General features: G+C 38.1%; 5 protein-coding genes across 8 annotated transcripts in view; 3 read left to right on the plus strand and 2 right to left on the minus strand.

Moving 5' to 3' along the window:
* The first annotated feature begins 17,978 nt into the window (after nucleotides 1-17,978).
* LOC128864420 (cyclin-dependent kinase-like 1) lies at nucleotides 17,979-44,073 on the plus strand. Its single transcript, XM_054104069.1, has 8 exons — nucleotides 17,979-18,179; nucleotides 32,771-32,826; nucleotides 32,885-33,015; nucleotides 38,233-38,518; nucleotides 38,795-39,045; nucleotides 42,911-43,006; nucleotides 43,164-43,502; nucleotides 43,690-44,073. The coding sequence occupies exons 1-8, from the start codon at nucleotides 18,145-18,147 to the stop codon at nucleotides 43,822-43,824; spliced, it is 1,329 nt and encodes a 442-aa protein (XP_053960044.1). The 5' UTR covers nucleotides 17,979-18,144; the 3' UTR covers nucleotides 43,825-44,073.
* A 20,371-nt stretch (nucleotides 44,074-64,444) lies between these two features.
* On the plus strand, nucleotides 64,445-69,874 carry LOC128864074 (uncharacterized). The gene is made up of 5 exons (XM_054103563.1): nucleotides 64,445-64,642; nucleotides 64,769-64,907; nucleotides 68,526-68,611; nucleotides 68,722-68,875; nucleotides 68,970-69,874. Exons 1-5 carry the CDS (start codon nucleotides 64,568-64,570, stop codon nucleotides 69,431-69,433), a joined length of 918 nt encoding a protein of 305 aa, XP_053959538.1. The 5' UTR covers nucleotides 64,445-64,567; the 3' UTR covers nucleotides 69,434-69,874.
* Nucleotides 69,875-72,891: 3,017 nt separating this feature from the next.
* On the minus strand, nucleotides 72,892-100,900 carry LOC128863760 (beta-1,4-glucuronyltransferase 1). 4 transcript variants are annotated; one of them, XM_054103076.1, is made up of 5 exons: nucleotides 100,795-100,900; nucleotides 79,767-80,287; nucleotides 75,944-76,378; nucleotides 75,561-75,870; nucleotides 72,892-73,315 (listed from the first exon to the last, which is right to left on the minus strand). In XM_054103076.1, exons 1-5 carry the CDS (start codon nucleotides 100,897-100,899, stop codon nucleotides 73,118-73,120), a joined length of 1,569 nt encoding a protein of 522 aa, XP_053959051.1. In that variant the 5' UTR covers nucleotide 100,900; the 3' UTR covers nucleotides 72,892-73,117. The 4 variants fall into 4 exon arrangements, with proteins under 4 accessions (XP_053959051.1, XP_053959053.1, XP_053959052.1 ...); XM_054103078.1 differs by having other exon boundaries at nucleotides 100,591-100,880; XM_054103077.1 differs by having other exon boundaries at nucleotides 100,454-100,880.
* A 14,693-nt stretch (nucleotides 100,901-115,593) lies between these two features.
* On the plus strand, nucleotides 115,594-116,361 carry LOC128864119 (chondroitin proteoglycan 1-like). Its single transcript, XM_054103628.1, has one exon. The coding sequence runs from the start codon at nucleotides 115,657-115,659 to the stop codon at nucleotides 116,275-116,277; it is 621 nt and encodes a 206-aa protein (XP_053959603.1). The 5' UTR covers nucleotides 115,594-115,656; the 3' UTR covers nucleotides 116,278-116,361.
* A 25,146-nt stretch (nucleotides 116,362-141,507) lies between these two features.
* Nucleotides 141,508-144,179, minus strand: part of LOC128863734 (septin-interacting protein 1) — a 3,082-nt gene continuing 410 nt past the window's right edge. Inside the window, exons 2-5 of the mRNA XM_054103044.1 lie at nucleotides 143,686-144,179; nucleotides 143,451-143,629; nucleotides 141,844-143,395; nucleotides 141,508-141,786 (exon numbers count right to left, since the gene is read on the minus strand). The exon at nucleotides 143,686-144,179 is cut by the window's right edge and continues 84 nt beyond it. Coding sequence (XP_053959019.1) covers nucleotides 141,667-141,786; nucleotides 141,844-143,395; nucleotides 143,451-143,629; nucleotides 143,686-144,179 — 2,345 coding nt within the window. The 3' untranslated portion in view covers nucleotides 141,508-141,666. The remainder of the gene's footprint in view (nucleotides 141,787-141,843; nucleotides 143,396-143,450; nucleotides 143,630-143,685) is intronic.

Below are 144,179 nucleotides of genomic sequence, written 5' to 3' on the forward strand. Positions count from 1 at the left end.
TTCAACTACTTTCCGAAAATGATAACGCGCAACTGACGTATCTTCGGCCTTAGCAATCAAATGTGTTCCTTTTTGAGGTTTTTCATCAATCGTTAGTAAGTTTCTCTATCGATATAGCGCTGTTATAATACTCTATTTTGGCTTTCAGCAGAGCTAAAGTTTCTAACATGTCTTTCCTGGACTTCCAGCACCTTCACAAATAAAGATCAATAGATCCTCATAACATTTGTTTTCATGGTTCGACAACACGCGCCATTGACGCTTATAGGCGCTCACACAACACCTTAAAAAAAATACTACCCGATCGTCATATCTGGCGTGTACGGCGGCCGCGGTAGCCAAATGTGTTTGTGCGTGAATATTATTCAGCAGTGCCCTGGCTCGAAGCCCACTGTATGTATGACATATAAAATCATAGAAAAGGTTTTTTTCCAATATGACGAGATTCCAATGTCGAGCTTCCAGTGAATTTCTGCATGTAAAAGCTTCTCATAAACAGCCACCTAACAGTCGGAGTCTACATAGAATCACAGTTCCCTCTCTTAATGAGACGCACGCCACAAATTGAAGCGGTATTCTGCCAATCACATCCACCTAAATACCGCGTCAATTTGTAACTTTCTGCCTCAAAGAGCCTGTTCTTCAATTTAGTGAGAATTTTCAATGGGATAAAACTAACTATTTTCCTTCTTGACAGCTCCGTTTAACGAGATATGTTTCGCGTGCTGGTTTTCATAACTTCTCAGTTCATTTTGAATGGGCAGCTGAATAATTTCAGCACCTTCTTTCGGGGTAAAGAAGGTATAAATATTCTTCGAATAAATTTTCCAACGAGGTACAACATAAGTTGATCTAAGAGGACTGTTTTTTCTGGGATGACGGCCGTGAAAAGGAAACTCTCATGAGTATGGCTATACGAGCAAAGCAGTATGCACGACTGGCAACCTCACGGCTTGTAATCATACCTACGCCTACATACTAAACACCTCTCCACAATCTACCTCTTTCCCCGCGGAACTGTCAAGCAGGTATTACTACACGAGACTGGTTAGCTCCAAGGCTCCTAGTTTTTGTTGATATTTACGAAACTCTGCGCATTTTAGATCATTATGAATATGTTTCTCATGCGTGCAGATTCTCTTCCGGTTATCAGCTGATTTCAGTATTTTCTCGGTTTCAGATTTCAGAGGTTTCGGAAGCTTAGCCTGAGCATTGAAACAAAACGTGATTTCTTCTTTCGTCTCCATGTAAATTGGGTAGTTTGATGAACAGTTATGGCCAAGTACCCCCGCGAACTGAGTTAGGTCGTATTTTGATGCATTGGGTGTGCTCCTGAACATATCACCGCTTCCAATCTTGATTGAAAGGGAAGCTCGCTCGAGTGCCTTAAGACTAAAAGGTATATGTGAACTTAAAAGTGGGGATATGAAAGGACATTTAAAGATCTTAGAAGACTTCCTACATAGTCCCATTCTTCATAGGGATGATATACTATCACCCAAACCAATACCACTCAGGAACTTCCAAGTTATAATTAATGAACGAACAGACTGGATAACTAACTCTATCACTTTCAAACCTGGCTCCCAGCTATGGTTTACTGATGGGTCCAAATTGGAAAATGGTAGAACAGGGGCAGGAATCAATGGGCCTAAATTCAAAAAATCGATTCCGATGGGACTCTACCCAACAACATTCCAGGCAGAAATACATGCCATTGAAATATGTGTGAGAGAATGCCTTAGCAGGAAAATGAGAGGTACTCACATCTACATACTTTCAGATAGTCAAGCGGCTCTAAAAGCCCTTCTATCAACAACTATCACCTCTAAATTGGTAAATGATTGCCTAAACCTCCTAAACACGTTAGGAAACCTCAACATAGTACCACTAGGCTGTATTCCGGGACATGAAGGACATGAGGGAAATGAAATGGCTGATGACCTTGCAAAACAAGGAGCAAATATGCAACTTACTGGTCCTGAGCCTTTCTGTGGACTCACAAAACGTCACATTAATGAATTCCTTAGGAAGTGGGAAGAAAGGAAATTTGCTGCACACTGGCTAAACTGTGCCGGTCAGCGTCAAGCCAAACTATTTCTCAGTCCCAACAAAGGAATATTTGACAAGCTACTCTCAGTAAGCAGAGTAGATCTGCATCTTTTAACAGGATATCTTACAGGTCACTGCAGCCTGAGGTATCATCTAAATAATATTGGTCTATCTAAGACCAATGTCTGCCGCTTTTGCGAAATGGGCAGACAGAGACTTCATCACCTTGGTGGTATCCATGCAATTTTTGGAACAACAAACCCAAAATTGTGCTAAAATTTTTAAAAAGCCTAAATCTCTAGGGTTACAAAAATAGGCCTTTCACAATAGATCAGCTGTGGTCACAGCGCGTAATGGCCTTCTAATAATAATAATAGGTCATACTTTGGTAGGTAATAGGACTATGAATAAGTTCGTGCGGTTTTACAACAGATGGCGTAACTTGATTATTATTCCATCGATCCACATTTCCAAACATTCATTGGAGAGCTACTGTCGTAAGGCACAAACGTCAGTATAAGTTTTTTATTTGAAGCGTAAACAACAATATTTTTACCACACTTGAAAATGTCGAATTTCGTGCCAAATAATGTGTTTTTGCGGGGAATTCTTCTTCATTATTTTAATATGAAGAAAAAAGCAGCCGAAAGTCATCGTATCTTGGTGGAAGTTTATGGTGAGCATGCTCTATCTGAGCGAACGTGCCAGAAGTGGTTTGCACGCTTTAAAAGTGGTGATTTTGGCTTGGAAGACGAAGAACGCGAGGGTGCGCCGCCAAAGTTCATGGATACCGAATTGGAGGAATTGCTCGATCAAGATCCGGCTCAAACGCAAGAAGAGGTTGCAAAAACTTTGGGAGTTGATCAATCAACCATTTCCAAACGTTTAAAAGCCATGGGAATGATCCGAAAGGTAGGCCATTGGGTGCCGTATGAATTGAAGCCAAGAGACGTTGAACGCCGTTTTATGGCATGCGAACAACTGCTTCAACGGCACAAAAGAAAGGGTTTTTTGCATCGAATTGTGACTGGCGATGAAAAGTGGGTCCATTACGACAATCCAAAACGTCGGGCAACGTATGGATACCCTGGCCATGCTTCAACATCGACGTCGGCGCAGAATATTCATGGCCTGAAGGTTATGCTGTGTATCTGGTGGGACCAGCTGGGTGTTGTGTATTATGAGCTACTGAAACCGAATGAAACGATTACGGGGGATGTCTACCGACGACAATTGATGCGTTTGAGCCGAGCACTGCGAGAAAAACGGCCGCAATACGCCGATAGACACGACAAAGTTATTTTGCAACATGACAATGCTCGGCCACATGTTGCACAAGTGGTCAAAACATACTTAGAAACGCTCAAATGGGATGTCCTACCCCACCCGCCGTATAGTCCAGACCTTGCGCCATCCGATTACTATCTCTTCCGATCGATGCAACATGGCCTGGCTGACCAGCACTTCCGTAATTACGATGAAGTCAAAAAATGGATCGATTCGTGGATTGCGGCAAAACCGACCGAATTTTTCACAAAGGGAATCCGTGAATTGCCAGAAAGATGGGAAAAAGTAGTAGTAAGCGATGGACAATATTTTGAATATTAAATTTGTAACCATTTTACGTCAATAAAGTTTCCAATTTCGAAAAAACCGCACGAACTTATTCATAGTCCTATTAGATCGAAGAGGACCATCAAAATTCAAAGGCTTGCTCGATGCTTCCACACTAAATAGTTTACCCTAAATTACAATACTTACTCATGCTTAGAACTTCACATATATGGTGTACATATTTGAATCTACTGCGATTTATATTTACAACCAACCATTGGCGTTCTATAATTGCACAAACACAAGTTGCAAGCATTTCAAAAAAGTTGAATTGCAAAAAGTTTGTCTACGGTATCCGTAAATAAACAGTTTTTGCGCATATATCGACAAAAATACACTGAAAGCTATTGCGTAGTTATTACCGCTGCCATTACCTTTACTCAGCGACCTTGTAATATATGTACCTCTTCTGTCTTTCTCACCCTCTCTCCCTCTATTTTTCATACTCTCTAAATATCGCAACTGAAGTGCAAACAAATCATTTATCTGGTATTGTGTGAGGTTTATTGTTTCAACCTTGGCCTCTCACCAATGCCAGCAACATTACAGGTACATATGTAAGCAAGTATTTGCAAAAGGCACAAAAGTGCCTTGAAATATGCAACAGTTTTTCGACAGCTACGCATGGGACGTATATAAATTCGCATTGCATGTGGAAGACTATTAAGATAGGCTAAGCACATTGCTATATTATATGACATATGGGCACTTATAACTGTTTACATATGCGTGTAGAAATATACAATATTTTAAATACTCACCCAACAAGCCGGTATGTGTTCCACTTATAAATTCTTTGTTTATCCTGTCTCTTCTCTTGAATATATGCATTTTATAGCATTCCCCTTCTATGTACTACTATTTGCTCGTTAGACTTATTTATTTGTGCTTTTCTGTCTACATTGTTATTTGCATGCCCTTTCATTATGTTGTTGTTATGGTGACAATGCCTTTGTCCTCGCCCTCGCCTTCAGTCTCGAAAAATCGTTGCTTTGTGGGCTTGCAGCAACTTTTAGTTAGAGTTTTGGTGTTGCATTTTTTTAAATAATGCCACAAAAGAGAAGCGTAACAGCAGCATCCACAACTATTTGATTAAAAATAAAGAATATAGGGTGTTCCATTAAGTTCACTCAATTTGAGATTTGAATAAAAAGGAGTACTTGAATATTTGAGAAGTTTTGATATTATTTTTACTGTATTATAGAATGTGGGCGCGGTGTTGCTCTATACATGCAAAGTATTTGATAACACTGTTCAACAAAATGATAAAAAAACAAATTTACGTATTTCTCATATAAAATGAGAACTGCAAAGATTGTAAAAAAAATGAATTATGCAAATATTTAGTAAAAATGTGTCTTCTTATTTTCTATAACCTATCAAAAAAATACTGTGAGACCCCAGGAATCACTTGGTTGCACTGTGTAAAAGAAAAAGTTGTTGTTTTGGCCCTAAGCCAACCTGGCAGCAAACTTTAGTGTTCATGCACGATAGTCAAACTCCACAAGGATTTTGCTACAGCTCTTTTTAATTTTTGTATGCTGAGTTAAAGTCTATTTTTTTCCTTAAACCGTACGAGTTTTTCATCTTCGGTCATCTCTACAGGGTTTGATTGAAAAGTAATGAGCCTTCCCGCGCGGAGCGTCTGCCAAGCGATCAACCGAATCGGCTGGTGGGGGAAAATGATCGTTGGACCTTCCCTTTCAACAAAAACCGGTCCCAATTCGCTGACAACAGCGGTGCAGTCAACATCGCTCCACGCGTGAAAGCTGTTTTAAAAGTGTGTTAGGATTTTGCAGTGGCGAAAATGCAGCGATCGTTGGAGCAAAGTAACTCGATCAAATTTTGCGTAAAGCTAAACAAAACGAGTACCGAAACCATTGGGCTACTCAAGGAGGCTTACGGGGACCAATCTCTGTCCAGTGCCCAGGTAAAACGGTGGCATAAGTCGTTCAAGGAAGGCCGGGAGGTCGTCGAAGACGAACAGCGACTGGAAGGTCTTCGACGACGCAAACAGACGAAGATGTGAACCGGGTTTGTGAGTTTTTGAACATTGACCGTCGTGCTAGTCTACGTGAGACCAGTGAAGAGTTAGATTTCTTCTTGTTCCCGCGCCTGAAAGGAAAGCTGAAGGGGAGGCGTTTCGACTCCATCGAGGCGATCCAGAAAACTGTGTCAGCCGAATTGAACGCGGTTCCGGCGGATGAGTTTAAAAAATGCTTCCTGCAGTGGAAAGACCACTACCAGCGGTGTATTGACGCTCAAGGGTCCTATTTTGAAGAATATTAGTTGTATAAGCCAAAAGGTTTAATAAAACTGCTTAAAAAAATATTCACATTATCCATTTCATTTTTTTTTTTTTAGATTTTATGTATAATTTGAGTTTTTTTTCACATATTACCCTTTAACTTCTCGTCCAGGTATCCTTAGCCGAATTTGTTGATGTGTGACTACCATTCGGCTATACGCAGGTTCGAAACCTTGGACCAAATGATAGAAACGAGTTTTATTCCCCAAAAGTGAAATCATCGCCTTCAAAGTACTTCCCATCAACAGCAACTTGAAAAAATTTCTGGAACTCTAGTTTCGGTATAGCTATCAGAGTTGGCTTCGATTTTTCTATTACTTCCTTTCGGCTGTTAAAACGCGTTCCTCACAATGGTTTCTTGACTCGTTCAAAAAAAAAAATTTTAGTTAAAAATGGAGACATATCAGTTGAATTCGATGGCTGTTGGATGGTATTCGTTTCGTTCAAAAATTCACTGATAATGATGGCACTGTCCGACGGTGCATTATCATTGTCCAAATTCCACGAGTGGTGTTCCCATACAAAATCCTTTCTTTTATGGCGAATTTCCTTTTGAAAACGTCTCATAACGCCCAAATAATAGTTCTTATTAACTGTCTGACGAGGCGAAAATTCGTGATGAACAATACCGTTAAAATCCAAAAAACTATGAAGATCGTTTTCTTATTTGACTGAAAACGACGCGGTTTTTTGGTCGTGGTTCCCCCCGGGCTCTCTACTCACTCCCATAAACTCACGTCTCGTCTCCAGTAATGAAGCGTTTGAGAAATATTCTGTTGAACTCAGCCTTGGAAATCATTTCTTTAGTGATATCAACCTTTGGAACCAACTTTGCACATCCGAATCAAATTAACAAAAATGTCTGGAACAGATCCATAAGCAATGTTAAAGTCCTCTTTCATCGCTCTGAAGGTTAAATTTCGGTTATTGATCTTCTTTTCCGTCACTCTATTGATGTTTTCATCAGTTTTCTATGAAGACGGCCTGCCACTATGTTCGTAATGGTGGATGGACTCATGATCTCTTCTGTTTCCCAATATTCCCAAGATTTTCGCACCATTTAATCCATTTTTAACAAATTTAATACAAACTTGTTATTGCAAATTCTAATCCATTTTTAAAACTGTAAAGGTCAAAAACTCGTGCAGAGGTAGATTTTCTCAAAACGCCGTAAATTTTGCAAATGTCAAACATAAAAATGTTGGTAGGGATGCTAATGATAGATGTGGCAACCTAACAAATAAAAAAATAAAGTTCAAATCAGCTGACTTAGAGCGCCACCTAACGGTTGTTCCGGGAACGAGGAAGTATAGTGCAGTGTGGCCATGTTTTGTCATTTTTGTAAGATGTTTTGCCCTCACTGTCACATAGAATTCATCAAGCAATTCAGCTCGTTCATTATTCTTGATATAAAGGGTGGTTAAATTTTAAGGGCCGATGTTGAATGTGAACCACATCTAAACGTCAAGTTTTCTCTGCATTTTATGTAACATTTTTCAATTTCAGACTAACTCAATTTGAACCGTGGAAAGATACATAATCGAGCAACGCGTTAAAGTTATTCAGGCTTATTACTCGTATGAAAACGGGCATTCAAATCAAAATGCATATCGCGCACTTCATCTTCAGCGATGAGGCACATTTTCACCTCAGTGGATTCATCAACAAGCAGAATTGCCGCTTGCCGCACTTGGGCGAATGATAATCCAAGAGTGATTGCCAAAAAACCAATGCACTGACAAAGAGTGACTGTTTGGTGCAGTTTATGGACCGGCGGCATCATTGGGCCGTATTTTTTCCAAAATGAGGCTGGTCAGGCAGTTACTGTGAATAGTGCTCGCTATCGTGAGATGACGACGTACTTTTTATGGTCCGAATTGGAAGATATGGATGTGGACGATATGTGGTTTCAACAGGACGGTGCCATTTGTCACACAGCTAACGAAACAATGGCTCTTTCGCGCGAAAAATTTGATGGCCGAATAATCTCACGTCGCGGCGATGTCAATTGGCCGCCAAGATCATGTGATTTGACACCGTTGGACTTCTTTCTTTGGGGTTATTTGAAAGAAAAGGTGTACGCCGATAAGCCAGCAACAATTCAAGAGCTAAAGGATGAGATAATTCGGCACATTAATGGCATAGAACCTCAATTATGCCTCAACGTCATCGAAAATTTAGGCCATCTGATGGAGGTGTGCCGCCGAGACCGGGGCGGCCATTTGGCCAATATTCTGTTCCGTACGTAATTGAACTATGCCAATATTATCATAATAAAGAGAAATGATAATAATTTCTTAGAAAAATTGTATTTTATTCAAAATCAACACCGGCCCTTAAAACCTAACCACCTTTTATATACATAATTGGCGCATACTCCCTTTTTTTTGTGTTTGGCTAGCTTAGCTCCTCCTATTTGTGGCGTACGTCTTGATGTTGTTTCATAAATGGCAAGACCTCCGTTTCAAGCCGATTCCATTCCGATTTTTTATGAGGAGCTTTTTCATGGCAGAAATACACTTGGAGGTTTTCCATTGCCTGCCGAGGGGCGACCGCTATTAGAAAACACTTTTTCTTCATTTTGGTGTTTCACCGAGATTCGAACCTACGTTCTCTCTGTGAATTCCGAATGGTAGTCACGCACCAACCCATTCGGTTACGGCGGCTGCCTTTTTATAATTGTAATTTAACGCATCAAAAAATGTTAATGCATATATTAAATTTTGACTAATATTTTTTAAATTTGCGAAGCTGTTGAAGGGTAAAACTTCTTTCGGTAAAATTTTCCATAGCATTTAGGTCTAAATGCGGATCGATTTCGGCAATTTCTGTCAAAACTTCAATTATTTCGCATTTGTGCACATAAACTCTAACTTAGAGATGACTCAGCAAAAAATGGAGTGGAATGAATTAGAGGTTTCCACTTCGTCCTAGAACCCTTCTTGCACCGCTACCTTTCGCAATACACGATCCAGACGCAGTTCCCTCAATAAACCTAGAATGGAGCTGGGCTGGGCTGAGCGTATGTGTCTCAGAAATTAGTCGAAAAGCAATCAATCTGGCTATCTGGGTGGCAAAATTGCTCCAGAATATCATACATTTATTCTTACTGGGAATGTCGTTGCCAATCCAGCCATTTCATCAATAAAATGAAAATGGAGCCTAATGCGTTTCATGTTTCAATGTGAACGTGAGTTAATTGTCTACATTAGATCGCTTTCAATGCTTTTCCCTTCAAGCGTAATACCTATTTTCAATCTCGCTGCCAGGACGTTATTATGGACTTTATTGGACGATTATGACGTTACAACTACTATCACTTTTCTTTTGAGGCAGACTGCGCATTAAATCGATCTCGTAGCTATGTTTAATGGCATTTACATTTATCAAAATAAATATGTGCGCACATATAAGCCTTGCATCAATAAATAAGTTTCACACACTTCACAAATTAGGAGCTACTAATATTTTTCCTTAACAAAGAAATCATAGCTCTATCTACACCCAATCGAGTAAGTACATTTACCTGCATTGACACAAGTCTGAATTCCTACTTCGTTACATGCAACCAACTCACTACCAATTCCCCTACCAAGAAATGTTAATTAGGCAATCCACTTACCACGCAATTAGTTCAGAAGGCACCACTTGAGGTAATGGATACAATTTGTGGCACTCCCAGATTATCACAACAAGAATCAAAGAAACAAACAAATTCTGTTCATTACTTTTACAGCAAACAATCCTCAAAATATTGTATAATGCAAATACAAAAAAAGAAGCGGACTATTCAAGGAAGTCCAAAGAAAAAAACACATGGATAAAAGTAGTAATTGTGCAAATTTAAGCTACCCAAATAGTTCTTAGACGTAGCGCAAGAATGCGAGCCGAACACGTAAATTTACAAATAAGCACTTACTTGTAAGGGAAATCAGGTAAATCTTTACTAAGCAAGGTGGAATAAAGCAACGGCACGCCACAGCAAAGGGGTGAGCGCCTAAAGGCTGGCAACGAAAAAGTGTGAGAGAAATTACAATTAGCGCGACTGCAAAGAAAAGCTAGAATACTGATACTAGGAGAAAAGCAATTTTCAATAAAACCAACTCGTGTTGCTGTACATATAATGTTTTAGCGTCAAAAACCAGTAACAGGAACAACACACGCACAACGATCAATTGTAAGTAAACAATAGCGCCAACATTACCACACAAAGGTCAAAAGCCGACCACAAGACATTAGATATGTCTTAGCTGATATGGATATTTGGTTATTTGCATTAAATGCCGTGAGTTTTCCGTTTGGTATACGAGTATTGTTGTATAGCGTTGCATGTGCCTGTGTGTGCTTATGTTGAGCACAAGGAAGGAATGCGGCCGCATGCTAAAGAGCTATAAATGTAAAGCGACCGCAAAGCAAATGATTACAAAGCCATTTGTGCAGGACGCAAAATGAAAATATAAATACAAATGTAATATACTATACTTACATACATACAAGTATACCTGTACATATATATACATACATATGGATGCACTAGAAATGTTAATATGAATTTTAATACCGAAATTTCGGGATATTTTCTACGTAATATCGAAATGTACGGGAATCATCAATTTAAGTAATTATTGTCGGGGACAAGTCCCGAAATGGCGAGATTATGCTGCAACATTTCGGGATTGCGTGTTTGTTTAAAAAACACAATCGACAATTTAAGAGTTTAGGAATTTATGGCCCGGGAGGAATCCCGAAATTTCGGGATTATACAAAAACTTATTGGGATTGCGTGTTTGTTATTAAGTAAAATAAAATCGGCAATTTAAAAATTTAGGCAGGTATGCCTCGGGACAAATCCCAAAATTTCGCGGTTATATTATAATAACATATCGGGATTGTATTAAAAATATCTGGAAAGCAGATATTTAGTGAGGACTACATATCTATGGAAGAGTGCAACACTAGCCCAACTAGGCTACATAATGACTCGAAAAAATGGTATACAGATGAGTCCAAGACGAGGCAATGTTAAATTTGTTTACTAGAAATAATAATTCACAGGAAATATACCTTTAATACTTCAATCAATGTTAGTTTTCGAATGAATTCAAATATTTGTAAAATTTCTCTGAGAATTTTTAGTATAGACAGAATTCACTCCACTCCACAAGGTGGTGTTCTCTCGCCTTTCCTCTGGCTTGTTGTCGTAAATGACTTGCTGGAGGAACTGGTGAAAGGGGGCTGCAGGGTGGTTGCCTACGCGGATGAAAATGCTGAAAGAATTTTTCTATCCAGAACTACGCCGAAAGAGAATTCCTTTCAACTCTGTGTGGTTTCAACAAGATGGGGCAACGTCTCACATAGCCCAGACTGTTATGACAGAGTTGCGACGAAAATTTCCCAATAAACTGATTTCAAGAAACTCCGAATTTCGTTGGCCCCCCAGGTCGCCTGACCTTACTGTACCTGACTTTTTCTTGTGGGGTTTATGTAAACAAGAAGTTTATAAAACAAAGCCATCAAATTTGGATGAACTGAAACAATCCATTCGGGCAACAATTGCGGCTATTCCTGTCGCAACTCTCAAAGCAGCAATGAACAACTTTTTACTAAGATGCCGCACTTGTGTCAACGAGCATGGGGGGCATTTAAATTCAATTATTTTTAAAACTAGTTAAGCTACATTTAATAAAATTTAATGACCTTCAACTTGAAAAAAAAATAAATGAATTCCATACACTAAAAAAAAGTTATTTGAGATTCTTAATGTAGCAAAATTCATCAGCCACCCTGTATTTCAATCCTAATCTGTCCCTTTAACAGGTCTGTCTTTAACAAAAGAAAATTAACTAAACCAAAAAATCCTCACGGATTCATATTAGCTAATTTCGGGATTTTCATATACTCATTACAGTATTACGGGATCACGAAATCCCGATTTTGTAATCAAGAGGACGCGGATTACACGATCCCGGGACTAGCACCCCTAACATATATGTGTACAAGCAACCAAATACGGGTGAAAGGTATCTATTAAGCCGCATGCAAACTTTGGAAGCTCTCAACTTTTCGCTAAGTGAGGCCGTTCTTCGTTCACAGTTCTAAGGAAATTCCTGCGGCACTTAAGGCCACTTCCTTCATTCACTTGCCCCTACACGCATATCAATTTTCCAGTTCCCATTTATGCAAATATATTGCAATGGAATTACGTATACTACATTTTCCTTTTTGCAAAATGCCTCCCCATTCAGGGCTGAGTTGAAACTGCAAGAACCAGTATCACATTTTCGCTGTAAAATAAGCCATGAAATGGAATTGCTTGAGTGGGAAGGCCAATTAATGAGATTATTGAGAAAACATTTAATAGTTGCTTGAAAACAGAATTGTATGAGCTAAAAACTATTTGCAGCTGTCGGAAATTGATTGATTTTGAAGAGAAAAATTTAGCAATAGAAATACCCTAATTCTATATTATTAAAATAGATAAACTACTGAATAAAGCTGGGCTATCAGCTTTCGAAATGGTTGCCAAACTAAATGTTAAACCACTAAAGCAATCAATATTCACAAGCAATAGTTAGGTGAAGAAAAATATTAAATACTTAAATCATCCACACTATTCGGTCATATGTAGGGATCGCTGGAGGTGGGGTTGCCATCTTAGTCAGGAAAATAATTAATTATTATGAAATAGAAAATATCAAAACTAAAGTAATTGAAAACGTAGGAATTGAAATTCGTGGTGAAAATAATAGCAAAATTAAGATTTTTAGTGCATACTATCCGGAAGGTTCACCAACAAATGATCTGCGTAAATTTTATAAAAAAGATTTAAGACGTATTTTTAATGTTAAATGTGGTAATTTCAATAGTGAACATCGTGAATGGGATTGTATGAGAGCAAATGTTTGGGGAAATATACTCACTGTAACTTAAGAATGGAGAAAATGGGTTCCGCATAGACTTTCCATCGCCAATTTTCAGCAGAGAGTGAATGTGTGTTCTCAGCTGCTGTAACGGCTTGAAAATTAAAGTTTTTTGTACCGTATCGTTACTGATGATGATACATGGGTCCTTTACAATAATCCTGTTCGCAAACATCAATGGTTAGATAAAGATGAAACACCAGAACCGACCCCTAGAGATGGCCTTCACCTCAAAGAGGATTCTCCTGTCTATTTGGTGGGATGTGGCCGGTATTGTTTATTATGGACTTCTGGAACCAAACAAGACGATAACTGCTAATTATTATTCCCATCAGCTATCAAACCTGAATGAGGCACTTAAAAAAAATCGACCGTCTTTAGTGAATAGACGCAAAGTTTTGTTTCAACACGACAACGCCAGACCTCATACCGCAAGGCAAACAGTAGGCAAGCTGAACGAGCTCGGATAGGTGCTTATGCCGCATCCACCATACCCTCCGGATATTGCGCTTTGTGACTATTACCTTTTCCGTGGACTTCAATCCCTTATGAGTAACAAGAACTACTCCACAAAAGAAGCTATAAAAAGGCATATCGAAGCGTATTTTGAGTCCAAGGACAAAAAAAATTTTTGAGCAGGGAATTAAAAATTTACCTACACGTTGGGAAGACATTGTCAATAATGAAGGAAAATATATTATTGATTAATAAATACTTTAAACATCTTTTTTATTAATTTTAAAACCACCTTTAAAAAACGCACGAACTTATAGACTGACCTGATAAAACCGCTTCATAGATTTCAATAAAATTTATACTGCTTTTGAAAAACACAAAAAACAGTCGTGATCGATCCAAGAATTTCGATTCTTTAAACAATTAATTGTCGGTTTTTTTCTCGAAAATCTGAAAAATATTTCCTGAGACCGCCATATGGTTAATTTTGAAAAAAAGCTTCGATCAGTCACAAGATTATCTATTAATAAAACTAATTTCTCTTGTCCGATTGATTTTAGATGACTCTACAAGGGCTTGTGATGATCACCGCAAAGGGACTTCTAGAGAAACGGGCTCCACATAAACAGCGATAACTTTTACAATTAATATATTTTTTTTTGTTGAAATTTTGCTGAAGTCAAGTCGAAATATGATGTACTAGTGCTATGTTTTTATTTTGTAAAATAAAGCAACTGACTAGCAAATAAAAATTATTGAAGATCATCATATTTTCGAGCCCCTGACTACCCCCAATCTTAATTTTTTTTTTATTTACCTGTGCCTTCAACGCTTTGAATTCCCGTGGGAGTATGAACTTTTCCGCAAATTTGGGTCACAAGTCTTACATCTTCTTCCTGTTCTTAGCCTTTCATTATAGATTTGCACCTATTTTTCTTCACACAATTTACAGATATAATTTAACAATTTACATACATATGTACATAGAATATTATTAACATTATAAAATAATTTTATTATTGCACTTCCGTTGATTTTGAAAGCCAGCTTTTGCGCCATCTTTTTGGTGGACGGCCCAGCCCGCGTCTTCCTGATTGTATAAAGTCTCTCACTGCTACATATCGATACTAGTTAATCTCGTCGTTTGATTTCTGTACACAAATGTTAAAAAAATGCAATAAAACTATTTTGCATAGAGGCCCACAAATACCTTCTAATTTGAAAAATCTATATATATTAATAATTAAAAGCACACGTAACGATGCATCTCGTTTTTCTTTTTGTCTGGAAAACTCTTAACAAACAAAAATTTGTATATACTGTGGGCAAAAAGTAAGGTGAATTTGGAAAACTCTTTATTTATTCTTATAAATCAATTTCATCCCCTTCAAAATAATCCCCTCTCGATGAGATACACTTATGCCAACTATTTTTCCAATCCCCGAAACATGCCAAATAGTCCATTTCCGGTATAGCCATCAGCACCTTCTTCGATTCAGCTTTTATCTCCTCAATCGACTCGAAACGCGTTCCCCGGAGTGGTCTCTTGAGTTTTGGGAATAGCTAGAAGTCACACGGAGCCAAATCAGGCGAATACGGTGGTTGCGGAACGATATGCGTGGAATTTTTGGCGAAATGGTCACGAAGAACGAGTGCAGTGTGAGACGGTGCATTATCGTGATGCAAAAACCTAGAGTTGTTGGCCCATAATTCTGGTATTTTTAGATGAATTGCTTCACGTAAACGACGCTCAAATAATATTCCTTATCAACAGTTTGGCCATATGGAAGGAATTCATAGTGCACCACACCACGAAAATCGAAAAAAACTGTCATCATGACCTTTATTTTTGAACGACTTTGACGTGCTCTTTTCGATCTGGCCTCGCCTTTAGCACGATATTCGCTTGATTGGTCGGTTGTTTCAGGGTCGTAAGCATAAATCCAAGTCTCATCTCCCGTAATGATGCATTTGAGCTTGTCCTGATAGTCTGAAAGCATTGTTTCACACACATCAACGCGACGAATTTTTTCCAAGAAATTGAGAGTTTTCGGTACCAAACGAGATTTGACTTTTCGTAGGCCCAAAATGTCTTTCAAAATGGTTTTCATAGATCCTTCTGATGTTCCGATTATATCAGTAAGGTCTTTAACAGTCAACCGACGATTTTTGAGCACTAACTCCTTCACTTTATTGACGTGTTGGTCATCTGTTGACGTCGATGGTCGTCCGGAGCGCCCCAAGTCATCAACACGTTCTCGACCCTCTTTGAAGTTTTTGTACCACTTATAAACATTTTTCTGCGACATGATCGAATCACCAAATGCCTTCTGCAACATTCTAAAAGTTTCCGCAGGCGAAATTTCATTCCGCAAACAAAATTTGATGGCACTTCTCTGCTCAATCAAATCAGACATTGTAAAAATCGAAAACTGCACTCTTGGTGCTTTGGTAAACACAAGCGTAAATATATTACTGATAATGACATTCACATGAAAGTTGGTCCAGATGTTTTTAACAGTGCTGCCAACTCATGAAAAAATAACTATAGCGAAATTTTAATCCCGCGAAGTTTGACAAATAAATTCACTTTACTTTTTGCCCACAGTAGTATGTACATGTGTAATTGTTTAAATCATTTCCTGTTTGATATTTAATAACTTTTGTGATCTTACCTAGAAAGATTTATCATCAGAATAAAAAATTCGAGGCCTATATTTATAAGGGAAGATCTCTCGTGAAACGGGCTGGTATACTTTTATACTTTTCTTAGCGATATGAGGCGACTTCGATGTATCAGAAGTACTGGAATGAAAATTAAAATCATAAAACATTGAAATTGTTCATTCAGATCGTATTGTAATTTATTTTACATTATTATTTCATTATTTATTCCATAGTCCTTTAGAAGCTAAAGTTTTCCAAATATTTTTATTTCTAATCATAGGTCTCAGCTTACACGGTTTCAAGAAATCAAGGGCTGAAGTGCTTGAGAGAGGACATTAAGAATGACTTCAGCTAGAATAGGATTCGAAATCGATCTCACAGAGTTTAGTAATAAAAATTTGGCCTAATAATTCTCATGAGTAGAAAAAGTAGAAATATTTGTGAATTTAAGCGACTCGCCTTTGAAATAATTGATGATGTAGTTGCAATTAAGTGCACTAAATTTTTACTCAAGTTTTAGGTTCTTTATTGCGGCTACTGCAGCTGAATGGGTTGGTGCGTGACTACCATTCAGTAGTGCATGGCTCAATGCCTGGTCATGAAACATCAAATAGAAGAAAAAATGAAACACCAATACCGCTCACTCCTAAACAGACAATGGCAAACTTTCACGTGCATTTCTGGCATGAAAAAGCTCCACATATGTAGAAAACCATATGTAGAAAACCACAAATGAGATAAGGAGCTTAACCAAACACCCGTAAAAACACCCTTTTCGCCTCTGAACAGCTTTAGATCTGGATGGCTACCAAACTCTTTCTTTTCATGCTTCGAATTCAAATGAAAAAAGAATTTATACGCCTTGCCCCTTCTCTTAGTTAAGCAAAAGGAGGGTGACAATTGAGCATACACCGATTATCTATAAATTTTATACAGCAAATTTAACTAATTCACTATTCACTACGTTTGAATAAAACAGAACCAGCAGGTGGCGCTGAAGTTGATTTATCTCTAAACTTCGTATTGGCGCAAAATAACTCCGCTTGGGCGGAACAGAGAGTTTTTTAGCTACGAGAGTCTACAGCTAACTGAACTTGCATTTGAATTTCAAACCCCCCTTCCTCCCTTTGTAATTAAGCACACCCAGTTAGTTCACATGCGTGCAACCATTAAATATCGCATGCACTTTCTCACGCTTTCAACTTGTAATGAGGCAGAAGAAAGCAAAGAGGTAAAAAAAGTCAGAAAAAAGACTAAATACAAAGCAGAAACACGCATCTTACACTTTCGCATTATGTCTTTAATGTGTATTTAATGCCAGTCACGCATGTAAACGCCAACCGCCACCTATAACTACCACTGCGTTTTCGATTGCAACAGTGGTGGCACAAAATTGTCTTAAAGTACACAAATACCTACATGTACGAGCATGCATGTTTATGTAAGTAGATTATTATATGTACATATGCATGTATGTACGCATGCTTACATGTGTGTACTCGTATGCACGCCGTACGTAAGCGGCCATCCACAACATGGTGCTACATGGCGTATGAGTAACTTGTACTAATTGAAATTCAATAATTTCATGTATGCGGCATACCGCCACCACACCAAATACACACAAACCAACACACACATGCACATGGGTATGCACACATCCCAATATCACCGCTACAAAACCTTACACGCCGCACATGCCACAACGTTCACAACATGCCACGCGCTGTGTGTCCACCACTCTCACTTGAATTTAGAAAAAAAAATTTATTTTATTACATGTATGTGTGTGTGTGTGCAGGCACGTTTGTACGTATATATATATATATATGTACATATATAAGTGTATGAAGGTGTTTACCTGAGTGCGCGGCAGCACCACAAACGACGTCAGCACACTTGGACTTTTAGAAAAAGGACATTCTATGCAGTCGTCTTGAGTTGATCGGTCGTTGGGTTGCGTTGTCGGGCGTTCTATAAATATTTTTATGCTATATGCTATACTAATTGTGACGTCGCAAGTTTGCTTAAATTTTTGGTGACGGTGGTGCAATTGCTATTTTCGGTGTAATTTGCGTAGGCGCACGCTTGTAATAAGACACTTTGTTAAGTTCCAAATTTCGAAAAATGTTTGAGCTCTCAAAACTATTTTCGCTGAGACGGTAAGCAGATAGCTATTTATAAATCACATAACATGCGTATGCTTACATATACTTTTTACTTGCCATATGTGCTCACTTAGTTAGTGCCTAATTTATGCCGTAATATAATGAGGTAATAAGCCAGCTGACTTCCACAGTTACCGTTTAACCCGTGGCAGAGCTAGAACTTATCGTTCTGATCTTGATTAACATAATCAGTGTTGAATAGATTTTTTTCATTTATAATTAGGTGCTTAATTAATTTAGTGTGATTTAGTGCCTATTTGAAAAGCTGTCAACATAAATATATTTGCCACGAATGACACAAGTTCGCCAGTGCAAAAAGAAAAGGTTGTGCAATCGAAGATTTATATGCAATATAAAAACACTTCTTATGTTTTGTAGTGTGTGGATAGTGCTGCAAAAAAATCAAATTCATGCAATTTGTTTTTTTTTTGTTTTTTTTTTTTGTACTCGGAAAATTGATTGCATATAAGAGCAAATAACTATCAGCTTTGTAATAAACATGTGAAGTAAGTGGGCAGCTTTACTTTTATATTCTCTCAGAATCGGCTGCTTCATAGAAAACATGCCGCTTGTTGAAGTTTTTAGTGAGCTTGTTTTTTGCTTTGCTGATGAAGTTACATGTACATATTTATGAGGAAAATCTGCTGTTATTTTTTTTATATTTCCCGCGGAGCTTTACTTTTATAATCTCTAACAATCGGCTGCCTTATAGAAAAAAAGCCGCTTACTGAGGTTTTTAGATACCTGTTTTGCTTTGCTGATGCAGGTACATGTATTTATGGAGAAAATCTACTATTATTTTCTTAAATTTCCTATGGAGACAGTGAATTTTCAAAATACGGAAATTTCGTAAGATTATTAACTGTTAGTACAAAGCAAAAAGTGCCTCAATTTTGCTGTGCAATTTGCTGCAGAACCTGGGTAGCCGCAGGGAATTTGAGAAATTCTACGGGCAAGTGAGGGCCTGCTGAATACTCAGGTTCGATACAGTCTAAATTTAGATTTTAATAAAAACAAAATTAATTAATTTAAATTTATTTAATTTAATTATTTAAAATTTTTTTTAATTAAAATTTTTATTTTTTTAATTTTAAATTTAGATTTTAATAAGAAGAAATTATAATTTATTTACATTAATTTAATTTAATTATCTAATAAATTATAATAATTTAATTTAATTAAATTATTTAAAATTTGAAAATTTTGTAAAACACTCAGTCTCGACACAGTGTAAATTGGGATTTTAATAAAAAAATTTCAATTTATTTCAATTAATTTAATTTAATTATCTAAATATTATAACAATTTAATTTATTTATTTAAAAATTTAAAATTTATTTGAGTTTAAAATTTTCAAAAAGTTAAGACTTTAAATTAATTTAATTTATTTAAAGGAGGGGTCTAGGGTTTTAGCATTTTTTTAATGAATTTTTGAGACTTTGCTTTAGAGATATGAATAGTGAAAATGTATTTAAACTTTTTGTACATTATAAAGCATCATTTCAACAATATTGTACTAAATTTTTGTAAGAAAATATCGGGAAATAAGCCGGTGAGGTAACTTTTCCGAAAACGCCTTTTCCAAAAGGTGATTTGCGGTGATTATCGTATCTAGTTGTAGAAACACCTGAAATAAAAAAAAAAGAATTATTTGGTTAAATTATCACCAAAACCTCCCCCCCACTGGCTCCGATTTTTTTTTTTCATTTTTACGTTGCCAGCGCGTTTTTGAAGCAAAAAGTGCGATTTTCACTGATTTTTTCGCTGTATAAGTGGAAACCGCCCTTAATGTAAAACAAAAAAGTGAAAAATCTCTCAGTGGGGGGGAGGTATTTTATATATAGAAGTTGTATACCAAATTTGAAAAGGATCGGTTAAATATTGTTGAAGTTCTAATAGTCACGGACTTTGAAAAAGTGGTTTCGAGAAAAACGCGTTTGAAAAAAAGGCATTTTTGTAACGCTCCGCTCCAAACGCTCGCAGCTGTCGCAGAGGAGTGGGGACAAAAACGTCTATAACTCCAAAAGTTTTGCTCCGATTGAGCTGAAATTTTTGGACAATATTTTTGAGATGATTTACTATAAGAAAAAGCTATTTCCAAAAAATCGATTTTTTGAAAGTCAAACCCTAGACCCCTCCCTTAAATTAATTTTTTTTTTAAATTTGAACAAATTAAATTAAAATTTTAATTTTTGAAATTTTTCAGTTCAAATAAATTTTAAAATTTAAAAAAATTTAAATTTTGAATTAAATTGTTCAAAATTTTATGTAAATTTATAATTAAACTTATTCAAATTTAAAAATTTTGAAAAGACAAAGTTCAAAACAATTCTATCATACTCCGCGTTAAATATTTCTAGCTCTAAGAATCACCGACAAGTTTTGAAAATTTATTCGTTTCTTAATTCAGTTAAGTAAGCTTTGTATGCAAATTTAGTTATTTCTATTACAAAAACCATATAAATTCAAGGTTCCAGCAAAACGTAAATTTACACGTAACTCAAAAAATTTCCCTTAAAAGTTAATTATTGTATATTAAAAGTGAAAAATTTTGAGAGTGTAGTTTAAGCCTATTTAATTTGGGCTAATAAGCTGCAAATTAACAAAAAATGCATCCAAAATTTCAATTTTTGTAAGCAAAATTTTTAGGGAAACTTCAAGAATGGAGTTGTATACCCTATTAAATTTTAAGATAATAAAGTGTCAAATGATTCACAAATCGCGTGGATTTTTCACATTTTTTTTTACTGGTGCTCTAGAGCATTTTCTCCATATAACGAATGGTCGAAATTTTTTATATGGAAACCATTCAAAAAATAATCAAAAATCAACTCGATTTTCACGCCACTTGAAACTTGTACTCATCCGAAATTTTTCTAAAAATCCTGATTAACAAATATACAATTTTTGATGAAAATTTGCTAATCCCTTTTTCACTTAAAACTTAGAGTCATATGATTTTTGTAGGAAAATGAACTAAGTTTTCAATATTCATAAGTCTCTACATTATAGTTATATAAGCCTGCGTATTTTATGTAAACAGACCTAGAAGGACAAGATGGAATCTTTACATGTCTTTGAGTGGCATTTAAATTATTAACCTGTCTCTGGCAGCTCGCAAATTCAAAACGAAATATTCCGTGGCTTGGATGATAATCTGTCTCATAAGTAAGTGGCGCGGAATATGTAGCCAAATATATTTATAAGTAAACTTTTGCCTTGCAACCTAAAAAGCAACGTTTCTAGTTTGGGCGTAGTTAGATGAAGTGTCACACGACGGCCTTAAGAAGCCGACCACAGCGCTTCTGAAAAAGGATTTTCCCAGCTATTATTAAACCTCAGCTGTTATTAAGCACAGCAATTGAACTTACAATTTATGTAAAAATGCTTCCATGTCCAAATCGTTTAACACCAGAACAACGCTTCCAAATGGTGAAAGCTTTATTATTCAGATTTATTAAAAAAAATAGTAAAAAGTTAGTCTGATCGAATGGCCCATATACATCTACCTACACATGTGCACTTATGCCGAACATCATATCCAAAAATTAATGCCATGAAATTATCTACCAGATTACAATAAGCAAAAATGTATTCCAACAATATTTCATTTTTGTATTACCATTTGAAGTTCCTAAGCTCGTAAGAAACACTCTTTACTTAAGGGCATTTGTATTTAGGTCATTTCTGATTAATTTGGTTAGACGTATGACGTGATGTGCAAAATTTAAGAGACTAATTTTTGAGATTTTGATCGACCAAATATTTACAATACGCCAAATCTTGGAAAAGACCCACGAAAGGAGAATCGACACACACCATCTTTTCGTCGATTTCAAAGCTGCATTCGACAGTACGGAAAGGAGTTACCTGTATGCCGCGATGTCTGAATTTGGTATCCCCGCAAAACTAATACGGCTATGTAAGATGACGTTGCTCAACACCAGCAGCGTCGTCAGAATTGGGAAGGACCTCTCCGAGCCATTTGATACCAAAGGAAGTTTCAGACAGGGTGACTCGTTGTCGTGTGACTTCTTTAACCTGAAGTTGGAGAGGATCGTACGAGACGTAGAACTTAATCCCTCAGACACAATATTTAATTTTATTAATATTTTATAAGAGCCTACAATTGTTGGCGTATGCCGATGATATCGATATCATCGGCCTTAACAATCGCGTTGTTAGTTCTGTCTTCTCCAAACTGGATAGAGAGGCAAAGCAAATGGCTCTAGCGGTGAACGAGGACAAAACGAAGTACCTTCTGTCATCAAACAAACAGTCGGCACACTCGCGTATCGGCAACCACGTCACTGTTGACAGTTATGATTTCAAAGTTGTAAAGGACTTCGTATACTTAGGAACCAGCATTAACACCGATAACAATGTCAGCCTTGAAATCCAACGTAGAATCTCTCTTGCCAACAAGTGCTACTTTGGACTAAGTAGGCAACTGAGCAGTAAAGTCCTCTCTCGACGAACAAAACTAACACTCTACAAGACTCTCATCATGCCCGTCCTAACGTATGGCGCAGAAGCTTGGACGATGACAACATCCGATGAAGCGACGATTGGAGTGTTTGAGAGAAAGATTCTGTCCAAGATTTTTGGACCTTTGTACGTTGGCGACAGCGAATATAGCAGCCGATGGAACGATGAGCTGTATGAGCTTTACGACGACATAGACATAGCGCAGCGAATAAAGATCCAGCGGCTACGTTGGCTGGGTCATGTCGTCCGAATGGAAACAAACGCTCCGGCTTTGAAAGTATTCGATGCGGTACCAGCTGGTGGTAGCAGAGGAAGAGGAAGGCTGCTACACTGGCGAGACTACCATCCGGCCGGGCCTGGCCTTGAAACTCACTATGGGCAGGAAACACCAAATCATAGAAAGGTTTTCGCTATTAGCGGCAGATAATGGCAAACCTCCGAGTTTATTTCTGCCCTAAAAATTATCTTCATAAAAAATCATTTTCCCTTCGAAGGCTGCATAAAACTGTAGGCCCGTCCATTTATGAAGCGACCCATTGAAGAGCATCAAGCCCATCACGGCACAAATTCGAGGAAGCGGTCGGCCAAACATCCAAAACAAGATGTAAGAGCCAATTATATATACCCTAAGCAGTGTAGGTATTGACGTTCGTTGAGGGCATCCTATAGTGCGAATAGGCAGCCTTGGTTGAGACTAAGACTGCTCACAGGTAACTACACCGTTCATAATCGAAGCATTTTCATCCACGTTCTTCATCTACCAACTGAGACGGAATACTTTTGAAGTTTGGAGGCATTTCAATACATTTAATATGAATCTCTCTAAATACCAATATTAGAGAATAAGAATAGCGGATCTTATGACTGTTAGGAGTGCGGCTTCCAAGAAGTATAGAGAGCCAAAATTAGTCTTCTAGTCCATAATTTTCGCTGTTTCTATCACTCAATTTTTTATTTCTCATAGTCTATAAGTTGATTCGAGTCATACGGCCAATACGAAGGACAAACGGTGGTGTTACTTTTATCCATCGTATTGGCCGTATTGGTCAATTTTCTAAGGAAGCTCTTTGACAGTTTCCGCAATGGTTCCAATGATTCCAGTCTACTAATATGGGCATAGAGTTTGAGACACGTTCTTATTCTTCTTTTTCCTTGATTCTGTCCCGTTTTACTTGGAGTCAGCTCTCCTGGTTCGAAATTGCCAAAATTTTCGATCTCGTCTCGTTGTTTAAATTCGCACGTCTGATGTCGCCTTCGACCTGCTTCGTTTATGTACTTTACATATGTTGGGGTTACCCTACCTCCCTCAGCGCCGTAACGATGTTTAGAACTTTCTTTGTCATATCGGATTCAGGCTTCCTCTGGACGCGAACATACCAGCGAAGACGGTTTTCTTGTAGTTTTTGCTCAGTCGACGAGATTTCAAGACTTCCACAAATGTATCGGTTTGGTAATTTGTCCAACATTGTGACGCATATTGAACTTCTCAGCATTTTGATTTCTACTGTTTGAAGATTTTTTTTCCTGTGTCTTTTTTAGACCCCCGTTCTGGTAGATCAAAATCAATCAATGAATGACCAAAAATGTGGATCAGCATGTCAACAAGCACGTCAAGGAACTAAAGATTAGTTACAAAGGCAATCGGAAAAAAATTCGAGCCGGCTGTTCTCAGAAAGAATTTCGACATTTAATGATGATCCATTAATGAAACGCATATGAGAACAAAAACCGAAAGAGGTTGTGATCAAATCATTGTGCACCAGACTAAATGGTGGCCAAGTCTGGGATGACGACCAATTAGGTTTTGCTAAGTCTTTGGTGGTATTACAAGGGAAGCCAGTATAAGTTAACCTCATCGGGTTGAATATTTAATGCGGACCTCTGCTGTTAACAGCTCCAATTTAAGGATATTTCAATATTTTCAACTTTGGGAATCTACTAAGCAAAAGTCTAAACAATTATTATATTTTTAAGGTCCATTTCTGACCGTTTTTTCTTCATTTTTATCAAACGTTGACACTGAGATAATTAGGATTATATTGTACAATTTAGATCGAGTATTCGTTTTTGGTCATTTTTTTCTTTTTTATGCATAAATCCGCAATTAAATAAAAATGCATTCCTATTATTAAAATAAAGAAGTATTTGGATAAGCCAAAAAGCTTATACCTTAGAAATTTTAATAATTCGAAAGGCATACCAAATCATCTCTGCCTCCCGGCTAACTGCGGCAGCAGAAAAAATCGTGGGGGAATACTAAGGCGGCTTTTGCCAAAGTCGATCAACAACAGACCAAATCTGTATGCTAAAGCAAAATATTAAAAAATGCTATGAATGCAACACATCCTACTCGTCGATTCGAAGCAAACTTTTGACAGTGTTCTCCGAGACAAAATCCCAGAAGTGCTTGCCGACTTTGGCGTCAACGGAAAACTCATTTAGTTGGTAATGGCAACTCTGACTAACTCTAAGGAAAAGCAGTTGTGCAACAAACCGTGTCAAAGCCCTTCGAAATTTTCTGTGGCGTAAAACAAGGCGACTCGCTTTTTACATTTGTCTACAATCTTCTTCTTCAGCATGCGATAAGAAATGAAGTCAAGTTTCGAAATCTTCTTAGTCGCTCAGGAATAACAATCGCGTATGCGGACGATATCGCAATGATGGTAAGGAACATAAGGTATATATTTGAAACCCTTTGCAACAGTGAAAGTCGTGCAAAAGCCATAGGCCTTAGAATAAATGAAGGCAAAACTGAATATCTAGAGAGGCGAAATCCTAAAAACATCGAAATCGGGGCATTTACCTTTGAGGGTGTTCCAAATTTCAAATATTTGGGAGTGTTAATTAAAAATGCGGAAATTCTTCATCCCCACCGCCGTCTGGAGCAATGAGAAGTTGCCTCCATCCTGCACTAAAGCCATCATAGTGAAGCTACTCAAGAAAAGCGACCTGCGTGACTGCGGCAACTGGTGGGAATAACTCTACTTCACACCATCTGCAAAATTGTAGCCGTAACCATACAAAAAAGGCTAAAAGATATCGACGAGACGAGCAAACTGGTTTTCGCCCTCATCGAAGGTATGTTGACCAAGCCAACACACTTCGAATTATAGTAGAACAATCAGTTGAGTGGCGCTTCCCGATCTGCATGGTGTTCGTAGACTTTAGGAGAGCGTTTGACACTATCAACCGAGATGCAATATGGCTAGCACTGAGTAGAAAGGGAGTTTCCGCCAAGATAATCCGCCTCATCAAAGCCCTCTACGAGAACTTTGAACTGGCAGTGCTTCATGAAGTCGATATTAGCGATCCATTCACTACCAACGCAGGAGTAAGGCAAGGTTGTCCCCTGTCGCCCCTTCTCCTCGCCATCGCCCTTGATGACGTCATGAGCCGACTGGCCCTGCACAAAAAACGCATCGTATGGACATCTTGAGGACCTGAACTTCACCGATAACATCTGCCTCCTCTCTCACAAACTCTCTGGCATGCAACCAAAGTGGACAAACTAGTCGCGCTGGCACGCACTGTCGGACTGGAGGTCAACATAGCCAACACGAAGGATATGAGAGTCAACCACAATAAAGCAAGACATCTAAAGGTTGACGGGTGCCTGGTGGAGTTTATCGAAAGCTTTCGCTACCTCAACTGCAGTATCACGACAGATGGTAGAGCAGATGAAGATGCCAACTACAGGCTAAACAAAGCAAGGACGGCATTCGGGCGAATGCATACGGTGTGGGGGAGTTCGCAAATCTCCAGGCGCACTAAACTACGAATATTTGGCTCATGCGTAAGGGCAGTATTGTTGTACGCAAGCGAAACATGGCTGGTCTTTAATACCATCACACGGAGGATACAATCCTTCATCAATAAATGCCTCCGCTTCATCTGCAGAATATTCTGGTCAAACACCATCAGTAACGACGCACAGTGGAGATTAACTTATGAGGAACCCATTCTTAGGCAAATCCAATGCAGAAAGTGACGATAGATAGGTGACACATTAAGAAAACCACCAGATAGCATCATGAGAATGTTACTGGACTGGAACACGCAAGGGAGCAGCGGTCGCGGTTGGCCAAAAAACAAAAGAAGGTTTGGAGACGGTGGAGAAGTGGAGAAGGTCGATGTTGCGCGAACTAGCAGATGCCGACATCTCATGGAACGGTGCAAAAACAACAGCACATAATCGTGTACGATAGGAGAGTCTTGTCGAGGTCCTATGCTCCCGAGAGGAGTGAACAAGAAAAAAAAAATCAAAAATGACAAGAGTAGTCATGACGCAATACAAGACAGAATATTGGCAGCCAATAAAGCATATTACGCCCTTACCAAATTGCGAAAGTCTAAGCTGCTGATACGCGAATGTAAATTCCGCCTCTACAAGTCAATAATACTGCCGGTGCTGTTGTAAGGCTGCGAGTGCTGGACAATGACAAGCAAGGATGAAATAAGAAGGGTGTTTGGCCCCATGCGCTACAACGATGGAAAATACCAAAAACACTACTTATGCCGCTACTTACGCCAATACTTATACCGAGGAGAACATGTCGTTAAACACAATAAAGTCCCAAAGGCTTTAATAGTTAGGACGCATTGTGCGCACGGAGGATAGCTGCCCTCAAAAATCCTTTTTAACAATAAACTCTCTAACGACGCGGGTCCGACGTCGTCCAGGGTTAACCTCTCTTACCCAAGTCATAGCCGACCGGAAAAAGTTACGAGTTTAGAGCTGCAAGTATATTGTCATGAGCCGTGCAGATTGGAAGAGGATAGTGGACGAAGCTAAAGTTCAGCCTGAGCTGTAATTGCTACTTGATGATGATGATATAATGTCTCTAAAATGGACTTGACATCTAAAGTTGCAAAAGTAAAGGAAGTAAATTACAATCTGATTTCACGAATCTTAATTGAAGTTTGGTGCTGTATTAGTTAGAGTACAATTGAATGAATTTTCAGTTTCTAATAATCAAATAAAAATTTTAAGCAAAGCCCCTTCACTTTTCCAAAGTCTAGTGACAAATACATAGAAAATTATGAATGCACGAGATTTATGAAGGTTGTGAAAAAAGTTATAAATCGAATAAATTACCATTACCCTAAAAATCTATCTGTTAAAGTTGCCCACATTTTCCATTAAACAACTGCGCATTTCGTCGAAATATTTAACACATTTCCAAGTAGTAAATACGAACATAATAGCTCTAAGTTAAACACACACAGCAGGGACACTAACGCTAATATACACACACACACTTATCACAAAAACTCACTTTACCGCGCCACCGCCCAATGCAAACGTTTTGTTGTGGTTTTAGCGATCACAGCAACGATTGCTATGATACGCGTCGCTGGCGAGCGAAACAAACAAAACAAAGCAAAAACATAACAGTAAAATAAAGGACAATAGCAATAAAACCATATATATTAGATAATACGTACGTACACAATAAAATGGGTTGAATATTACAGCGACCGCAGCCGGTAAAGGCAAAGGTGTAGCATACATGCAGGCGCAAAAGTAGCAGCAGTACAAATCAAACAACAGCTGTGTGGTGTAGTTGCGAATACAACTTAGTTTATCGACTTCGAGAAGAAAGAAAAACTTTACTGTCGTGCAGTAAACTCAAGTGAAGTGGACAAGTGAACCAAAGTGACGCTGAAGAGCGCAGGACGAGCGCGCAATTAAAATAGAATTATTTTATTGCTTACCACTGCGGTTACAGTGGGCAGAGCGCAGTGGGCAGTGGGCAGTGGGCAGTGCGCGTAGTTCAATAACCTTTCGAAGGTTCGATATGAAGCAACGACATTGAAATGCCGAAAAGCCATATGTGATTCACGAATTGCGTGGTGCCGATGAAAAGGAAGAAAAAAACAAAAAAAAAAAAAAAGCATTTATCGATTTTTAGGCTAGCAGCTGTTTGTGTTAATAAAACAACGAAACGAAAAATACTTAGTACTAGTATAAGTGTGATTATTGTTGTTGTATTTTCATACATACTATAATACATAAAAGGCAGCGTCTGCTCTCGTCTGTCTTTATGTAGGTGTGCGCCCGCTTTTGTGCATGTGTAAGGCAAAGTATTAACTAGGAATTAATTCACGAAAGCGGCTTACAATATTTTCGATGCATTTTTAAAAATGAAAACTTACAAAAGCTCTCAAACTTTTTGGAGCAGCACATAAAAATTGAATATGCAATACTTTTCAACTTTTACAAGCACACGTTTTTTCTGCGCCAAACACTTAACCAGATTTTTCTCTCATCTTCCATTCGTATGTATATAAATATTTGTTTACGTTTTCCAATACCAACAAAATTGACTTTTCACTAAAAGCATAATCACGTCTTGCGCTCATCGAAATCATCGCTTCAACTGGCACTTTTTATTCATTACTTTGAAGCCGTTTAAATCAGCTGTATATACACAAAAACGCTTGGAATGCATGAGTATTCTTTTTTTTCACCTTAGCATATTTGCATCAATCGCTTTTTAAACGAAAATTTCACATATTTAAAAAAAAAAAATTCTCAAGCAAAAATAAATAAAATTAATTAATGAGTCCTTTTGAAATGCTGCCACGCAAAGAGTTTCCTACCCGGCGTGCCAATTTGCTACGTGGCCCAAAGTTAAGTTTAAGGTAATTAAGGTCATATTTTTTTAATGGCATATTAACTAGAAATTTCATTGCATATTTCGTTGGACTTGAATTCAAATCCCATTGTGCCGTGAAAAAATTCGTATAGTGTTTTTTTTTTCAAAATATGTGCTTGATTTGAGTTAATTTGAATTCTCAAAATTTCACCCAAACTTTCAACTTTTTAAAGAGATAATTGCAAGTTTCAAGTGACTACAAAATATCACTGATTTTTGACAATTTTTTTTTTTTTTTGCGGTAATACTAGGCCTTTTCTTTCATATAAAAAATTCAAGCAGGTGCTGTATATGGAAGAAAATGCGTGACACCTCAGCCAAAGAGAATTGTCGAAAATCAACGGTATTTTGTAGTCACTTGAAATTTGCATTTTGTTATACTAAAATTCAATGTGCTATTAAGCTTCTTACCCACAAAAATTATAAAAAATCTGGTTAAAAAGTTGAAAGTTTTTATGGAATTTGGAATTTTTTTTTAATTTTTACAAAACTTTAAACCTTCCCTTAAATGGTTTTTGTTGTAATATAAATTACTTAAGTATTTAAAAATGAAATGCAAATATATGAAAAGGATTCATATGGGTACAAATTAATAGGTTAGGTTAAATATTGGGGCTGGTATAAACATGGAAAACATTACTTACAACCTCGGGCACGAAAAACTAAGTGGTTTTCTAATAACATTCAAATTTCGGCAGGCAGTGGCAAACCTCCCAGAGTATTTTTTCCACGAAAAAGCTTATCATAAAAATCATCTGCCGTTCCGAGTCAGCTCAAAACTGTAGTTGAACAACATCAAAACGCACACCACAAATAGAAGGAGAAGCTCAGCCAAACACCTAACCAAGGACTAATCATCTAATTTTGTTTTGAAATAACTTTTCCACTAAATAAAAACAAAATGATTCTGAGTGATGGAAATCTTTATTTTGACCTTACGCGGTCTACTGCAACAGTTTTTGTTCAAAAGTGTCAAATATGATTGACATACTACGCCATTTGCATGCAAAAATTATAAATCTTCCGCCAGGGTGATTAATTTTGTGCCATGTATATAACGAAATAAAAATTAATTAATTGCTTCATTTATTTACAAAATGTGTATGGTACATGCTCGCAAAATCTATGCAATTATAGATTACTTTTATTGGTTCATAATGCACTGGGATCTCTGATGTGATCTATAGTGCTTAACAGCGCGCCCACTATTTAAGGTTTCTATTAGAATTGTTGCTGCGTAAGTGGACAAGTTTAGGCAGTCATTTAGAGTAAATTATGCATTACTAAATATTAATAATATAATCATAAATATTTTCCAATACTTCTGAAAAGAGTGCCATGGGCGCCAAAAGCAATGCGTTTTTTTGTTATAAATATTTATGAGCGTGTGGCAGCAAAGAAGAAAAAGAATTGAATTTTAGAGTCCCTAATGCTAGCAAGAAATTCTGTTGGAAGGTAGGTCCTAGATTCTATTCGCAAAGCACAAGCTTAAGTTTATTAAGTATGCTCTCCACGGAGCATGATTTTAGTACTTCGGGCTTGCGGATATGAATCATGCAGGCAAAAGAAAGCTTACACTGCCGAGGCTTACAGTAGATAGTGATCCGTCTCTAACCATTTAGTTACATACATTATGCGCTGCCGCACTCAAAGCAAGTGAATCATCGCTGCCATTACTGCCGAAAGTTTTTCACAATAGAACTGAGGCTATAATTGTGGTTCTCAACTTTAAATACGCTACAGTAATTTTTGAGATTGTACGATACTGAAGAACGAACTGCGCTAAACGAAATGTAATACGTTAGATGACAAATGAGAAATTAAAAAAACCGCAAAAAATCATTGGGCTTGTCAGAGCGAGACAATTCTAAGTTTGTACACAGATTACACGCTTGACCACTAGGGAAATAAAAATTGACTTACTTGGATACAAATAACATTTATCATATCTACGAGGTTTGACACATTCGATCTTCAATCTTCAATATATATATATTGTATTGTATATACAATATATACATACAATTTCAAATGTTTTAGTTCATTAGTGAATTTATGCTATTTAGGATTAATGAAACCTACAGTTTCCTGTCCTTCACAAAGTAGAAAAAACAGGCCAAAGAAAAGCATAAAAATTTAATTGAAATAAACTCTTAACAAACCAATAAGTATTCGTGGAGTGGTGAGACTTAATTTATTATATTAAGTATTGATTGAGATAACTATTGCCTTCCATGACAATGATGTTACCTCGTGTTTTATTTCTTTAAAACTAACATTTTTGAGCGGTGCTCGAGGCACATTCTAATTTATTATAGGATAGTATACAAGACACTTTTGCATACTAAACTGCTAAGGTATCTAAGGAATCAGAAAAACAAATGTTGCAAACCATATAAAAGGTCTGGTGGCCCAACTCATTGTTCTAAATTTAAGTGCCTTTTAAAGGAATTTAAGTTCTTATACAGAAATCACATTTTGAATTTTGAAAATATTATTTTGAGCTCGAAGGCAATTCTTGAAATCAGAAAAGTCTTAATCGACATTGACAAATAATGTTTTTTATAACAGTAAATGTACGAATTCAGCCATAGACTCTATTAATTTATTTGCTGACTTTTTTTGAGCTAATTTTGAACTCCCCTAGACTTGAATTCTAGTTTTCCCTCTATTAGTTTTTCTTTTCTGAATTGTGCCTATCTGTTACTGATGTCGTGAATAGTATTATGAAGCTAAAGCCTACATCTACAACTGACTCGGATGGCTTCTCAGCTATCTGGTATCTTGTTGATGTCTGAAAATGGGCGTAAATATAGGGGTAATCTTTTTAGTGCAAATAAAAGCGATGTTCGCAATTACAGGTGGCTTTCGAAGCTCTGTCTGGTCTTTCTCAAAACTTTCTGAGATAACTGTGAATGATAAGCTATATTTTGCTGTCAAAGGCCTAAATCCACCAACTAGCTTGGTTTCAGATTTTCAGTTCGTACAATTTATACGGACTTCCCTAAAGCATTTGACAAATTATCGCACCGAATACTCGAAACTTGCATCGTCGGGTAAACACTCCGCGTTTTTGTCTTGGAATAATGCTTCACGAAGATTCTAGATGTAGTGAATGCCCTTCTGATGTCAGAACATTGGAGAATACCAAAAACAGTCCAAAAAAAAGCTTTTTACATAATTGAATAGAGAAGTCGTTTGAATAGCAGAAAGCATAAGTACTTAAATTAAATGCAAATTCATGTTGCACGAACATTTAAGTACGAAAAATTTAGCCGCATTAGTCGTTAACACTTCATTTTGCTTCATCCTTTTAGTAGCATTAAGATACAAATGTGTAACTGAATGATAATAGATGTACGAGATACTTCTCGCAAGCCGTATCAAAACTAGTTTTTCTAATAATTTGAATAATTTAATTGAACTTTTTTTTTGCAGACCTCAGGGCAGCAGCAAAATGGATCGCTATGAGAAGTTAAGTCGGCTTGGCGAGGGTATGCAATTTTTTGAGAATTTTCAAAAGCCACTAAAACAATACAATTTTTCTCACAGGTTCCTATGGAGTTGTATACAAATGTCGCGATCGCGAAACAGGCGCTTTGGTAGCAGTCAAACGTTTTGTGGAATCCGAAGATGATCCGGCCATTAGAAAAATAGCTTTACGTGAAATTCGGCTGCTAAAGGTGGGTATAGACATTTATTGACTATTTCCTCAAGTATTCTTTACCCACGCCATTATAAGTTGATAGGAAAGTATTTGACTGGGACCGGAAAGAAATTCAGGTATTCCGTGACTAGCTCCAAGTGCATCATCAATCAGCCGAGGGCCGTAGTTGCCGTTTATCTGTGAGAATAGATGTTTATCTCCATAAAAGTTGTTACATAAATGAACAGCCAATGAGTTGTTTATTCAATAGCAGCTACATGCACCTGGGATTACACACCGTAATTCGGTAACCTAAACTTAAGCTAGAGAAAGAGAAAAAGGGAAAGAGAGAGGGAGAACTCCTCATAGAAGACTTCACCATATCAACCATATTTTACGAAGTGTAAAAGCAATCGAGCGGCCGCCGTAGCCGAATGGGTTGGTGCTTGACTAGCATTCGAGAGTGGGTAGGTTCGAATCTCCGTGCATGAACATTAAATAATAAGAAACGTTTTTTTCTAATAGCGGTCACCTCTCGGCAGACAATTGCAAACCTCCGAGTGTATTTCTGCATGAAAAAGCTCCTCATAAAAAAATCTTTTGCCATTCGGAGTCCGTTTAACACTGTAGGTCCCTCAAACTTCTAGACGTTAGGACACCTAACCGAAGTGTAAGCGCCAATTAATTTTTTATTTTTTAAACGCAATCGAAACCCTTAGTCAGTGTGCGACTTTAACGCCACTAAAAACACCTCAAGTCCGACGGTTCATCCTACAGGGAGACCGGTTTGGTAATTACGTCTGAAGGGCGCCGTGAGCAATAAGTCAATCGTCAGTTACATTCACCTGCAATTCGTCTTGCTGCATTTTATCCATACGCCCGTTGTTCTTGCTCCTGCGTTCGCCTTGCGCCATTCCTTCGCCTCCAATCAATGCTGCGAAGTTCCACGATAATTCGTATTACAAAAGCTTGTGTCGGACTAGCATTTGAGGCACTAGATTATTATGCGTCAGAAACAGACCAGTTTTGTTTGCTATGTCGTCACGCTCTTTAGCGAACCTGCTGCATTAAATGGCCACATATTTGGCAGTCTCTTCTTCGTCGAAGCATTCTGGGCAATAAGGACGACAATCATCAACCATACTACCCAACTTAAAGCTTCTACTCCCTTTCTCTTAAGCGGATGAACGCACTCATTCCTCCTTTAAACGAGTGTAAGTATGCTTTCATCAACTCAACGTTTGCCCGTGCCTCGTATTGCTAGCAATAGAATTAGAGATTGGTACAATCTAGAACTCATCTGACGCAATCCAAAAAAAAATCACACAGGCAAATTATGGGACTCGATAGCAATACAACTATCTTATGCAGCTGCCCATCTACTGCAAATCTTATCAAATTCCTCCTTCTATATTTCTGCAATGGTCCCAACTTTAACTGCCTCAGGCATCGTATTTTTCTTCATAAAGCATAAGAACACGTTTCTCGTGAAATGGCTGTTAATACCCATACAAATTGTATTGCCGTGAAATATGCGTGAAATTTCATATGTATCTCACGGCCAAATAGTACTCAGTTCACGCCACGAAAACCTCGCGCAACATGCCAGCATCATTTTTTACAACAATTTAAAATTTGTTTAAAAACTCTTTTCTTACCAGCAGCGCTAAGTGATATTAGCGTCGTATTCAAAGAATGCCTTATTTGTGAATGTTTGAAATTGTACAGCCGATGAGCTAGTCAGTGATAGAAGTACCATTGGGATACCTATGGCGACGAGAAAACTAATAATTAAGAATAACATTATCTAAGAGGCTAATTACGAAGGGTGCCTTTTATATTTCGGGATTTGGCAACCCTGGGGTTGCAATCTGGCAACTGACAGCTGTATCGCAAAGTTTGGCATTTTTTGGCTTTTACGTACTCAGAACGTTTTGAAATACCAGCGCTATTTGTGTTGTATACAGTAACTTAAAAGATTCATCTCGGTCCAAAAATGGAATTAAATCGTGAACATTTTCGTGCGATTATTTGTTACAACTTTCGACGTGGATTAACTCAGCAACATTGCATGGATGAACTTAATTCATTTTTTGGCGATGAAGCTCCATCAAGGACCAGTGTTTATCGATGGTATGGTGAATTCAATCGTGGTCGTAGTTCACTCCAAGACTAATTTCGTGAAGGTCGTCCAAAATCAGTTGTTGTTCCGAAAACCACTGATGCTGTGCGCGAACTGATATTGCAAGATCGTCATGTGACCTATCGTGAGATTGAGACAATCTTAGGCATTAGTGGGACCAGCATACATTCAATATTGCATAAACATTTGACTGTCAAAAAAATTTGTTCGCGTTGTATCCCACATAATTTGTCAATCGCATCCCTCGTATTAACGCAATTTTCATAGAGATCAATGGCCTGGTCTAGAACTCCGTAGAACTGCCAAGTGTTTTGTGGCAAGTCCGAATAGAAAACTGTCAAACTTTCTACTAAAACTTGGAAGGAAAGACGTTCGGTTGATGGTCAGTATTATTACAGGACACATCACATGGGGTCAGCAAAGGACCTCCATTTCTCTATTCTTTCCTATCTTTTCCCTTCTGTTACTTCTCTCCTTTCCTCCTTGACTATTTACTCTTTCACTTTCCATAGCTTTACATACAATAGGTTTTTCAGGCTGAGTGTTCTAGGAGTTACCAAATCTCTCGGTGCTTCGGTGCTTTTCAAATTTCAATTTCAAATTTCATTCAAGAGGCCAATAGGGCATGGACGTATGAAGACAAATACGTAACAGCTAGACTACTATGGCCACAAATAAATAAGAAAAAGACAGTGGAACTGCTTGGCCTTCCAAGAGAGGATATCCCGAAGGTTGTGGCTTGTATAATCGGTCATTGGCTATTTAGCAGCGATTACTTGAGACTAGAAGTTCTCTGCCATGAATATTGTAGAAATAGCAGAAATGAGCAGAAGAAAGAAACAGTTGAGATTTTCCCTTGAAATTGTCCAGCTTTAGCTAAAATCAAAGCAGGTTTTCTAGATATATACTTTTTCAATTCCCTGACAGAACTGTTCGGGGTGGGTATTGGACCAATCCCACGCTTCATAAGAGCCACCAAATGGTTTCGTGAAAATTTAGGTCCCTGTGTCACAACGTTCCTGCACGGTCTAAGTCAGTTGGTCGTACCGACGACCACCTCAACCTAACTTCACCTGATGGACGCACGCAATACTTGCACGGTAGAAAGACGCAATGCTTAGCACACCAATGACAACTCAAATCTTTCAAGTTAAGTAATTTATGCCGAAAGCATGGTTATTAGTATTATTATTTTTTTTAGAACCGAAAAAATTGGGGGAGATTTGCAAGTCCTAGAAACTTAATTTTTTTTATATAGCCGAATTATTATTAGGTGCGCAACTAAGTTGCCGCTGTTTTTCAATAGATGCCGCCAACAGTGTGTGCAAGTCGATTCTAACATAACCTAAACGTCATAAACCAAGCTTAGACATGTGGCAAACAAACTGATTCGACACATTGGTGATTTTGTTTTGGTGCCATATACTTTTGGTTTTGTGAAAATGTCTAATTTTGTGCCGAATAATCGTCATTTGCAGGAAGTCTTGATTTTCCTCTTTCATTCGAAAAAAACGGCTGCTGAAGCGCATCGAGAGCTAAGAAAAGTCTATGGAGATGCTGCTTTAAGTGAAACAACATACCGAGATTGGTTCCGTCGCTTCCAAGGCGGTGATTTTAAGGTTGACGATCGTCCGCGTGAAGGAAGGCCAAAAACTTTTGAAGATGCTGAATTGGAGGCATTGCTCAATGAGGATCCGTGTCAAACGCAAGAAGAGCTTGCTTCAGTATTAGGAGTTACCCGCCAATCCATTTCCAAGCGATTGCACGCATTGGGAATGTTTCAAAAACAGGAGACTTGGGTTCCTTATGAGTTAAAACCAACGGATGTTGAACGTCGTCTTTTCGTCTGTAAACAACTGCTCCAGCGGCAAAAACGGAAGAGTTTTCTTTATCGCATCGTGACGGTTGGTGAAAAATGGATTCATTACAGTAATCCAAAGAAAAGAAAGTCATGGGGACTGCCCGGTCATTCTTCTACGTCGTCGCCTCGGCCGAATATTCTCGCTGCGAAGGTTTTGCTATGTATTTGGTGGGACCAAGTTGGTGTTATTTATAATGAATTATTAAAAACAAGCGAAACCATCACTGAAGATCGGTATTGACTTCAGTTGATGCGATTGAGCCGAGCACTGCGCGAGAAGCGTCCGCAATACGCGAAGAGGCATGAAAAAGGGATTGTACAGCATGACAACGCTCGGTCTCAGGTTGACAAACCCATTAAAACCTACCTGAAAACACTGAAATGGGAAATCTTACCCACCCGCCATATTCTCCAGATATTGTGCCGTCCGATTATCACCTGTTGCGTTCGATGGCACATGGTCTAGCTGACCAGCAGTTCCATTCATATGAAGACATCAAAAAATGGCTTGATCCGTGGATAGCCTCAAAAGATGAACAGTTTACCGCGACAGTATACCCGTATCTACCAGAAAGATAGGAAAAAGTAACGAGAACCTAATACTTTTTTCAATAAATAAATAAAATAATTTTTATAAATATTCTAAAATCTTAAACCCACAATTGGGGCATTTATTTTGGTGGTTCTTTATGCAATTTTGTGATCAAAATTTGTCGGCCAGTGCTAAATTTTCATACTCAGAAACAAATTTGCGTCTCCACTTTAAAGCAATCTGCGCCAATTAATTGCCAAAACTCATCTACAGACTTGCCGCTGTGCAACGTTACTATTCGAAATTGCCGATGAGGAAAAGTGATACAAATCATCGCCAGTGCCTTTCACAGCTTATGCGCTTTGTGCGAGCATAAACGGTGAGGCAAATTTTCGAATACAAAACCAAAGCTCTGAAGACATATAAGTCACATAAAAGCTGTGATGGCAAATTTCGGCTGAAAATCTACATATAACTGCCGAAAGTGGCTGTTAGGCCGTAGTTTTGCATACGCAGCTACACATTTTACTAACCCATACCAACACACACACACGCACACACTTGCATTCACGAAGACACATTCATCTTGGAGCAGCGCCACATGTTTGCCATCTGAACATTTTCAGATTTCTATTTTTTACTCAACTCTATTTTACACTTTCCTCTAATTTTTTGTTTATTTCTTCTTGGTGTTTTTTGTTTTTTTTTTTTTGTCCAGAATCTGAAACATCCAAATCTGGTCTCACTACTGGAGGTATTCCGGCGCAAACGACGTTTGCATTTGGTATTTGAATTTTGTGAGCTGACAGTGTTACACGAATTGGAGCGACATCCACAAGGCTGTCCGGAGCATTTAACCAAACAGATCGTCTACCAGACATTGCAGGGGGTGGCTTATTGCCACAAACAGGGTTGCCTGCATCGTGACATCAAACCAGAGAATATACTGTTGACAGCGCAGGGACAAGTGAAGCTGTGCGATTTCGGTTTTGCGCGCATGTTGAGTGAGTAAAAGAAAGAGGGCAAATTTACACTAACGAGCAACGAAAATAGTGAAGGAAAGCAAATAATAGCATTAAAGACAAAATTCCCAAACTGCAAAGCAGTGCATTCCCTTGTTATTTGGGGGCTATTGCTTTTGTTATTGTTGCTATCTTTCCCTGTTTTACATACATAATGTACATACAAGGCTTTCGATATTTTCCATTATTTATTTCAGTCTATTCTTTTTAACAACATAACTGGGCTTTGTTGATTTTTTTGTACTTTGGCACCTGCAGGTCCTGGCGAGAATTACACAGACTATGTGGCCACCCGCTGGTATCGTGCGCCTGAGCTGCTAGTCGGCGATACGCAATATGGCACTGCAGTGGATGTGTGGGCAATTGGCTGCCTCTTTGCGGAATTGGTGCGCGGCGAGGCGTTGTGGCCGGGTCGCAGCGATGTGGATCAGCTGTATTTGATACGCAAGACATTGGGCGACCTGCTGTCAAGGCACATACAGATTTTCTCACAAAATGAGTATTTCAAGGTGAGTGTTAGTGAGAAGAAGAAATTAACATAAATATTCATATGGCGTCGTTCAATAACTAGGAGATGTGGCAATTCAGTTCCTGCGACTCAGGCCACATTAAGTTGTCTTTAAAGAGCAGACTGTCTCCTCATTCTAGTCGAGTTTTGAAGTCGTTATCCCATTTGGTTTGTGTTTCAAGTATGTAAATCTTTCACCGGCCTCGAAATGGGTGGTTTGCGTGACAGTCAAAGTTTTGTGATCCAGTATCACTGGCTTACAAATAATTAATGTTTTTTTACGCAAGAACCTGACCATCCAAGCCCTTTGTAAAATCGGTCGCTGAGTCCGAAAATCGACATGATTTTTTTTCTGTTTTGTGGTTTTCCAGATATCATCAGATGACGGTTTTAAATCAAAGAAAGGAAAGTGGGTAAAAAAAACTTCAAATATCTGAAAGTTAATAAAAATAATTTAATTTTTTTTGTTTTTGTAAATATATATTGCAAGAAATTTCCGATTTATTTTGTAAGAAATATTATATATGATATATAAGAAAAAGATTTCTCAAAATTTTTTTTTATTAATTATATTACTTAATTACTCCCCACAACCTTCAACAAGCAAATCTATAGAAGGTAACGATTGGCAAATTATAGAGTCGAAAAAGAGAAAACTCGATAGCCTAGGTAAGCTCAAAGCCTCTCAAAAGCAAACTAAATGGGATGAATATTGGCTGGATAGCTCTGAGCCCACCCAGAATAGATTTTCTACTCTACAAATTCAAATCCCGTGAAGAAAACTCCAAAACGCCCCCCAATATTTGTTGACAAACTCAACAACATTATCCCACTAATGAAGCTCCTAAAAGCAATAGCTCAAAACCCAATGATTTGAAGTCCATTATTAGTAACCAGGTCAACATAACCCTTCTCTCTGCCTCCTACAAGCGCTTACGAACGTAGCGCAGGCACACCCTGGGCAATGCAGTGGACGATAAACGACATTGTATTCTGTGAGAACAGAGCAGCAGTGTGTAATAGTCCAAGTTGTAGCTGAAGAGGGAGGTGCATGGTCCTTGCGACTATGTGCAGACCTATTTTGAGCTTCTTTAACATATTCGAAGTAGAGTCAAAATAGATACCAAGGACTAAACCTTTGGTTTTATGGAAATGACGGCGGATGAGCTCCTGGTGGCTCATTGGTGGCGTTGCAAGCTCCAGAAGAGGTTTACTGGTAAAACTAGGCTGTATTGAGTCTCTTGGGAGGACAAGTTCTGCAAACAGAATATAAGTGAATAGGCTGGTGTCCAGTTTTCTACAAAATGTTTGCGCCAACGAAGCATCCACTAAGCCTCGGACATCGTGTCAGCTGGGTATCGCCGACAGGTCGAACCGAAAATCAAATCGATCATTTTGCAATCACTCAACGTTTCCGTGGATGCCTTTCAGATGTACATAACAAAAGATGTCCGGATATTATGTAGTGTTGCGACCAACATCTGATGATTGCCCAGTTACGACTTCGGACCACAACCATTAAAAATAACGCAAGCCGAATGATGCGCTCAAACACCTATTTTCCTGAACGATTGAAAATCCCGAAGTAGCGGACTAGTTCATGCAGCTCGTAGTGCAAGCCAACAATGGATTTAACACCTTCAAATAATACCTACCAACAATAGGAGCGTATCAAGGAATCATATCCGAAAGCAGGTAATGCGGAAGTGGAAAATCCTTCGCAAGTATACAGACCGTGCATGTCTGAGGAGTCCTGGACATTGGTCAATGACCGCTCCGAAATTAAAACTCTATTGACTACGGTATAAGACTCCTACCCAAAATGCAAACTACTATCACTGTACCGCGAAAAACAACGTGATGTAAAGCGGATTGTTAGGAGAGGTAAACGGAAGCTGGGTTGAACATGCGACAGAGGCGTCTGCGATGAATGGCGACACCAGAACCTTACAGAAAAGCTCAAAGCAGCTTTCGGAGAATAAGACGAGTGAGAGACACCAATGATACTGGTAACATCGCGAAACGTCATGGCGGTGGCCATCAAAAGACTGCAACGTTAAGTGAAATGGTTCAAAAAGTGAAGAAGCGACTTCAGGCAAATCCTCGACGAAGTACCAATCAAAAAACTGAAAACTGAACCGAACGAACTGAAAATATCTGATCGTGGCATCCGCCGCATGCTGAAAAACAATGTCAAAGTCTAGCCTTACAAGATCCAAAAAGCGCATGATCTCACACCAAAGCAGCAATAAGTCAAATTTGAGAGAGTAAAGGAGCTGATTCGCTGGCCCGAAAGCGGTCAATTTTCGAACATTGTGTTTTCTGACGAGAAGATTTTTCAAATTGAGCAATTCGTAAACTCCTAAACCGATAGGGGTTTTTTGACCGTCCGTTCATACGAGAATTTGAGTTATCAATTGGCCACCAGGTGATGCCTCCGATTGGGGCGCTGTAACCACAGATGGCTGCTCTCCAATCGTTTTCATCGTGCCTGGCGTCAAGTTAAATGCGAAATATTATCGGGAAAGTATTCTGGATGTTGCTTTGAAGCCGTGGGCTAACAAACATTTCAGTGGCAGACCATGGACATTTCAACAGGGCTCGACACCGTCTCACAAAGCTCGAGTGATCTAAGAATGCCTAAGAAACAACGTTCCGAACTTCATAACGTTCACACTTTGGCTCTCAAGTTCACCAGACGTGAATCCCACGGATTATTCTCTTTGGACCATTTTGGGAGCAAGGTCCGAACTAAAAGATTCACCAGTCTCGAGGCGCTGAAAAAGTAATTGTCCGCGAGTGGGCCAAAATACCTGCAAGTCACATTCGGGCAGCGTACAATTTGTTTCTGGACTGTCTCAAACCCATAGTCAAGGCAAAAGAAGGTCCTCTGGAGCAAAAGCAAAGTGATTCTTAATTTTGTATTATTTTCGCACATTTTTTACTTTGAATTGAATAAAAGTTATTTCCTAACTAAATTTATGGCCTTTTTAATTGGTCACACTTCGAGTGCCGTACTCTGTAATATAAGACGCCAATCGCACCTAAACCCTTTCATTGCAGAAATAACTCTTAATCTCAAAGGTCCAAAAATCGTCCTCAAAATCTTTCTCTCAAACACTCCAAGGGAGGCCTCGTCAGATATTGTCATCGTCCAATCTTCTGCGCGATACGTTAGGACGGTCATGATGAGAACCTTTCGTTATCCATCGCGCGAAAATATACTCCAAATCTTTCGGTGAAGACACCTCGTATGCTGCCAAGTGGATCGCTGTGATATCTATCAAATGTTTGTTGGTCATTCGCCATTCGGTTAGTACCATTTTTCGGTTGTTTTTAGTTATGCTCTGTATGGGACGTGGATGAATTCTCGGAGCGGTGTTCGCCTTGAGTCGATCTTCTGTCTAGCTTAAACTACTTGAGTCACCGTGAAACTGATGAATGAAGTAGGATAGAGTTTCGCAATGCTTACACTAAGTCGGTATGTGTTTCTTTCGTTGAAATTCTTTGAAGTAGAGGTACTCAATGATGGCGCCTACTTAATTTCAACTCGTCGAATGCATGAATCGAATGTGGCTTCCACAAAATATGTGGTAATTATATAAGTTTTTACAGTGATTCCTTTTAAGGTTGAAATATATTTACTGTAGGTAGCTAGGCTCATTATAAATACTCGTTTATCATTACTTTTTGACTGTCCCTCGTAGAAAATCAGAAATGAAAATTCGAACCTGAAGCCCTTCTATTATTTGATACATTTTTTATAATTTTGTATTGCATTCGGTCATCCCTACAATATATACATACATATACAACTTTATTATGTGTAACTTGAAAATAAATTGAAAATTTTCTTTTACCTCTAGGGCATCACATTGCCGGTACCACCAACGCTCGAACCGCTAGAAGACAAAATGCCCGCTAAATCCCTACAAAATCCGCTCACCATTGACTTTCTCAAAGTGAGTAACACAAACATACATACATACGCCCACACACCCACACACACACAGTAGTAGTAAATGAAATTCAGAAGAAAGCAAAGTCGACGAAGAAGAAGAAGTCGTAGAAGAGAAACAAGCCCTGTTAACCAACAATTGCTTTGATTTGCCTTTGCAGAAATGCCTGGACAAAGATCCGGCCAAGCGTTGGTCCTGCGAAAAGCTCATCAAACACTCATACTTCGATGATTACGTTGCCAAACAACGTGAACTGGAGCATGTTAATAGCCTAGAGGCGGCCGCACTCCAACGTCAACAGCAATTTGTGCAGCAACAGCAACAGTTGCAGCAACATTTGATGCTGCAGCCGCATAGCCAACAATTGCAGCCACAATCACAACAGCACACACCACTGCAGGCGCAGCAGCAGCAGCAGCAACAACAACAGCAGTTATCACAACAACAACAACACACCCCACTGCTGCTGGCAGCGCAAGCGGCGCGTGACAAATCCAAGGTAGTAAAACTATTTCGCAACAACAGCAATAGCAACAACGTTACATTCCAACTCTAACTGCCAATTTTGCGCACTTCTTGAAATATTTGCATGCATTTGGCTGTTGGCTCTTCTTGCCTCAACTATGTTTTCTTTTGTTCATCTTTCTCAATTTTCCTTTATCGCCCTTCATATCTCTCTTTTCTAGACTTCAAATACATCGCTTCCATTGCTGACCAACACTCAGCTGTCGCACCATCATCAGGACTACGTGAAGCTGCAGCCGATTAATAAGAATGCCACATTGCTCCATCGCACCGAACACCATTTGCCAACGATATAGTGTGGCGCAACGTGACTTAGTAGCAAATAAGTGACAACTAGGCTGGCTGGTTGGTTGGCTGGCCGTTCGATTGTTTGGCTGATTGGCAGGCTGCTGTGGCAATACTGGTTTGGCAAATGTGGCACAATGCTCATGCTGGACGGTGGGCGACCATCAGCCGGTTGCAACTGCACTCTTTTGTGATTGATAAGAATATCCGTGGCTGTCGCAGCGCTTAATTGGGGAATTTAAAGGCAAACGGAATTCAGCTAAGTTTTTTGAACGAAGTTTTATTTTTACTAATTACGTTCATTTATTTAATTAGTTATATATTCATATGTATGTTTTTTTTTAATAAAACAAAAACTGTATATGTCACTAATAATAATAATAAAATAATACAAATATAATAAAATGTAATATTAAGTGGTAAAAAATAAAATTAAAAAATACTCTATAAATTTAAAACCTGCATAGTTTGGAATTTTGAGTTGGTTATGTACGAGGATTCGTGCAAAAATAATAACCTTTTAAGTGTTTGAGGGAAACCTTTCTTATTTTTCGACATAATTAGTTTCCTTTTTTGGCTTATACACTTCTTCCAACGCTGTTTTATTTTGTAGGGGAATAAATAGCGTTTTTTCCGAGGACTTTTATTAAAAAAACAAAAATAATTATATCAATAAGTGAATCAATTATATATTCGCCGTTGCTGTTTCCAACCTCTTCCCATCTCTCGACCCATTTGTTGATGCCGGTCCACCAAAAATCGGCTGGTCTGGTGTCAAAGAAGTTGCTGAGTCAGTTTTTAAGGAGCTCTTTGTTAACGAAGGTAACGCCCTTCATATGGTTTGACAGGGAGCCGAAAAGATGGTAATCAGTCAGAGCAATGTTCAGAGAAAACGGCGGATGCTGAAGAACCCCCATTCAACCTCTTCGAGTGCGCCCTTAACGTGAAGAAGTACGATTTGACCATATCTATCAAGTCTTTTCAGTGGAAAAGCCTCATTCACGCGGTGTAGCTGAGCAATTTAGAGCTCCTTGTTGACCGTAGCATTCCTTTCGAGCATTTCCCAGTGCACCTTGCATCATTTCTGGTTAGCGAGTGGATCCAGTGATTTCTCATCCAAGATGATCACCGCTAGCCTTCTCTTGCCATCCACTTCACCAATTTTTGCTACTTTCCAATCACTGGTAGGCAGCTCAGGGTTGCCTAGTTTGAGCACTTCCAACACTTCCTCTGGGACGTTGTGGAAGTCTGGTATCCAGGCTCTAGATCTTGGCCGTTTGGAAACGTCTTCTCGTAGGACCACACTGAGGTGGGCCCCTGGCCAGGGCTTCCCTATGCGCTTTATTGCCGGGGTACATAGGTCCACCGATCATTGATCAGCGTACCTAATTAATTTGACGCGTGGTTGAAACCTACCCGCGTCCGAGCAACTGGCTGGGTGTCCAGGATTTTCTTGCTGGATGCCTGTGTAAACTTTCCAGATACTCCTGTTTATCAGGTCCCAATTTGCTTGCGTGATCGCACCGTCAGGGGAATTGCGATCAATCACCGCCTATATGTGGCTTGCTTATGCTACTTCCGCGAATATTTCTCCGCCTATATTTCTTCGTGGTGGACACCTTAGTTCTTTTGGTTCCAGCCGATGTCCCCTCACTCCATCTTTTGCGTTTCCCTTGCACAGAATCCATTTTAGCCTTCTCCCCGTTTCGGCTATGAAAGCTCCACGCCTTGGAGTCTGACTGTTCCTCCGTCAGATCCTCTAGTTTGGTATCCTCCAGTCTCCCCAGGATCCTGAAGGCTGAACGCTTGGTACGTTAGTACCTTTCTGAAACACAGCAGTGATTGTGTCAGAAGGCCGAGTTCCAGAAATCATTGGCTGGGTCATCCAGCCAAGTCATCATCAACTTGTCTTGAGACAGGGTTGGGATGATGACCAGTAATAGGCCTCGATGCCATCCTCTTAGTTCGTGGTGAGTTAATGTCCATGATATGGGGGTTATATCAGCACTCAAGCCTCATCCCCGCGGCAAGGAGACCAACATGATGAGGGACCAAATAATAACAATGGGAAAATAAATTTATACAAAGAGAGAGACCAACATTTCTTACCATCTTTATTTTGAAGCTACATTCATGGCCGCTTCGGCTTCGTTGGTTGTGTTTTAAGCGATTAAATTTTTGAAGTCTCCCTCCAATATAATTTGTGCGCCATTATTCTGGTAATATTTAGTCTTTTGAATGCATCATGCAAATGGTGGCTTGTGGTTGAGTTGCTTGCGTAGACCAATTCAAAAAGACTTGACGTAATCACAAAGAAAACAATTGAAGGGTGTCAGGTTGCACGAACGCGGATACCAATTGGCGAATGTCCACCGTTTATCCTCCCAATAATCAAATCTCAGTTTCTCTACTTCAAGCCTTTCGTTGCTTGTGTGTTTCGCCTTGTTAGAAACGCAGCTTGTATATATCGATGTCGTCGAGCTCTAGCCACAGAATATTTGTTCAAATCGCTGCGGTCATCGCTTATGATGACGCCATGCCATAAACCGCATCAAACAGTCACTTTTTGTGGATAAATTGATGATTGAGCGGCTGAAACAAAAATTGGGCTCGTATGAGATGATGCTTTTTTCTATCAAACTCTGTTTTGTTAAAATCTGTAGGTCCTTCCATTTGTGGAACATCAGGACGCACACCACAAATAAGAGGAGGAGCTCGGTCAATTATATATTTAATTAGCGAACTCACCGCGTTCAGGCTATGGTCATCTCGTTCTTATTCTTGCGCCAACACAATCCTGGCTTAAATTCAATCTCATAATAAACCGGATCGTTTCCCTAGCGATGGTCAGCTCAGCTGATAGCGCCACAGCGAAATCGCCGGGTTTTCTGTGTTGGCGGCTATATTGCTTTCACTTCACATCTATCACAAAGAAATATACCGATCTGGCTAAATCTCGGTGTTTGTTCTAAAAAATGCTACTAACAAAACACAACCTCGATATGTGCCAGTAGTGCCATCGCTCTAACTTTACAGGGAATTTTCAAATGAGCCTTGCACTGTCAGCGTCAAGAAAACAATAAAATTATTATTTATACCACAACAATAATCATATAATGGAAAGTTCAAAACTTTTTGCAAAGTTTTCAAAATTTCAGCAAATTTTGATTAAAGTTTCAACCTTTTAGTCAGAATTTCTAGAAAAATCCTGGCTATTTAGTATTAATCCCCATTAAATTTTATTGCATTAAAGTACAAGTTTTTTGACACCTTTTTTTTGCAGAGGTGTTGCGCATTTTCTGCCATTTAAAACAATAAGGAGGACTTAGAGAATTTATTTTCTAGTTAGAATTTTCCAAATTTTAATAAGTTTCAGACGACGAATGAAACTTTGCGTTAGTTTTTTTAGTGGTAATATGCACTATATTTAAAAAAAAAGAATTTATAAATAAATAGTCCAAATTTTTCAATAAGAGGCATACACTTTCTTCTGACACTGAGAGGCTGAGAGTGTGGCGAGAATTAATTCAAACAATTGAAAAATTTATAAATTTTCCAGGTGGCGCAAAATTAATCACCCTTTCGAAAGAATCATAATTCTTCCAGATGGCGCCAAATTTTTCACCCTATCGAAAAATTTATAATTTTTTCAGGTGGCGCAAAATTAATCATCCTTTTGAAAGATTTATAATTTTTCCAGGGTGCGCAAAATTATTCACCCCATCGGAAGACTTACAATTTTTCCAGGTAGCGCAAAATTAATCACGCTTTCGAAAAATATATAATTTTTCCAGGTGGGCCAAATTTTTCACCCTATTGAAACATTTATAATTTTTCCAGGTGGCGCAAAAATAATAACCCTTTCAAATTTTTTTTATAATTTTTCGAAAGATTTATAATTTTTCCAGATTGCGCAAAATTATTCACCGCATCGGAAAATTTATATTGTAATTTTTCCAGGAGGCGCAAAATTAAACTCCCTACCGGAAGATAAATATTAAATATAAATTTTTGCAGATGGCGTCATATTTGGCACTTGTGAGCTGCAGTGAAGGGCGTAAAGATCAAAATAAAGCTCTTCATCACTCAAAATATTTTTTTTTATATTATTTAATAGGGCAATTATTCAAAAACAAAATTGGATGATTAATTTTGCGCCACCGCCTATTAGAAAAAAATTAAATTGTTTATACAAAATCCGTTAATCTGGAAAAAGTTTTTAATCAATGTAAGCACGCATTAAACTTTTCTTACAAAACTTTTCTTTTTGTCTCATCTATGAACTATTTTAAAAAATATAATATTTGAACTATTCCGCGCGCTAATCCCTTCATTCCAACAATTCAATTCAATTCAAAGCACTCCTTCCTTTTATGATCTAAACCACTCACTGACAAGAGTTCTACGTTGTTTTATTGCCTCTGTGACATTTTGAGTTTCTTTTTTTTATAAACCTCCTTAATATCTTTACTTCCTCTGTCATTCCAACATTAATCTCAAGTGCTTCACTTACAAATGGCAGTGTAGTTGAAAAAGTAATATCCAGTAAATCCTTTTAAGTCAACCGCACCACTCAACCAACTATTCATATCCACTTTTACATACTTAAATGCTTAGCATAAATGCCTACACGTACGCCATGCGCCAGGCTAAGCGAGAACAAGGAGAGATGGCAAGAGCAAAAATGTTGGTATCAACAGTGTTGACAGCGCCTAAAAGTATGTTGGCATACTGTTAAGTGTGGTGTGATAATCACCAGCACGTAATGTGTGAGCGAAGTGACGTCGCATTTTTTATGGTAAATGATGTCGCGTACCAAGGTAGAACATAAAAAGTAGATGATTATATTAAGTAGTAAGTATTTATGCCAATGTGTGGATGGATTTAAACTTAACTGAAAAGGAGGAAAACTTATGGGGTTAGGTAGGGTAAGTATGTCTAAATAGGCATGGGAGAGGGCATGAGATCTGTTCTTGTAGGCAGACAAGCAGGAGAAAAATGGTACAAGAAAGTATAGAAAAAATGGAGTTTTTTAGTAAAAATGTGGAATTATCAGGGGACAGCATATATATATAAGTAAAAGTATGATACTCCAGAAGTGATACCGTTATATCAAATTAATATCCCTAACCGTACTAGTTCTTTTAAAGAGCATAGTCCAAGCTGTTATAAAACACAAAAAAAATAAATGAAAAAAAATTCTTTGTTCTAAAAATGAACAAAAAAATAAATTATTCTCAAACGAAGTGTTTGTGGAAACTTTATTTTAACATAAAAAAATTTAAAAACAAAAATTATAAAAATCAAAAATATATTTCATTTCAGAACACTTTATAGCATAAATTTCAATATTGAAAAAACATTTTGAAGGATTTTTTTTTCAAACGAATTTATTTTGGAAAATTTATTCTATTCTTTCAACTTAATATATTTTATTTTTAATGTATAAAAATATAGAAAATCCTAAAAAACAAATTGCAAAAAACTCTCTTCCGTAAATTTGAATATTAAAAAAAAATGTTGAACAAACAAATTACATTTTTTTCTCAGAGAATTTTTTAGGGAAAATGTATTTCGTTCTGTAAAGCGTAAAAAAAGTTTATAAAATTGTAGAAAATCGTGGAAATATTTCATTTATTAAAACAAAAAGTTAAACATAAAAAATAAATTTTTTTTCTCTAAAGGAATTTTTTTTGAAAATTTTTTCTATCCTAAAAAAATTTTGTAAATGTGAAAAGTTATCAAAATATTTCACTTCAAAAAACTCTCTACCTTAAATTTCAATATTGAGAAACACAATTGTTTCTCAATTAATTTTTTTTTTTTTTGATGGTTCTAAGATTAACCGTGGAGTGGGAGCTGGCTTCCATTCCGAGCTGCTCAACTTATCTCAGTCAATTCGACTTCCTGACTATGCCAGCGTGTTGCAGGCAGAACTATTAGCAATCAGAGAAGCATGTAAATTACTAAAACTCTACAAGGAAGTGGGAGCAAGACAGTCAAGCAGCTATCAAGGCCTTAGATTCCAATTCCATCTCATCCAAACTAGTTTCACACTGTAGAGAGGAACTAGAATTGCTTAGTCATTGCCTTGAAATTACTCTGATATGGGAACCCCGTCATAGAAACATATGGTGTAATGAGATAGCGGATGAGCTAGCAAGAAAAGGTTCGCCACTAAACATAGCAGAGGAGGTGGCAGTTGCCACCCCACTCAGCACAATAAAAGCATCCATTGCCTCACACTATCATGCTTTAGCCGAAAGTAGATGGAAGCAATTAAGCGAAGGGCGAATCACCTGTTAGGATGTTCTCGACCAAACATTTCACGCATCACTGCAACCCTTACAGGTCATTGAAAAGTAGGGGTCATGCAGCTAGACTCAAGCTCCTCTTCGATCTGCAGAAGCTGTCAAGCGGAAGGGGTGAAGGAAAGTCTTTCCACTACTTATGTCCAGGGCTAGCGAGGGCGAGACTTTGATCTTTCGATAAGCGTTTCTTACAGCGAATTAATGAGATCTCAGACATCCAGATAAAAAATTTGCTGCTATACTTGGATCTCACAAGCTGGATCTGACTTAAAAAAAAAACAGAAGGCATCATCACACGAGAACAGTGGTAGTAAAACGGTGCTGGTCGCCAATTAGATTATTTCAGTAGAAATATTCAACCACTTCAAAAACAACAACTACATCAGAATATCCATTGGACAGTCTAAGGCACTAGTTAGAATAACCATATCAGGCGATGAATGAGCTTTGTTCGACATTAAATTTTAGTTGATGTGTTGTCTATTTTTTTGATGTGAAACATCTATAGGCTCACTTGTAAACCGAATCGTTGGCGTGGCGACGCTTGACGTGGCGACGGGTCGCCACACTATACTAAGGTATACATATATATATATTATGTGTAGTAGTATGCTAGTGTTAAGCCAATTTCAAAGGAACAACTCCCAAATGATGTGGGTTAAAGTGTGTTAGTATGTGTGCCATGTTAGAGAGACAAATGTAGAGTTGCTAAAGAGCGGCAAGTTGGATGCTCGTGAGTGCTTAGTAAATGTTGGTGCGTTATGTGTTTTTGAATGTGTTCGGTAATTTGCTATGTAGATAATAAGAATTCGATTACAGAGAATTCATGGGAAACTGGAAGGCTGGGCACCTTTGAGGCGCGCTCTCTGTGCGAAGAAATGACGAAGGTCAGAGTTTGAGTTGAAAAATATCAAAAGGTCACAGAAAGCAGAGCCACAGCAGAAAGAAGTTTCATTACTCAATTATTTAAACCAAGTGGAACTATTTTGCAATGCCAAATTGATTCCTTTATTAATTCGAAATGAAAAGTGCAAAAGTTATTTAATAGCAAATTCGAGATATGCCAGCTCGTAATGAGGAAAAGTTGAAATTGAATAAAAAGTTTAAGCCTATGGAGGAAGGCATATTTTAAAGACACATTTTGATTATCATACAAAGTGAATCAAAATTAATCATGCTATCGGATTATTTATATTTTTTACAAATAGTGCAGTACGTCAATCATAATTGAAATTTGTGAAGTGTAGAGCTGCTGTATGAAAACATACAAGCAATGGTGGGCGTAAAGGTCAAAAGTCATCACTCAATATAATTTCTTTATTTATTAATTTTTTAATTTAATTTAATAATTTTCAAATACAAAACTGGATAATTAATTTTGCGCCACCAGAAACGTCAAAAAATTTCATCACTCAAATTCATTTTTTTATTTCATTTTTTTAATTTTATCTAATAATTTTCAAATACAAAACTGGATGATTAATTTTGCGCCACCTGAGAATTCAAAAAATTTCATCACTCAAAGTCATTTTTTTATTTCATTTTTTTCAAAAAGAATTTCAATTGCAAATCAACAACAATCCAAGAGAATCTACTACCAAATATGGAACAACAATAGATGATGTATTTGTGAGATATCTTGATAATATTTCATCCAATACTTTTGTAACGTACTTTAGTTATCATCGACCAATCGTCACAGTAATACCGGCTGAGGAAACATCGAATATAACTATTACTGAAATCACAGATGAAAATATTTAAATTGTGTTTATTAAATAAAGTTACCATTTTCTGTAAGAAATTCGTAATACTTCATTTTTTCATTAGGCTATATTTAATTCCTGTAATAATATTATCTTTTATGCATATTACTTCTACGCACACGATGTTTTACATCTGCCAGGCGTCCCATGACGGCTCACATTTTTTTTTTATGACATCGAAAACTACAAATATTCGACGCAGTTCGTGGAAGCAGATATACAACCAGGAACATAGCCTCTTAAAAATTTTGAACAATTTCGTACCGCTCTTCCCCTTGTTCACTGTCGAAATTTTCAATTAAACATTCTGCCCCTTAGTTCATATATCTCTTGTTTTGTTCAAGTGGGAAACATCAATCATAAAACTATAACGAAAATTCATTGTGCAAGTATATCAAATGAAGAATGTGAGACACATACGCATGTAGATTTGTACACATTTCCGATTACCCACAATTCGTTCTCACTCGAGGCAATGATTGCTCTTCCAACACCATTCCCCAGCTTATTGCGAAAAGTTTTGCTAATTTAATTTCTTCTTTGGTCGTAAGAACACATCCACATACACTTATGCTCATCTGTGCATAGACACACATACATATTTAGATATTACAAGCGTACTCAGTTGTTCGTTTTTTTCCACCAGCCCCTAGTTGGAATTTTTCTGTTTTCTAACACTTGCAGGTGATCGACATAAAAAGCAATTGCTAGTACACAACAACAAAAATATGTAGCTATGAACACTAAGCAGCTGAATGAAACAACCAATAAATTTGTTCAGCTCCAAAGCAAATGTGGCTGCAGGCAATCTACGTAATTTGGGTTGCTTGTGTGAAACCAGAACTAAACCGAGATTTTAGTGCATGAGTGGCATACGCACATAAATATTTATATATTTATTTTATTGCATATCCCTACACGCATACGTAGAGAGAAAAGTTAAACCTAAGTGAACAATGCCACTAAATTTTCCTGCTGGGATATCACAAGTATGCAACCAACATCATAAGACAGTTGGTATTGGTCAGAAGGATATGTGAAGCAAAAGTCTTGCAACTACTTGGATGGACATACTATAGCAAAAAAGCAAAGAATTTTAAGAAATAAAAGAAAAATAGAACCACAATACTGCTGGAAGGATATTCTACTCGTATACTTGCCCAAGCACAGCAAAAGTGCCAACAAATATAATTTCTAACTTCAAATTTCGTGTAAAATTCTTCGGACTATTAGTTCGAAGCAAAAATGCAAGTGGCGGGCAATTGAAAAGAGCAATAAGAAAGTGTGCAATAGAGGCAATAAGTAAAATAATAGCTGGAACAACAACAAACTTCGTCTATGATGGACACAGGAGAACAATATCACGAAAAGCAAACAAAATCAAGGGGGAAAGTGGAAATTTATCATTTTACAGATACCTCGAAAAAAAGAAAACTTTGGTTAAACGTATGAACAAACTGAACCCCAGAATATGAAATATAGAATAGGGAATAAAGAATATCGAATATAGAATGTAGAATATAGAATATAGAATATAGAATATAGAATATAGAATATAGAATATAGAATATAGAATATAGAATATAGAATATAGAATATAGAATATAGAATATAGAATATAGAATATAGAATATAGAATATAGAATATAGAATATCGAATATAACTAGTAGAAATATGGATTATGAAGCAAGAAAGAAAATTATAGGCACAATCTTTAGAAGCGATTCCTTGTTAAGTGATGCAAGTATTTTGGATATTGTGGTCGATTTTTCTGAAAATTGATTTATTTATAGGCTTGCGTTTAAAAAAATTTTATTACTTTGGGATTTAATTAATGTTGAAAATCTTGCTATAAAGGTTTTTAGAGAGAAATATCTGCGGTTCTTTTAAATATTTTTTCTTAATTTTTTAGGACAAAATAATTCTAAAAAACATGTATGCAATTAATTTTTTAATTTTTGTTAAAAAAAATGTTTATTAAACTAATTTTTTTTCTTTGTTAGAGGTTTTTACAGTGAAATATGAGCGGTGGTTTTTAATTTATTTAAAACAAAAATTTATTGCCAATTTTTTTTATTAAAAAGAATTTTTTAAACATTTTATTTTTGATAAATAGATTTTTTTTTAATTATATTAATATAATTTTTTAATTTTTTTAGAAAAAACAAACTTAATTGCATAAAAATGTATGCAATAAAAAAATTTAATTTTTTTTTTCATTAAACGTTTTGGCAAAAAAATTTTCTGTCATTTTAAAAAAAAACATTTTTTGTAATTTTTTTTTTTTGACTTCTTTTGCTATTTTTGTTTCCCATAATAGGTAAACTCAATATAAGCAAATCAAATATGATTTCTTAATTCTTTCCTCTGTGGTTGTTCATTATCTTTCACAAGAAATTCATTTTTGTATAGAAAAAAATACGCCAGAAAAGGAAAATTATTAAGAATTCAAGCGATTTTTTAGCCGCTTACGCTTGTCGTCGATGTTTCGATAAGAAGTTAACTGAGAAAATTTGAGATATGCTTAACAGTTTTGAGATTTATTCAATGTTACAATTTTTTGTGCAGAGGGTTTTGAAAAATAATTAATTATTTTTTATAATTTTTTAATCAAAATAAATTAAAAAAAAAACAATATTGGAAAAATATTTTATTTTTTATTAAATTTTTTTTTTAATTTTTTGTTTGTTAAAGGTTTTTATGCGGTTCATTTGAATTTATTTATAAGAATTTTTTTTAATTTTTTTAATAAAATAAATTAAGGGGGTATTCTAGACTAGAGGCCCGAGCTTCGAGCATTTTTTGACGGTGAATAAAAAAAAGCTATTGATATTTATACTATCCATTTTTTTATCATTTATTTGTTTATATATAATATTAAGAGCACACAAAATGAATTAAAAAAAAAACATAAATTTTCATGGAATTATGCGTTCTTGAAGTGGAAGGGAAAAACAAAAGGCAGTGTCCTCGTCGTTACGATTTCTACCCTTGTGGTCATCTGAAAAAAAAAAAACGATGACAAATTTTTTACTAATATGAATGTCATTATCGTATGATGCAGAAAAAAAGGGGAACACATTTTTTTTTATAAAATGGCGGCTACCCTAATTTTTAAGCTTTCTCGAATTGTTTACACATATTAAAAAATTGAAATTTCTAGTTTTTCGTGCTTCATCCGATAGAGATATATTTAAAGAATATTCATGATAAACTTCAAACATATCGGTAGATTAGAACTTGAGATATCGTGCCGACCGTATCGAAAGAAGTAGCTTCGAGAAAAACACGTTTAAAGTTCACCGTCCGCTAAAACCAATCTAGCTGTCGAGTCAATAAAATAGTTGCAAGTTGGAAAATAATTCGAACTTTGAAAAATCTGTTTAGGGAGATATTTTTGAATACTTAAACTATCGAATTTTTAAAACAAAAATTTTCGTTATTTTTAAATTTCAAGACTAGAATACCCCCTTAAAAACAAAATATGATAAAATAAATTGTTGCAAAAATGTTTAATTTTTTATTAAAAACAATTTTCATATATTTCTTTGGTGTTTCTAATTTTTTAGAAATTAATTGTTTAATTTTCTTTAGGTAAAATAAGCTTAAAATAGAAATGTGTTGCATAATTTTTTTATTTTTCATGAAAAAAAATATTTTTTTGTAATTTCTGAAAAACATGTTTTGTTTTTTTTTTTGGTGGTTTGTTTCCATATGAAGCGCAATTTGTGAAAACTGGAGTTTATATTTTATTTTTATTTTTTTTTTTTGTGGGGTTTTGCTCATTTTCTTCCACAAGAAAAAACTCATTTTAGTATGGAATAAAATGCAAAAAAATGTCAAAATAGAAAAAATTATTAAAAATTAAAATAGAAAAAATTATTAAAAATTAAAAAAAATATTTGGTTTATTTGTGGGCTTGAGTTTAATTATAAGTAAACTGAAAAAATTTGGAAAACAATTTTATAACTTTAAGATTTATTTAACGTTGAAAATTTTGCTATAAGGTTTTCAAAATGAAATATCTGCGGTTCTTTTTATTCTTTTTTATATTAATTTTGTTTTTAGTTGTTTTAATGTAGGCAAGAAATTTTATATTTTTTATTAAAATATCTTTTTTAATTTTATTTACTTTTTTTTTGTGTTAGGGGTTTTTAAAGTGAATATGTACGGTTCCTTTTACTTTGTTTATTATTATTTTTTTATTTTTTTTTTTAGATAAAATTAATTAAAATATGTAAAGGAAATTTTTGTTAAATACTTTGGCAAAATTTTTGTCTTTTGGGATTGTGAAAAACAATATTTGGTGTTTTTTAGGGACTCGTTTTGATATTAATTTCATATAATAAGCGCATTTATAAAAACTTTAATTAATTTTCTTAGTATAATTTTTTTGCTGCTTTTTCTATAATAAGCGCATTTATGAATATTTAAATTGATTTTTTTTTTGTTTTTTGTTGTTTTTTTTTGCTATGAGTTTTGCTCATTTTCTCCCACAAGAAATTCATTTTTGTATGGAATAAAATGCAAAACGCCGTGAGAAAAGGAAATCATTAAAAATTCAAACGATTTTTTTTTTTTTTTTTTTTGTAAGTATTTTATTTGCAATCTATCTTAATATAATGATATTCAGCAAATTAGGTCTTATAATCTAATAGCAGCGGTAGTATTTGCACAAATGCAATACTACTTATAAGATTACGATATTTGTTCTAATATTTGATCTTAAATGTATTAAATTTCGATTTTTAGCTGGTTAAAAGTTGCGCTTATTTTACTAAAATTTTATAAGCCAATTTACTGCGTACCTCAAAAAGCATTCCAAATACTTCGTTCACCAGACGTAAAATCGCTCTTTATTTTGACGACTGACCACCGAAATTTCATAGTTATACAAGACTCAACAGTTTTTATATTTTTATTCTGATACTTACAGTCGGTAAATCCTTTTTTCTATTAAGGTCAAAATAAGATATAAAAATAATTAATATTTTTTTCTTTTTTTTTCTTTTTTTTGTTTATTGAAAAACACGAAAAACGTCAAATCTATTGCCGAAATTGCATACAATTTAATTTACTGCATTAGAATTGACTCACCTCTCCCGTACACCATTTCAAGCCACTTAAAATATGACTGCCTTTAAAAGCATTATGCAAATGGGCGAAGTTATTGCGCTCCAAACAGGCCGATACGCTGCTTGACCGGTCACATAAGGTGCCTGTAAGTAGGCAATACAATGCAAATTGGGTATACACTTAGGTGCATATGGATGTGTGAGTGCAACTCAGCGCTCAATGGCCGTTTGAGAACCCTTCGTGAGAATTCTAGTGACTGCCGTTATTATATCCAAATCGCTTTTCAATGGCAACGAGCTTCTACCCTCACGCCGATCCCTTTCATCAAGCGCCATTTCGCTTCAGTGCATAAATTCAATGGGTGAAATATACCAACGGACGAGATGGTCCGTTGAGGCTATTCATCGAGAGTTCGTAGACGATTCTCCTTATCGAATCATTCAGTTATGAAATGTTTACCTACAAATTGGTTATGATTTTCATTTATTTGCGAGTAGTTGGCATGTAGTTGTAGTTGTTGGCGCTCTGCAATGGATTGCTAAATTGATAGGCGCATGAGTTGAGTATTTAAAAAGGAAAGATTTACGAGTATCAACTTAAATTTTTATTTACTTAAGTGAAGTCGTCAAATTTATAGAGCTTTTCTGCAATAGTTGCTTGATGCCATTCGATATTTAGTTCTGCTGGTTTTTTTTTTTTCTTATTAAAAAAATGTAATGCTTACCACAGCTATCACATGAAAGATATAGAGAAAACTTGTCAGTATTTGTTTATGTATGCCCAGGGCCCAAGCATATGTTACGACAGCTAACAAACTTATAAGAAGTTGCGATGGAAGAAATCTGTAAATTCATAGATTATCCAAAATAAAGGGTTTTCCAATAAGAGGTGTTATTTTTATATTCAAAGAATGGTTTAGCTACTTGTGTGGCACGTAGCGCCAGATCAATATCATCCGATTTCGGCCATAAAAAATCGTTAATCATCTCTCGATAGCGCAATCCGTTCACCGTACCCGTTGCTCAAGCTTCATTTTCGAAATAGTAAGGTCAAATGACTCCGCCGGACCATAAACCGCACCAAGCAGTCACACTTTGAGAATAGAGAGGCTTTTCAACAATAACTCATTGATTTTCTGAACCCCAGATCCGACAATTTTGCTTGTTGACGAAGCCACCGAGGCGGAAATGGAAATCACTCAAGATGATTTTTCGATGGAATTCCGGATCATTTTCACGCATTTCAACGATCCAATCAGCAAAGGCATAACGTTGTTGATGATCGGCCGACTTGAGTTCTTGTGTTAACTGGACTTTATAAGCCTTAAGACTCAAATCTTTATGCAAAATACGGTATTTGTAGAATGCCTAATTCCAAAGAACGACTAGTAATGGACACACCTGGGTGTTCTTCAACACTTTCGGCTACAACAGCAATATTTTCAGCTGTTCTTGAGCAACGTACACGGGTTTTATTGTTTACATCACTAACTGGTCCCAACATCTCGAATTTTTTTACCAATTTCTATATTGCGTTCCACAAGGGCTTCACGATGACCTAAAAATGTTCGAGTTTCCGAGTTTTACCAACCGTCTCTGCCAAATTTTCACCATTTTTATAGTGAATTTTAATAGTTTGAGTGCGTTGTTTTAGAGTGTATGGTTCCATTTTTGTTAATGGCGTAGTTTCTACTTGTCAAATATCAAAACATGACAGCTTCAAAAGTGACATCTACCGAAATAGCGGGCTATTCAAAATAACACCTGTTATTGAAAACCCCTTTAGTTTCAATATATTGAAGGGGGCTTAAAAGTAATTATTCACGAGATGTGCAACAAACTGACGCTCTTAAGTGACTCCTCCACCAACTGCCACAAGGCCAAATTTTTTTTTTTCAAACTAATCGATTATATACTACCGGACGGTCAAAGTTTGTTGGGCGGAGCGTTTGAGCGTTGGTAATTCTGACAACAGCGCGAAAAGCCTTTCCTTGGTCGATTCTTCGATAGCTGAGAGAGCAATTTTTGTGGTTCCTTTGCTGAATAGTGTCTGGACTTTTCCCTCGGCCTTTTTGAAAAATAACACGAAATTGAATTTTTAAGACTAAAACACTTTTCTTTTGTCGGAAAAGACTAACAAGTACAGCACTCAGACAACATTAAGTCCATTTTACTGCACTCGGATTCCTTTTTTGATTTTCTTTATATCTACCCGACCTCCGAAGAAATCTGAGAAGATCTTGTGGGGCCAAAGAGCCAAGGTGGTCGCTTCTTGACACATCAGGGCAGATGCATAGAAAGTTATCCGCCATCTCATCCTGCTTTCCACAGGCTGGGCAGAATGCCGAGTCAGCTTCCTGAGAGAATTTATATATTTATATTTCAAAGATCAAATTTTTTTTTTTTGCACATTCTCTCTTACAGAAGCCTTCGCAAATCTTCGTACACTTACACGATCACTTTTTGTTTGCGGCTTTCCTTGTGTGTTTTTGACGTTTAAGCGGGCATTTTTCTTCGGTCAGTCGTTTGTTGAGCGCGAGCGAAAGTACGCTTGAATAAAAATATGAAGATGTAAATACGATGAAAGCAAAATTTCCGAAAAATTTCCATTTTTTGCCACCAAGCTCGACATACAGCTCGACATAAATTGGCTCAAACGAATAATATAATGAAAAAATTATCCGTATTTTTTTTTATTAAGAACAAAAAATAAAGTGTGATTTTTTAAAAGCTATAGGAAAGTTTTTGAAAAAAACTCACGTAAAATGCATGAAATGTTTATTTAAATCGATGGAACAGACCATATAATTTAATGTTTGAAGATTATTTCATGCTAATGTTGACCACGACTGCGCTTCAAATGGTCAATCCGCTTAGTCCAATTTTGGCATACTCTTTCCAATGTTTTGGCCGGTGTCTCACATATAAATGCTTTAATGTTGTCTTCCAATGCGTTAATTGAAGCCGGCTTGTCTGAATAGACATGGGCTTTAACATAGCTCCACAAATAATCTAAAGGCGTTATATCGCACGATCTGGGTGGCCAATTGACAGGTCCCGAACGTGAAATAAAATGTTCACCGAACTTGCTTCTCAACAAGTACATTGTTACGCTTCCTGTGTGGCATGTGGCACCGTCTTGCTGAAACCACATGTCATGCAAGTCAAGCTCTTCCATTTTGGGCAAAAAAAAGGTGGATATCATTTCACGGTAGCGCTCACCATTCACAGTTACGTTACGATTCGCAGCATCTACGAAGAAGTACGGTCGAATGATACCTCCAGCCCATAAACCGCACCAAACTGTGACTTTTTCTGGATACATTGGTAGCTCTTGCAATTCTTCTGGCTGATCTTCACTCCAAAATCGACAATTCTGCAAATTTACGTACCCATTGATCCAAAAGTGAGCTTCGTCGCTGAACACAAGTTTTCGACTTTAAACTTTCTTAACAAAACACGCACTTTTATAATAAAATTCAATGATTTGCAAGCGTTGTTCGTTTGTAAGACGATTCATGGTTAAATTATAGACCAATCTGAAGATGTTTGACAGTGAAATAAAACACGAAACGTGCGTCAGCTGTTTAAACCAACTGTTTAAAAAGATAATAGCTAAAAAATCACCCGCTACAATGAAAAAAATTATCCTTTTTTAATTGTTTTTATTAAAAACAAAAAATACTATATGGACTGGCCTTGAGACATATAATTGCATATATACCAAAATGCTCAGAATGATTAATAATCGATTGAGCCATAACGGTAATTTTCACAAAAAAAAAATATTTTGTTCGAATGATAAAGCCAAAAAACAAAAAATCTGAAATGAAAATTTAAAAAATGGGCCGTTTTACGCCTACTTTCTAGCAATTATATGTATATAATATATATTAAGACTAATTTTCCGTCCCTCCGTCTGATGTTAGAGAATATAACTCTTATTGCCTACGAGAAGCTAAAGCTCTTATATGTACAGTTAGTAACAGAAATAAGTATACACCGGATACGTTTTCAATTTTCCCCCAATCGATTCCTTCAGACAACCTAAGTTATAACAAAATTGTGTTTTATTTACATGAATGAAATACAAAAATCATATTTAATCCAAATAATGACAAAATTTTAAAAAGGAACAAAATTATAGCTTTTTATATTAAACTTTATAAAAATGCATGTCTCAAAAGTAAGTATACGGTTCATCATATTATTAATTTGTGAAATCAAAAACATGAATAAAATCAAATCCTAGTATTTGGTATGATAACCATTAGACTTTACAATCGCTTTAAGTCGTGATGGCTTTAAATTCACCAAGTTTTCAGTTACAGCTGGTGGTATTTTATTCCATTCCTCTTGAAGGACGTTTTTCAGTTGTCCCTTATTTCTAATCGGATGTTTACGTATTTGTCGCTTTAAATGTTCCCATAAATGTTCGATTGGGTTGGTATCCGGGGACTGTGGCAGTGTTTTCGCACATTGTATAACAGCCACTCTCATACAATGTTGGATGTGTGCTTGGGGTCATTATCCTGCTGGAAGATAAACGTTCCTCCAAGGCCCAATTTCGTAGCGCTTTCTTTTAAAATATTGTTCAAAATATTTAAGTAACTATATCGGTCCATAATATTTTCGATAAATACCAAGTTTTCAACCCCGGTCGCAGTCATGCATCACCAAACCATCACGGAGCCCCCTCCATGCTTCACAATGCCGGTCATATTGTTTGGATCCAATTCCGCGTTAACTTTTCTCCGAACTTTTTCACGGCCATCAGATCCACTAACTTACACTCATCAGAAAATATAGTATGGCTTGGTTCCAAAACGTTTAGTCATATTTTTCATGATTTTTTGCGAATGAAATCCGTTTACTCCGATTGACACTATTCACGAAGGGCTTTTTCCTCACATTGCGTGTTAGTCCGTACCGAATTTAGTCTTCCTTACTTGTTTTGATTATAAAATTAAATGCTTTGTAAACTGTCTTAAACTGCTTTCAACTGTATCTCGAAGCATTGCGCTCGTAAATAATATAAAACCGTATGCAGTTCCAGCGTAAAGTCTGTGTAGAATGTTTAGTGCCTTTCAAACTGTTTTAAGAAATAGTAAAAAAGCTTTGTAAGCTAATTTTTTACGGCGGGTACAAGTCAATGGTGCATGAGCTTTTCCAAGCTTTTTCCCACAAAACGATACAAAGGCTTAAGGTGCGATCAGACATGACAAGAAAAGTGCTTTTACAATACATTTTGCTGACAAACTTTTTTACTTTCCCGGCGACGGCCAACTGGCAAGAACAAAATTCTTCCAATCAATTTCGAAACGGAAACTTGCATAGTCTGCCCGCAATAATCAGAAATCTAATTATTTGGAAAATTTCTTTCAAGTTGTTAAGTTTTTAGTTATTTTTTTGTATAGAAATTACTATTCAAGTGTTGCCGGTTAGAATTAAGGGAACAGATGTGGAAGTTAAAAAAAAATTAATAAAATACAATACTAAAAGTGCTAATAATAAATTTATGGGCGTGCACGCCGCAATAATTTTTTTTGATAAATATGGGCAAAAGTAGAAGAAAAATATACCAGATTAAAAGATGTTTACTTTTGTAAGTGCAAAAATGTAAAAATATGCAACACTTTCTTAAAACTCTCGAATTATATGCTGATGACACCTTTCCCCCCCACTTCGGCACACATTTGTTGTAAGCTAATAATTTCGAGTGTATAGATGTGTTTGTTTAATAACTTAAAACTAAATTTATTTATGAGTTGCAAGTCGCTTTAAGCCCGTTTTGGGAACACGATGGATACGAAGTATACAAGGCAGCTGTCCCTATACATTACTTTGCAGAAACTTAGCAAAAGCAAGGTGGATAACTTAACGACACCTTTCTGAACGCATTGGTGTAGGCACAGGAACAACTCATAAAGTGTTTCCTAAAACTATAAAGGCAATTCAGACAGATTCAAAAGTAAAATTTCTTGCTCCAATGTTACTGAGCAGCAAAACGTGATGGAAAATTTCCAAATGAACCGAGAAAATTCCATTTCGTTATTGGATGTATGGGTGGTATTCGTTTTCATCGAGCCTGGCGTCAAGGTAAATGCGAAAATCCGAAATATTATCGGGAGAGTATTCGCCGTGCCGTAGCCGTGGGCAGACAAACATTTCGGTGGCAGACCATGGACGTTTCAACAGGACTCGGCACCGTCTCACAAAGCTCGAGTGAACCAAGAATGGCTAAAAAACAACATTCCGAACTTCATAACGTCCACATAATGGCTCTGAAATTCACCATACGCGAATCCGATGAATTATTCTCTTTGAGCCATTTTGGAGAGCAAAATCCGAATTAAAAGATTCACCAGTCTCGAGGCGCTGAAAAAAGCCATTGTCACCCACGTCTCATCACCTATTATGATGCGCTGTATAAAATTGTGTCCATATTCACTTGCTCAAGCCTTGTCTTCAGCCACCTTCTTCCGATTAATTTTTTGAAAGGAATTCAACTCTCTTGGAACGAGTCGAGCAACCAAGCGTCTCATGCCCAATTGATGGTATAAAATCTTGCGAATTGAGTCGTTAGACTCACTAAGGTCACGAGCGACCTCCCTCAAACTTAAATAATAGTTTTTCAGTTGAAAGACGTTGATGGGCGACCAGATCGGGGCAAATTTTCCACCACTTCTCGGCCCTCTGCAAAAGCCTTATACCACTCGTAGACCCATGTTTTTGATAAAGCACACTCGCCATAGGCTTTCTGCAACATTTTCAACGATTCGACATACGAAATCCCGTTCCAAACACAAAATTTAAGACAAATTCTTTGTTCGGTATTTTTATCCATAGTGAAAAACGCAGAGCACACCTGCGGTTGACTGATATAATTAAATGCCAAAAACCAGCTAATTGACAAATCGCGCTCATGCTCTGCGACACTATAGAAGACAGTTGTACCAACATTCCAGAAAAAAAATTTAGACATTGAAGTATGTGTAACACGCACTATTTAAATGAACAATTCCCGATATTTTTTTGACAGAATGTACTAAGGAAGTAATGACGCTATTCAATATTACATTGTGAACAGAAATATGAGACAAACTGTACACACATACATACATATTTATAAACACGTATGTACATACAAGAATAATAAAAAAAGTGTATTAAAGACAGATATACAAACATTTCAAAGCCAAATGAATTTTCCATGTTTTTCACCAATGGCCAACAAACTCCCAGCTGATCTTTATCTCGCGTGACAGCGCATGCATAGTATTGTACCACTAGCGGATATTCATTCATTCACTTAATCAATCAGTATGCACACACAAACATATTACACACACATGTACATATGTAAGAGTGCAGGTATTCCAATCTCTGAACTTGGCGCTGGTGTAACGCCGAGCTTGATTTAGTTTTAGTTGAGTAAAGTTAAGGGAGCGCGTAAAATCTATATTATAGAACGCGAAGTAAAGAAATTAGCCCGGAAATTTAAATAAGCAAAAAATATGAATATAAATGTAAATAAAACGTGTACGATGTGCCTGTTGTGCCTGTTCTTTTAAAAACCAAAATTTTATAAACAAATCGAAATGCTATGGATGGAAACATATCTTTCCTGCTTTTCAGTGCGTTTGGGCCTCATTGTAGTGGCAGCTTTGGGACTCGTGAGTGACGTTTTTTTTTCTTCTATGTATAAACAAATATTGAAGGTCAAATGTTTACGTTACGAATACATATACACCTTTATTTACATGTGTATGTATGTATGTGTGCATTGTATATTTCTGTAGGTTCATGTATTCATAGGGACAGTTTTGTTAATTTCAATGGGCATGGACGCACTGGATCCAATAGTAAAACTCCTCAAAAACGATGACGAATATGGCAAAATGCTTACGGTGCAAAAAACTTTGAACTGGATTGAGAATCGTAAGTCCAATAGCTGAGAAAATAATATTTATAGGTAATAGTTGAAGTGAAAAGTTCTGAGTATTTTTATACGTTTTTTAATTTATTGTTTTTACTCTTTTTTAAGTTTTGCTTTTCCTTTTTTTGAATTTTTTGAAGTGAAACTTCTTAGACGTCGATGGAGGAGCGAGAATGGAGTGTAAAATTTCAAGGCTATGCAACGTTTTGGGCATTTTCATTCCGCGAGAGAGAAAAAAGATATAACGTAGAGGAAAAGGAGAGAGAGCTATGCCTTATATATATCTTAGATATACTTTAGGCTATTTTTCCTGAGGTTTTCCTTGTGGTTGCTAATTTCCTAGTGAGAAATAACACTGCCTACTTTTTGGCGCTTGTTTGTTGGTGCAAACTGGAAGGAAATACATTTTTGGTGCCTACTTTTTGGCGTTATATTTCCTTGGTGCCTACTGTTTGGGGCATTTTTTGGTCCCAATTTTTTTGGCGTTTTTTTTTTTTGGTGCCTACCTTTTTGCGCTTATTTCCATTTCCTGGCTAGTGTTTGTGCGCACTATAAAGTGCTATCCATTCCGGCGTCGGATTTATTGGTATTGCCTTGCGGTAATTTGTGCCGTTGCTGCGGTCCTGGAATCGCTGCGTTTGTGTGGGTGATAAACGCTCGGAGTAGTGCGCGTTGTTGCCACGATTGCCAACGTTCAACCCTTCCCGGTTTTTCGTAAATTTTGTCTATTTGTATTCTCTGCAAATGTTGTGAATTTATTTAGATATATATTCTTTCTCTCTCTCTCTCCCTCATTCTCTCTCGGGTCTCTCCTTCTATCTTTGTCTGCCTTGAAAATTTCACTTCAGTTATGTGTACTACGCTACACTCACTTTTTTCTTCTACTTCTATTACGAAAAATTGACTATAGTTCGGAGTATCGAAATTGCTTAAAATATACGCAATTTTCTTTGTTAATTATCACACATTCTGAAAGCGATTTCATAATTCCGTGCCCCAAAAATATCTATATGCATTCTGGAGTAATTTCATGTGATTCAAGTGATCCAAGTTTTTTGGACGTTATCTAAAGTCAATTAATGGAAAATTTTTTTCATTTTTTGGCTTGCATGCACGGAAAGATCCTGACCGATATTTCGGAGCTTCCCGGAATGGTGGACTATGCAATCCCACCTACCAGTGCCACCACAACATACGCGACCCACCTACACTCAAGGGAGGAGTGGCAACAGGAAATTGTAAAAAAGGGCAAGTCCATCCCCAGATTTACGCTGATGGCTCAAAACTCGATGGGCGGAGACGCATATTTCATCAATTTTCGGCTCGCCGACTACAGCAGTACTTTTTAGATTAAAAAATCAAATTTTAGATTAAAAAGTGGATACATCTGTCAATTCGATACAAGCTGAATCCCGGAACTTTTAGACAACCCAATATATAGTCTGTCTTATAGACGCCTGACCGCCATATCTTACAAACGAACAAACTGCATTGTATGGACTTACAATATTTATAATACCTCCTCCTCTGGCTAAAATGGCTTCACAATTTCGAGTCATATTTTTGTTAATTTTTGCGGAAATTGTGGAAGTAATCGGCTACAAATCAGCCGGATTTACCTTCATAACTTTTTGAACGTCCATATTCGATTTCCTTTGAGTTTTTGCTTAACTATTGCCCAAACATTTTCAATAGGATTCGCATCACGCGACAGTCAAGGCCAATCCAACATTTCGATCACATTTTGGTGTTTGCACTCTACGCACCTTCAGTTTCGACACTGGAGATCGTTGACTTCTTGTAAAATCCAAAGTTGGCTAGTTCTTTCAAACAACTTTTTGATAAATTGTATACATCAAAACTGCGTTCGAATTGGCGGAAGACACAAATAAACGCTCAAATCTTTTTTCGGAGAAGCAGCCCCAAACAGGAACCTTAACTGGATGCTTAGCAGTTCGTTCAAGTTGTCGATTATCAACAGTACACTGGGACCGACGTATGCAACTATTCGCCCAAAAGGAAGACTTATCCGTTTACTCAACTCCCTTCTGAACTTGCCTTAGCCCAAGCAAGCCGTTTTTTAATGTGTGAAAATGAGAACAACGATTTTTTTCCAATTTGGAGGTCTCTTGCAAGTAAACGTCCGCGAATCGTGTCTTTGGATGCACCAACACTACTTTTCTTATAACTGCTTCAGCTTCACGCAACGATAAGTTCGACTTTATCACAAAAAAATCAATGATCTTCTGATATTGCTTTGAGAGGTAATTACTTTTTTCGGGCCTCGTCCGAGGAAGTCGTCAACGCTTTTAACTTTGGTGGGCGGTTGCACTTCTTCAAATATTTTGCTGCACGTGCAATTTGTGAACCTTTAGGGAGTGTGCATAGGAATACTGCTTCGAATCGTTTTTCATACGCAGGACAACGTACGCTTTTGATTGGGTATTGAAATAAGTTTCTGCCCTCGTAAAAGAGGTGTCGCTGCTCATACTAAATATTTTTGTGTTCGCTCTAGCAATATAGTCGTGATTTTAAGATGTTCATGTGAGGTCTCGATCGCAGTAGTTGGCATTCGTTTCAAGAGTAAAGATCCTTTTCTATCTGGCGTCAAAAATGTCTACGTTCGTCCCGAAAAACAGTGTATGCGGGAAGTCATGCTTCATTATTACCTTTTAAAGAAAAGTGCAGCTGAAACATGTCGTATATTCATTAATATTTACGGTAATCATGCTCCACCAAATACAACTTTTAAAGAGTGGTTTCGACGCTTCCAAAGTGGAAATGTCGACGTGAGTGATAAAAACCGCGAAGGGGCACCGAAATCGAAGATACTCAACTACAACAACCATTAGATGGACACGCATGTCGAACCCTTGATGATATGTCTGAAGTGTTGGATGTTGACAGATGAATCGTCGGTAAACGTTTGCAGAATGCAAGTAACTGGGCGCCACATCAATTGAAGTAGAGGGATATCGAGAGACGTTTGGTGATGGGAGAGATGCTTCTTGAACCGCAGAAAAGAAAAGGTTTTCTGCATCGCATCGTCATTGGCATCATTACCGACTGTAGCTAATGCATTTAAATTGAGCTCTGAGCTCTCAAAGAAAGGCGGCCGAAATGGGACGGTAGACATAACAAACTGATTTTGCTGCATAACAGCGCCAGGCCACACGTTGCTAAATCGGTCCAGAAATATTTAGAAGGGCTGAATTGGGAAATCTTGCCCCACCATTTGTTCCGATCAATGCAGTCAGCTCTTATTGAAGAGTGGTTCACTTGGATTGGAATGAATCAAGTCAAAATAATTCGGATCTTTCGTCAGAGAGTAAAGGCGCAGCTTCCAATGGCAAATACTTCACATAATATCAGGTATTACGAGTATTTAATTGTTTAAATAATTCGTAACTTTGGCTAAGAAAGGACGGAAAATTATTCCCAGATCCATAAATTTCTGACAAAACTAATAAATTGCACAACGCGTATTGCTAAAAGGATATACCTGTTTAGCAGAATTTACATTTTTTTATAAAGGAACTTTTAGTTTGAATTTTTTAGGTCACGCTTCTTTTAGTTTGACTGTACGTATACGAACATTTTTTTTATTTATTTCATTGCAGATTCCCAAGCATTTATAGCTATACTATTGACTTCTTTAGCGATACATTTGATTTGCTGCAGCCTTGCCATACTCGGAGCATTGAAGGTGGGCCATGTGTTTGTATCTACTTACGCATTGTTGTTGCATGGAGCACCTATTAAAGCATTATTAAAAAACCAAACCTCTAACATGGACATATTTTCTTCCATCCACAGCTCAAAAAGTGGCTTTTGCTCCCCTTCATAATCCACGAGCTCATACGCGTGACCTTCTACTTTGCTGCCCATATCATCCTTATGATTATTTTAAAGAAGAAACTTAGTTTAGGCCTCCTGATCGCCGTCACCTTGCTAGGTGGTTTCATATTACGTAAGTTTTCCTTTCATTTCTTTCACTTTTAATAATTGCATAATTCATTCACTTCGAGTAATTAAAACATTCCCATTTTCTCTTCATCATCAAGTATACTTAGCCTACAATTGGGCCACCAGTGTTGCTCTATTCCAAATCATCGAACTCGTGCACACCGAACGCTATCGCAAACTCTACGGCGATGATCCCTTCCACCCGCAACTACCACCGAACTACTCACACACTTCACCACCACAATATAGTTACGGTACTGTGGAGAATGTGCGTGTGCTGGTCACACCGCGTAGTGGGGATATTGATGAGCAAAAACAACGACAAACACAACGAATAGCGGTAAAGGCTCCAACTCAGCCAGTGATCGCGGTTTTACCGGCAAATTATGTAAATAATAATGGACCACTTTTGCAAAGCAAGCAGATGAGTAGTTTCCAACAACAACAGCAATATCAGAGAAGTGAAAAAGAGCGGAATGAATACAATGCAGAATTCGGTAATTGGCAGTGGTCCGAATTGATGGTTGGTAGACAGCGAAAGGCGCTGATTGTAGAGAATTGATGAGAGGCAGAAATTGGCATTCAAGAAAAATTTTAGACTGTTACGGATGTTAACAGGTTTCTAAGTGTTTTGTATGATAATTATACTTAAGTGAATAAAATTATGCGATGATCTGGGCAGAATAAAACTAATTACTAATAACAATTTATATATCAGTACTATGACAGACTCGGTCCCGCAGTCTGTAAATTTAAAATATTTAAAAATAATAATTATTTTCGAATATTGTAGGGAGTCGAAGAGAGCATAAGCTGACCTTTTTTAATACCCTTTCCGTCTGTTCCCAGGCTCGGTAATCTGCGGAATAGTTGAACGAAATTTAACTTTCAGATTTTCACTAGCAGACAAAGAAATTTCCTGAGTCGGTTATAGATTACTTTTCACCCCGAAAATATTACTATGCGCTTGCACTGTAAAATGCAGGTATTATTAGTTTATACAAATAAGAATTTATACAAATTATAAGAGTATTTAGAAATATTCGACAGTCACAAAAAAAATAAAATAAAATTATAATAATCAAAATTTTGTTTTTGATTTAAAACTAGGCAAATCTATTAAATGCCCTGATAGTACTTGAGCAACAACAACTTTCACAAGTATTTTATTTGTTTAAAAGTGGACTTACTTTGTCAAAATTTCCATGAGAATATAAAAAAACAAGCAGCAGAAAAGAAGCAGGCCCTTTGACAATCAAAACCAAAAGCGCACACAGATTGAATTCATTTCGATTTAAAATGAAAAGAAAATTTGAATTTCAAAATTAAAATAAACAAAATACAACTAAAATAATAAAATTTATGACCCCTACAATACTGTACCTGATCGACCTAACTGATTATTTGGGAAATGGGCTTATATATTAGTTGGAGATATTAAGATGGTCTAGGGCTCGAAAAGTTAGGGTATTTTCAGGAATTTTTTTGTGGAATAAAAAAAAATAAAAATGATATTTAAATTAACGATATTTTAAACGATATTTAAGAAACGAAATTTAAAAAACAAAAATTGAATTTTTGTATGTAAAAGAAGTTAAATGAAAAGCCTAAAAAATTTAAATACCGCTTTTCATTTTTTTATTGTAAAAACATTTCCTGAAAATACCCTTACTTAAAAATTTTTTTTTTTTTTTGCATGTAAAAGAAGCTAAATAAAAACCCTAAAAAATGAAAACTTCGTTTTTTGTAAAAATGCAGTAATTTCATTGTTTCACGTGCTGTATGGCAAGTAGTATTGAAAACTATTTTTATTTAATACGATGTTAATATACAGATTAATTTTGACCAAATTGACTTAAGAGCTATGCTATTTGGGACCTAAAGTGTTATTTATGAGACCTCCAATGGGCAGATATCCATAGCCCCCCAAAGCTGTTGATCTAACGGAGAAGATTGATGGGATTTAGTTTGGAGCATTGTCCCAGGCTGTCGAAAGGAACACCTAGTGACGTTAATCGTCTAGCTACTCAACTCGGACATTTACAGAGAAAGTGCGCAACCATCTCCTTCTCTGAAAGGTCCCCACAGCTACTGCAATAGGGGTTAAACTTAGTTTTTCCGCGTGTGTGCCGATTATCCAATGTCCGATAAGCACTGCTACAAGTGTGGAAATTAAATGGCGAAAAGTCGCCGAGACTATCTGAGTCCTGCGTCTATTGCACTGGGGTCATAGGATTTTCGAAATATCACACAAAAAAATGGATCTCAATAGTTTCTGTACTTTCCGGAGAAATAAAATATGCACATTCTTCTTTAACAACCGTCAGGGGGATGCCGATGAACAGGTGGGAGATCCTTGAGTCCAATTCAGTCCCTTTTCTAGCAAGCTCACATCCCTCTATGTTCGTATGTCCTGGAACTCAAATCAGGGAAATGTTACCTGCACATCCAAGAGATTTGATCTTCTTCTTAGAGGAGTCGAATAATTTGGTTCTGCACCATGGCGTCGTGGGAGCCTTGATCGCGACTTGACTATCGGAAAAAATGTTAATATTGCTTTTGCTCTGACGTTATCTAAGCATTCAGCATGCCTGCAGTATCGCAAAGACTTCTGCCTCAAAAACACTAGCAGTATTCAGTAATTTTAAGTATATAGATAAATTGGCGGACTTAGAGAAAACGCCTTCTTCCAACTCCGAATTTCATCTTGGAGCCGTCAGTGAAGACAGAGAGTAAATTTTCAAGGTCATGCAACGTTTTGGGCATTTTCGTTCCGCGAAAGAGATAAAAGATAGAACGTAGAGGAAAAGGAGATAGAGAGCTATACCTTATATATAACTTAGATACACTTTAGGCTATTTTTCCTGAGTTTTTCCTTGTGGTTGCTAATTTCCTAGTGAGAAATAACACTGCCTACTTTTTCGCGCTCGCTTGTTGGTGCAAACTTAAGGGAAATATATTTTTGGTGCCTACTTTTGGCGTTATATTTCCTTGGTGCCACTGTTTGGGCTCTTTTTTGGGTCCCAATTTTTTTTTTGGCGCTTTTTTGGTGCTTACTTTTTGGCGTTTATTCCCGTTTGCTGGCTAGTGCTTGTGCGTACTATAAAGTGCTATCCATTCCGGTGTCGGATTTATTGGTATTGCCTTGCGGTAATTTGTGCCGTTGCTGCGGTACTGGAATCGCAGCGTTTATGCGGGTGATAAACGCTCCGAGTAATGCGCGTTGTTGTTCTTCGTGTTTTGTAAATTTTGTATATTTGCATTCTCTGCAAATGTCGTGAATTTATTCAGTCTCTCTCTCTCTCTCATCCTTCCTCGGGTCTTTCCCTCTTTCTTTGTCTGCCTTGAAAGTTTCTCTTCTGTTATGTGTACTACGCTGCACGCACTTTTTTATATATATTCCTATAAAAGTATAGTTCATTCTACAACAAGAACCTTATAACTCAAAGCTCCCAGGTTAGGTTCGGTTATGTAAGCCAAGTTGCTTGTCGAAGACAATACACTCGGTGGCCCTAAAGCATATTGTGGTACCTGCATTTGATTTCCATCCCCTAACTAAGTTCCTTAAACCACTTAGATCTTTTCAAGATGGTAACTAGTCAGTCAAGATATTTTATATGGCTTTGAAGTGCAGGACATTCACAGAAGAGGTGTTGTACTGACTCCATTTCTTCTTCATCCACAGAAATACTGCACAAGTCATTGAGAGGTTCACCCATTCTGCTGGTTCTGCTGTGAGGACGCTAGTAGTTGATCTGTTGAATCCAAGCAGCTCCCAACTTTGTTCAAAATTCATAGTATAAGCAACCCCGAATCCCCGAATAACGAGTGTCAAGTTCAATTACAATGAATTTAAAAAAAATTGTCAGCCATATTAGATCAGCAATTTTCTTTTTTTTTCGTCACTCTTACTTTTTTCTTCTCATTTATATGGAAAATCATTTTTACCAAATATTTGGCCACTTTAACTAAAATTATCCCTTGAATAACCGATTAATAAATGTTCTTTCAAGTTCAGGGAATATTTTTCTTTATTCATTTATTTCTATATCTACATTAAACTACAATACTTTTTTTAATTACTAATATACATTTTACATATAAACATATATATACACATACATAACTACTATCTGTAGCATAGTAACTTAACTTAAACTACTTGGATTACAAAAAATTGGTATACGAAATAACAGTGGATAGCGTGGATAGCTTAAGCACACGTTTACATGTCTTGTAATAAATATCACGTTCGACACCTTCTATTCATTCCATATAAAATTCGATATTCTGGCTCTATTACTTTCTTAATAAGTTTATTCATGGCCGGCACATATTTGAGCCGAGTGGCCTTGGCATCGAAATATTTTATGCCCGGCGTGTGAACTAAAAACGCTGGATGCAGCACTAAGTAATCATATTCTAGCAAGCACATGGCATAGCCCTGTAAGAAAGAGTTTGATTAGTTGAAAAAATGTAAACTAAAATAATAAAAAAAATTACAATTAAAATTTATTCGAAAATCTTTTTAAAGCTTATGAATTCAGAAACCACTTTTAGATGCACGAAAACAATAAAGTATTTCGTAAAATACCTTTTCTTTTAAGATAAAAATCTAGAGAGAAATATTTTTCCTATGAAGAATCAAGCAAAAGATCGAAAACCAACTTCTCACTAAAATTAAGAATTTGTGACGCACTATGCCATAAGAAAACGTTGGTTTTTTTTTTGTCGGGACAACTAGCAAATGCAACACTCAGACATGAATTAAGTCCATTGTACTACATACACTTGGATTCCCTTTCAATTTTCTTTAAATCTACTCGATCTCCGAAGAAATCTGAATAGATCTTGTGGTGCCAAGGAGCCAAGATGGTCGCTGCTTAACACATCAGTGCCAAAGGCCTCTAACCTGATTCGAGCAAAGGCGGGGCAGACGCACAGGAAGTGGTCCGCCGTCTCATCGTCCTCTTCACAAGCTGGGCAGAGTACACTGTGTTGAGAAGCATAACCTGTCCGTGTGCTTCGCCCACAGAAAGTGGCCCTAAGTGGTCCAACCAGCCATCTGCACTCCCCTCTGCTTAATGACAGAAGGGTTTGCGACAGTCGATCGGACATGACAGGTAACATCAGTTTAGTCCATCTGCAGCCTCTCTTAGCCTGCCAAGCTCGCTTGTGGGTTGTAGTTACCCATTTGCTAACCGTGGCTTTGATGGCCGCAGAAGGCCAAAGAAGTTGGCCTCAGAGCCCATCCTAGCTAAGGAGTCAGATGTCTCGTTACCCACGATACCCACGTGTTCCGGGACCCATGCTAGCATCAGGCTATTATGTCTACCGACATTGTTCATCCTGGACTCGACTACTTCTGATGTGGTTGGGGGGCTGTCTAATGCCATAAGCGCAGCTTGGCTGTCGCTGCAGACACATACAGAACTGCCTCTCCATCTGTTTTCCACAAAGAAGTTCATCGCTTCTTGAACAGCATACACCCGCTTGAAACACAGATGCATGCATTCCATGAGTAAAGTGTAGTTTTGTCCCGCGGGATTTCATGTAGACCGCAGAGATGGAGCCGTGCGCCGTCCTGGAGCCATCCCTGAAAATGCGAAAACAGTGTTTTCCGGGCTCATTTTCTAAGTTTCACCACAACTGAGCCTCTCGCAGCACTACTACCCTGTATTTTGATGGCATGTAGTCAAGGGGCATGGAGAGAATCATTGGATTGAAGTCCATCGTCCGCATATGCTTGTGCATAGACTCCCGAATCGTTTAAGGTGGTGAGTGGTGATGAAAAATGTTAGTCCATCAAAATAGTGGCGCAGATGTCTTTAGTCTCTCAAGTGTAAGGCCTGGCTGGTATTCTGTTCGAAAAGTAATCATACTTCGTCAGCTAAAGGAAAGCAGCTCATTTATGTACTTTAATTGGATATTTCTTTTATTCACTCCACAGTACTCGTAATCGCCATGGTAACCAAGGCATACTTCAACTTTTATTTAAATGTTTAAAAACCCTGTTCATCGACTATTCAAACGATAACCTTAAGGTACAATTTAAATAAGACTTTTGCTGTTTTTGTTACCAATAATGTACCAAAAAAAATTCATCTCTGTTCATTTTTTTCAATATCAAAAGAGAAACTACTATATAGACCACCATGTATATTAGGCCGGGTCGATTTGTGGGGAGGCAAAAAAATCGCTCATTGCTCTGTGAAAATCATATTCTAGGGATCAAAATAAGAAACTTTGCCGAAGGAACCATACCTCTAAAACGAATTCCGATGTCCCCCAATTTGGGTCGAACTTTTTAGTTTCTTTTCTCATGTAAAGGCCAAAAATGGTGATATTTTGAAATGATTGTATGGGGAACCCCCCAGGGGAGTTCCAGCGGGTGTGCCACTGGCATGGGTGGATCGGCCGTCCAAAGTTAGTGGGGGTCGGTCATACATTTGGACTCGATTGGAGCACTCTAAATGGGTCAAAGTGGGATTTTTCGTTCGACCCAAATTGGGGAAAATCAGAATTCGTTTTAGAAGTATGGTTCCTTCGGCAAAGTTTCTTATTTTGATCCCTAGAATACGATTTTCACAGAGCAATGAGCGACTTTTAAATCGACCCGCCCTAATGTATATATATTTAAACTAAAACCTTTTCACATGTCTTCCTAACTCATTTTGTTGCTCGCTCACCTGTATGCGCTTATTCGATTGGCCCTCCCATGTGACACGCTCATCGAACATGGGCTCTTGATTATCGCTTATATAGAACGGCTCCCAAAAAGCAAATTTTCTTTCACGCTTTGCTTGCGAAAAAACTGTTAGCTCTTGTGCGTCTGTGGAATTCTCCCATTGTTTATGCATTGGCACCAAATGGCAATTTGTACATATTTTCGAATGGAAGGGTATCGCTGTTTTATTGTGCAACATTTCTACCAAATTTGTTTTATCTTCGGGAACTGAACTATCTTTGGTCACTTCAAAAACCGGCAGTACATAGACGCTGAAAAGGCAAATGAAAAATTATGATTTTAAATATTTTACCATACAAATATTTCACCTAACTCATCACTTACCGCTTCCCCTTGGCATCCAAATATACGCTTCGGTTGCTTTCAACCATTTCGAGAAAGAGCCGCGGTAAATTAGGCGTTGGGCTTAATTCAATATCTGAGGCGAATATGAAATGGGTATTGGCTGCTTTGCGTGCTATATTACGTCCAACATTTATGGGATAAGTCATATTGTGTACCGTCCTATACATTGCGGTAGAATTGACGTCTTCATAAGGTGGCGCGTCATCGCAGTTGTAAGGCCATAGCAGTGCTTCCTTTTCATTCAACGGTATGTGCTTTGGCATGTGATCAGCGGGAAAGTAAATGTGAAAGGTGACATAATCTCGAATATATTGGCTTTCCGGTAGGCAATTACGCACATATTGAATGCAACTCATGGTGGCATCGAAGTCGTAACCGGGCGCGAAGAGAGCAAAACTGACGGGTGCCAGCCAACTGGGGGAGAGAAGAGATATAAGAAGAGAAAATACTTTATTGTAATAATATAATAAAAATAAATTAAAAATATTATAGTGTTAGGAATTTAGCTGTAGATTATTATTGATTTTTCGAGCCTATCGAATTTCGCAGTTGTCGATTATTCTGAAAGTTGTTTGTTTGTAGGCTTAAGAATTAAAATATTAACTCCAAAATTTGTTTAAAAACTCTGATCCTTTTATACCTCTGACGGCTCCAAGATGGAATCGTCGGCCGGAGCAGGCAACTTCTCTAAATCAGCTTTTACCCTTTTACCGAATACTGCTTGTATTTTTCAGGCAGAAGTCTTTGGGCTCCTGCAGAATGCAAAATGCTTAGGGAATGTGGGAACGAGGCAGATATTAATATTTTTCCGACAGTCAACCCTCGATCAAGACTCTGACGATGCCATGGTGCAGATCCAAACTAGTCAACTCCTGTAAGAAGGAGATCAAATCTCTTGGCTGGGCAGGAAACATTTCTCTGATCTGGTTTCCAGGACATACGAACATAGAGGGAAATAAAATCACTGATGAGCTTGCCAGGAAGGGGATTGAAATGGGCTCAAGGACCTCCCACCTGGTCATCAGCATCAACGAGACTGTTGTTAAAGGAGAATTTGCACAACTTATTCACAGGAAAGCACAGAACTGATGGAGCTGTGTGTGCTATTTCAAAAATCTTATGGCTCTAGTATAATGGACGCAGGACTCAGATAGTCTTGGCGACTTTACGCCATTCAATTTCCCAACTCGTAGCTGTGGTCATCGGTCATTGGATGATCGACACACACGCGGAAAAGCTAAGTTTATCATTTAACGCCCATTGCAGAAACTGTGGGGTCCTTTCAGAGAAGGAATCTGTTGAGCACTTCCTCTGTAAATATCCCGGACTGGCAGCTAGACCACTAGCTAGGCTTATTTCTCTCCGAAATAAGCAACAAATTACAATCTTTACATTCCTTCCGAAGAACCATAGCATCAGATTTGTCTTCCATGTGCCCAATAGCCAAGTGACCTCACTTTTCCACCACGACAGAAGCAAGGCAAGACTGTCCACTGTCACCACTTCTCTTTACAGTTATTTTAGACGACGTCATGAGGAAACTCACAACGCAAAAAAGAGGTGTCGTTTAAGGCTTCACCAACGATCTCAAGAACTTTGGCTTCCCGACAACATCAGCTTCCTTTCACATAAGATTTCCGACATGCATACAAAAGCGGACGACTTAGTTGCGCTGGCACATACTATCGGACAGGAGTTCAACATTTCCAAAGCCATGCCATATAATGCCAGCTGACGCCATATAATGATTGGCCGGTGTTCGGTCAACTTTACTCAGCTTGGACGAGCTCGCAAATCGGCAGGCATACGAAACTTCAAATACTCAGCTCTTGTGTAAAGTCGTGAAACGTGGCTGATCTCAACCAACCTCACACAAAGGCTCCAAGCCTTTATAAACAAGTACCTGCACGCCTTTCGCAAAATATTCTGGCAAAAGATAATCAGCTCATCCGGCGGCAGATAAAATGAAGAAAATAGCGAGGGATAGGCTACGCCCTCAGAAGGTCACCAGACCATTTAACTCAAATAGCGTTAGACTATAGTAGAATCCCCGAGGAAGTACAACGTAAGGTCGGCCCAAAACCACCTGGAGAAGATCGACCTTGTGTGCGTTAGCCGCAGTTAACATCACGTGGGAACACATTGTGTCAGCTGGCGAAACCTTGTTGAGGCCCTATGCTCTCAAGTGGAGTGATTAAGAAATAACAAATGTCCAAGGAACTCAGAAGGGAAACCAAAAAGTCGGAAATAAGTTGCATGTAACATTGATGACAACGGTGGCTCCATCTGGAGTTTAACCAACGACGCCTTTGGCGTGCAAGCCAAACCATCAGGCCATTGTTTGAATGCAGTTTTTGGAGTATTTGATCAGTCACTTGTGGAAAGTTGGCTTATTCACAAAGTGGCTGAGCTAGAAGGGAGCTTGATCTCCAAAGACGAAATAGTTCTGTTCAATTCCCAGTTTATTTTAAACTCCACCAGATGTGCAACGCGAGCAGGGGTGCAATCAGTTCTATGTGCTAGCTAGATTTTATGTACTTATACATGTGTGCAGGTTAAGACCCTTCTTCAAAATCAAGCAAAGAACAGAGTTATTAAAAACGACTTCGAAATAACAAATTTGAGTCCTCGGTTGGTATTGCAGCAGTTTACTACGCCCTGTTAAGCGCAGTGAAACCATCTGTCAATCTCAACTAACGTTTGGCCCAGAAGACGTGCCGTTTCGCTGGATGCATGGGTTTAAAGGGGGCACGGAAATAAGTGGTTAGTTTCGTGTGGGATACTTTCATGTTGAGTATATCAAAGTACATTCTGGATACGAATGAGTTTAACTTACTCCGGAACACAATTGTGTCAAAATAACGCAAGTCTCAAGAGATGGTGTCGGTTAGACTGCGATAACGATATTCGGGGATTGGGAGTTCATTAAGGTGATGAGGGACTGTCGATGAATATCGTTTTTATAGCCTATCTGTATACTGGGAGGTCCAGTGGTTGCCGTGTATGCTTCTGGATCTCGTTGGTCATGTAAAGTAGATGACTTCTGATGACTTAGCCTCCAGTACTTCGCATGCTACTCATCAATTCTGAACAATTTGATGTTTCAATGTTATTTTTATATACCGCCGAACTTAAATAACCAAAGCTTTCTGCAATTGGGTCAAGCTTCGTCATCTCAAAAAAGAACATTTGTGATCATTCTAAACATTCAACTAGTGAGTCATTTGTTTAACAGTCCTATGTGTCCATTTGTCACCCTATAATTTTTTCTTACTAATGAATTAATAAATAAATAATTGGCGCGTACACTTCTGTTAAGTGTTTTGCCGAGCTCCTCCTCCTATTTAAGGCGTGCGTCTTGATGTTGTTCCACAAATGGAGGGGCCTACAGTTTTAAATCGACTCCGAATGGCAGATGGTTTTCATGAGGGAACTTGTTCTATCATTTTTCTGTTTCGTACTCGTAAATTCGAACATACGCACTCCCGAATGGTAGTCACGTGCCACCCAATCGACTACGGCGGCTGCCTGGTCTTATTACCGCAGGTTAAAAAGGATGCGCAGACAATGTTTTTTTATGTTTATGGAAAAAGTGCTTAACAAACTGATTCTACACCATGCAGGGACAATATTTAAAAAGCTAAAAAAATCCATTTTTGAATATAAATTATTTTTTATTCTTGTCTATCTCAAAACTTAAGTAGCAACTCTCGTATAAAGCAAGTAAATTAGTACACTCAGTAAGATTAAATTGTATAAGTACTTATATTTTCTGTAATATGAAAAGTCTGCACACACTTACCGCTCTACCAAGAGAGGCAAACTATCAAAGAAGGTAAAATCGCCATTTGTGGTCAATGTAATGGTGTCGGCACAACCCATCGTCTTGCTGCTCTGGCCGCGTATGTAATTACGCACCAACCAATATTTCCCGTATTGTATCTTCTCCAACTGCAAAGGCCGATCTGTACACTTTAACAATTTCTTCAAGCGTTCCCCCAATGTAGGTGCTTCGGTCAACACTTTAAGTTCACGACTGTCTTTCGGTTCGTCTAATTTACGGTGTTGCAATTCTTTTTCGAAAAGCTCATCGCCGAAAAAGACTTCAACATCAGAACTATTCAACGTCTGCACACTGCCCATGGCTTTTGATTTGATGTCCTCCTGTATGGCAATACTGGCGTTAAAGGCAATTTTCATGCAGATGAAGAAGCCAGTCAGGATGAGCAGAGATAAAATAAGCACGGGAAAGTCACGCTTCAGCATTTTGATACAAAGAGCGCCACTATATGGGCTCTGTTTTAATGTGGAGGTCATGGAGAACTGGAAAAAAAATTAAATAATTTTTATAACTTTAGTAAAGCGGAAAGGTTTGGAAAGATTTACGGAAGTGCTAGAGTAGGGCTGGGAAGAAATTTGTTTCTGAAGATCACTTAAATAGAAAAATTGCTCTTAATTTGATAACTCACTTCTTTTTAATATTTATTTCTTTTAATACCTCGCAGGCGTTTCTACACCTCAATAAATGAAGTAAAAACAACCAATTAGAAAAATATTAAAGAACATTTTTTAAATAATTTTTCATCTCAACCCATCGGATAAGCAACATTTTTAGTTTTCTCATTTGGAGCATAGATGAACAATTTACCTAGAGTACCTCATCTAACTATAAATAAATAGTGTAGAAATATTGTAGGACAACTTAATAACACTAAATGGCAAAATAGATTTTTTTCGTGGTATTGGACAAAACCCTTTTTTTAAAAGATTAAGTCATAAGTTATTAATTTTAAATAAATCGACGGCCCATATCTCGATTTGGTGGTCTAACTTCGAAAATCCGGAAAATAACTTTTTTACCTACCTATAACTCAATCTTTTAAAAAACAAGCTTTGATCCAATACGCAACCAAGTGCTATACAGTGTAATTGATCTATATCCTTATCTACAAATATATTGTATATATGTGTTTTTTTATTCAAAATAAAAAACATAAAAAACAATAAAACATAAAAGCTTTGAGTATGTTCGGATACTTCCCGAAAGTATTCATTAGTGTGCTCATTCTTCTGCAATTAGTTTTTTTAAGGAGGATGGTTCCATGTGTAGAAGTCCACGCAAGTGGGGAAAGTTACTGATCGCCATTCACTTGGGAGTGGCCAGGACGATTCTTCTGCATATGGTTCAAGCAGCTCACAACGGCCGGGATTAGCCCACGTATCCTCTGGGTAGCTTCCGAACACCCGTTCGGGAGTGAGCTAAAGTGAGAAGGCGAAACATTCCAGGATAGCTGGTTGTGCGTTGGGTTTGGGACCCGCCACTTAAAAATCCCCCCCAATGAAAACTTTAAAAAAGCCTCGGATGAGACCTCCCTATACTGATGACGACCCCTGCAAACGAACTAAGGACTATGATTTGAGGGCATGCACCTGGAATGTCCGGTCCCTTAATGGGGAGGGTGCCTCTGCCCGGCTGGTTGATGTCCTCGTGAGAGTAAAGGCTGACATCACTGCCATCCAAGAGATGCGATGGACGGGGCAAGGAAAGAAAACCATAGGACCTTGCGACGTCTACTACAGCTGCCATGTAAAGGAGCGCAAATTCGGTGTCGGATTTGTTGTGGGAGAGAGACTTCGTCGCCAAGTACTGTCGTTCACTCCGGTGGACGAGCGTCTCGCAACAATCCGCATCAAAGCCCGTTTTTTTAACATATCGCTAATTTGCGCCCACGCCCCGACGGAAGAGAAGGACGATGCGACCAAAGATTCTTTCTATGAGCGCCTGGAACGTTCCTATGAGCGCTGCCCCCGCCACGACATAAAAATCGTGCTTGGCGACTTCAACGCCAGGGTGGGCAAGGAGGGAATTTTTGGTCCCACAGTCGGAAAATTCAGCCTACACAACGAAATATCCGGTAACGGACAGAGGCTGATCGACTTCGCCGGGGCCCGAAACATGGTAGTCTGCAGCACCAGATTCCAGCATAAAAAGATACACCAAGCTACCTGGCTGTCCCCTGATCGAAAAACGCGAAACCAGATCGATCATGTTGTGATAGATGGAAGACACGCTTCTAGTGTATTAGATGTACGTACGATCCGAGGACCCAACATTGACTCGGATCACTACCTTGTTGCAGCCAAACTGCGCACGCGCCTCTGTGCAGCAAAAAACGTGCATCTACCTACGCAAAGAATGTTCGACCTCGAAAAGCTGCAATCACAACAGACAGCCAGAAGATTCGCCACTCGACTCTCACTCCTGCTCTCAGAGAGTACTGCCCAACAAACCGGCATCCACGAACAATGGAGCAACATTTCTCGTTCTCTACGTACCGCCGCCGAAGAAGAAATCGGATTCCGGCGAGCCCGAAAAAACAATTGGTACGACGAGGAATGTCATGCTGCCGCAGAAAGAAAGGATGCCGCCTATAGAGCCACGCTGCGATCGGGCGCAACGCGAGCCATGTGGGATCGCTACAGAGAGCTGAAAAAGGAAGAGAGACGTATTATCCGACAGAAGAAACGAGAGGCCGAAATACGTGAGTGCGAAGAGCTTGAGATGCTGGCCAACAGGAACAACGCCCGAAAATTCTACCAGAAAGTTCGGCGGCTTACAGAAGGTTTTAAGACCGGGGCGTTTTCCTGTAAGAACAAAGACGGCGAACTGGTGACCGACGTACAGAGCAATCTTAAATTATGGAGGGAACACTTCTCGAACCTATTAAACAGTGACAGCTGCGCATGTCACCGAGAAAGTGAAGATCCCGATACCCCAATCGTTGACGACGGAATTGTCGTTCCGCTACCCGATCATGACGAGGTGAGAATAGCGATAACGCGGCTAAAGAACAACAAAGCCGCGGGCGCCGACGGACTGCCGGCTGAGCTATTCAAACATGGCGGCGAGGAGCTGGTAAGGTGCATGCATCAGCTCCTATGCAAAATATGGTCGGATGAAAGCATGCCTGCCGATTGGAATTTAAGTGTGCTCTGCCCAATCCATAAGAAGGGCGATCCTGCAATTTGTGCCAATTACCGCGGGATTAGTCTTCTAAATATCGCCTATAAGGTTCTAGCGAGCGTATTGTGTGAAAGGCTGAAGCCCACCGTCAACCAACTGATTGGACCTTATCAGTGTGGCTTCAGACCTGGAAAGTCTACCATCGACCAAATATTCTCAATACGCCAAATCTTGGAAAAGACCCATGAAAGGAGAATCGACACACACCATCTTTTCGTCGACTTCAAAGCTGCATTCGACAGTACGGAAAGGAGTTACCTGTATGCCGCGATGTCTGAATTTGGTATCCCCGCAAAACTAATACGGCTATGTAAGATGACGTTGCTCAACACCAACAGCGCCGTCAGAATTGGAAAGGACCTCTCCGAGCCGTTTGATACCAAACGAGGTTTCAGACAGGGTGACTCCCTGTCGTGTGACTTCTTTAACCTGATGTTGGAGAGCATCGTGCGAGCCGCAGAACTTAATCGCTCAGGCACAATTTTTTATAAGAGCGTACAATTGCTGGCGTATGCCGATGATATTGACATCATCGGCCTTAACAACCGCGCTGTTAGTTCTGCCTTCTCCAAACTGGATAAAGAGGCAAAGCGAATGGGTCTGGTGGTGAACGAGGACAAAACGAAGTACCTCCTGTCTTCAAACAAACAGTCGGCGCACTCGCGTATCGGCACCCACGTCACTGTTGACAGTTATAATTTTGAGGTTGTAAAAGACTTCGTATACTTAGGAACCAGCATTAACACCGATAACAATGTCAGCCTTGAAATCCAACGTAGAATCTCTCTTGCCAACAAGTGCTACTTTGGACTAAGTAGGCAATTGAGTAGTAAAGTCCTCTCTCGACGAACAAAACTAACACTCTACAAGACTCTCATCATACCCGTCCTAACGTATGGCGCAGAAGCTTGGACGATGACAACATCCGATGAAGCGACGCTTGGAGTGTTCGAGAGAAAGATTCTGCGTAAGATTTTTGGACCTTTGCACGTTGGCAACAGCGAATATCGCAGACGATGGAACGATGAGCTGTATGAGCTTTACGACGACATAGACATAGCGCAGCGAATAAAGATCCAGCGGCTACGTTGGCTGGGTCATGTCGTCCGAATGGATACAAACGCTCCGGCTTTGAAAGTATTCGATGCGGTACCAGCTGGTGGTAGCAGAGGAAGAGGGCGGCCTCCTCTGCGTTGGAAAGATCAGGTGGAGAAGAACTTGGCTTCACTTGGTGTGCCCAACTGGCGCCGGTTAGCACGAGAAAGAAACGACTGGCGCGCTTTGTTAAACTCGGCCAAAATCGCGTAAGCGGTTATAGCGCCAATTAAGAAGAAGAAGAGTTTTTTTAACAGGTGGCACAGCTATTCAAAAATATACTAAACATAAAGACTTTATATAGGACTTTCATTTCACATCCATGTATTATTTCATAAACTCATTTATTAATTTAGTTAACTCTTTCAAATAGGTGGCGACCACCTCCGAAATTTTTTGAAAATAAACGTTTTTAATTTGCTTTAATTTAATACGCATACTGAATTATTTTCATTATTTACTACTTATTCTTTAAATTTAATTTTGAAATAGGTGGCAACCTTATTCAAAAATATATTTTAAAGTAAAATTTGTCAAGCCTCTTTCTTTCATACTATTTTACTTCAAATATTTGAGTATTTTTTCTTTAACTTAATTTTAGAAATAGGTGGCAACTATCTCCAAAATATTTTCTTATATAAACTGTTTTAAATTTCTTTCATTTGACACGCATACTGAAGTCTTTACTAGTTATTTTATTACATTTACAATAATTTTTAAAGAGGTGGTAACCTCATTAAAAAATATATTTTGAATTAATATTTGTCAGGCCTCTTTCCGTTCATACTGTTATATTTCACATAACTCATATATTGCATTATTTTTTCTTTAACTTAATTTTACAAATAGGTGGCAACCATCTCCGAAATATTTTCTAAAAAAAACTGTTTAAAATTTCTTTAGTTTGACACGCATACTGGATTATTTTCATTATTTACTAATTATTTTATAAAATGTAATTGTTAAACAGGTGGCAACCTTATTCAAGAATATTTTTGAAACTAATATTTTGAAGGCCCCTTTCTTTTAATACTGTTATATTTATCATGTTTTATTATTTTTACTTTAACTTAATTTTACAAATAGGTGGTAACTATCTCCAAAAAATATTATAAAATAATTTTTTTAACTTTCTTTAATTTAACACGCATACTGAACTATTTTCATTATTTACTAGTTATTATATTAAATTTAATTTTTAAGCAGGTGGCAACTTTATTCAAAAATATTTTTGAAATTAATGTTTTTTCTTTTGGCACTGTTGTATTTGATATATTTTATTATTTTTTCTTCAACTTCATTTTACAAATAGGTGGCAACCCTCTTCAAAAATATTTATAAAATTAAGATCTCTTAAACTTTTTTACATTTAATACCTGTGCTGTAATATTTGAATATTGAACTTATTTATTTGTTTAAATTTTACTTGTTAGTAGGTGGCAATTCTGTGTGAAGGAGACAGTAGTCTGTCATCAAAGCAACTAGAATTAGGCCTTTTTCCTTGACCGATTAGTAGCGACTTTGAGCGCCTAAGGTCCCATTTTGGCCAAATTCTTTATATAGCGTACATATCAGACTATCAACCCATCTCGTGTTGGCTGAAGTGATAATATTTGTTTGTGCCACGCAGTTTGTAGGTTAAGATGTTTTCCTACAATTTTCATATCAACAGGAAAGCGAGGGGTAGTGTCCTCTCTCGCTGATTTATCTGTAATACAATTCCCTGGTATGACATTATGCTTTGGCACTCATATCAAATAGATGCGGAAATATTCCGCCATTTCGTTAAGAGACGACCGGCATTTGCGATAGAATAATGACAGCCCCATGACAAGGCTCAATCGCCGCTTGGCTTTCGGAGTAAATATAGATTTATCTAAAGGTAGTTATCGGACATCTACCTCATCAATGGCGAGAGTTTCGCCCTAAAATACGTTACAGTGATTAGGAAGACGAGTCGAAACGCTTACTCTCAGCTTCTTACAGTAGAACCCAAAGCCAATTGTATCTTCAAGATTTGAGCCATCAGTAAAGAAAGTTATGAGAAGTCATTTGTGATACAAAGCTCAACCAGTGGTTAAACAAGCCTTTTAAAACTCGGTGCTTCTTTAACAGAATGTAATATTTTTTCTTTACTGCTTGGCATTCCAATTGAACAAAATAAGTGTTTTAAATAAAATATTCGCCTCGAATCTCTAATGGAGTTTTATACTGTTTTTAGAGGCGATGCCATACTTGTACTCCTACTCGTTAATCCAAGTGCCGCCACCAATCATTCAAGTTAACAATTCAGTATAATGAGAGTGTTTCTCTAGCGATAGCAATGGATTAACAGACATTACTTTTTGTGTTTTTTTTTTTTTCAAAACGCAATATTTCAGACAGACTATTTACTCATCTAAATTCGACAAAGCCTGTTCACAGAATTCACGGAACAATTACTTGTTTGCAAAGCAATCATTTACACAAAATCTGCCAGATAAGCATTAAGATTCATACAAACAAAGGGCAGATATAAAAATTTGACTTCAGCAGAAGCTATAAAAAATAACACTTGCTGCTTTATCTTAGGAGCATTTCAAGATATGGCAGGAATAGAAATATGGTATGTAGAAATACACATACATACATATGGACAAGTAAGCACATGCCCGTGGACTACAAAAGTTCGCATTTTACCAAATCTATAATTTGGGCTGCGCAATCATTGATTTCGATCGCACCTACATATCTCGAAAACTCAACAGTCTGGGCAATAAAATGTTGATTTTAACATTTGTTTACACTTAAATTACAAGCTTTATTGGTTTTATTGCCAGCATGGTTTTATTTCCAGCAACGTAATATATTTTTCAAAGCAAATATATTTTTTAAATGGTTACAGCTGGTTACTTTCATATAAATATGATTGAAACATAAAACGATAAGAAGTTTATTGTTACGATGGGGCAATTAACTATTAAGCACAAATAGCTTGGCATTATTAAGTTTGCAAATTAGCATGGCAACCCAACAACTAAATATGTACCGTAAGGTGCACCTTGACTATGCATATTCCAGGGCATATATTAGCTATCCTTACTGATAGCCAGACAGCAATCAGCGCTCTCAACTCTTTCCAGGTTACTTAAAAATTGGTGCTGGAATGACTTAATAAGCTGGAAATCTTAGACCAGAACAGCCAGACACCTATCCTAAGGGATCCAGGGTACATAGGAATTACTGGGAACGAAATGACAGATAAATTAGCCCTGAAAGGGGCGGCTGCCCCATTTATAGATCCAGAATCATTTGAAGAACTAAGAAAGGGCAACTTTTCCTCTCTTACATATTCAGGAAGTAGAAGAAAGACAATGAAGGCCATACTGGAACACTATGGAACTATTTTTTAAAAAAGTTTTGAACATGAATTCAGATAAATTAAACAGAGAGGACTTAAGTAATAATCTCCGCAAGTATCTAGGATGACTTTCTCGGTAGCCGTGTATAGCCGTGCATTTAGCTTACCAAGTGCAAATAAATGCAAATAAGCGGATAAGAAAAATTATTTATTCGTAGATTCAGTAGAAAATTTCGTGATCCAAGTAAACCTGAGAAAAAGCGGGTTCAAACTAATTTTATAATATCGGGCATTCTGAGCATTTCGTCGTGCCAGGCGGATGACTAAGGTATTTTATTTATTTACCAAGAAGCTAGATTTCGAGATATTTGTATTTAAGTGCTTGGATAAGAGCGCTCGTGTCTGCAAAAGCTCCCAGGCAGAGTGTAACTTTGTTCAGAAATCTGTATGCCTACAGAGATGTAGATGAAATGGTTAACCAGCAATTGCTACATAAATTTTGTGGTCATTTATGTATGGTATTTAACAGCAGAATGCACTTCAAACTGAGGCTGGCATGAGGATCTTCTGGGTGACAAAATCAAAGTATTAGCAGATATACAACATGAGTGTGCTCTCTCGTCACTGCTGTTGGGCGCGTAATGGATCTCAACTATGCAGACGAAATCTGTTTACTGTCCCACAAGCAGTAAAAGAAGCAACTGAGAAAGGCGGTCTGACGTTCAATAATACAAAAAACCAAAGTCATGCGTATGAACACAAAAAATACGCAAAAATGCTCGATTGATGGCATTGATTTGGAAGAAAGGCAATTTTTCTGCTCCTTGAAATCGGTAACTCGTGATTCGAGCGATAATATGAAAAGCTGGATAAAGAAGGCAACGCCGGTATCTCGCTCCCTGCAAGCAATTTGGAACGCATCACACATATCATGACGCACAAAACTTCGAATTTTTAATTCTAATGGAAATTCCTATTTACTCCTGTGAAACGTGGAATGCGATGACAGTTGACACAAACTCACTACAAGTCTCTGTAAGCAGATGCCTACAAAAAATCCTCAAAATAATATGGCCAAATACTGTATTGAATGCTGACTTAAGGGCTAGAACACAGCAGAAAGCAATGCTATTAGAGATCCGAAAGAGAAAATAGGACTGAATCGGTCATGTTATGCGCTGAGAAAATTGCGACGTAGCAAAGGCATTTTTAAGTCCTTTAAAAAATTTAATTAATGGAAAAATGAAAAATTGAGTATGCGTAGCATCTCTAATAGCATCTATAGTTACACGTGAACTTGAATCTTTTATACACATAAAAGATGATCAGATTGGTGGTACCTTTTCCAATATGGTTTTTTGACAGATCACGCATGACGTTTCATCATGGAAAGACTTACGTCTCAACAACGTTTACAAATCATATAATTATAGGTATTACAACAATCGCCGCTATTTTCATCGCGCGAGTTATGGTTGTTTACCGAGGCTAGTTATGTTGGCTACCGACTGTGCCAGTTATGGTTTCTTATTTAGGAAACCTTGAGTTGCGGCTATTCCTTTTGGAGTTCCTCTCCTTTATTGATTAATAACAATTTTCTTTTGACTTGATGTTTTTCAAAATTTTTATTTATTTTAAATTAATAAAGGAGTGACAGCGACTACTGCTAGTCGCCCTCGCTGTTCGGCCACAACTGCCTTTACTTAAATTTTTAGGTCTTAATTATAGCCTCAGAACATACATATTTAGATTGTAAATATGTGTGTTCGTGATGCTACTCAGCACCATCCAAATAATCTACTTTTTGTTTAGACTTGCAGCATAGTTGCAATTGTTTTACGGTGTTCTCTTATTTCACTCAAGTATGTTTTGCATACTTGAGTGTTGACACCAGTATGTTTGTTCATCTGCATATATGTATGACTTCACGTCATTCGTATATGCAATGAACGGATTACACTTAAGCATATACATAATTACATATGTATATTTATATTTCTAACTCTAAAGTGCTGAGTGGCATTCCTAAGGTTCATTTTACAATCATAAATTTCTATTGGAATATGATTGTTTTCTTTTTCATAACTTTATACTCATTTTACAATCATAAATTTCTATTAAAATATGGTTGTTTTCTTTTTCATAATTTTATGTGTGGGAGCGGAGCCATTCCACATAACTCGCGCTCAGACCAACTTATGGTGTTCAGCGATGAGGCTCATTTTTGGCTTAATAGCTACGTCAAGCCATTCAATAACAGTGCTTACATCCATTGAAAACAATTGTTTGGTGAGGCTTATGGGCGGAGGAGGAATCATGGCCCCATATTTCTCCAAAGACGAGGCTGGCGCCAATGTAATAGTGGATGGTTTCACGTGGATAGTGGAACGCTATCACAACATGATAAACTAACTTTTGATGCCAAAAATTGAACCCCTGATGTCCACAACATTTGGTTCCAACAAAACGGCGCTACTTGCTATACAGCCCGCCAAACAATAGATTTGCTGCGCCTTCGTTTCGGTGAGTAATTTATCTCTCGCCTCGGACCAGTGGATTGGCCACCAAGATCGTGTGATATCACACCTTTGGACATGGATTTGTAGGGGTATGTAAAGTCTAAAAGTTTTGTGGATAAACCAACTACGCTTGAGGCATTGAAAGCCAAAATTACTAAAGTTATTCATGAGATACCGAACGAAACTCTCCAGCGAGTCATTCGAAATTGGTGTTTGCGGATGGCCGAATTATAGCGCGGTTGCAGCCAACATTTTAAAGGGATTTTCTTTAAAAAATAACTATCATGAATAGTTCTACGCAAAAACGAAATTTAATTAAAATAAATTTGTATTTTCCTTATTTTATTTCAATATAAAATCCGATACCTCTAAATTAATCATCCTTTAGTTTAACATTTTTATTAAAAAAAGCGTTGCTCTCCTATTTGATTGAAACTCCAAGCATTTAATTAAAAATCCATAATTTCCATAACTGACCAGGGGCAGCAATAAAAGGGAAAGGCACCATATTCTACATATTAGTTCGCTCATCATTTGTACTGTTAAATATTTGCGTCAATGTGGTGGCGCTTGAGCAACAACAGCAATTCCATGTATTTCGTTTTTGTAAAAGCAATTCTTATTATCTAAACATCAATGTCAATATAAAAATCAATATCTAATATCAATAAGATTGTAAACAAACAACCAAAGTAGTAACAAAGAAGCAGGCCACTTTGACAATCAAAACACACAGTCACAAAATCAACTGGCCTACTGACATCGCATTGAATGAATTGCCGTTGGCTGAGATAATACCGAAGGATTCACATTACGCCATCCTCGTCTCGGCTCTCAGTGAAATCGATCGCATCGGCTGTTGAATTCACGCAATTAAATATTTTTGTTTACAAGCCACTTCTTTCTTTATATTCCCTTTTCTATTGTTTTTTTATATTTTTTTTTTGCCACGTTAATTTTATTTAGCATAACACTTGATTTTTGTCTAAATATCTAAATCTTCGTTATTTTCATTCACCCTCTTGATTCTCGGTATACCTAAACCTCATCTACAATTTCGTCACTTCCAACCTCTGCTGCTTTTTTGACTTCAATCTACGCAACCTTGTATTCCATCATTCCATATCCGAATCGGCTAGATAATTTTTTCCATAACTGTCACAGCCTTTCTGCATTATTTCTTCAATTATCATTTCATTTTCAATCATACCATAAAATTATCAATTATCATAGCATAACTCTTTCATAGATTGCAGCAAATAATCAGCTGAGCATCAACAACAGAGTGTCAACCAAGTAAAAGCTTTGCATTATTGCGGTTTTTATTTCGCAGCTTGAGCGCACCCTTAAGTATGCCGAGGCTGCCAAGCAAACGTTTTCACTATATACGATATGAAGTGTTACCTATTCAAAACACCATAACTTTTTTGTGTGAAATTAGTTTTTATTGATTTCAAAGACAAGATTGTTCAAAAATGATTACAATTTTAACATATTATATATTCACTTTAGCTCGATATGGCCACCTTTTGCCGTGACTGTAGCCTTCAAACGGTCAAAAAATGAGTTGCATGCTGCACGAATGTGATCTTCAGGTATTTTGGCCCATTCTCGTATAATCGCTCCTTTCAGCGCATCCATACTGGCATACTATATGTATTTTTTAATCCTCACCTTGTTCTCCAAAATGGACCAGATGGAATAGTCCGTCGGATTTGCGTCTGGCGAGTTCGAAAGCCATTGTTTGGACGAAATGAAGTGTGGAACATGATTTTTTAACCATTCTTGGTTCACACGAGCTTCATGAGACGGTACCGAGTCCTGTTGGAACGTCCATGGTCTACGACCGAAATGTTTGCGTGTCCACGGCTCTAAAGCAGCTTCTAAAACATTTTCCCGATAATAAGTCGCATTCACTTTGACTCCAGGCTCGATAAAAACGATTGGAGAGCGTCCATCAGCGGTGACTGCGATGGGAAATTGCTTCGAGTGGTTATACGTAGGCTCAAATTCTCGTATGAACGTTCGGTCAAGTAAACACGATCGTTTTGAGTGTTTATGAACTGCTCAATTGGGAAAGTTTTTTCATCAGAAAACACAATGTTAGAAAATTCGCCACGTTCGTGCAAGCGCAACAACTCCTTTGCTCTTTCGCACCGAACTTTTTTTTGCTGGGGTGAAAGATCGTGTGCTTTTTGGAACTTGTAAGCCTTGACCTTGAATTCTATCTTGCGATATTTTCAGTTCTTTGGCCATTTTTCTTCCACTTCGATGTGGATTTCGTTCAAGTCGAGCCTTCACTTTCCGAACCATTTCTGGCGTTGTTGCGGTTTTTTTTGGTCCACCTCCATAGCGTTTTTCAATGCTACCAGTATCATTGTAACGTTTTATGGTGCGATACACAAGCATTTTATTCACTTTGCGGTGAGTGAGCTCACGAACAATGGCTGGTTGTGATTTTCCAGCGAAATATAACGCAATCACTCTATTACGTTTCAAAAAATCAACAAAACTGAGGCGCAAATGCTTTTGATGGCTTATAAACAATATATTGAACTGTCATTAGAACAATTTTGACGTTGATGTCATGAGCTGTTTTACAGATACAAGCAGTGTGAAGTTGATAACACTTCATATCGTTCACCCTGTACAGTGACAAATTTAATATAATTAAGAGACTTCATTTGACAAAATGTATATTTTTAACAAAAACTACAAAACTAAAAACGCTGCTATATTTCGGATCACAGCTTATTTGATATAATTTAATTTATTCTTAACCATCCGTTGGGCGCCCGATGCTGGCCAGGCTGACTTTTTCGACTTTGGACATGAATTTAACATATTTCTATTATAGCTAACGACTTGAGCTTCCAGGAAGCTTTCTAAAATTAAATTTTTTATTTATTTATGGATGTAACCTTTTAAAAAGGATCATCGAACAGGATAAAAACAAGGCCAGACACGGCCCAATTGGGGGTTACAGAATTTTAAAAATCTATTTTGTGGTGAAAACTGTAGTATTTTGTGTGATAGTCTTTTGCCTTCTAAAGAGCTTGGAGACGGTTTGACATTAAATTTAGCACATTTCCTCTAGTAACTTTCTCTTCAACTTCCCCATAGCCGAAATTTGTAGCTATTATTTTGTCTAATAGAGCCCACAAATTCTCTATAACTTTCATAACAGGAGTACAGTCTCCTGTAGGTGTCATCAGATAGTGACAGTTCGATGTGTGCCATGAATTTACGATTGCTGGTCTATGTATTAGATCATTACCTTGGCAAAACCGGAATTGTCAGCTTATACCAAATTTCTCGAAAGTTTGAATTAAACTATTATTAGATAGGGAGCATAGGACTTCGGCAAGAATCTTCCATCGTACATGGCCGTCGGCTGTTATTTTTGCGCCGTCCCAAGTGGGGTCGGTATCTGCTAGCTCGTGCAACATCGACCTTCTCGAAGTAATCTTTGGCCGACCGTGACCTCTACTCCCTTGCGGGCTCCAGCGCCTTTCTTACGATGCTATCTGGTGGTTTTCTAAGCGTGTGACCTATACATCGTCGCTTTCCGCGTTTGATTTGCCATAGGATGGGCTCCCCATTCGTTGATCTCCACAGCGCGTCGTAACTGATGGTGTTCGGCCACAATATTCTACAGATGGTTTGGAGGCATTTGTTGACGAAAAATTGTAGCGTCTGTACAACAGTACAACAAAGGTACAACGAGACTGTCTTCACATATGAGCTGAATATTCGTAGTTTAGTGCACCTGGGATTTGCGAATTCGCCCATAGTGTATGCCGCCCATACTGTATGCCGCCCATACCGTATTCCGCCCTTGATTTGTTTAGCTTAGCAGATGTCATCGGCAAAGTCGAGGTCCTCAAGATGTCTGGTGAAATTCCATACTATGCCTCTTTGGTGCAGGGTAAATTGGCTCATAATGTCATCTAAAGCGATGGCGAATGGAAGGAGCGACAGAGAACGATCTTGCCTCACGCCTGCGTTGGTGCTAAATGGGTCGCTGATGTCGTTGTGAAGCACTTCCAGTTCGGAGTTCTCGTAAAAGGCTCTGAATCCTTAGCGAATTTTTTGCAGAAAATCAAGTTGCAAAGTTTTGTCCATTGTTGACTGGGCAAGCTTGGCGCAGTATATGCATGTCTCCAAATGTATTGATTTGGTGCCTACCTCCTCCATAACCGAAATCCCAAAAAACCTGCGCCTTCATCTACACCGTCAATCCATATGAGGGGCGATGGTCCCTTCTTCTTTTTCTGTGGAGCTTTCTAAAGAGTATTTGTTGGTGTGGGTATTCGGTAGTAGTCCGTACTATGTGACCTGGCAAATCTTAGTCAGTTGATCATTATTGCGGTTATCACAAACAGGTGCACGTACAGTTTTTCGAGTTCAGTTTCGTTCATTGTCCCGTCAATAAATACTAAACTTCCTACATCGGTTTCGGACATACGACACACAGCAAACTAGTACACTTTAACCGCCATAATTTACAGCAGTTTCCGTGTTCTCTCTATTAAGCTCTGTATTCTTCTTTCGCCAAACACCACACATGCTGTCCAAGCCAGACGTTTTTTTAATTTAGAGTCGTCAGAAAATATGGTCGCATTCCAAAAGCCCATTTTTGCTAGGCCGAATTTAACAGTCGTTTCTTTCTCGTGCTAACCGGCGCCAATTGGACACACCAAGTGAAGCCAATTCCTTCTTCACCTGGCCTTTCCAACGTAGAGGAGACCTTCCTCTTCCTCTACAACCACCAGCTGGTCCCGCAAAAAATACTTTCACAGCCGGAGCGTTTGTATCCATTCGGACGACATGACCCAGCCAACATAGCCGCTGGATCTTTATTCGCTGCGCTATGTCTATGCCGTCGTAAAGCTCATACAGCTCATCGTTCCATCGTCTGCGATATTCGCCGTTGCCAACGTGCAAAGGTCCAAAAATCTTACGCAGAATCTTTCTCTCGAACACTCCAAGCGTCGCTTCATCGGATGTTGTCATCGTCCAAGCTTCTGCGCCATACGTTAGGACGGGCATGATGAGAGTCTTGTAGAGTGTTTGTTTTGTTCGTCGAGAGAGGACTTTACTGCTCAGTTGCCTACTTAGTCCAAAGTAGCACTTGTTGGCAAGAGAGATTCTATGTTGGATTTCAAGGCTGACATTGTTATCGGTGTTAATGCTGGTTCCTAAGTATACGAAGTCCTTTACAACCTCGAAATCATAACTGTCAACAGGCGAGGATATCAGTTTACCGAATTTTAACTGCATCATCCAGTGTAAAAGAAGCAATGTTCGAACCGGAAGATTCGCCATCTACCACAAGAAAAATGATACCGTGAATGTCCTCACACCACATTTACCGCTGTACAGTCAACATCAATTGAAGCTATAGCAGAAGATGTCGGTGATATTTGTATTTTTGTATGCCCAGCCAAAAATGGACAAAACATAGTAATTGTGGGTGTCTACATAACTCCGAATTCACATATCAACGACATTATCGCATTTTTCATGGTTTGTTATTAAGATACACTCGTGATGGTGGTAAACTTCTTGCTCAACGGGACGATATGAAACCTCTCATATTAACTGGAAATGTCAATGTAAATTTTGCATCGGACACTTCCACAAAATTAATAGAAGTTTTAGAACATCAACTGAATTGACAAATGAGTAATGCCCGCTATATTTCAACAACAAAATCAGGAACAACGATAGATGCCGTATTTTCTCGCTATATCGACACAATCGAGTCAAGAACATATACAGTTTGTCAAGAATATCTTTGCATAGCAAAGAAAAATTTTAAATTTTAGCTTTGATCGAGAATTCCAACAACAAATAAAAAAGCAAAGACAAAATGTATACACACGTTCCATTACTGTACTTGTCTACGCCTATTATTAACAGTTATTAAATAAACACACACATTACAAAAAAAGATGTTTACTCTATTTAACACTCATAACGAAACATGGGTCAAAATGACCGATAGTGAATTTCGTGCTGGAATGGTGGCTAAACTGCTTGACCTTGACAGCTGCCCCTCCTCCTACCTTCCTCCCTCCCCCTACCATCGTCACTGAACAGGTTTTCATTTAGTTGGCGTGACGCTATTGTCTTGTGCACATCCCAAGTTCGATTTCGGTCGGTCAGATTTACCGTGTGTTTCGCTTACCCGCTGGTGACTATACTTTTTTAGTTATAAACTGTAACATTTCACACTTTTATCATAAAATGGCTAGTCGTGATTTCAGTAGAAGTGTACGGCCTACTGACCCAGACTTTGGTGATCGGATTCAAAGGTTGATGCAGACAGTGATAACGATAGTGATTTCAGCGTGATCGACGATTCAGATGCCGATCCGGACTTTGTCATCTCAGACCACGAGGACCAAGTCATACCAGGAACACCTAGTTCTTCAGAAAGTGAAGAAGATGATATTGTGAATCTACATAATAATGTGGACAACATAATAAATGCAGTTGCTGAAGGAATTGATCATCTTCCTGAGTACTTTTTGGAGCGAATGAAAAAAAATGAAACCGGGCCTCCAAATGCATGGAAAAGTGACCCACCTCCAAGAAATGTACGAACTCCAGCCAGAAATATTATTTTGACTAGACTACCAGCAATGAGACCAACTGCAAGATCTTTAGGCAACAATCCTGAAAAGAAAGAAGTCTGGAAACTATTTTTTGATGACGATATCATTTCGAAAATAGTTACACATACTAACATCAAGTTGGCAAGTGTTCGGTTGAATCTTTCAGCAAATACTAATCAAAGCAACTACCGAGACACTGACATGGAAGAAATTCAAGCTCTCATTGGCTTGTTACTACTGGCATCGGTTCTTAGATCAAATGATGAGAAAATGAAATCCCTTTTCACTAAAGATGAATGCAGTCGCCCAATATTTCGTGCGACGATGTCTGAAAAGCGCTATGAGATACTCATGGGATCGTTGCGATTTGATGATGCACAAACACGTGCCCAAAGAAGAAATGATGATAAAGCTGCTGCTATTTCCGAAATATTTTACAAAATCATTTCAAATAGCCAGGCAGCTTACAGCCCATCTGAGTTTGTAACAGTAGATGAGATGTTGGTTCCCTTCCGAGGGCGTTATGCATTCCGAGTCTACATGCCTAAAAAACCTAAAAAATATGGCATAAAGGTGATGTGTCTGACAGACGCCAAGACGTCATATCTAGTGAATGCCTACATCTATACTGGTAAAAACAGCGATGGCGAAGGATTGAGTGAAAAGGAACAAGAGATGCCGGTAGATGTTCAATCTCTTACAAGATTATGTAAAGTTATTGAAGGCAGCAAACGCAATGTTACCGCCGATAATTGGTTTACCTCGTTGGATGGTGTGGAGCAACTTGGAAAAATGAAACTGACATACGTGGGCACTGTCAGAAAGGACAAAAGAACTATCCCTGAAGAGTTTCAAGCCTGCCGAAGACGGCCTGTTGCCTCTACACTGTATGGCTTTCGAGGAGAAATGACACTCTTATCTTTTGTGCCAAAACAGAACAGATCAGTTTGTCTCATATCTACGTTTCACCATTCCATTGAAACAAATCGGAACAAGAAGAAACCTGAGGTGATTAGTTTCTACAATGAAACAAAGTCAGGGGTAGATGTACTGGACATGAAGTGTGCAGTGTTTACTTCCAGCCGAAAAACTAGAAGATGGTCGCTTGCAATGTTTTATCGCCTAGTGAACATTGCCAATGTCAACAGTTTCATTGTGTATATGAGCTACTCCGGCACTCAGATGACAACCAGATTTGGGTTCACAAAGCGTTTAGCCCATGAGCTGATTGTTCCGCATCTTCAGAAGAGGCTTGAAGGTGTGGTAAATCTTCCACGGGACTTGACTGTTGACATCAAGAAGATCCTCGGTGATAATCCAGATCCTCTACCAGCTGCAGGTGCTCTTACCGACCGATTGGAGACGCGGAAAACCTGTGGGAAATGTCCGCCAAGCAGTGACAGGAAGACACAACACAAGTGCTTCAGATGCAATGTGCCAATCTGCGGTAGCTGTCAAATCCGGTCCTGCTTTGAATGTGCCGCTTTGTGAAAGATTTGTTGAAAAGTGAGTAAAGTACAGTAATATGTAAAAATGTTATGTCGTTCACATGATTAGACTGAGTTTCTACAATATGCTTCAATTTATAATTTGTATTCAAGCTTTATAGGTTTCGTTAATTTCAGTTTCATGTTTTTTTTAATGATTGACATGTCAATTATGTAAAATAAAAACTTTTTTTGATTGTAAATGCTTAATAATTATTGTAGTACCTTATTATTTACCTCATTTTAACTGAAAAAAAAACATAACAATAAAAAAAACATAAAAAGTAACGATTTCGGTCAAAATTACCTTATGTTTCGCTTAGTGTCACAAAAATCATGTTTCGTTATAAGTGTTAAAAAGTGTCAAAAAATGCTTTGCATAACTGGGTTTGCAAATGGTATGGAATGTGAAAGGGGTAAGAAATTATTTAGTTATAAAGTGATTGTCTTCAGTGCTTCAAGTGATCTCAGATTTGAATAAAAAAATGCCAGTAAAACGAGTTTCAAAAAATATTACTCAGTGAGTGTATTTCAATCCCTACAAAGGCAAGTCAGCCAGAGAAATCGCCGATATGTTCTCCCTCAAAATTAGAACTGTATATAATTAATATCATAAACCGTGCTGAAAATGAAGGAAGACTCGAGTTGAAAGGATCTACAGGCAGACCAAAAAAGGGGGCGCAGCGAATTCAAAGTAAAATTATTAAAACTATTTATAATAGCCCGCAAAGCAGTACAAGAGGATTAGCACTTCAAGCGCAAAAATACTACGGGTTAAGAGTTTCTCATGAAACTGTTCGAAAAGTGTTGCAAATACACAAATGTTCTGCAAGAGTGGCTAGGAAAATACCCCTGCTATCAGCACAAAATGTTGATAAAAGATTGCGGTTTGCCACCGAGCACATATCGCTACCCACAGTGTACTTGGATGACGTTATTTTCTCAGATGAGACGAAAATGATGCTCTACTACCATGATGGACCCCAGAGAGTTTGGCGCAAGCCTCTCACAGCACTACAAAACAAAAATGTTATCCCTACCGTAAAGATTGGAAAACTGTCAGTAACGGTTTGGGGTTGTATATCAACAATGGGAGTGGGTGAAATCAAAATTTTGGACGAAATAATGACCAAGGAAGTATATCTTGATATTTTAAAAAACGAATTGACTTCCAGTATTAGAAAATTCGGCTTTGTTGACCCGGAAAACTGGAACAAATTTAAATACAAATGCTATCAAGATAATGATCCCAAACATAAATCTTATTTATGCAGGTTCTGGTTACTCTACAACTGCACCAAAGTTATTGATACTCCCACCCAAAGTCCCGACATTAACCCAATCGAAAATTTGTGGGTTAATTTAAAAAGAAAGGTAGGAAAGAGATCGCCAACTAATAAACCTGAATTAATAAGATTCATCAGAGAAGAATGGGGAAAAATACCATTGGAAAATGATATCCCGAAACTAATTAAATCAATGCGAAGTCGTCTTCAAGCGGTAATTGATGCTCAAGGCGGACATACAAAATATGAACCCCAAAAGACTGTATTTTTTATTGTTTTCATCAGTTATGGAAAGATTATTTGACACTTTTTAAATAGAGTAAACATCTTTTTTTTGTTATTATTTAATAACTGTTGGAATTCTCGATCAAAGCTAAAATTTTGTTCACTTTGGAAAGATATTCTTGACAAACTATATATCCTATTTCAGTTACCACAAAGCGATTGTATCCACTGCTACTATTGCACCATCAATACAAAATGTACAGGCTATTGAAGCACCGAGTAATGTACAAGTTTCAGAAATAAATGAATTATCCACTATTATTGTATGTAATTTAACAAAAAAAACATTTCATTCCTCATTAAAATATTTAAATTTAATCCAGAAATTAAGAAGTTTCACCTCAAATATGCGCACATAGTGCGGCTGGCCCCTTTTTTGTTTTTTTTTTAATTTAATTTTTTTTAACGTTTTTGTTTTTTGTTCATCGATATTTCCAATTCTAAATCCCCTTTTCATTTCAAATACTAATATATTTTTTCTTATCACACAAACCTTAATTTTTCCATGTTTTATTTGCAGGCATTAAAATTTTTTTCATATTTTTTGGTTTTTTTTTCTAACGTTTTTGTTTTTTGTTGATCGATATTCCAATTCTAAATCCCCTTTTCATTTCATTTGTAAGCAATTAAATTTTTTTCATATTTTTTTTAACGTTTTTGTTTTTTGTTCATCGATATTTCCAATTCTATATCCCCTTTTCTTTTTTCTTATCACACAAACCTTAATTTTTAATTTTTTCATTTGTTAGCATTTAAATTTTAAAATTTAAATCCAATTCTAAGTCCCCTTTTTATAACAAATACTAAAGATTTTTTCTTATCACACAAACCTTAGTTTTTCAAATTGTAATTCGCAGGCATTTAATTTGTTTCGTATTTTTTTTTTATATATTTGTTCACAGAGATTTCAACTCCCAAATCCTCTTTTTATATCAAATGCTAGTCGATTTTTGCTTTTCGCACAAACCTTAGTTTTTCACTTTCTCAATTGTAGACATTTAATTTTTTTTCGCAAATACATTTCCTTTCACCACAAATCGCTCAACCGGTCGAATATTTAATCGTCACTTACACGCGTCTAATACATTTAGGACTAGAACTATATTCATATTTCGGTATGCAAGCACTGAGTCTAAGTAATCTCAAGAGCACGGCTAAGTACTTAACTTACGACTATACACGAAAGCGTGCGAACTGCGCGATAGCGGTGAATGCGAGCCGGTTGCAGTAAGCGCGCAAAACGTGTCGTGTGAAAATAGAAATAATTACTAATCATCTACAATATCTGAAACGTCAGTATATATACTCGGGCATACACATTTACATGCATACATGCCCACATATTCCGCACAAAATAATTAATATTTATATGCATATGCAAACAAATAAATGCACAGCAGCGATATTGCATTCATATGCATTATGAAACGGTTAAAATATATTTTAAATACTCAGATGGATGTTGGAAGTAATGTGATCAGCGTTAGCACCGGCGCGCCGGTAGTCATCAAGTGCTGCATAAAACTATTTTTACTTAAATAAATTCAAGTTGATTGTACAATTAATGAGGGACGTGGAGGTGTTGTTTGAATGACACAGCCCAATTAGCATAACGATGACATTTTGACTAATGAGGGGTTAGTACCAAAGAAGATTTTCAAAAACTCGTTTTTCTAAAAAGTGAAAATTCTTATACTAGGCATTCGTAGAATTGTTAGCGAAAGTATTGCAATATTTTCGTAGAAAAAGATCAAATTCAGATCGAAAAATGCGATACACCGTCAAGGTGCTGGGCCAATGCAGGTCTATTTTGCTGACCTTTCTTGCTTTGTTTTGCTTTGTTTTGCTTTGCTTTACTTAACGTTTTAACATCAAATTGTTGTTTACTTTCATTGGTAAATTTAAAAAAAACTGCCAGTTATTACAGCAAATTGAATGAAGTTGGCAACTCATGTTACGAAATATCAGGCCAGTCCATAAGTTCGTGCGTATTTTACCCATAATTTCACTTTTGTACGATTTTTGCACATTCAAACAATTATTCGCGGAATGTAACGGAACTATTTATATTTTCTTTGATATATTGTGCATTCAACCAGTGATTTTAATCGTGGATAGAAGCACGTGTTGCTAAAGAATAAAATGGAATCTTCGAACGCGTATAAGAGGCATATTTTGTATTTTTTTATAAAAGTGGTAAAACTGCAACAACTGCTGCTGCAGAAATAAACACTGTTCACGGAGAGGATATCGTGAGTGTAAGGACTGCGCAAAAGTGGTTTTCAAAATTCCGAAGTAGTAACTGCGACGTGGTGGATGCCCCGCGCGCTGGTCGTCCTGAAGTCTTGCTCGAACTCCGAGGCCTTGCTCGTACTCGTGGAAGCTGAGCCAAATTTGACAGTCGATATGATGGCTCAGAGGTTAAATTTATCGCAAGGAACAGTTCACAGGCACCTCGTTTAGTTGGGAAAGGCTTCAAAGCTGGGAAAATGGGTTCCGCATAGACTTTCCTTCGCCACCCTTCAGCAGAGAGTGAATGTGTGTTCTTAGCTGCTGCAACGGCTTGAAAATGAAAGTTTTTTTAACCGTATCGTTACTGGTAATGAAAAATGGGTCCAATGGGTAGATAAAAATGAAACACCAGAACCGACCCCTAGAGATGGCCTTCACCCCAAGAAGATTCTCCTGTCTATTTGGTGGGATGTGGCCGGAATTGTTTATTATGAACTTCTGAAACCAAACCAGACGATAACTGCTGATTATTAGAGCAGCTATCAAATCTGAATGAGGCACTTAAAAAAAAATCGACCGTCTTTAGTGAATAAACGCAAAGTTTTGTTTCACCACGACAACGCAAGACTTCATACCGCAAGGCAAACATTAGGCAAGCTGAACGAGCTCGGATGGGAGCTAATGCCGCATCCACCATACTCTCCGGATATTGCACTTTGTGATTATTACCTTTTCCGTGGACTTCAATCCCTTATGAGTAACAAGAAATACTCCACAAAAGAAGCTATAAAAAGGCATATCGAAGCGTATTTTCAGACCGAGGACAAAAAAATTTTTTGAGCAGGGACAAAAAAATTTGCCTGAACGTTGGGAAGACATTGTAAATAATGAAGGAAAATATATTATTGATTAATAAATACTTTAAATATTTTTTTATTAAATTTAAAACCACCTTTAAAAAACCCTCGAACTTATGGACTGACCTGATACTTAACTGAACTTATGCACTTTTTAATATAATTTTTTGCGCTGCTTTTGATTATATGTATGTCTACTAAATAAAGAAAGTTTGGCCTTGAAGCTGAAAATAAAACACTGACTGCGATCAATTAAATGTACAACTACATGCGTATATACATACAGTACATACAAACATACATACTTACTAAGTAACGAAAGTTTTTTTGTAGGCCCTCTTCATATAGAAACTACTCGCAGAAATAAAAATACAAGTAAAACAAACAAATAATTCAAGGAATTGACTTTATTACCTTGTAAATTTTATGGCATTAAATGCATGTGCATACTCGTACATATATATGCACATATGTATGTATTATAAACATTTTCGGGTCTATCGTGGAGCGGCGAAATTAGTATTGCTCCTTAGTAGCGTCTATCGATATTTCGATAGGTTACGAAGAAAAGGCAACAATTCTATGAAGTACTTAGGAAGGACCCTACATGCGGCTGTATTACTTACATTTATATACATACTACTGTGGGCAAAAAGTAGGGTGAATTTGGTTGTAAAATGAAAAATCTTTATTTATTTTGTATATCAATTTCATCCCCTTCAAAATAATCCCCTCTCGATGAAATACACTTATGCCAACGATTTTTCCAATCCCCGAAACATGCCAAATAGTCCATTTCCGGTTTAGCCATCAGCACCTTCTTCGATTCAGCTTCTATCTCCTCAATCGACTCGAAACGCGTTCCCCGGAGTGGTCTCTTGAGTTGTGGGAATAGCCAGAAGTCTCACGGAGTTAAATCAGGCGAATACGGTAGTTGCGGAACGATATGCGTGGAATTTTTGGCGAAATGGTCACGAAGAACGAGTGCAGTGTGAGACGGTGCATTATCGTGATGCAAAAACCAAGAGTTGTTGGCCCATAACTCTGGTATTTTTAGACGAATTGCTTCACGTAAACGACGCATAACGCTCAAATAATATTCCTTATTAACAGTTTGGCCAGGTGGAAGGAATTCATAGTGCACCACACCACGAAAATCGAAAAAAACTGTCATCATGACCTTTATTTTTGAACGACTTTGACGTGCTCTTTTCGGTCTGACCTCGCCTTTAGCACGATATTCGCTTTATTGGTCGGTTGTTTCAGGGTCGTAAGCATAAATTCAAGTCTCATCTCCCGTAATAATGCATTTGAGCTTGTCCTGATAGTCGGAAAGCATTGTTTCACACACATCAACGCGACGAACTTTTTCCAAGAAATTGAGAGTTTTCGGTACCAAACGAGATTTGACTTTTCGTAGGCCCAAATGGTCTTTCAAAATGGTTTTCACAGATCTTTCTGATACTTCGATCATATCACTAAGGTCTTTAACAGTCAGCCGACGATTTTTGAGCACTAACTCCCTCACTTTATTGACGTGTTGGTCATCTGTTGACGTCGATGGTCGTCCGGAGCGCCCCAAGTCATCAACACGTTCTCGACCCTCTTTGAAGTCTTTGTACCATTTATAAACATTTTTCTGCGGCATGTTCGAATCACCAAATGCCTTGTGTAAAAATCGAAAAATTCACTCTTGGTCGTTTGGTAAACACAAGCGTAAATATACACAAGTATTAAATATATAATACATTCACATGAAAGTTGGCCCAGATGTTATTAACAGTGCTGCCAACTCATGAAAACTAGAGCGAAATTTTAATCCCGCGAAGTTTGACAAATAAATTCACCTTATTTTTTGCCCACAGTAGATGTATATATGTATAAGTACCTACTTATTCTATAGCCGTGAAAATTATCTATTTTTTTATTATTTCTTTTTTTTTATTTACACATGACACTAACGCATTGAAAATTGCCATTGAATGCCTATGGCAAGAAATGCAATTTCAGTAAATTTTGGTGTAAAATGTTTACAGACTGGATTTATTTCATCTCCTCGTTTGGTTTCCCTCTAAAACGCTCAAGAAATGATAAAAAGTCTAAAAAAAATTATTAAAACTATACTTTATAAGTGTTTCCGTGAACCTAATGATTTCTTTTTATTCCTGTGAACAGCATAAATAAAATGCGAGGTCAACGTTTCTTAACGCCTGAAGCAGCCACTAAACAGCTTGTTTTGGGGGTATCCACCTCTGAGTGGCAATTCGTTTAAGCGAACGCAGAAGTGCATTGACTTCCAAGGAGAATATTTTTAAAAACAATACAGCAATTTTCATTATTATTGGGAGCAAAATATAAAATGCAGTCTTCGTATTAATAGTCATTGCTAAGGATAAGCGAATTTAAAATGACACTCGTGCGAATGGAATGGCTAAGTCTGAAGGGATCGTAGGTATACGTGATAAGAGACTCACTACACCTTTAAGCGTGACATTCAGGATGGTGGCATTAAGAATATTTAATTCGTAAGATAGGCGGCCTTCTTCCTCGAAAAATGTTGGGAGCTTCTTGATTTCAGTTTTGACGGGTAGGTAAATCGACTTCGACTTCACAGCATAACATATTGTGGCAACAGTTAAAACAAGTCTGATAATTTGCCATCAGCATACTACACTTCGTTATATAGAAGCTTTACATATTCCGAAGGTTCTCATGCGCAAAATTTCTGCGTTATGCCTCTATAGCACTTTGGAATGGATCATTTCGCAAGTCAGGCGACTCAGCAAAAATTTGTTATATTCAGGTTTCTATTTTATCAAGACTTTTCACTGTAGATCATTTGAAAAATAAAAACAACAAATTAATAACGACATTTTTTAATAGGACTATGAATAAGTTCGTTTCGGTTTTACAACAGATGGCGTAACTTGATTATTATTCCATCGATCCACATTTCCAAACATTCATTGGAGAGCTACTGTCGTAAGGCACAAACGTCAGTATAAGTTTTTTATTTGAAGCGTAAACAACAATATTTTTACCACACTTGAAAATGTCGAATTTCGTGCCAAATAATGTGTTTTTGCGGGGAATTCTTCTTCATTATTTTAATATGAAGAAAAAAGCAGCCGAAAGTCATCGTATCTTGGTGGAAGTTTATGGTGAGCATGCTCTATCTGAGCGAACGTGCCAGAAGTGGTTTGCACGCTTTAAAAGTGGTGATTTTGGCTTGGAAGACGAAGAACGCGAGGGTGCGCCGCCAAAGTTCATGGATACCGAATTGGAGGAATTGCTCGATCAAGATCCGGCTCAAACGCAAGAAGAGGTTGCAAAAACTTTGGGAGTTGATCAATCAACCATTTCCAAACGTTTAAAAGCCATGGGAATGATCCGAAAGGTAGGCCATTGGGTGCCGTATGAATTGAAGCCAAGAGACGTTGAACGCCGTTTTATGGCATGCGAACAACTGCTTCAACGGCACAAAAGAAAGGGTTTTTTGCATCGAATTGTGACTGGCGATGAAAAGTGGGTCCATTACGACAATCCAAAACGTCGGGCAACGTATGGATACCCTGGCCATGCTTCAACATCGACGTCGGCGCAGAATATTCATGGCCTGAAGGTTATGCTGTGTATCTGGTGGGACCAGCTGGGTGTTGTGTATTATGAGCTACTGAAACCGAATGAAACGATTACAGGGGATGTCTACCGACGACAATTGATGCGTTTGAGCCGAGCACTGCGAGAAAAACGGCCGCAATACGCCGATAGACACGACAAAGTTATTTTGCAACATGACAATGCTCGGCCACATGTTGCACAAGTGGTCAAAACATACTTAGAAACGCTCAAATGGGATGTCCTACCCCACCCGCCGTATAGTCCAGACCTTGCGCCATCCGATTACTATCTCTTCCGATCGATGCAACATGGCCTGGCTGACCAGCACTTCCGTAATTACGATGAAGTCAAAAAATGGATCGATTCGTGGATTGCGGCAAAACCGACCGAATTTTTCACAAAGGGAATCCGTGAATTGCCAGAAAGATGGGAAAAAGTAGTAGTAAGCGATGGACAATATTTTGAATATTAAATTTGTAACCATTTTACGTCAATAAAGTTTCAAATTTCGAAAAAAAACCGCACGAACTTATTCATAGTCCTATTAATATCTGCAAGCTAATAATTTTTATGGATATTATATCAGTTTCCTTTTTTCACTAATCACCGCTAGCTGAATTTTTTTCAGCTGTTCCTTCATAAGTATTTGAAGCTTTTCGAATTTGAAGACCGAGGTTTTATAACTCTACAAAGGAATTGTCAAGCAAATACTTGGGGGAATTTAGTATCTGTTGTGTACGCAATGGCCGACACTTCAATATAAAGGAGCTTTTGTGTCTACTACATATTTTAGAGGTACTTCATACTAGTCCTACTGGCTGGCTCTACTAACATTAAATGTATTACACCAGGTTCTATGTATTTAACATAAATGTTACCTGCCTCTGATTGGGAATTAGTTGTAGGCCAAATTCTATCAGTAAATTTTCCGCCTTGTGGACAAATTTTGAAATATCTGCAACAAGAGCATTTTTGGTTTCATTCGGATCCATTTGATATCGATGAAAGCCGTCTTGTCTTTACCAAGACAACGCCTTTGCACGAGATATGCTCTAGGGTTGCTTCTTCCTCCAGATAGAGTCCATTCCCAAAATGAATTTTTGAGAGATAATAATTTAAATCCGAATGGATATATATTGTAGTAAGTGATCTGGTGGAAGATAGATGGATCAGCAGAAGATATTCCTGATGTCCACTTTACGCATGTTGTACAATTCTCTATTGTAGGTAAAAAGTCTTATAAGCCTTTTAGCTTGACGGAGTTCTTATGTGACTTTCCAGTGGGTAATTATTTGAATGCGCTCCCAACTATTTTTAAGTTTTTGTCCATTTGATACCAACTTGTTTTGGACTGTGAAAATCTTCCCCCAACCCCGCCGCGGCGTGTTCATCAGCTATTTCATTACTTTTTATTCCAAAGTCAACCGGAACCCAACGAAATTTTATTTTATTTCTTGTACTAATTTGATTAGAAAAGTTGATAGAAAAATTTGTTTTTCTAATAGCGGTCGTCTCCCATCAGGCAACGGCAAACCTCTGCATATATTTCTGCCGTGAAAAAGGTTCCCAAAAAAACAACATTAGTCATTCGGAGTCGGCTTAAAACTGTAGGTTTCTCTATTTGTGGAACAACTCAAAGACGCACACAACAAATTGAAGAAGAAGCTCAACCCAACAGCTTATCTTTAAGTTGATTAAGGTTGCTAAGGCATTCGTGCACTGGTTTCGATTCCACAGAATGTGAAGCTACCGCTTATAGTGCAGTTTGACTGTCCAAACCACTCATTTGTAATCAAAACAATTATCAAGACTCTTAATCAGTACGTGAAACTAGAATGGTTATATTTACCATATCTTAGCGTCAAAAATGCGTCAGCACTTATAATTTATTCATGTAAAAACTCCCATAAGATTCCGATAAGAAAATAAACGCACGCCAAATTGTATTAACACGTAATAAAACAAGGTTCATTGAACAATATCAATATTAACAGAAAATCAAAACAACAACACCAACAAAATACTTGTGTAGAATACGTCGTATGGCGTAGCTCATCTAAGATGTGAAAGTACATACTCAACAAAAAAGATTGTCCAACATGCTCTAGATCGGATTTAAGTCCGGAGATCGTGATTATGATTATTTGAAGGCTGTCCTAAAGCCATCTTCGAGTAATGCGTGATGCACGTATGGCAGGGCTATCTTGCTGAAATATGGATTTGAGTCCTTCATAAAGTTCATACGCCCGAAAATATTGCGCAATTGTATTCTGCTATGCTAACTTAAACCAGCCCAAACCATCAAAGAACCACTTCCAAAGTTTCGCTTTGTAGAAAAACACTCAAGACTCTTCAAATCATGTCAGGAGTAATAAGAATAATCAAAACCAAAGAGATGGAATATTTTTCGTCCAAAAATACCACATTTTCCACTCATCCATCCCCGACATGCGCTGTTTTGCAAATTCTGATCTGGTACTTTTTGTGGTTCCGTCATTGCTGGGTTTGTCTTAATTTTTTCCAAACTAATCGATTACTATCGGTCGGTAAAAATTTGTGGAGCGGGGCGTTTGAACTTTGGGAATTCCAACAACCGCCCGAAAAACCTTTCTTTTATCGATTCCTGGGTAACTGAGAGAGTAATTTTTGTGGTTCCTTTGCCGAATAATGCCTAGACTTTTCCCTTGCCGTGTTGAAAGAGAACACAAAATTGAATTTTTAAGACTAAAAGACTTTTTTTTTTGTCGGGACCGACTAGCAAGTACAACATTCAAACAACATTTAGTCCATTGTACTGCACTCGGGTTCCTTTTTTAATTTTTTTTAAATCAACCCGATCACCGAAGAAATTTGAATATATCTTGTGATGCCAAGGAGCCAAGGTAGTCGCTTCTTAACACATCAGGGCAGACGCACTGAAAGTGATCCGCCGTCTCATCCTCCTTTCCACATGTTAGGCAGAATGCGCTGTCTGAGACCATAGAAGTGGCCCGTCATCAGTCCAACCAGCTGCCTACAGTCCCTTCTGCTTAATGACAGGAGGATCTGCGACAGTCGGTCGGACGTGACAGGTAATATCAGTTTTGTCCATCTGCAGCCTATCTCAGCCTGGCAGGCTTGCGTGTGGAGTAAAATATTGCTTTAAATTGTTTCAGCTCAAGCCGTTGAAAGAACTGCATGCCTTAAAAAAATTTTGAAAAGTGGAAAACTGTGATGGTACTTGGTGGTTAAAAGTTCTTAGCTCACAGGCGAGCCAAAAAGGATTTAATGAAAGATAATTGACAGAGATAGTTTCTCATGTAAGGGAAAATCATGGCGCTAGTATATCGTATGTTTCTAAGAACGAAGGAGAAAAGCGCCGTAAGCATATTTTACTTACTCGTAAAAGTAGTTTTCTTGGCCGCCACGTTTCTCTTGAGAATATAAAAACAAATTTTATTGAAATTTTATTCCAATTCCATGGAAATGGAAATGCAGGATTAGGTTGAGTTAAACGGAGTGCTCTTACAGTGAGTTCCCTAGCTCTTCACAGAGCTCCATTTGGTGTCCAGGAAAGTTTTACCCAGTCCTATTATTATGTATTTTTTTTAAGCCATTTTAATCTTTTCAGCTAATCAAATCAATCTTTCTAACGAGAAAATGAAAAGGTAGATCAGTGAAGAGAGAGATACATGGTTTTTTGAATCGATTAATTCAGAGATGGATTAGTGAGACTATGGCTAATATTTCAAACAGTCTGACAGCGTTGACGATAGGATAATCAACAAAGGAGAGAATTTAGTCAACTGTAGCGTGCTAATTGGTACAAATTCGTAGACGGGAGCAGTAAAATTCATACGGAAGGCACGGCAAAACTAAGAATTGTTTAACCTACAGAAAAATTAAAAAAAAAAGTAATAATTGGCGCGTACATTTCTGTTAGGTGTGTGACCGAGCTCCTCCTCCTATTTGGGATTTACGTCTTGTTATTTTGTTTCCACTGGTGATAATAAGTATTGATTCAGGACTAACCCATTTTGGAAATCACGAACCGCTTCTTAGTCAGTTGTCTTTTATCTACAGTAAAATAAATTTGATTCTACTGGTGACACTAAATATTGGTTCAGGACTAGTCTAATTTTTACAATTGCGAACCACTTTACTATCTACTTAACCCTTACCTATGACAAAATAAATTTGCACTTTCTGGAGACACTAAACATTGGATCAGGACTAGTCCAATTTTTACAATTGCGAACCACTTCGTTACTTAACCGTCTATTTATTGCAAACAATGTTGCCTTAATTGGTGAAAAAGTGGTTCCGGACTAGTTCGATTTTGACAGTTACGAACCACTTTGTTACTTAACTCCTTATTTATTGCCAACAATCTTGCCTTCATTGATGAAAAAAGGAGTGGTTGCGAACTAGTCCGATTTTGACATTTGTATTTATTCATCGCAAATGAAACTTGCAATATCTATCGCTTGACTCCAATTAACCGACGTATATCTAGGGGCCTTGTCTTTATTTTATTTTAACATATTTATTTTGTATATTCCAGAACAATACTGGAAGAATGACTTGTAGAATAAGGATGCAAATTAATAAAATTCATATTCACTTATTTTATTTAAACCGGGTTAAAAAACTTACTTTATAGCTAGCACCTAAATTATATACATTTTGGAAGTAGCAGTCCACTAGAAATCATACAATCATACAATCATACTGACTGATGTCTCTTCGCCATCTTTAAAGCTCCTTCAACCTAGGCCCGATATTTCAGCTCACATTACACAGTCTGACTCAGTTCACGATTCAGGCTTGCACCGTCAACTTCAATAACAGTTAGTAAGAGCACGTATTTCACACAATACGAGGAGGCGCAAAATTAATCACTCTCTCGGAAGAATGATAATTCTCGTAAATAGTGTCGCACGTGTATCATATTTGGCACTTATGAACTAGACAGCTGCAGGATAGAAGCATACAAGTAACAGGGAGTGTTAAGATCAAAATAAAGATTTCCGTCACCCAAATCCTTTTTTTTATTTATTTAGTAAAAGTGCTATTCAAAAGCAATGAGGAGCTGCCCAGACAAGGGACATGTGAGGTGATTTCCCCGCGAAGCGAGAGAATTGGGATCCCCCTGACTACCTGCGGTCTGCTCTTGGAAAGATGGGCATCGCCCCAACTCAGCGAGCGTTGGGCAACTACACAAACTTGCAAGGTCGCGAAATCCTTCTAGCCACGTCTGGGCCGGGGGCGCTCGGGCGAGCTTCTGAGGTTGACAAAATATCAGCTCTCGAATCTCGTGGGTTTTCTCACTGGTCACTATGCGCGAGGAATGCATGCTGTGAGACTTGAAATCACCTCGAGTCCTTTTCGCGCTGGATGTATGGAGGATGAAGTGGAATCATCTCAGCACCTTCTCCTTAGCTGCCCTGCCCTGGCGGGGCTAAGATCCAGGCATCTTGGCTCTTACTTCTTTGCTACACCTGCTCATATAGCTTTCGCTGACATTAAATATCTGATGAATTTCATCAGCAGCACAAAGCGGTTGACGTAAACGCAGCATAGTCATCGTTCATAATCCACACGCTTCTAACCATCCCAGCACCATCTCCCCCCGCCCTCTCCCTGTATCCCATCGGTCTTTCTCTTTCACCTCACCTCCTTCATAATGGTACCACAAAGGACGAATCCATTTTTTCTTCGTCCAAGCGTGCTCATTCCTTGGACAACCATACCAAACTAACCTAACCTATTCAAAAGCAATAAATTTACGCCATGAATACAGTAGGTAATTCAGATTCAGTGCTCCAAATTCGATCTCACTCAAACAAAAGTACCTACTTGATAATATTTAACCCAACCGTTTGAATCGACAGAGTGAACCGTCATATGGGTACTATTAAGGCGAATCTATACAAGTTTGTGCCACTAGACCAACAACAACTTTTTGTACATCAGAATGCCACGATAAAAGAAAGTAGAGTAATAGTAAAAATACAACGTCTATTCATCATTTCATTTTGTGCTAGCATCTGAACTTTCAAGGCGAAGTAAAAAAAGAATCAGCTGCTCTCCTGATATCACCTTTTATACATGTGCCTTGGGCATATGGTGTGAAACGGCACTTAGTATTCCCATAAGAGGCCAGATGTGTATTTCGTCACTATCTTCATTCCTCGTATCTGATCGTAACTGGTCACTGTTAAGGTGGGTTTGAAACTAGAGATAAGAAAGATTAGTGAGAATAGAGATAAGTATAATTGAAATCGAAATCGTAAATCGATTGTAATACAATATTATTACGATTATGTTGCCATTGACTGACTGACTGTGTTTTTAGCCTATTTTGTTTACTTTGGTAAAAAAGGGTGGTTAAATTTCATGGGCCGATGTTCAATGTGAACCACACCTAAACGTCAACGACACCGTTGGACTTCTTTCTTTGGGGTTAATTAAAATAAAAAGTGTACGACGATAAGCCAGCAACAATTCAAGAGCTAAAGAATGAGATTATTCGGCACAATAATGGCATAGAACCTCAATTATGCTTCAGCGTCATCGAAAAATGTTCCATACGTAATTGAGTCATACCAATATTATCATAATAAAGAGAAATGGCAATAGTTTCCTAAAAAAATTCTACTTTATTCAAAATCAACACCGGCCCTTGAAACTTAACCATCCTTTAATATTTCACAACAGCTAATTTAGCTCTTCTTTTCTCTGCTATTGAAAAATGTGACCTAAATAACAGAAAAGTTAGATAAAGTATGCCTACTCTTATGCGTTACGCTTTCTGGCAGCGGAAAAATTAAAAATGTAATCAGCATTAACTGCTGACAAAGTTACTACCACAAAAATTGCCACGCTTGCCAGATTGATAACATGTCACTATGTAAGGCAATAATAAAATTTTTTTGCAGAAACGAAATACTTACAAAAAACTGCTAAATAACAATTGAAAACCGGGTGATCCGAAATAACAGAGGCAAAATAAAAAAAAAAAATAAATAACTAATTGGCGGGTACACTTCTGTTAGATGTTTGGCCAAGATCCTCCTCCTATTTGTGGCGTGTGTCTGGATGTTGTTCCACAAATAGAGTTTTAAGCCGACTCCGAACGGCAAATGGTTTTTATGAAGAGCTTTTTCATGGCAAAAATATACTCGGAGGTTTGCCATTGACTAGAAAACTTTTTCTATTATTTGATGTTCAAGCACGGAGATTCGAGCCTAAGCACTTCCGCTACACACTGTGATAACCAGAAGTATCTGTTTACGAGAGTCTGTGGGAACACACTGAACAATCCAATGTGGCAACACCAGTATTCGTAAGGAAGTTCTCACGAATTCCTTTTTGTTTTCTTCTTCGCAGTTTCGTCGCAAGAACTTTTTGAATAATCATTTTTCTTAACTGAAACCAGAGCTTTCAGAATCTTGAATCGATTAACACGCAAAGCAATTTTTATTACTAAATTTATAGTTTGTAAAGTTTGAATCGTTTATTTGAATAAAGAAGTTAATAGTAATATATATATATATATATATATGTGTGGCATATTCATGTCGCCACAAGTCTAATATCTTGGCTCTTCTGTGCTTGCTCAATAATAAACAATTTTTAAGGTGTGGCATCATTGCCCGCTTTTCTTTGAAAATGCTGCTGAAAACGATATTTCGGTCAACGGTGAGCGCTACGTTGGTCCTTATAGACCAAAATGGATGACAGAAAGATCTAGAATCCACATACAATTTCTTCACAGATGAGTTAAAAATGGCGGAAAGAGTATGAGCGGCTGTCTTTGTCCGCAATGTGAATTCCAAAAATCTTTCAGACCCCCTAATTACGGACAATTACATTTTCATTGATATCCCAGCGACTATTAAATGAATTATGGCTCCTTACACTATCTCGGAATGTGTTCAACAGTGCAGATCCAAAATGGATGAACTCTGCGGATATGGACAGGTCACTATTTACTCCATACAAGGACACAATGAAATAGAAGGAAATAAGAGAGCTAATGAGCTCGCTAAGGTAGCTATTCGCTTGCCGAGATTAAGCATCACTCTTCTTTCTGAAAACGGAACTAAAAGGGGAACTAGCTCTGGAAATGCAGTCGGTATGGAAACACTCAACCTAGTACAAAATTGTCAAGACTTAGGACTTGAAATACCAAAAGTGCAAAATTTATTGTATCACTGTTTAGAAAAGACTGCAAAATATTGGTTGGAGAACTGGCGGGACACTGTCTCAGCCCACATCACGAAGCCAAAATGAGACTACGATGGCATCCAGAGCGATGCGTGTAACACATACAACGAAGCGAATGCTAGAGGTACTGTGGAGCACCTACTTTGCCACTACCCTGCTCTCTATAGGACTCGGTAAATGTGTCTAGGATCAACATATTTTTCATCCTTGAAGGATATTGCTTGTTAAAACATGCGTAGACGCGCATTAAGAATTATATAAAATGATATCTTCGACTCCTGCTACATAGCACTGGCAACACAATGGACGCTAGTAGTCTAAGTGATATCTTTTTACAGATCAGCCACCACTACCTAACCTAACCTATGGCTTTGAGCTACTAACAGTAACGAAACGTAGCTTGCGCTGAGCAAAACAGTTGACTCCGCGTTTGGTGCTACCTGCTCCACTACTCATCTCTTCAAGTTCAGTTAGTAGCGAGAGCAGAGCAAAGTTTTTCTTGATGTTGCCGCTACAAAGTATTTAATGCAAATACTGGAACAGACCCTCAGCAATAACCAGTACCTAATAAAGTAAAAATTAGCATACAGAATTCGTGTGACCAAAATCATGCCGATTAGTGTATAGGCTTGATTTTCCATTTTTCCAAATGTCCCTAAAAATAAAAAAATTAAAAGTATCCGAAAAAGAAACCGATTTATTTTAAAAGTATTTTTTTCATACCAAAAATGGATTTTTCTTTCCTTTTTAATCAGGCTTCTCTACTCGTCTAAATGTGCATTCCCATCTTTGTTGAGGTATTTCTCGCAAGGTCAGGCGACTAGAGACTCAGCAGAGACAACATTGCCATTAATCGCTTAACAAGACTCGTATCAATGGGAAACATTATCTCTTTTTTTTATTGGCTGATGTTACACCATAGCAAATCAATTTAATTAAAATCGTGATGTGTCATCGTCTAAAAGAATGAAACATTCTTTAACGCTTTATTGGATTGGTATATAAGAGTGACAACTTCTAATTAGACAAAATAGATAGTTTGGAACAATAAGTGCAGAAGTGGTGGTGTATTTGCCAGTCGATAGCGAAGCAGTAACGGGACACATTTCAAAATGCTATTTCTTCAGAAAATTTTCTTCAATAAAGCGTTTTTCACTCTGACCCTTCTGCATTTACTTGCGCTGGTGCACACAAAGGTGATAAGCGATTGTGCTGCGGTTACGTCGGGAAACGCAGAATACATAGAAAATACGAATACGGCTTGCAATTCACTCTATCCATTTATTTATTGTAATTCAACATTTTCGGCCTATTGTACGCAAGAAAAATGCTTGGAGGAATACGAATGCACGAGTCCGGAGTTGCTCACTGCTGCACCAACTTCTAGGCCATCAATCGCAACGGCAGCTTCACCCATACCGTCCGGCGCTCCAATCATCACGACAGCATCGCCAACGACATCCAGTGTAACAACCACCTCGACAACTGCTTCAGAGCCAAGTAGTGCAGCAAACACGGCGACGACTATGAATATTAGAAAAACATGTCAAACTGGCATCACTGGCAATTATCCCTACCCAAGAAATTGCCGTTATTACTACCGCTGTATCGATGGCTACTACCTATTGCAGGATTGTGGATTTAGAATGTCCTTCGATGCGATAGATAGATTTTGCAAGAGTACGAAAGTGGCGCAGTGCTTACAGGAAACTAGAAATGATAGTTTTTGGTAAAGAAGAGAATGCAGTGAATATCATTTAAAAATAATTTTTTTTTTCAAAAAGTTGTGATATCAATAATAATAAAGACACTTTAAAATGCGCACAATGTTCGTCTAATATTTCGAAGTGTGGAAATCAAGGCGAATTCATTAAAGGTGGCGTTCCCCACGACAGTCGATTCTACGTAACCCGAACGACCCGAATTTATAACCGGCCAAGGACTGTCACTTCAGCAGCATATCCCGTATATACATATTTGGAAAATGTTTGTGCTGCTACAACAACAACATTAAAGATGATGATGCTAGACCAGCAACAACATTTTGTACATTCGAATGTCACGACAAAAGAAAGTTGAAACCCGAAAAGAAAAGCACGAACGACGTTGAACAGCCGACATGCAGCTGGAGCAAGAGAAACAAACGACGATGGTGCGAACGGAACGGTTAGCCGTCATTTCATTTTGTGCTGACATCCTAATGTACACGGCGAAAGAAAAAATAAGTTGGCTGGTCTACCGTTATCCGCTTTAATAAGCTCGGCATGGCTCAAAATGTTTTGAATTGCTTTGGAATTTCAGAATTTCACTGACAGAAATTTACATATTAGTGTAGGTTAGGCAGGTAGGTAGGTGAAATGGCTGAAGCACCAGTCTAGCGCTCCCCAAGTAGCACCAAAGCGCCGTTTTGATATCATTATGAGACCTCCAACGGACGGATATCTACTGACAGCCAGAGCTGGAATAGAGAAAATTGAAGGAATTTAGTTTGTAGCTCTGCCCCAAGCAGCGGAAGAAAGGAGCGCCCGTGAAACTAATCGTCCAGCTATTATATCCAGACATTTACAGAGAAAGTACTCAACAATCTCCTTCTCTGAAGGACCACCACAGCTTCTGCATTGGTGTTTAAATGGTAAACGTAGCTTCCGAACGTCGAATGACCGGTAAACACGACTTTGGAAATTGAATGGCGTGGAGTCCCCAGGACTGTCTAAGTCCTGCGTCTATTGAAGTGGCGCCAAAGGGGTTTCTAACTACCACATGAAAAAATGGAGCTCCATCTTTGCTATGCTTTCCTGAGAAATAATTTGTGCAATTCCCCTTTAACAACGTTCATGGGGATGCCGATGACCGGGTAGAGAGTCTCTGAGACCAATTCAGTCCCCTTCCTGGCAAGCTCATCAGCAATTTCATTTCCCTCTATGTTCTTATGTCCTGGAACCCAGATCAGAGAAAGATTATCTGCACACCCAAACTTGGCTATAGGAAGAAATGTTAATATCTCCCTCGCTCCCACGCTCCCTCAGTATTTTGCAGGCTTGCAGGATCGCAAAAACTACTGCCTGAAAAACACCAGCAGTATTCGGTAATTTTAAGGAAATATTGTAGATAAATTGGCTGATTTAGAGAATGCCCCTGCTGGGACTCCCAATTTCATCTTGTAGCCGTCAGTAGTGTATTGATTTGGCTGCTCTTTCATGGGCACTCTGTAAAACCACATAAACACTATAGAATGTCAGTTTCAAGGCGGATTCATGCACAGAAGATAGCAGTAGTACAAAAACAAATTTTACATGCATTTTCTTTTTTCAATTTGGCAAAAACTCTACAAATTTCAATCAGAATGTTAAGAAAATAGATTTGTGCCACTTACAAGCTTTTCCTCAACAGCTCTCCCCCTCTTTCTCTTTTACTCATATTGTTCTCCCTTCTAATCCACTCATACACTTCAGCCCTATGAATACACGGTGGAGAGAAAACAGACGGTAGCGACTTCCGACAAAACCTATCTTGCTAGCAGTGAACTTAACAGCACCAGCTGATTTACTGAGGTAATATAAAGAAGAGTTTTTCAAAAGACACGTACAGATATTTCTGGTTTCACTTTTTTATTCAAAATACGGTCTCATATATTTATATGTATTTATTTATAGACCCGAAACAGAATTCCAGCTGGATAGGGGGTACCGGTTTTCCGGGTGGTGATCAGCGTATGAATAACTTTTGATGCCCAACAACTGACATAAATACATCTCGAAATAAAGAATGTGCGGGCTATTTCAAAAATCTTCCTTTGAGCATTTCAGAGCATAATATCACAATCAACAAAATTTCGCTAAAAACATCATTACTGAATCTTCTTCTTCTTGATTGGCGCCAGTCACTTCTTTCACATGCTGACCGGCGCCAGTTGAACGCATCAAGTCAAGCCAAGTCTTTCTCCACCTGTCTCCAAGTCTTTTCTCCAGCCAAGTCTTTCTCCATCTGTGGAAGCGTTCCTCTTCCTTTGCTACTAGAAGACGAACTTTCTGGTAGAATTTTTGGGTGTTTTTCCTGTTGGCCATCATGTCAAGCTTTTCGCACTTACTTATTGGGGCCTCTCGTTTCTTCTTTCTGATAATACGTCTCTCTTCCTGTTTCAGCCCCAGGTAGCGATCCCACATGGCTCGCATTGCCTCCGATCGCAGCGTAGCCCTATATGCAGCATCCTTTCTTTGCGCGGTTGGATGACATTCCTCGTAGTAAGAATTGGATTATTTCTTCGGCGGCGGTACGTAAAGAACGAGAAATGCTGAGAGCAGAAGTGAGAGTCGAGTGTTGTATAGTTAGATGTGTGTTTTTTGCTGCAACAAGGTAATGATCCGAATAGATATTGGGTCCTCGGATCGTACGTATATCTAAAGCATTAGAAGCGTGCCTTCCATTTATAGCAAGTGTGATCGATCTGGTTTCCCGTTTTTCGATCAGGAGGCAGCCATTGTCGCCTTGCCCACCCTGCCATTGAAGTCGCGAAGCACGATTTTAATGTCGTGGCAGGGGAGCGCTCATAGGAACATTCCAGGCGCTCACAGAAGGAATCTTTGGTCGCATCCTCCTTGTCTTCTGTCGGGGCGTAGCCGCAATTAAGCGAGACGTTGATAAATCCCGCTTTGATGCGGATTATTGCGAGACGTTCGCCCACCAGAGTAAACGACAGTACTTGGTGACGTTTCCACGACAGTCGGTTTTACGTTACCGAAACGACCAGGATTTATATCCGTCCAAGGACTGTCACTCCAACAGCTTTCCCCCAATGTAAATATGTGGAATGTTTATGCTGCTACAACAACAACAACAGTACTTGGCGATGAAGTCTCTTTTCCCACTATAAATCCAAAACCGAATTTCCACTACTTTACATAGCAGCTGTAGGCAGCAATGCAGTTCTTGCCTTGCCTTGTCCATCGCTTCTCTTGAATGGCAGTGATGTCAGCCTTTATTCTCACAAGGGCATCAACCAGCCAGGCAGAGGCACTTTCTCCATTAAAGGAGCGGAGGCCCTCAAATCATAGGCCTTAGTTCGTTTAAAGGGGCAGTGAGCAATGAGCAGTTCTCATCCGAGGCTTTGTTGTTGTTTTTGTAGGAGAAGGATTTTTACGTGGCGGGTTCCACGCCCAGCGCACAACCAAATATACTGGGTTGGTTCGCCTTCTCACATTAGCTCGCTCTCAAACGGATGTTCGGAACTATCCAGGGAATACTTGTGCCTGGAAGTTGTGAGCTGCTTGGACCGTATGCTGAAGAATCGTCCTGAACACTCCCGAGTGAATGGCAATCAGGTACTTCCCCCGTTTGCCTTCTACACACGGAACCATAAAGGAGAATCACTCGTATGAAATTTCGGAACTCGAATGTCTGGGAAGAACGCAAGGAAATTACTATAATTGCCCAGCACTTGAGCTCGCGAGCGAAAACAGATTCCAAATATACACGACAAAAAAACAAACAGTCGGTGCTCAAAGTTTCACAATTTTTTTTTTTTTTTATTATTTTTTTTTTTATTATTATTTTATTTTATTTTTATTAGTTTTTTGGTTTTCAGTTAAGTTATTTTGATTCTAATTTAAAAACAATGAAAAAAATACATTTAAAAAAAAACAACACAAACAACAAATATTTACTGCGAAAATACTGCACTCCAATTAAATTAATAAACTTTCAGTAGCTTAAAGTGTGACAGAGATAACGGCAGATTCATTCAATGCTATTGTTGTTGCGTTGTTTATTTCATTAGACGACTGTAGATAAGAGCGTTCCGGTAGGTCTGTAAGGTATTTGGAAAAAAGTTATAATTGTAAATAAATACTGACTCAAACAAAGCTCAAGTACCAATATCCGTATGCCATCGTGATAATTCTCTTAAACTACTAAACTAATTTCAACAGAACTACTGGTAATGAAGCACTCCAATCGAATGCATTTGAAGAATAAGATAATTTTGACAGCGGAATTACCTACGAGTACTTGCTGGCATTGTATTTGATGTTTTGTAATCTGATTTTAATGAAAACAAAAGTAATAGAGTTTATCAAATAATCACGACCGATTGGATACGTATATATGTATGCAGATAAGTAGACACCGCATATGACCTCACGCATGGGCGCAACTAACCCCCCATTGGGGATGAAGTGTCATGTCTTTTCTTCCATACAAATTGCATGTTTGAATTTGTTTATATCTTAGACTTGCCATAAATCCTGTTAAAAATTTTACATTGCATACAGCGAGACGAATTTGCAGAAAAAAATTCCGTTATTTTTGCTTTTGTTCGTATGCATTGTCTACTCATAATTACACTCAAATTTCGTAGCAAATTTCACTGCTTAACAATAAAGTGGAGAGCTAAGGAAAATCGCATTATAGTGATTACATTAAAAAAGTGTGGTAAGAGTGCAAGTGAGATTTATGAATTGGTGAAAAACTTTCGAGAATGTTGCTTATCGCACCATTAGTCGCTTTTCCGTAACGTCTGAAGTGACAGACAGAAAACGAAAAGGTCGTCCTCGTGTGGTTCAAACCAGTGCACCATAAAAGCCATCCAAGAAAGAATTCGCAGAAATCCCACTAGAAAGCAGAAAATTATACCCAAGGAAATGAATGTAACGAGCAAATCCATGTCAAGATTAATTAGAAATGATCACCACATGGAAGCCTTCCGTCGCTGGACTACCCATCTTTTGACAAGGCGCTTGAAGGTAATTCGACTCTACAGATGCAAGCAGCTTTTTCCGTGGCACGCGATCAACGGACATGAAAATATAATATTGTATAATTTTCACAGTTGAGAAACTTTCCACTGTTGAAGAAGTTTTTAATACGCAAAACGACAAAATATTTGCTAAAACTTCTAAAGAGGCAAAAAATGTTATTTCAAGGGCTCAGCGTGGCCACCAGCCAGCCTCCGTAATGGTTTGGTGGTTAGTGTTTTGTAAAGGCGCTGCATCTCTTCATTTATGTGAAAAAGGGGTTAAGACGGGGGCAAAAATGTACCAGATGGATGTCTTAGAAGACGTGGTGAAGCAGTTAAGCAGTACTCTCATTAATGGAGAGCGTTGGATCTTTCAGCAAGTTCCCACTCCAGCTCATAAGGTAAAAACCACCCAGCAGTGGATAAAAAAAGATATTCCTGGGTTCATAGCCGCAGAAGATTGGCCGTCTGGAAGTCCAGATCTGAATCCATTGGACTACAGTTTGAGGTCAGAAGTGGAAAACATAGCCCGTCGAAGACCTCAAAGAAATTTGGAGAGTCTCAAACAATCTTTGGTTATAGCAGCGACGTCAAAATCCATGGAGACACTGCAATAGCTGAATGGCCTTATAGTTTGAAGGTTTGTATAAAAGCAAATGGTGATCATTTCGAACGAAAATTTTAAATTTTATTGTTTAATATTTACATGATTAAAAACAAATAGCTTCATTAAAAGAAGTATTATAATTTCATATCGATAACGGGCCTAACTTGTAGCAGAACTTATGGCAGGGCAATATATAAAGTGTGGTTAAGTTTCAAGGGCCGGTGTTGATTTTGAATAAAATACAATTTTTTTTAGGAAATTATTGTAATTTCTCTTTACTATGATAATATTAGTATGCTCAATTATGTATGGAACAAAATATCGGCCAAATGGCCGCCGCGGCCTCGGCGGCACCCCTTCATCCGATAGTCCAAATTTTCGATGACTCAGATGCATAATTGCGGTTCTATGCCATTAATGTGCCGAATTATCTCATCCTTTAGCTCTTGAATTGTTGCTGGCTTATCGGCGTACACCTTTTCTTTTAAATATTCCCAAAGAAAGACATTGTTGTCAAAACACATGAACTGGCCGCCAAAATTGACATCGCCGTGACGTGAGATTATTCGGCCATCAAATTTTCGCGCAAAGAGTCATTGTTTCGTTAGCTGTGTGACAAGTGGCACCGTTCTGTTGAAACCACATATCGTCCACATCCATATCTTCCAATTCTGGCCATAAAAAGTTCGTTATCATCTCACGATAGCTAACACTATTCACAGTAACTGACTGACCGGCCTCATTTTGGAAAAAATACGGCCCAATGATGCCGCCGGCCCATAAACCGCACCAAACACTCACTCTTTGTGGGTGCATTGGTTTTTCGGCAATCACTCTTGGATTATCATTCGCCCAAATGCGGCAATTCTGCTTATTGATGAATCCACTGAGGTAAAAATGTGCCTCATCACTGAAGATGATTTTCTTCACGAAGTCCGCGATATGCATTTTGATTTGAACGCCCATTTTCATAGTAAGCCTGAATAACTTTAACGCGTTGCTCGATTATGTATCTTTCTATGGTTCAAATTGAGTTAGTCTGAAATTGAAAAATGCGAAATGAATGCAGAAAAAATCCACCCTTTATATACATATATATATATATATATAGGTATATGTTTTAGGAGTTACCAAATCTTTTGGTGCTTCTTGGCTCGCCTCAAAATTCAATTCAATTTCAAGGCACGGGTATGTTTAAAGTTTGTTTTTAGTCAAATAAATTGATGATGTACCCGCTTCTTCTATGAAAGAAATTAGTGGTTCCGTACCTTAGCCATAACGGTAACCATAACAATTAGTTGTTCTGATCAAACATATGGGTATTACTGTAAACTATTATAACAAAGTCGTAGCCGAAAGCAGCTGCGAAATACTTTACATTTGTTGTGAAATTTGCGATAAAAATTTGAATATTTGAAATGAATGACGAAAAATTAAATGACTGGAATTAATTGAGTGGAAAATTATACATGCTTGTGTCAAAATCTAAATGTTGTCATCAATTCTACTTCAATACCAGCTGTTTATGCTAATAGTCCGGGAGCCAGAGGTCATTTTGATCTCATCATTTCATGCCGACTGATTTTAATACTGAAGGCAGACGCCATCAAATGGATGACGAAACCAATCGTCAGCTGGTCCAGTAGCGGTAGGTACGTGCGTGGGATGCTGCGAAACGTATCGAAAAAAAATTTTAACAACTCATTTAATACCGGCTGAAAGATAGTCCGGCCGGTGGAAAGACCGTCAGCCGAAGCAAGAATGTATCATTGCGTGCATGCGGCGCGTGGAATTTTCAATGCTTCGGCTGACGGTCTTCCCACCGCTATAAACGCAGCTGACCATCATTACGGGTATATACAGAAACGCATTATAATGCGCAACGTACTTTTGCAGTGTTGGCAATGCGTTCAGAAATGCAAATATGGCAGTACTGCAAATGCATCGCGTTCCAAAACGCCATTTTTGTATCAAACGGCACGCATTATTTGCAGGAAAAATTTTAATACTGCCGCTGATTACGCTAATATGATGTCTGATGAAAAGTGAGTATAAAACTAGTTTTTTAGCTTTTAATGCAAAGATATATTAAATATACGTTATTAAAACAATATTTTATTACATTTTTCTAGATTTTAGCGATTATCTAAGTACATCGGAAGTAAAGTTGCTTCTCAGAGTCCGACTGAGCATGGAAAGTGAATTTGCTTCAGGGAGGAGGAAAAAGAGTGTTTTGTGGAATAAGGTGGCGGAAGAAATAAAAAAAGTGAATAAAGATTTGAAAATAGACGGGCAAATCGCGCAGCGAAAATTTTCTAATTGTCAAACATTTTCTATATCGTCAACAACTAAACTCAATAATACTTCCATTTTAGTGTAAAACGCGTTCATAAATACAACAAATCTTTTTGCAAATCGTCAACAAATCTATCAATTGCATCACTTGTCACATAGGCAGTGTTGCCAGCGCTGCAATTACTGCGCATTTATAATGCGTTTCTGAATATACCCTACTATATTTTCATATGTGTCCAAAGTTATGTAAAAAAATGTCAATCGGCATAAAGTATTGGGAGGTTGAATTAGTTTTAAAGGTGACACACAGATGGCGCTATTTATCACTTTATCGCGTTGGCAATACTGAATATATATTCATGACAAAGCCTCATCCCTAGGCTTTGTTTATCAGTATCTGTCATTTCGCTGAAGTATAAACAACGCAGTGTTTTCGTGCTCCGAGTATGTCAACTTTCGTGCCGTCGAAACGCAATTTGCGGGAAGCTTTGCTTTTCTGCTTCAATTTGAAAAAAAATACAGCCCAAGCCCGTGAATTGCTGCAGGAGGCCTACCCAGACCATACTCCGTCGATTTCAACATGTGAGTACTGGTTTCGACGATTCAAAAGTGGTGATTTTCACACCGAAGACAAGGAGCGTCTTGGCCAGCCCAAAAAGTTCGAGGACGCGGAATTGGGGGAATTGGTAAACGAGGACTCGTGCCAAACCCAAGAAGAGCTTGCTGAATCATTGGGCGTTGATAAATCAACCGTTTGCAAGCGTCTAAAAGCGATGGGAATGATCCAAAAGCAAGGACATTGGGTCCCGTACGAGTTGAAGCTGCGCGATGTCGAACGGCGACTTTTTACGTGCGAATTGCTGATCGAGCGACAAAATCGGAAGGGTTTTTTGCATCGGGTGGTGACTGGCGACGAAAAATGGATCCACTACGATAACCCAAAACGCAAAAAATCATGGGGTTTGCCCGGCCACGCATCAACGTCGACGGCGAAACAGAATATTCACGGCAAGAAAATCATGCTCTGCATTTGGTGGGATCAGGTCGGCGTCGTATATTTTGAGCTGCTCCAACCGGGCGAAACAATCACGGGGGATCGTTACCGACTGCAATTGATGCGTTTAAGCCGGGCATTGAAAGAAAAACGGCCGGAAACGGTAAAAAGGCACGACAAGGTTATTTTGCAACATGACAACGCTCGGCCGCATGTTGCTCAACCTGTCAAAAATACCTTGGAACGCTTGGCTGGGAAGTGTTACCCCACCCGCCGTATAGTCCAGACATAGCTCCCTCCGATTATCATTTGTTCCGGCATATGAGTCTCGATTTGGCGGACCAGCGGTTCTCCTCGTACGAGGCTACCAAAATATGGGTTGAGTCATGGATAGCCAAGCAGCGGCCAGAATTTTGGAGAAACGGCATCCGGAAATTGCCCGAAAGATGGGCGAAAGTTGTAGCTAGCGATGGCCAATACTTCGAATAAAATATTTTGTACCGTTTTTTCACAATAAAGCCCCAAATCTTCGAAAAAAACCTTTAAAACTAATTCAACCTCCCGTGTTTTCCCCCCTCTACCGCGCAGCTGACTTTTTTTTTTTTTATTCTACTAAATGTCAACAATACATGAAAAAAATTTCAGCCGGTATAAAATGAGTTGGTAGAAATTTTGTTTCGACCAGTTTCGTACCCTCCCACAATCACACCCACCGCGGCGGACGTTGACTTTCGTTATTCATGAAAGCTAAATCACAAGTATAGTCAAGAATTTAACGGTATAAAAACGCAGTCCAAAATCGACCCCTGGCTCCCGGACTATAACAGCATGACTAAGCAACAAATAATGTAATCTAGCGGCCATGGCGTTATAGCTACGGCATCACTAATTCCAGCTTAAGGAATGTAAATAGCCGAGCGAGCTGTAATTTAAGGGCAAAACGTAACAGTACCTGAAAACGCGAGAAACTGCAAGCTCAGAAATAGTAATTCACCTAAGTTTACTGTAAAGTGTTTGCGTAATTCATTGTTCTCCCTATTCATTGGCAATTCGAAGATAAGAAAATTTTCTACAAACAACCACAAAATGTATTTTTTTTTATTTTAACGAAACTAGATTATATTTCTAGAGGTTTATTTAGAAGCTGAAAAGTCATTGTTCCTCAACGCAACACTTCCTCTTTACTTTTGACGTTTTCTTGCTGCAAATGCGGAAATTCAATATAATTTATTAGCTTAAACTATTAACAAAGCACTAACTTTAATATTCAATCATCGTGCGCTTTTTAAATTTATTTATTTGTCTTTGAATGGATACATTCTCACAGACTATGTTAAGCTAATGTAAAAATAGTTTAGTAGTTACTAAGAAAAAAACGATTTAAGATGGTTGACTAAGATGCCATACGGCCAGGTAAAATCAGCACCAGAAGAATTAAATATTTTTTTTTTTTGTGAAAATATTTAATTTGCAAACTGTCTTAATACAATGATATTCAGCAAATTAGGTCTTATAATCTAAAGCAGCGGTAGTATTTGCACAAATGCAAAACTACATATAAAATTACGATATTCGTTCAAATCTTATATCTTAAATGTATTAAATTTCATTTGTACTAATGAGTTGCTTAGCTTCATATAGGAACTTATGTATTTTGTTTTTTATTTAGTGTTGAATAAATAATTTAATTCAGCAAAATTAGAGAAATGGCAAGTCTAAGATATGATTACGCTTCAGTCGTATTGTTTCATTACTTGAGTCTAATAAGCATACAGCATTCGTATTTACATGGTTTGACAGCCGTGCAAGATATCTGTTAGAAAAGTTTGGAATTTCACTCTTTACAAATGGGATATCTAAGTCCTTGTGTATTGCTTCATTTGTGGCAAACCAAGGGGCGTTAACAAGAGCACGCAAAGTTTTTGATTGGTAGCGTTGCATGATTTCTATATTCGATTTGCTAGCAGTTCCCCAAAGCTGTATACCGTAGGTCCATACAGGCTTTAAAATAGCTTTATACCTACAGTCTTATTTTGTTTTCTAAACTAAGCTGAGATTTGCGACCAAACAGCCAGTGCATTCGCTTGGTTTTATTTTTAAGCTGCTCTTGTTTGGCCTTAATATGGGATTTCCAAGTTCGTCTTCTTCTGTCTTCTGTTATTGGCATGTCGGAAGTAAATATTGTGTATAGGACGGGGCCGAACACACTACCCTGGGGCACACCAGCGCTAATATTGTATATTTCTGAAGACGCATCTCGGTGTCTCACATAAAAGTGCCTTTCACTCAGATAGAATTTAAGGATCAAATAGAAATGTGTCGGCAGGAGTTTTTTAATTTTGTATAGAAGTCCCACATGCCATACTCTGTCGAATGCCTGTTGAACATCTAAAAAAGCTGCAGAACAGTATTGCTTCCTTTCTAGGGCATCCCTAATTACATTTACAACCCTGTGGCATTGTTCTGGTGTGCCATGTCTTACCCTGAACCCAAACTGATGTTCGGGAATGATGTTGTGGTCCCCTACTACTGGTAACATTCTCTTCAAAAATATTCGTTCGCATATTTTCGAGAACGTTACAAGCAAACTAATGGGGCGGTAAGACTTAAGAAAGTTTTCGGGTTTATTTGGTTTTGGCACCATAACAACAACAGCACATTTCCATTGTGTTGGGTAGTGATTTACATTGAGAATGGCATTGTAGATTATTGTAAGGAATTCAATAGCCTTCTCAGGTAGAGCTTTAACTACTTTACTATCAATGCAGTCATATCCAGGAGCCTTGCAGTTATTTAGTCTAAGTATTTCTTCAGATACTTCACTATTTGATAACCGGCTGATCGGAAAATCCATTTGACATGGGGATTCAAGAAAATTTGTAAACTCCGCATCGTCATTGGTGGCAATTGGAAGATTTGGCTGAAAAATTTGATAGAGGTGTTTGGCAAAAGCCTCTGTTTTACTTTCATCGCTTCTGCACCATACCCCATTAGAATCCCTAATGCTGACATTACGCTTGATCGGCCGCTTTATATATTTAGTAGCCCTCCAGATTTTGTGTTCATCGTTTTTTGTAGGTTCAAGTGTTTTGATGAAACAACTAAACGATTGATTTCTAAGATCAGATAGTTTCGTTTTGAGTTTTTTCGTAGCTTTTTTCAGTGCTCTTTTAATAGCGGGGTATCTGTTTTCCTGCCAGATTTTTCGTAATCTTCTTTTTTTATTAATTAGAAGTAGTATTTCCGGAGGGACTTGTACATGGTCATTAGAAGGGAGTTTCTCTCTCAAGGGGATGGACAAATACGCTGCCTCATGAATAACATTAGTGAACGCTTCTATTGAATTTTTAGTTAAAAGGGAAGGACAATCAATAGATCCAGAAATGATACGAATAATAAATGAGCACGATAGAATAGATCGTCTGCTATCAAGGGGTTTTAAGGGGCGAGGCTGCTTTAGAGGCTTCAAATAATCGATTTTTTCGTGGATTTTTTTGGGAAGGAAAGAAATATTCTATTGAAACGAAACTTTCAGGTTTTATTGTTATATGTTTCAACAGTCTTCTGAAATTTTTTCATTAAAATATATGTCGAATTATGCCTGGTACAAGCATTTTGCCGAGGCGCCTTGATTGTGCATGTGTCGTGCGGCGGGAAAGATGCAGGTCGCAATTTTCATCTGAAACCAAAAACCCAAAAAAATTTTTATTTTAGTATAGTACAAGTATAGCTTCTAGTTAACCCAAGAAAATTAAACAAAAAGTGAGAAATTCAACAATTTTTCGCTAATTAAAAAAAAAAATCATTTTTGTGGAAAAACAAATTCACTTTAGATTGTTTAAAAAGTGGGTTAATCATAATTTTCTTAAGATTTTTTAGGTTCAACTAGAAGAGAATTTAATTCCGAATACAATCAATGTTATCTCGTTTCGATAGGACGTTTAACTTTTTCCCTATCTTTCCCGCCAATTAGGAAAACTCGTAAAAATAAAAAACCGAGAAATCGCGCGTCAAAGTTTTTGTATATACATAGGTATACCGGCCGCTCGTATACCTGCTCGACGCTTGCTCACAATTTCTTCTGTAACTCCGAAAACATTTTGAATTTGCTTCTGAAATTTCGAGGACACATTCTTGGATAGTTTGGGAATACATTTATGCAAAAAAAAACATCGATTTTTTGAAGCCTCTAAAGCACCCCCTTAAGTCAATCAATAAACATCGAGAGCGATGCGATGGTACCGGTTCGGTTCAGAAAAGTTTAAAGATCGGAGCGCAAAACGAAGAAAAACTTTCTGAACTCTCTCAATCCGATTAGACAGACCTATTTGGTACGGTCTCCAAATAACAGCGGCTTACTGTAATTTTGATGTAACAAAAGCACAATTGAATGTTTTGAGAGTGTGTGGGTTGGTAAATGCAGAACAATTTCGGCGTACGAATGCTAGCATCGCATATGATCGTCTTATGACGTGGTTAACATGGCTAATGAAATTCAGCTTACCATAGAGTCGAAAATAACGCCTAAGCCTTTAATTTCTTAAACGGATTGCAAACGATTAAAGACTAGAGAAACAATAAGAATAGGTACGTGGAATATACAATCTTGGACTGCTAAAGACCAAGAAATAATAATTGAAACAACACAACGCAACATAGATATATGTGGTCTCTCCGAAACTAAACGCAAAGGAAAAGGATCAATGAAAGTTGACAATTATGTTCTGTATTAAAGTGGTGTTAAAAAAGAAGAACGCGCAAAAGCCGGAGTAGGAATTTTAGTCCACAGTAAATACGAAAAACTTGTTGAAGATATAAATTATGTTAATGAAAGTATCATACATCTAAAGCTGCAACTTAGTAATACAAAATTAAATATTTTCAATGTAAATGCTCCAGACATATCCAAGTCCAGGCATACTAGGGAGAAATTTTATATTAATTTGCAAAACGAAATTAGAAAAATGCAATCCCAAGAACATGTACTAACATTAAGAGATCTGAGTGCGCGAGTCGGTGATGAAGCTGTACCGGGAATCAAGCAACGCTTCAACGAAAATATAATAAACGAAAATGGAGAGCTCTTAGTAAATTTCTGCTCTCAAAATATTTTTAGAATAAATAACACATTCTTTCCCCACGATTTTAAATACAAATACACTTTTGAAGAAGGTAATGCAAATCAATCATGGGAAAGTTAAAAACAAACATACTAAGTGCAGCTATCGAAGCATTAGGAAAACGCACTATAGTAACACCGAATAATCGTACTAACAAAACCCCTTGGTTCACTGATGAAGTAAAAACTTTAGCATAACAAAAAAGGAAGGCTTTTTTAGAATATAAGGCAACGAAAACACAGGAAAATAAGGACAAATATAATATATTGCTGAGAGAAATATGTGTAATGCCAAAATAAGAAACCTTAAAGAATCATATTGGAAAAAATTTACGAAAAATATGGAGTATGATATAAACGGAGCTCAGAAAAAGATGTGGAGAGACTGCTTCGTAGCAGAAAAATGGAAATACAAGAAACAGTAAAAATTAATCCTATTAGCAATGCCGAGTGGACCAACTACTTCCATCAACTATATCACAAAGCACCTGGCGTGCATATAAGTATACTGTAAAGTATATTACTTAAATGATCGTCATGTGAAGTGATACTGAATCGTCATGTATGTGAAACAGGATCGTCAAAGTAAAGGTGCTATTATCTTGTGGAAGAGCTTTAGGGCAAACCTGCCGACTAAAGATTCCTTTGAAAATAAAAGATTATTTTTTTAAGTTAGGGCAAATAACTGCCTGCCAACTATCAGGTAGAGACTGAGCTGACTGAGCTGCTTGAGCTGACTGAGCTGCCTTCTGATAGAATGGCTTTATTTTTATACTTTCTTTTTGCCTTGTCATCAAATATATATATAATTACAATCAAACATTGTTACAAATAAAAATCAATAACAAAAATTGTAAACACTTAAAAATACTATACAAATGAAATTCTGCTTAGGTTGACTTAAATTTTGTTCAGGGTTAGCTTACTTCACAGTGAGCTATGGCTTTGCTTTGGAGTGGGGTATCATGTGACAAAAAGTGTATTTGGTGTGTGCCATGTGTTTACTTATGTTTCGGGTTTCAAAAAAAAAGTTTATGTCTTTGAAATTGAAAAGAATTATGTCATTAAAGTAGAGCAAATTGAATTGACATGGTTTACATAATTTGAGTTTGAGTGTTAAGAATATATTTAAAGAATTTGAAAGAAATTTGGAAGTGAAGTGGAGGTACTCTATAATACCATAAACTACAAATGCGTCCCGTACAGAGGTTAATATAGATGAAGTTAATGATGCTATCATTAAAATAAAAAAAGAGGTTGTCTGTAAAGTCGGTTTACTGACGATAGTTTAACGTGATAACGTCATAAGAAAATACTGATTGAATGGTTGCATTTTTCAAAAGAAAATTTTAATTTTATTTGTTTGATAGATATTTTGTATGGATATAGAGAATGAGTTAACATTAACATAACATAATATATTGTACTTTAACATAACATAACATAACATAACATAACACAACACAACACAACACAACACAACACAACACAACACAACACAACACAACACAACACAACACAACACAACACAACACAACACAACACAACACAACACAACACAACACAACACAACACAACACAACACAACACAACACAACACAACACAACACAACACAACACAACACAACACAACACAACACAACACAACACAACACAACACAACACAACACAACACAACACAACACAACACAACACAACACAACACAACACAACACAACACAACACAACACAACACAACACAACACAACACAACACAACACAACACAACACAACACAACACAACACAACACAACACAACACAACACAACACAACACAACACAACACAACACAACACAACACAACACAACACAACACAACACAACACAACACAACACAACACAACACAACACAACACAACACAACACAACACAACACAACACAACACAACACAACACAACACAACACAACACAACACAACACAACACAACACAACACAACACAACACAACACAACACAACACAACACAACACAACACAACACAACACAACACAACACAACACAACACAACACAACACAACACAACACAACACAACACAACACAACACAACACAACACAACACAACACAACACAACACAACACAACACAACACAACACAACACAACACAACACAACACAACATAACATAACATAACATAACATAACATAACATAACATAACATAACATTACATAACATAACAAATTACCCCGTATTAAAGCACTTAACAACAGCTTTCATTTGATATGTATATTGTACAAACACATTCTAGGGTCCACGTTTTGGTCTCTATCTCGAGACCCTAGTCACGGAGCGGATGGAAATACTCTGAACTAAAGCATTCACCAACAGCTTCCATTTGATACCCATATTGTACATACACGTCCGAAGATTACCCGGGTCCACGTTTTGACCTATATCTTGAGACCCTATCTACCAATAGGTATTCAAACTACACGGAAATCATCTTCAATACCTACTTAACAATGTGTGTAAGTTTGGTTTAATTCGGTTCAAAGACACGGCGGGTCCACGTTTTGGCATATATTTCGAGACCCTAGTCATCAATAGGTATGAAAATTACCCCGTATTAAAGCACTTATCAACAGCTTTCATTTGATATGTATATTGTACAAACACATTCTAGGGTCCACGTTTTGGTCTCTATCTCTAGACCCTAGTCACGGAGCGGATGGAAATACTCTGAACTAAAGCATTCACCAACAGCTTCCATTTGATACCCATATTGTACATACACATCCGAAGGTTACCCGGGTCCACGTTTTGACCTATATCTCGAGACCCTATCTACCAATAGGTATCCAAACCATACGGAAACCATCTTCAATACCTCCTTAACAATGTGTGTAAGTTTGGTTTAAATCAGTGCAAAGACACGGCGGGTCCACGTTTTGGCATATATTTCCAGACCCTAGTCATCAATAGGTATGAAAACTACCCCGTATTAAAGCACTTATCAACAGCTTTCATTTGATACCGATATTGTACATACACAACCAAAGGTTACCCGGGTCCACGTTTTGACCTATATCTCGAGGCCCAGTCATGAAAAATACTCTGTACTAAAGCATTCACCAACAGCTTCAATTTGATATCCATATTGTACAAACACATTCTAGGATCCACGTTTTGGTCTCTATCTCGAGACCCTAGTCACGGAGCGGCATGAAAAGTACTCTGGACTAAAGCATTCACCAACAGCTTCCATTTGATACCCATATTGTACATACATATCCGAAGGTTACCCGGGTCCACGTTTTGACCTATATCTCGAGCCCTATTTCCAAAATAAAATATAATCCATGTTACTCGTGGAGGATGTAGCTTTCGAATGGTGAAAGAATTTTTAAAATCGGTCCAGTAGTTTTTGAGCCTCTTCATTACAAACAAACAAAGTTTTCCTCTTTATAATATTAGTATAGACAACATATCTTATAAGGTATATGGTAAATATTATATTACCATAAATTTTTTCCTTCATATATAATAAAAAAATTAATAATAACATTAAAACAACAGGTATTATTAACAAACTTGGTTTTATTTTCAATTCTTCAAGTGAATCAAATTAATAATAATCAATAAGAAGGCATATGCAAATACAAATACGTGAATTTATATATGTTCATATGCGCATATACATAAATATATACGCTCACTTAAGTAGGAGAGAGCAAGATGTCGAACGTTGCCGTTCGTTTGCTTTGTTTGCTTTGTCGTTCGTTCCGCGCTATCGCTTGCAGTTCATTCAATGCAATGAGCAAGGTAACGACAAATGAGCAAGGTAACGGCAATGAGCAAGGTAACTACATATGAGCAAGGTAACGACACATTTTTTCGTGCGTGCAGCCTGTTAAATCGAATTATAAGACGTTATCACGTCAAAAATAGAAAGGCACCAGGTGAAGATCTTATAATAAATGAAATGCTTAAATATGGCGGTAAAAAATTACACCAGAAAATAACAAATTTATTCAATATCGTAATTAAAACCGGTGGAATCCCGCAAGGATGGAAAACCAGCATTACGATACCCATATTTAAAAAAGGTGACAAAAGAGATCAACAAAATTATCGAGGTATATCATTGCTTCAATCAACGCAAAAACTATTCTCAAAGACATTATTGGGCAAACTAAACTCGTACTTGGACATACAGGAGGAACAACAAGGTTTTCGAGTAAATAGATCCACTGTAGATGCGATATACGGGTGGCGCACGAATCGTGCTACAAAAACAAAACGTAATAACTTTTTTTCTAATCAATGTATTTAACTTTTTGTTTTTTTATTGTATAGATAATTCAATTTTATTTTATGTAACTAATTAGTTTTGAAAATAATAGAACGTAAATGACCTCCATGCTCATTCACGCATATGCGACACCTGATGAGAAAATTGTTCATTGCGCACTGAAGGGTTGAAGTCGGGATCGCCTCAATTATTGTTGTGATGGACTGCTTCAATTCAGTCAAATTACTTGGTTTTGCTTTATACACCTCTTGTTTGAGATAACCCCATAAAAAAAAATCTGGTGCAGTGAGGTCAGGTGACCTTGAGGGCCAGCGGAAAGTGGAATTTCTGGATATCAATTTATTTCTAAATTTTCGTTGGAGCTCCTCCATAACCGGTCTGGCTATATGTGCAGTTGCTCCATCTTGCTGGAACCAAATGCTGTTAAAAGGGATACGTCTTCGCCGCAGTTCTGGATAAAAAAAACTCCTTCAACATGTTTAAATAACGGTCCCCATTTACAGTCGCTGTTACACCGTTTTCTTCGAAGAAGTATGGCCCGACAATGCACCTTGATGAAACTGCGCACCACACTGTGACTCGTTCTGGGTGCAGTTCCATCTCATGGAGTATTTGCGGATTTGATTGACTCCATATACGGCAATTTTGCTTGTTTACATTGCCGTTTAGATCAAAATGGGCCTCATCAGACATAAACAAGCAATTTATGAAGTTGTTGTCTTCTTCGGCCATTTCAATAATTTTTTGGCAAAATTCCAGGCGAATAGGCAAATCCAGAGGGTTTAATTTGCTTGTGATTTGAACTTTGTACGGAAACAAGTTTAAGTCATCATGAACTATCCGCTGCAATGACCGTCTGCTAACTCCAATTTGCGCCGACAAGTTACGAGTCGAAACTCTTGGATTTGCCTGAATTGACGATGCTACAGCCGCGATTGTGGCTTCGACCCGAACATGGGGATCTCGATGGTACGGTCTGCGTGCGATGCTTCCAGATTCAGCAAACATGTTCACCAGCCTCATAATGGTCCATCTGCTCGGGGGAGTGCCGCCAAACTCCCGCCTAAATTCCCTTTGGACGGAAATGATGGACTGCAAAGCATGGTACCGCTGCACTATCCAAATCCTCTTTTCTTTATCCCAAGCCTCCATTTTTTGTAAATCTAAATACTAATCTGCAAAATAAAAAAATAAAAAAGCCGATTACTCACACAGAAAAAAAGTTATTACGTTTTGTTTTTGTAGCACGATTCGTGCGCCACCCTGTACATATATCATTCAACAAATAGTGGAAAAGTCAATTGAATTTAATGCACCAGCATATATGTGCTTTGTTGACTTAACAAAAGCATTCGACCGAGTCAAACTGCGAGATGTTTTGAACAACCTGGCCTAATAAGGTGTACCAGAAGACATTCTTACCGTTATTAAAAACCTGAACTGTGATTGCAAAACAAAAATAAGAATAGATGGAAATTATATCACCGAGCGCAAGCGGAATACGACAAGGAGACTCGCTGAGTCCAATACTCTTCAATACAATAATGGACCAAATAATAAAAGAAGTCAAGTCATTAGATGGGTATCGTCTTAATAACATGAGCAGACTAATTTTATGTTATGCAGATGTTGCCATATTAATTGCGGACTCTGAAGACAATCTGCAAAGATTACTACATAAGTTTGTAGTTACAGCCAAACAGTTTAATATGGAGGTCTCCAGAGAAAACACAAAAAGTTTAGTAGTTGCCAAGAATGCGATCAGATGCAGACTTGAAATAGAAAGGACGATGATAGAGCAAGTTATGAAATTTAATTACCTGGGGATAGAAATATCCAGTGACCGCGACTTTATTAAGGAAGTCAGAGAGGGATCAATATTTAAAAAAAAAATTTTTTTTGTTTTGAAGATTGAACATTGTCATTTATGAATGAAAAATAATATCGTTCAAATGACTGCCACGACTTGCTTTACAGTAGGCCATTCGATCAACCCAATTTTTAAGCACATTTTCGATTGTTTGGGCTCCAATTTCATGACAACTGCGATTTCGTGTTTTAAAGCATCAATCGTCTCTGGATGGTTCGCATAGCATTTGTCCTTAGCGGCTCCCCACAAAAAATAGTCCAACGGGCTTAAATCACAGCTCCGGGGCGGCCAATTGATATCGGAATTCAAAAACAGTACCCAAAAGTTCGAGTGTAACTTTGGCAGTGTGACAAGTTGTACCGTCCTGTTGAAACCAAATGTCGTCCATGTCATCCTCTTCAATTTTTGGAAACAAAAACTCGCTGAGCATGTCACGGTAACGCTCGCCATTTACTGTAACCGCGGAAGAAGAAGAAGACTCACCACTTTGGAAATAGGTTTTCAATATTTCCCAATTTTGTTCAAGCGTATAGCGTCCCATTTCGTAAATCTCAAACCTTTAAGTAAATTATGAACACATTTTACATGTCATTTGTGTTACCATTCTCAAAAAAATAGGTGGTTCAAAAAGCAAACGCTATATGGCCCCCTCATTATGGCCACTGAAAGCAAGACGCGTATATACAAGACTGTAATAAGAAGTATGCAAAGTATTGTTTGATTTAGCATATTTTACGTGAAAGCATTTACTTTCATTTAGTGACAAGCGGTTTAAATAGCACCAGTTCCGGATATTGTGTAAGTCGGTTTGCAACTTTTCAGAGTCACTAAGACTGTTAATCAAAAGAAAAGCATGAACCAATATCGTTAATAAAGAGTATAAAGAGAAGGGGTCCTAGAATACTTTCCTGGGGGACACCAGAGGACGCAATAAATGCACGGGATGTCGTATTATCAACGGCTACAACGCAGTGCCTGTTGGACAAACATGATTTGATCCACGACAAAAACGTGGAGTGTATACCCATTGACGCTAGCTTCGACAAGAGTATTCGGTGCGATACTTTGTCAAACGTTTTAGAGAAGTCTGTATAAATTGTATCAACTTGAGATCTGTTCTGGAAGGCTGAAATGCAGTAATCATTGAAAATAGACAAATTAGTGACAGTGAATCGACTTGCAACGAAACCATGCTGGTTGGTAGGCCTTTGACAGCAAAATATAACTTATCATTCACAGTTACTCAAAAACGACGAAAGCCTCGACATCGGTCTGTAATTACTAACATCGTTTTTATTTCCACTCTTAAATATAATATATATAAATTTTTTCATTTTTATTTTTTCTCATTTGAATATAAATTCCTGTCAAATATGTATCATAAATCGCGACTTTACTGTAAAAACGAACTAACTATTTTCGTCAGTTATTTTCGGTTCCTTTTTGTGGTAGCTCACCATTTCGTCTATCAGAAGTTTATCTGCCCAGGAATTGGCAGTGTTGTCAACTATTCAAATGAGTTATTTTGCGAGCTCTCGCATAAAAAGAGAGAATCTGAATAGCAATTAATTGGAAGAGCGTAAGAATTCACGTGAAATGCGCTAACGTAGCAGCCAAGGTTACTCTCAAGAATGATTGCGCCCTTCAGGGAAGTGCGTGACGTCACATTAGCTGAGTTGCGCAGTGTTGCCAACCATTTGCTCTTGGCAATAAATCTAGTGTTTTTATATACACAAATTGCGAAAATTTTTAAGTTTGGTGTTTGTTTCTTTTTTTAATTTATTTATATTTTCCCATAGTTTCTAGATGAAACATAGGCCTCTGGTTTCTATAATCCGTTATTTTAAGATGAGTAGGGGATTGGCCTACTTCATCCGATCCTTACTCCGGGGCTGCCGGACTGCCTCCAGCCTGGCATGGTGTAGGGATTTCCCCCTCGATAGTAATAGGTTATCCCGCCTTTACTAGGTCGTTTTAAACAGGGAACGCCACGTGAAGGAGAGGTTGATATTTGGGAGGGAGATGCTATGTATTCACGTCACCATCCGCCATTTGCTCATCTTGAATATTGGATGATGATTTAATTTAAAGCTACCGAAACTGTAAGTGAAAAAAAAATTATTAAACAAAAGAAGGTTAAAAAACGTCACTCTGAGAAGATTTAAGTGCCCCTTTTAAGATTATGCAAGAATATTAAATGTCCCTCTCTCAACCCTAAAAAGCTTTTGAATTTACTGAATTAAACCCATAGAGGTGTAATCGTGGAGAATTTCCTCAGACCAACCCCAAAGGGCACGCTAAGGAATCCAAAGCGCCTAGCCGCCAGAGCCGGATATTTGCAGAGAAAGTGCTCAACAGTCGCGTTCTCTGCAAGATTTCCCACAGTTTCTGCAATAGGGGTTGTACGGAAGTCCAAGCTTCTCCCTATGAGTTTCGATTACCCAGTGACCGGTGAACACCGCAATGAGTTTGGAAATTGAATGGCGGGGAATTCCCATCACCTTCAGCGTCCTGTTTCAGTCGCATTGAAGTGATAGTGTTTTTGAAATAGCACACGATGAGACAGACCTCCATCTGTCTTGCGCTTTTTTGAGAAAGAAATTGTTCAGTTTCCCTTTAACAACGGTCAAGGGGGCGCCGATGTCTGGGATGGGGACAACTGAAAGCGGTTCTATCGACTCCATCCTGGTGAGGTCATCGGCAATTTCATTCTCCTCTATATTCCTGTGCCCAGCATCCTATGTAGATAAGGGAAATGTTTCCTGCACGTTCGAGATGTTTGAGTTCCTCTTTACAGGAGTTGGCCAGAAGAGAGCTGTAATACGGGGACGACAGGCCTTTGATCACCGCTTGACTATCGGAAAAAATATTAATCCCAACAGCGTTCCCTAAGCATTTTGCATGCTTGCGGGATCGCGAAAACCTCTGCTTGAAAAACGCTGCTCGTTTCCGACAGTCTAAAGGAGACTGAAATATTAGCTGATATAGAGAAAACCGCCGCCCCCACTCCAGATTCTATCTTGGATTGAAAACAGAAGTACCTATATCCGTGCCGACTCTCCCCTCCTTCCAATCTAGCCTGCTCGGAAAGATAGCCCTAGCACAACTCTCAAAAACCAGTTTGCGGATGGAGAGATCTGTACGAAGTACAGAGAAGGAAGGGGAGATCTGCTTCAAGATGCTACCATGTTCTACAGGAAGTTGCCTCCAGAGGCCAGCCTCCTTCAACCTAATAGAGCTCCGAACAGCAATGGACTTAAATTGAAGATCCACGTGAAGTAAGTGCAGAATGACGTTGAAGGCAGAAGTGGAACATGTTTTGCATGCCGCAGTGATGCCCACACATGCAATTCTCTGCACTCTCTCTAGTTTAGTGGTGTTGTAGCCCTTCTGAAGAGCTGCCCACCAAACTAGGCAACCATCAAAATTGGCAGAACCACTAAGTTGTACATCCAAGGTATGACACGTGGCTTGAGACCACATTTTTTGCCGAACATAGATTTACAGGCGAAGGAGGCTATACTGGCCTACTTCACTTGATATTCTTTGGGCAGCTTCCAGTGGAGCTTGGGGTCAAGTATTACACCAAGATACTTGACTTCCGATGAGAGTGTAAGACACTAGTTGTTTAGTCTTGGAAGCTTAAAAGGTGGTGAATAGCATCAACTCCGTTTTGTCATAGTTGGTTCTGAGACCGCAACTGGCAGCCCATCTACTGAATATAGCTGAATAAATGTACCTTTTAAAATTTCAGTCATTACTGATGCGAAGGGTCCTGAAACCATTAGGGCCAAGCAATCGTCGTATGATACCACCTTTACCCCAGCCCTGGTTAAACGAGTTAAAGCTTCATGAATAGCTATTCGCCAAAGGAGAGGCGACAGGACGCCGCCCTGCGGTATACCCCTATGTACGAACCTAGTGATTTTAGCCTCCTGCCACAGATTTTATTTCCCTACAACCAAACAAGGCCGAGATCCAGAGATAGATAGGTCATTTTCTACACCTAGCCTATTAAAAACGAGACTGTCCGCGCAAGGTCGCCAATCTGCTTTCTCAGAGCAAATTTCTTTTCGCGAGCCATCTGTCACAACTAAGAAAAACGAGTGTTCAGCATCATTGCTCGGCGTTTCGCAGTATATGCACTTGGGAAAGCTTATCTTGCCTATGCGTTATAGGTATCTCCGGAAATATCCGTGCCCAGAGAGGCACTTCCCCGAAGCTTCTTTGGACCCATTCGCCAGTTTCGCCGTCCATCTGCCACTCGGTTCAATGCCCCATCAGCTTTGTCACCGCTCTATGGTTTGGTATTTCCGTTCCCCGACGCTAGTGATGACGTGTTTCTACTTGAAGTGTCTCGCATCGATTCTTTCCCGTACCATGAGGTCGACGGGTATCTCCCCGCCGATCACAAAGACTGCAGCGCCAGAAACAGTGCGGTAGACTGAGGCTACTAGGCTATAACCTAGTAACACAGAAGTAGAATTTAAAATTGAATAAGCAAGAAGATGCAAGATTTAACTGTTTTTCAGCCGTAATCGCCGTTATTCTGGAACCACTGACTTGACTGCCAAGCTAAGAAATTCGGTTCTTAAACAAGTCTGGTACCGGCATAGTTTTTGGAACTCCCCTGCAGCCAAATGAAAAGTAATGCCCACATCCCGGAACAAACGTCAATCCACTGTTTGAGGGTTCACTACTGCCACTCCACGCGATAAATCATAAGCGAAATACTCAAAGGACATAATCGCGTTTTTTTTTAAGTTTTCGTTAATGTAATTTCAAAATTTTAATTTAAACTACCAATTCTTGTTTTCTCGTTTAATTTAACCACAAAAAAATGTTTTAATGTCGTTTAGTTTGCGATAGTTGAGAGGTTAATCAAACAGCTGATTTTGTCTTATCGATTTTCGTTATGAAATGAGTTACCGAATAGTAAAATCGTTAAAATTGTGGTTAAGGAAAAATAACGATGCGATTGTCGTTAAAGTGTGTTAGCGAATCGCATTATTGGGCAAACATATTTTACCAGACGAAGACATAAAACTAAATAAAATAGGACAAATACTAAAATTTATTGAAGAAGTTGGCCTCAGCGAAATCCGTTGAATCTGCGAAGAGGCCGCAGTAGATCTTTCAGGTCGCAGTGCTAAATCCCCTTTTTGCGTCTAAATCTACAAATTACAAATTATTTATATTTTTTTGTGTTTTCTTATTACATGGCTCGATCCAATAGCTGCTGCACAGATGAGGGCAACCAGTTTTTCATGCTGTTGTCGCTTAGCATACAAACATTGCGATCAATATAACAGTATAACTTGCCGACGCGGTAAACCTGTAATGAAGAGACATTAGTCTTTGTTTTTAATGTAAAACTTACGATCTAACCCACCTGTTTGCCCAACTCCCTTCGTCCTGGCAATGGCGCAAAAAGTATACCTCGCTCGGCGCACTTCTGCGAGACCAATTCCTTGAATTCCAATTGCGCTGGTGCTACCATTTGCAGATCCAACATAGTTGGAGGCGGCGGTGGTGGTGGCGTCGCTGTCATTATGGGTGTTGGTATTGAAGCAAGTCCTGGTGCTAGTACGTCGGTCGCGCGATGCATCATCTCAAGCGCACGCCGCAAATGCTCTTTGATCGAGGGTTCACGCAACATGTCCTCGGTTAGCATGCTCTTCCAGCCGGTATACCAACGCGAGATCTCTGCATAGTCGGGCGATTGATTGAGCCACAACACCAACACTTGCATCCATTTGGGAAAGAAATATTTATCGAGCAGCTGTGCCATTTGATGTGTGGGTATCAGCTCATGCCACTCCCACACCTGATTCCACAACTCGAGTTGTTGTTGCAATGGATTTATAATGAATTCATTCAGTACCAATTGCAGTTTCGGTATGATGTGTTGTGACAAGAAACGCTGCATTTCGATGTCATTGAATGCACCCTTCCAGGGCGTGAGCATTGCGCGCGCTGAACGATCTTGCGGCATCCACGCCTGCAAAGCAGTTGCCAATTTTTCGCGTATCGTGGGAAAGATGAATTCCTCCATTTTATGACCCAATATATTATTCCACGGCAATATCCAAATGTGTATGGGTACGGTGTCCGTGAGCGGATCCCAATCGCGCACACCGTTGCTCAGCTGCGGCAGCACTAGCTGCTCGAGCACAGAGTCCAGTATCCAGGTGGGGAATAGTGGCGCCCAACAATCGAGTAGTGCAGCCATAGGTTGATGCAATTTCGGATTCCAGGAGGCAGCGCATGCGCGAAAACTCGGTATAACACCTGCCCATACAAGCGAGGAGTAAGGATCGAAAATATTTCGCGACTCGTTTTGCGGATCAACGTTCATTTCCAATATGCCGCGCCACTTCTTGATCAGCTCAACATTTTGCGTCGGCTGTTCGAGTGGTTTCCAATCTTCCAGTGTTATTTTAACAAGCGGTGCAATAACACCAGCGGCCAGATCGCCAAGTGCAAATTCTTTATACTCGGCCGCATAATTTTGCTGCAGTTTGACAAAAATTTGCTCGGCACGTTGTAGTGTCAACAGTTCATTGCTCGTGGTCAGCTCCTCTACTAGCTGTAAGGCTTGTTCCAGCGTATCGATGTGATTCTTCTCCAAATGCACGATTTCTTCAAGATTTTTGCGCTCATGTTCTAACGCTGCCTGACGATCTGTAGCCTCACGCTCTGCTTTGTCGAGCGTTATAATGTCCTGTTCGCAGAGGTTTACAATAAGCTGTAGATTGTGCATCAGTTCGGGCAGCGCAAAGGTGCTGCCTTTCTTTGAGGTAATGCTGCTGCCTGCGACAGCCTGTTCCAAGTCATAGAGTTCTTCGTCGACCACCTTCGTTTGTCCCAGAGCATGATAGCCGCTAAGAACGCGCTTTTCAGGTCCAGTCATATCTATAACCGGAACGTTTCCAATTTTTTTGCTGCAAAAACCTTATTTTCACAACTTCTAATTAATATTTTTAAAAAGTAAACTACCTTAAATTTTCTGAAAGCGCGAAACTCCCTTTTTTCCCCTTCTCAATCACCTCCTCGACCGAACGGTAGTAGTAACGTTTACCTTTGTCTTGACGTGCGTCGCCGCATTTTTTCCACTTGTTAAGTTTTTCTTTAAATTCTTTGGCCTCACGCACATCTTCACCTTCTTTCGCCACTGGCTGTAATATAATAAATCTTAAATCCACGCACAACAAACTAAGTATGCACCGCTTACCCCCTTTCCACCAACACTAGCAGCAACCTCTGGCCCATAAGCACCAATCGCACCGCGCCCTTTACGCATATGCGCCTGCACTGGTTGTGATATACCTTGCAAGTCTTTGCCCAAACCCTTGCCTGGTTGATAGCCCATCTGCAGTAGCAATTTCGCGCCAATGCCGCGCGTGTGCTGTTCCCAAGCGCCCACATTTGGATTACTACTATGACGCGCACTACTACTCCGCTGCTGATGGCCTGCCTCTGCACGTTTCCGTTGCGTGCGTTCCTCATCGGAACTGGTCGCCGAATCACTGGTACCACCATCATCCGCCTCAACTTGTTTGCGACCAAAAGATGGACGCGCATTTTCTTCATCACTTTCCTCATCGGTGATTTGTTGGTCTGTGCTGGTTTTACGCGCCTTTTTATCCTTTTTGCCCGATTGTTGTATGCCACCAGCGACAAAACTTACCGGTGCCGAGTAGTCTTTCGATTTACTGCCACCACCGC

Source organism: Anastrepha ludens, chromosome 5, assembly GCF_028408465.1.
Source record: "Anastrepha ludens isolate Willacy chromosome 5, idAnaLude1.1, whole genome shotgun sequence".
NCBI classification, from domain to species: Eukaryota; Metazoa; Arthropoda; class Insecta; order Diptera; family Tephritidae; genus Anastrepha; species Anastrepha ludens.

What these genes read in the sequence shown, in the direction of transcription:
- LOC128864420 (XM_054104069.1), top strand. Translation starts at nt 18,145, where the DNA reads ATGTTTGAGCTCTCAAAACTATTTTCGCTGAGACG. An exon ending in AAACTATTTTCGCTGAGACG is followed by an intron (nt 18,180 to 32,770) that starts GTAAGCAGATAG and finishes TTTTTTTTGCAG; the next exon opens with ACCTCAGGGCAGCAGCAAAA. An exon ending in CACAAAATGAGTATTTCAAG is followed by an intron (nt 39,046 to 42,910) that starts GTGAGTGTTAGT and finishes TTTTACCTCTAG; the next exon opens with GGCATCACATTGCCGGTACC.
- LOC128863760 (XM_054103076.1), bottom strand. Translation starts at nt 100,899, where the DNA reads ATGATTAGTAATTATTTCTATTTTCACACGACACGTTTTGCGCGCTTA. An exon ending in GCACGCTTTCGTGTATAGTC is followed by an intron (nt 80,288 to 100,794) that starts GTAAGTTAAGTA and finishes TTTTTTTTCCAG; the next exon opens with TTCTCCATGACCTCCACATT. An exon ending in AATCGAATAAGCGCATACAG is followed by an intron (nt 73,316 to 75,560) that starts GTGAGCGAGCAA and finishes TCTTTCTTACAG; the next exon opens with GGCTATGCCATGTGCTTGCT.
- LOC128864119 (XM_054103628.1), top strand. Translation starts at nt 115,657, where the DNA reads ATGCTATTTCTTCAGAAAATTTTCTTCAATAAAGCGTTTTTCACTCTG.
- LOC128864074 (XM_054103563.1), top strand. Translation starts at nt 64,568, where the DNA reads ATGCTATGGATGGAAACATATCTTTCCTGCTTTTCAGTGCGTTTGGGC. An exon ending in TAGTGGCAGCTTTGGGACTC is followed by an intron (nt 64,643 to 64,768) that starts GTGAGTGACGTT and finishes ATATTTCTGTAG; the next exon opens with GTTCATGTATTCATAGGGAC. An exon ending in CCATACTCGGAGCATTGAAG is followed by an intron (nt 68,612 to 68,721) that starts GTGGGCCATGTG and finishes TTCCATCCACAG; the next exon opens with CTCAAAAAGTGGCTTTTGCT.